The following is a 144,179-nucleotide window of genomic DNA, read 5'->3' as shown; positions in this document are numbered from 1 at the left end:
ATACAGAGATGAATAGGCATTGGCCAATTTCAAGAGGGGACCAAGTGATTGGGACTAAGGTGAGTGCCAATTTGATCATTACCTACTGGACATCAACGTCTCTTCTAAATATCCTAGCACACAGTGATGTTAAACCAGTAGAGCAAGAGGGCTGGATGGACAGCATTAACGGCATTAAGGGATTCACGAGCTGTGGGAAATGTAAAGCTTGTAAAAAATAGTGAAATGTGTGAAGTATATTATTATGTTAAATGTAGAATGTATGAAAAGCAAAGGCTTGACATGTTCACCTGATTTCTGTGTTTATGTCCTGTTTAGTGCATGCCAGATACCCTATGAGGAGAGTACTACTTTCCCAGGAAAAAAGAGGGTGTTTTAACATCTCAAATTGATTTTCCTATCTCTTACATATCCTGTAGCACAAGACTTTAAAGTTAAACTTCAATCTAATCCAGATCTGTTATCCTTCCTCTGTATGGACAGAGTCCCCCAGGGAGAAGAGGAGGTGATAGGACAAAGATTCCGCAGAAGATGGAGTGCAGATATAATGCTCATTTACGGAGCAAACACACATGGGGCCTGAATATGGAGCTTGCCACATTTATTGGATAAGTGTTCTGGGCAGGCTCATGTGCTGAAGAGGGTAGCAAGATCCTCATGATATGCTGTGCCTCTCAATTGGGTTATTTTTGTATGTTTTAGGCTACTGTTGGGTTTGTATAACTGTTTGAGGATAACTCATTATGAGTTGTGATATGAAGCCCACTTGGGCAAGATGATAAGCTGAGAAGTCCCTTTGAATTCGGATTGTTATATTTTGGAAAATTGTTGATTGGGACATAAGTGGGAGATGAATTTTTCCTTTATCAGTAAATTCCCCTTCAGACAGTCAAGCAACACACAAATACATTTTTCTAATGACATGAGTGAATGATATGTTAAGAAATAGGGGTTATGCTCTGCTTGAGTTTTATATGTACTGAATTCTATAAGATGAGCACAAAATCCTAGAAGCACATGCATTTCTGAATGGACTTCAAATTAATATGGGCTTTCCCAAACTTTATGTTAAACATTGTGCACTATGTCATGAGTTGGACTGTGTTTATTCTCTAGTGTGTTTTAGAATTATATATTTTTATTTGGGCGATGATGGTTCTTGCAATTTGTCCATGATTTTTTGATTATGTTAATTATGTTATGAAGTTGTATATGAGGCATGGAAATATTAAAATTGGACACGTTGTGGACATGCAAGTCTTTCTGTTATGTTTATGGTAGTAGTCCCTTATTAATTAGCACTTCAATCTTGTAATCTTTTGACAAGCAGGTTGCAACAAAACGTACTAAGAATAAACTGCAGCAGTGAATAAAATCCCTGAACTGTAGTGTGGGTTGTTTTCTTTGTAGTCAGCTTCACTAGATAATTCTGCACTTAGAGGAGGGTGAGGTAGATGGTGGCTACTAGCTACCTTATGAGTAAGGCTTCCTGAATATGAGTATGGGGAAAGTGCAGGCCTAGTATTGGGCCATCAAATTTTTCATAGAAAGTCAAGTGCACAATCAGGGCATTAAAGGCAGTGATGCACTAAGCCCCATGCCTTCGTTGAGCAATTTTCATCCTTCTAGCAGGATCTTTATAGTCAACCCCAAATAATCAGTTAGCCTGGTCTTACTGAATATACATAGGGCTGTAAATTGCACTTCTTAGTCGAGAGCCATGTACCCAACACTTCAGAATGATATCCCGGTGGGTGAAATTGTAGCTGCTCCTATCGATTTGCCCTCAGGCAAGGTGGCAGGAGAGGATACAATTCCACTTGAGTTTCTATAACGTGTTTAAAGCTATCATAATATCTGGATTTTCAAGGATTATTTAACATATTGACGAGAGTGGAGAAGTATCTGCCACATGGAGTGTCACTAACATTATAATGTTCCTGAAAAAAGATAAGCTATCAGATGATAGGGGCTCTATCTTTCATTAATGCAGATGCAAAGGTTTTTACAAAGATTCTTTCCACCTGAATTCCCCCCCTATTGCAAACGTCTCACAGCAACAACACAGTTGTATACCCAGCAGGGATACCTCAAGGCAAATAAATATGCAACTGCTGCATTTGATGTGGCAGAAAGGTCAGATAAAAGAATAGGTATGATCCCATTAGATGCAGAGAAGGCTTTTGACCGTGTTGTATGGGACAGCTTTTATTTGCTCTCTACATTGAGCCATATCAGCAATCTTTACAAATGAATAAAGGAATTCAGCCATTAATGTCTAGAGGCTATGAGCCTAAAATAACAGCATACACTGGTGATGTTGCTATTTTTTCATCTAACCCATCAGCTGCTCAGTTCAAATAATTTAAGAGGCTAGCACGTTTGAACATTTTTTGGGTTCTAAGCTAAGTTTAACTAACGCACAAGGTAACCATAACTTGCACCCTCGCTGTGCACAGCTAATTACCCCAGATATTTTGACACTCATGACATCTTTGATAGCATCATTGATAATATTACTCTAATATTTGCAGTACTTTATTGATGAGAAAAATGTGCAGGACGGGGACACAAGTTATAGTTACTTTAGTACATGAGTTATACTTATTTAAATACATCTGAATATAATAGGTGAATTTCTATGCTTTTGAGCGTTTGAAATGTGAGCCTAAGTATATCGTCTCTGTAACGCTTTTTTCAGTAATTCTTTTTATATGTATATGTGTATGTGTGTGGGGGGGTGTGTGTATATATATTTATATATATAGAGTGGTGTAAAAAGGTGACGTGGCCTCTGACCAATCTCAGCAATTTAGCTGTGTGGGCCTTACTGTAGGTACCTGGTGGGCTAGTTGGCTCCCAGGGATCTTCAGGAGGCCAGGGGACTTCATCCCCCAACCAAGAGCATGCCAGGAGGAGCGTTTACAGAGTGGTGGACAAAGGGGACGTGCCCTGTGTCCACTTCTCAGCAATTGCACTATCTGGGGCATACTGGAGGTATCAGGTAGGCTAGTTGGCCACGAAGGACCCCCAGCAGTGAAGGGCACTTTAATCCCCATCCAAGAGCATGCCAGGGAGTGCGTTTGCAGAGTGGTGGGGGAAGGGGGCGTGGCTTTCTATGACAACTTAGCAATCCCACTGTGTGAGACTTACTGGAGGTAATAGGAGGGGTAGTTGGCCCCCAAGGTTCTCCTTGGGGTCCAACTAACTCCCAAATTACCTCCACTAAGTCCCACAGAGTGGGATTGCTAAGAGGTCTTTGAAGGCCACGCCCCCCTTTCTCCACCACTCTGCAAACACGCCACCTGGCACAGTACTGGTTGGGGGATAAAGTCTACTTTACTCCTGAGGGACTTTGGGAGCCAAGAAGCCCTCCTGGTACCTCCTGTATGTCCTACGCAGCGGAATTCCTGAACGCTGGTCGGAGGCCCAGCCCCATTTCTGCACCACTCTGCAAATGCGACTACCAGTTAAAGGAGCATTTGTAATGTAATAGGTCTTGCATTTGCGAGAGTTAGAGCTATTGCTGTTGCAAATGTAAAAGATTTTTACAAATGTTTTTTGTGTAGAGTGGATGTACGTTGTGTGTAGTGGAATTATGTGGTATGTTGTGCAGTGAAATTATGTGAAATTATGTGAATAGAAAGTATGTGGTATTTAGTGTATAGGAATTATGTGGAGTGGGATTATGTGTTTTGGAGAGTAATTATGTGGTATTGTAATCTGTGTTGTGGAGTGGTAATCTCAGGTTTAGTCTTTCTCGTTTCCATAGAAGCTAAACTATAAACTCAATGAGACACAAACAAAGAAGGAAGCACTGAAGAGCACTTCTACAACTAGTCAGAGGTAAGATCAGGGCCACTGGCATTATGTGACTGTTCGGCTGCACCAATTTTCACATAATAAAATTTTTTGCACATTTTCCAAATATTCCATCATCTTCCGCATAATCTGCTGCTTTGATTAAAAAATGTTCCCAAAAATGCAGCATCATGTGTTACAGCATGGTGGAAGGCCCTTTGCAAAGCTGGAAGGGTCACGTGTTACTTATTGCAAAATGTGGGTGTTAAACTCTCTTGCCTATTTCTGCATTTCTCTTGCTTCTCACTACACCATTCTTCCTCTTTCTGCAACTCACTGTCTTCTTTCTGCACTTCACTTGCCTCTTTCTGTACTTCTCTTGCCCCTTTCTGCACCTCACTTGCCGCCTTCAGCTCCCGGTTGCTTTTTTATGCAGATCTCTTGCCTCTTTCTGTACCGCACTTGCCTCTTTCTGCACTTCTCTTGCTTCATTCTACACCTCTGTTGCTTCTTTCCGCAATTCTCTTGCCTGTTTCTGCAATTCCCTTGCCTTCTTCTGCACCTCTCTTGCCTCTTTCTGCACTTCTCTTTACTCTTTCTACATTTCTCAAGACTCTTTCTGTACCCCTCTTGCCTCTTTATGCACCTCAAATGCCTCTTAATGCACTTCTCTTGCCTCTTTCTATACTTATCTTACTTCTTTCAATACCTCTGTTGCCTCTTTCTGCATCTCACTTGCCACTTTCTGCTCTTCTGGTACCTCTTTCTAAACCTCACTCTCTTCTTACTGTACCTCTACTGCTTCTTTCTGTAACTCTGTTGCTTCTTTCTGCACTTCTCTCTCTTCTTTCTGCACCCCTCTTGCCTCTTTCTGTACCCTTCTTGCCTCTTTGTGCACCTCTCCTACCTCTTTGTGCACCCCTCTTGCCTCTTTTTGCACTTCTATTGCCTCTTTCTGAAACTCTTTTGCTTTCTTCTGCATTTCGTGTGCCTCTTTCTGTACCCCTCTTGCCTCTTTCTGCACCTCAAATGCCTCTTAATGTACTTCTCTTGCCTCTTTCTATACTTATCTTGCCTCTTTCTATACCTCTGTTGCCTCTATCTGCATCTCACGTGCCACTTTCTACTCTTCTCCTGCACCTTCCTAAACATCCCTCTCTTCTTTCTGTACCCCTCTTGCCTCTTTCTGCTCCTCACACCTCACTTGCTTCTTTCTGCATCTCGTGCCTCTTTCTGCACCTCTACTGCCTCTTTAAGCCCCTCTGTTGCTTCGTTCTGCACTTCTCTTGCTTCTTTCTGCACCCCTCTTGCCTCTTTCTGTACCCCTTTTGCCTCTTTGTGCACCTCTCCTGACTCTTTCTGCACCTCCCTTGCCTTTTTTCTGCAGTTCTCTTGCCTCTTTCGGCACCTCTTTTGCTTCTTTCCTTTTCTCTCTTCTTTCTGTACCCCTCTTTTCTCTTTCTATACCTCTCTTGCCTCTTTCTGCACCTCTGTTGCATTTTCTGGCATTTCTCTTGCTCTTTCTGGGCCCTTCAAGCCTCTTTCGCACAGCTCTTGCTTCTTTCTGCTCCTCACCTGCCTCTTTCTTTACTTCTATTGATTCTTTCTACACCTCTGTTGCTTCTTTCAGCAATTCTCCGCCTCTTTTTACACTTCTCTTTCTTCTTTCTGCACCCCTCCTGCCACTTTCTGTACCTCTCTTCCCTATTTGTGCACCTCTCCTACCTCTTTCTGAACCCCTCTTGCCTCTTTTTGCACCTATTTTGGTTCTTTCTGCACTTCTCCTGCTTGTTTTGCACCTCTCTTGCGTCTTTCAGCACCTCTGTTGCTTCTTTCTGCATCCCTCTTGCCTCTTTCTGCACCCCTCTCTCCTCTATCTGTACCTCTCATGCCTCTTTCTGCACCCGTGTTCCCTCTTACTGCACATTTCCTACCTGTTTCTGTACCTCTGTTGCCTCTTTCTGTACATCCGTTACTTCTTTCTGTACTTCTATTGCCTCTTTCTGCACCCTTCATGCCTATTTTAGCACCTCTGTTGCTTCTTTTTGCACTTATCTTCCTTCTTTCTGCACAGCTCCCTCTTCTTTTTGTACCTCACTTGCCTCTTTGTGCACCTCTTATACCTCTTTCTGCACCTCTCTTGCCTCTTTTTGTACCTCTATTGGTTCATTCTGACCTGCTCTAGCTTCCTTCTGAACTTCACTTGCTTCTTTCTGCACTTCTCTTGCCTCTTTCGGCACCTCTGTTGCTTCTTTATGCACTTCTCTTGCCTCTTTCTGCACCTCTGACTAAGAGGTAATTTCAATCCCCCTGCCATATTATGAGAATACTACCTCACTCGACTCCATGGAGCCACGGAGGGGACGGTTGGGTAAGGTAGTATCCTCACATAGAGTGCTAAATAGCACAGGGTCCCCTGCGTCCTCATTGAAGGCTCATGAGGCCTCAGACTTCTAGATAACAAGAGAAGATAAAGATATAACTTTGTCACCACATCAATTGAGCATAATAGGCACATTATACATTTAACTAACACATAGTATTCCCTATGTTGTGGATGGTATTTTACTGTCTTTTGCGAGTAGGGTAGGGATCTGTGTACACGTCCTGAAGAAGAAGCATCTGGCTTCGAAACATGTTGACATAGACACACAGGAGGCGTTGTACATTAATACATTAAACCTCCACCTCACTGTTTTTAACAATACCAGCAAGAGGGTTTATTCTGAGACATCCATTCACTAACCAACACACATACACACACTCACTCACCCACCCATACAGCCCTTTACAGATGCACTCTTGAATCCTTACACCCAGTGAATCACCCACTCACACATCTATGAACAGAGTCACACACCTCCCACCCACACAAATACTGAGGTATCTGTGAAGAGCTGTATGGGTGGGTGAGTATGTGAATGGGTGTGTTGGTGAGTGAATGGATGTCTCAGTGGTACATGTGTGAGTAACTATTTATGTGAAAGCCAGTATATGTGAGTGTGGGAGTATATAAATCACTATATGTGTGAGTCAGGAATGATGTAATATGTGACATCATCAGCAGTGCATTGTGGGGTGTGAGTTATAGTTAGCTCAACTAAATATAATGGCCGAATTTCTCTGGTTTTGTACGAGTGAAATGTTTGACTAACTATAACGTCCCTGAAACCAGTGTTTTTTTCTGTCAATTTCCAAGGCTTTTTAAATGCTAATTTCTAACAGTTACGTCCCTGAAACCTATGTTTTTTCAGTTAATTTCGAAGGTTTTTTAAATGCTAATTTCTAACTATAATGTCCCTGAAACCGATGGATTTTTAAGTGAGTATAAGAGCTGATGAAGAGCGCATGCTCGAAACGTGTCAGGACTGTTGGACGCAATGGGCACAACTTGGCTTCCCCTGATCTTTCCTTACCTTGTGGGAATGCGGCTCAACTTGGGGCAACCTTTTCTTCTCGTATATATATATATATATATATATATATATATATATATATATATATATATATATATATATATATATATATATATATATACTGAAAAAAACATAGGTTTCAGACCATATATAGTTAGGAATTCGCATTTAAAAGGCCTTTGAAATTCATTAAAAAAACTATAAGTTTTAGGGGTGTTATAGTTAGCTGGACAATTCACTCATACAAAACCATTGAAATTGCTCCTATATAGTTAGTTGTACTAACTATATTTCGCGCACCCGCAATCCACTGCTGATGATGTCACATATTATGACATTGTTTAACATCTTCAGTTCCCCTTTGGCGGCTGCGGTGGAGGCTTACGGAGCCCAGATCGTGTCCTACGCCGATGACACGCAACTCCTCTTCACTTGCGGCAAAGATCAGCCATTTGATGGGGAGAGAATTCGGGATTGTCTGGACATGGTCTTCGGCTGGTTCCAGCGTAATAGTCTGAAGGCCAACTCCAGCAAGTCGGAGGTTTTATTTTTCGGCTGTGCTACCGATCCCGAATGGCGGCAGTGGAGGCCGACTGCTATGTGCCCCCCGGCACAATCCTCCCTGGTTGCCAAGAACCTCGGTGTCAAGCTTGATAACAAGCTCTCTTTGAGAGTGCACGTTCTTGGCCTGTCCGGCACCTGTTTCGGCATTCTGAAAATGCTCCGCAAGTTACTTCCTTTTCTATCTGCGGAGCACAGACGGATTACGGTGCAGGCGCTCATCGGATCCAGGCTAGATTATGCCAATGCCCTCTTCCTAGGCCTACCGGACTATCTGGTCCAGCGCTTGCAGGTGGCACAGAACTCTGCAGCCCGTGCGATTTTTGGTCTGCATAGACGTGCACGGGCTTCTGGGCTGCTGCAGATGCTCCATTGGTTGCCGATCCGGAAGCGGATTATGTTCAAGTCCCTGACGCTGGTGCACAAAGCTCTGTTCGGCTCAGGCACGGGATATTTGCAGAAGAGATTGGCTTTCTATCGCCCTGCCCGCTCTCTGCGTTCTGAATCCCTTTTTACTGCTGTGGTTCCACGTGTGAGGAAGGCCTGCATGGGGGGGCGTTCTTTCAGCCTTAAGGCCTCCCAGTTGTGGAACTCGCTTCCATTGGCACTTCGCAGCACTCCCAACTTGCTTCAGTTCAGAAAGAATCTGAAGACTTGGCTCTTTAGTCTTTCTGTTTAGGTGGGTTTTCTTTTTCTTTCTTCTGGGATTTATTCTTCTTGTTATGTTGTTCTACATTGTAGCGGACTGTGGAAAGCGCCGGGACACTCTTTTAGAGTAGCCGAGCGCTATATAAACGCTTTTTAACATAACATAACATAACATATTACATCATTCATGACATGGTCAGTGACATCACTGATGACATCTCAAATGACATCACTGATGACATCATTCAGTGAATGTGGTTTGCTTCGTTATTTAAATATGCATTATATATATAGCAATTTGCATTGAAGAATGAGTGGATATATAAAAATAAATATTTGTATAGAGGATTTAGTAGCAGTGTAATTGACTGTTTACTTGACCAATTTATAGTGTCTCACTAAATATAGTGGATAGTGACTAAACTGTTTGAATATCTGTATCACTTTGTTAGTTGTTGTGTAAACTGGTTCTCCAGTTGGTTACTAGCTATGTGAAAGTCTATATTAGTTATTGATTAGTTAACTGAGTATTTGTATGGGAGAGTGAATGTGTGTGTGTTTCGGTGGGGGTGTGTGACTGCCCAAAGATGTGTGAATAGTTGATTCAGTAGATATATGAAGTTAAAACTACATGTTCTAACAGTTGTTTGGGTGAGTAAATATCTTTATGGGTGTGGGGATGAGCAAATATATTTCTCAATGGTACATGTCCAACAAACTAGAAAAATGAAAGACAGCGTATGTGTCAGTTGTTGTATATAAATAAGTATACATAATACTCAATGAGTGACTGTATGGATAACCGTATACTTGTAATAATGATTTTATAATACACTAAATATGACTTACTATCTAAATGAATAGATGAATTGGTGTTTGTATAAGTAAGTTTTTAAGTATGATCCATTGTTTGCATAAGTGAGAAGGATGACTTCATAAGTGAACATGATGTGTGCTGGTGTGTAATGTTGATATAGGTGTATAAGTATTTTTGATAGTGTTCTATTGTTCATTGACAGCATGTATGAGTGAATCTACAGGTAAGTGATTAGATGTGTGTATACATCTAGGAATCACTGAGTGGGTTTTTAGATACTTGTATTGCTTTGTCAATGGATTCAAATATGATAATCTGTATTTTACAAAGAGGGATGAAAGATGTTACTAGTGTATGAAAAGGTGTATGTGATTGTCACGTGGATGATGTCATCAGTGATGTCACTGACCATGTCATGAATGATGTAATATGTGACATCATCAGCAGTGGATTGCGGGTGCGCGAAATATAGTTAGTACAACTAACTATATAGGAGCAATTTCAATGGTTTTGTATGAGTGAATTGTCCATCTAACTATAACACCCCTAAAACTTATAGATTTTTTAGTGAATTTCAAAGGCTTTTTAAATGCTAATTCCAAACTATATAAGGTCTGAAACCTATGGTTTTCGCAGAGAATTTCAAAGGTTTTTTAAATGCTAATTCCTAACTATATAAGGCATGAAACCTATGGTTTTGTCAGTGAATTTCAAAGGTTTTTCAAATGCTAATTCCTAACTATATAAGGCCTGAAACCTGTGTTTTTTTCAGTGAATTTCGAAGGTTTTTTAAATGAAAATTTTTAAATGTATTAATTGTTATTTTTTTATACTGATTTACTATATTTTTGCAGGCAGGTGTTCAGAAGGCACGCCCCCTTTTTACAACAATCTGCAGCGCAGCTCCATGGCGCATACTGGAGATACCTGTTGGACTAGTTCCCTCTAGGGTACCTCTGGATTGAACAGGAATTAATTCCCCATCTTAAACTGTGAAAATGCGCCCTGTAGAGTGGGCATGCCTAGGGGGTCAGTGTGTTTCTACCCTGCCCCCTTTTTGTGTTCTACACGTTTGTTTTTCTGATTTCTTATGCCTCGGTCTACCGAGCACAAGATGGCTGCCAACACTTCCTGGTTTGAAGTGTTGAAAGCCAATGAGCATGCAGCTCGTGCTCTGAAAGTTTTAGAACTCAAAAAAGGGGGCATTGTAGAAGAACACTGACCCCCTAGGGTTGCTCAGGGGGGCCCACAGGACCCCCAAGGCAACATTTAAAAAAAAAATAATTGTGAAAAATTGCGGGGTGCGCGTACGGTACGTGCACCGTACACGTACGGTACGCGTACCAAGCGATTTAAAATAAAAAAAAATATATATATATATTTTTTTTGCCTTGGGGATCCTTTGGGACCCCCTGAGCAACCCTAGGGGGTCAGGGTGCTTCTACCCTGCCCCCTTTTTGAGTTCTACACATTTGTTTTTCTGCTTTCTTCTGCCTCAGTCTACTGAGGCACAAGATGGCTGCCAACAATTTCTGTTTTGGAGTGTTGACAGACAGTGGCAGCCAATCAGCATGCAGCTCGTGCACGGGAAGGTTCGCGTACCGTACGCGTACGTGCGAGCACGGTGCACGCTTATAGATATATAAATTTTTTCTCTCTTAATTTTCTCAGGAACTACTGGAGGGATTTACACCATTTAAGCAAAAGGGAGATCTGCGAATCAGACTCTACCATTTTGCCAAATTTGGTGTAATTCCGTTCAGCGGTTCGGGCAGTAGCCGTGTCTAAAGGTCCTATGGAAATTAACATCGGGAAAACATGTTTTGGGACCCCCCTTTTTTCTCAGCCCCACTTGACGAATCTACCCGAGACTTTCAAGGAAGAAGCGGTGCGGAACGGGCCATCTTCTTTGAGAAATTTGCAAAGATTCAACAACCGGCGCCAAAGTTATTCCCAATAGAATGTTGCGGATTTCCTATGGAAACTAGGTCCTAACTATATATACCTACTGGCGACCGCCAGTAGGTAATGTGTATGTATATATACATACATATATAAACATATATAATCTGCATATCTATATAAATACAAATATAAATGCATGCATACATATACATATATGCATACATATGCATGTTATTTACATGAAAGTTTGAAAAACACTAATAAAAGCAAAGCTAAAAAGCCACCTCATTACAAACAGAATGGCTTTAACTTAAACGAGGGCGAGATATATTGCATTTTCAATGCTTGTTTACTTTGGTTCCATCAAGAAGGCATTCAGATGTGTCACACATTTGCCATAAATTCTGAATGTTAGCACTCTAGTTGCTCATTAGATCACTGTAGTAAAGCTACTGCTCACCAGGGAAGTCTGCTGCTGGTATTCAAAGTGCATGTTTCAGTCTGCATGTCAGAATTTTTTAATGAAATAGAAGAGGATTTGAGAAGTCACTCAAAATATGCCCTAATTTTTATTTCTGAAGCACTAATCATACTTTCTATGGCAAAATGAACCCCCTCATTTTGTTCCTTTTTAAATTAAATGTTTTCAAACTGACCACTTCATTCCAATCAATATGGCTTCTGGCGTGCCATACTTTTGTCATAAGTAAGACTGTTAGCGCTCTAGTTGTTCTTTAGAAGCTGCAGTAGAACACAAAGGAATCAACTGACAGTCTCTGTCCTTGTTGGATGTATATGTTTTACTGAGAATGCCAGACTTCATTCTCACATGACTGAGAAAGATAATGTGAATTTACAGAAAATATGCTTTCAGTTTAGCTTATAGATCTCCTTCCAAACCACTGTGGGAAAAGCATGAGATAATAGTTTCAAACATGATTCATGATATTTGTATTTGTATCTGGGTTTTATATCGCGCCAAATCACCGACAGGTCTCAAGGCGCTTCTGACAGAGTACAGCAACAAAAAGTAGGGTGGATAAGAATACATATTACCGGCCTATCTTACAGGGAAGCAAAAGCGTCCCTGAAAAGCAGTGTTTTCAGAGATTTCCTAAAACGGAGAAGATTGGATTCTTTACGAAGGACCTCCGGTAGCTTATTCCAGATGGTAGGGGCTTGGACTGAAAAGGATCTACCACCTTTGGTCGCCATTTTAAAGCGCGGACATGATAGCAGTAGAGAATTGGAGGATCGTAGAGCTCGCTTGGGATTATACACTTCAAGCCTCTCTTTTATATAGGCAGGCGCCTGCCCATAAATTGCCTTATGGGCGAGGCACAGGCTTTTAAATTCAACCCTCTGCTTTATAGGGAGCCAGTCTAACCTATAAAGTAGAGGGGAAGCACAGGTCTGTCTAGGTGATCCAAAAATTAACCGTGCTGCGTTATTCAGGGTGACTTGTAGACGATTGATTACATTTTTGGAAGACCTAGATATAGTGCGTTCCCATAGTCGATTCTGGAGACTATTGTAGCTGAAACAATGGTTCGAAGCATGTTTGTAGAAAGCAAAGGGGCTAGCTTTCGCAACTGCCTAATCAGGTTGGTACATGATCCAACCACAGCAGATACTTGACTGGTCATCGAGAGCTCCTGGTCGATCTTAATACCAAGGCTCTTTACGCTGGGGCATGGCTTTGGGGTAGGTCCAAGTTCTTGGGGCCAGAACAGATCATTCCAGGGTGAGGCGATAGTTGAAACTACTAGGACCTCCGTTTTATCTGGATTGATTTTTAATAGGTTAGACGTCATCCAGTTCACTGTAAACCGCAATATCTTTTGGGCCATGGACTGAGCCGATGTTGTATTATCGATACTCAGCAACAGCTGAGTATCATCGGCATAGTTAAAAACTTTACAGCCCATGTTTACCAAAGAGTCTATCAGTGGCTGCAGATATAAGTTGAATAGGAGTGGCGAGAGTGCGGACCCTTGCGGGACTCCACATTCCAAGACGCCTACATCAGATACACAATCTGCTAATTGGATCCTGTGCGTCCTCCCTAACAGAAAAGACGTTAGCCATTGGAGAGCTTATTCTTTTATCCCAGACATGGCTAGTCTGTCCAGGGGCAGTGCATGGCTGACATCCCAGCAGAAGGCTTTTTCACATGGTAAAATCACCTTAGAACACACCACAATTCCTAAAATGAGTATGGTACCATCAACAAATGATTTATAATGTAACTAAAGTCCTAAAACCTTCTATTAACTGCAATGCTTTTTAATGAGGTGCTATCATTTATATTGGTCCCAAGATGGCTGCCAACACTTCTTGGATGAAGTGCTGACAGCCAATCAGATCTCACGATGAGATGTGTGGTTAGGCTCCGCCAAGATATATAAGTGTTTTCTCTCTTAATTTTCTCAGGAACTACTGAAAGAGAGAGTAGGAAAACCTGCTCTCTCTTTCAAAATGGAAACCCGATTGCTTTTCCACCCGGGGAGTTGCATGTTAGCAGCTCCCCGTTTGGAAAAGCAAGGCGGGCTCCTTAAGGACGCGGGGAGCCGGCTGGGACCATGGGGGTATTGGGGCTCCCCCCACGGACCCCAATGTTGCATATAGGCCCAGGGGGATGGGATACCCAGGGAGAATAAAAATTAGTGATAGATGCTATTTTTTTATGATAAAAGTAGGAGTCGCGTACCCAGCACGGCGCTCAGTGCGGCCCCTTGGTGTGCATGCATTAGGTGCAGCGCGTTGGGTGAACGATTCCTTTTGCGTTGGGTGCACGACTCCTAACACGTTGGGTGCGCGACTCCAAGCAAAAAAAAGTAATACTTCTCAGATATACATCAAGCTTATGTGTTTAGATCTTGGGTGGCTCTAAAAGAGCTGTTGTGTTTATTGAGAGATTTTGGTACCTACAAGTAAGTACATATGCAGAGTCTAAAGTTCATGAGGAAGACTCTGTTACCCTCATCTGTAAAATGTACACCACCTCTCCTATAGATGCCATCCATATTGAAACGCCTTTTTGTGGTAAATGGACCCCATCCTATAATCTCGGAGAAAAGAAGAAACAGCTTTATTGACATGTTTCCTCAATCTGTGGACAAAATTGATTGGACCAGTTCCATTTCTGCCTTTGGCATATGTTAGAATAGACAAAGGCAGTTTGGGGGAAAAGTGACATCACTTCTCCAAATGTGTCCTTTACAAACATTTCCAGACCTACCCCAGTCAAAGTGCCTAGGTCATTGCCACCACAGTGCACAATTATGAGGTCAGGGTGTTGGAGGTGAAAAAAGGATTTAACCAATGGCATTAATTGTTGCCACTTTAATCCTCTCTGTCCAATCCATTTAATGTCTACATTTGGCAAAGCTAGGTCTTTGTCAATGCCTCTGTTTTTGCATACGTTTGGCTCCAGAAAATATAGCTGTGTCCCACAATCCACACTCTAAGCATCTTGAAAGGAGGTCTGGATGCACTCAGATGGTCTCTGCAAATGAAATGGCAGTTTGAAAACTAAGATTTTTCTAAAATTGTGGATAAAATGCAGTTTTGAAAAAAGAAAACAAATGGTTGGCTGTTTGAGAACATCCTAGAATGAAAGGTAAAGTGTATGTTTCTGTTTTTTAAAAGCATGCTTCTTATTGGTTAACAAAAACTGTTTGAAAGGAACATTACATAGGGTAAGGTGATATTTAAAAAAAGTCAAGCACACTTGCTGTTTGGATTAGCAACATGGTGTGCTGAACTTGTGACCTGTGTGCTCAGTTGAGTTCCATGAACTGTTACTATGATAACAGGCAGTAAGCAGATTGGGATAGAGTTCAAACTTATGTCAATTGGAAATGGTTGAAATGTGTAACCAATAGAAATGTGTGTTAGCTTTTGAATTAATGTGGGAAGCAATGTGATTTGATATTTACATGTATATGTGTGCAGAAAGAGAGGGAACCTGCCATGTTTTGGTTTTGATAAGAGCAGTGCAGTACAGAGATTCTGAATAAGAAAATCTGGTGTGTGACTGACATACTTCTTAATCTACAAATCAATTTGAAAGGTGAGTTATTAATTTGTGAGGGGTTGTATGTGGTGTCTTTGTTTTTAATAAGATTAATGTGTTTTTCCTGGTAAAGTCCAGGGAGTACTCTTGCTTATCTAGATTCACACTGTCAGTCTGTGTGCATTTGGGAACTATTGTGATAGAAGCATTTGGATACTTCATGTTTTTGAAGACATATAACTGCTTAAAAACATATCCTGTTCTCAAGTGTTGGTAGAATTAGAAACCAGTCATGCTTATGCATTTGCAAAATGAGTCAGGCTTCCACACTAAACTGCAGTTCTAAAAAATGTGGTATGTGTGCAGTCATTTTATCTCTTCCCGATTAGTAAATGTTTTTTGATAAAGCCCAAGGGATAGTTTTGCTTGTGTAGAATCACATAGTGAGTCTGTGTGCATTAGGGAACCATTGTAAGATAAGCATTTGGGTACTTTATGTGTTTGGAGACACATAACTGCTTAAAACCTATCCTGTTGACACGTTTTGGTAGAATTAGATTCCAGTCATTGCTTATGTATTTGCAAAATGAGTCAGGCTTCCAACACTAAAATGCAGTTCCCAAACATGTGGAATATGTGTAGTCATCTTACCTCTTCCAGACTAGTAAATGTTTTTTGGTAAAGTCCAAAGGCTAGTGAATAGTGTTGCTTGTCTAGAATCATTTGCATTTGGAAACCATTGTGAGAGAAGCATTTGGTAACTTCATGTGTCTTTGTACTACTTTCATCATTCAATCAGTATCCAAGTACTCATGCAGCGATTCTTGGCCTTAGCACATGGATTTATTCAAACTCTTATGCACTATGCATGTAGTCTTCTAACCACCTACACACTTGTGATTCAGGCCTACAATTCCCCAGTCAAAATACATACAATCCATTAAATATCCTGTCACAGCTCTTGCAGTTCTATAGTGACCCTCTCAGCTCTATGTACTAATCTATTCACTGAAATAAAACTCAACCAATTATGAATTCACCCAGTTTCTCTCCTTATAGTACTGTCATCATTCAGTCTGTATCCATGTACTCATGCAGTGAGCCAGGCTTTAGGAGATAGACTGCTTCAAACTCCTATGCACTATGCATGTAGTGCTCTAACTACCTTTACACTTGTGTTTCAGGCCTACAATTCCCTAATCAGTATCTATACACTTCAGCAAACACCCATTCACTGCTCTTGCAATCCTATGGTGACCCTTTCAGCACCATGTACTAATCCATTCACTGAAGTAAAACGGAAGAAATTATAAATTAATCCAGTATCTCTCCTTATAATACTCTAATCATTCAGTCAGTATACATGTACTCATGCAGCAAGTCAGGCTTTAGGACATGGACTGCTTCAAACTCCTATGCAATATGCATGTAGTGCTCTAACCACTTTCACACTTGTGTTTCAGGCCTACAATTCCACAGTCAGTATCCATACACTCCAGCAAACGCCCTGTTACTGCCCTTGAGATCCTCTAGTGACCCTTTCAGAACCATGTATTAATTCATTCATTGAAGTAAAATTGAACCAAATAGAAATTCACCCAGTTTCTCTTTTTGTACTACTCTAATCATTCAGTCAATATCCATGTACTCATGCAGCGAGCCAGGCCTTAGGACATGGACTGCTTCAAACTCCTATGCACTATGCATGTAGTGCTCTAGCCACCTACACACTTGTGTGTTTCAGGTCAACAATTCCCCAGTCAGTATCCATACACTGCTGCGAACACCCTGTCACTGCTGTTGCAAATCCTACATTGACCCTTTCAGGACCATGCACTAATCCATTCACTGGAGTAAAGCTCAACCAATAATACGTTCACGTAGTGTCTCTCCTTATACTACTCTAATGATTCAGTCAGTATCCATGTACTCATGCAGCAAGCCAGGCCTAAGGACATGGACTGCTTCAAACTCCTATGCACTAGGCATGTAGGTATCTCACCACCTACACACTTGTGTTTCAGGACTACATTTCCTCAGTCAGTATCCATACACTACTGCAAACACCCTGTTACTCCCCTTGCATTCCTACACAGTTATGTATAAACCTTGAATTACAATTTCAATTAGTGATGAGAAAAGAAAGTGGTTACATTATTTTGATGTAGAATGTGTTTGTATGGTAATCGAAAAGTATAATTTATATATTTATTAAAATACATTTATTTATGTTTATTTTTTACAGATATTGTTCATCATCAATAAAATAAAGTTAATATGTCTGAAAAATCAAGAAAGAGAAAAAGACAGCTAAAGGACAAGTATTTGAAAAAAACTCAACAACAAGTATTGAATGACCCACATTATGTGGGTAAAAAGAAAACAACTTCTAGTAAGACGACTAAGGAATTCATTAAAAAACTTTCAAAGCCTACAAACAGTGCGCAGAATATACAAACTACTGAGAATAATTCAACCAGAAAAAATCAAATGAGTAACAGGAAAGGAAAAAAGTACATTTTCAGTCAAAAGATCGGTGTATGGTAAAAGAAGGCAAAACCAGTATAAAGAAATCAGTTTAAAAAATGTGTATAATAGAGTGGTACTAAAGTTGCTGAAAGAGGTCAAAAAATATAGACAAAGAGCACTATTTTATAAAAAGAAGAAGCATATTGAATCCATTTTTCAAAAGGCTTTTGGAGTAAAAAGGAAACTATTCTTTTCAGTTCTAAACAGAATTTGATCACTAGACCACAACCAATCCATTTAATGAAGGCCAAAAGTAAGAGGAAAAGAGTAACTAATTTTTGTGATTTTGTTTGAGTGAATGGAAACACAGTTTAATTCAGAGCCGTTTTTTAATGAAGAGAGTTATTTTCAGACCAATAATTTATTGCATGCAGTTGATACCAGTGGTCGAGTTTATGAGGTTAGAAATGGTTGTCCAATTGAGAAAGAGAAATTGGTTCCCAGAAATGTAGAAGAAGTGTTAGCTGATGAAGTTCTAGGCAGACGTCCTAAAGCCCTAGTGTACACTTGCGATTGCAGTAGTGTTTGTAGTGTACCGCAAGAATGTATTGATATTTTATGCTATTTCTTACAAGAATACAGTAAAAAAAAAGTGTTAAACAAAAGATTAAGATGTTGCAAGGACTAGACCCTTGCAGAGTGAGAAAAAATACTGGTTTGCAAGCTCATTCTCTGGCTTGTCTTTCAAGAAAAGTATGTCAAAGTATTTTTTATCATTTCAGGATGTTAGCAGTACATCATTCACAAATGCGGAAGTTAGTCAGAAGATTGTATAATGCAAAAAGTCCAGCACTAAAATTAAATGAGTTGAACAGTGCTCTTTTGCGTGGGTCAGTATCAGATATGAAGAAGGTTTGTGATGAAATTAGTTTTATTACTTTGGTCCTGAACAAGAGAGTGCAGAAACTGAGACATTAATAGAAGAAAATCTTGAAGAGAATGTGAAACATACTACTACAAAAACATTTGTGAAACAAATTACAAAGTTTAAGGTGATTTCAGGTGATTTCAGGTGAAAGGCCAAATTATTCTTGTATTTGTTGTCGGCGAACTCATTATGAACATCAGACTAGGACTGTTGATCTGTATTTAAAAAGAGAAAGAGAAAATAAAGATAAGTGGAAGGAATTTGCAACCTATTTGTTGGTAGAGAATTGTTTTGATTTGGGTTCTGATCAGCGTATTTGTAAATATTGTTATAATAAATTGGATAAGAATAAAATGCCCGCTAGAGCTGTACATAATAATCTATAGTTGGTAAGTATTTCTCCAGAACTGATAGATTTAAATACCTATGAGTCTATTCTCATTCAATGTGTGCACCCATTTCAGGCTATTGTTCGTATGGAACCTAAAACAGATAAATTGCCTCCTACAGATTTACAGAGAGGAAAAAAAAAAGGAAGAGTTGTATATTTACCTCTAGATTTAAAGAAAAATATTGAAACTATTGGTGTAAAGTGTGTAGAAAATGAACCACTAGATATTTTAGTTATTGATGTGCCTACTAAGAGTAAGAAAATCTGGCAGGAATTAGTAGATGTTAGGAAAGTGCAAAAGGCAACTTTGTATCTGCTGAAAAACAATGAGTACTATAAAAATGTGTATATGGGAGAAGAAGAAATACATTTAGCAGAAGATACTGAAACGTCAAGAGGACAAATTGAAAAAGTGGACATGTCCAGAAGAGAAGAAATCTGTGAACATTACAGTGTACATCCACTTCATTCAAAGAAGTGATGGGGAATACGATTGAGTTATTCCAAATGAAAAAAGCAAAGGGAAGTCCCATGAGTGTATGGGAAGAAAGCTTAGAAGCTCGTTGTTTTCCGCAGTTGTTCCCAACAGGAAAAGGAGGGCGAGATGATGAACGACCTGTGCAGATTCCTGCACCTGAATATCGGACAACAAGATTCTATGCAGAAGATTCAAGATTCCAACAATGTATCCCATATATATTTCATATTTTGTTTGAGAGTGACTTGTCTAGACTTTCATATGCTGTCAATCATATATTGAAAACAGGAGTACATCTGCAAAATATTTCTGCAAAGGAATTTATGGATAAAGTGCACCAGAGAGATGATCATTAAGAATCTCAGCTGATTAATCTGATGGCATGTCAGCGTGGCACCAATGAGTATTGGTACCATCATCATGGCGAACGTAAATGTATGCTAAGGAACTTAGGAACTCCTACATTGTTCCTTACCCTAAGCTGTGCTGAATATGCTTGGGATGATTTACTTAAATTTGAATTTAAAAATAGTGAATACAAGACACCAGGAGAATTGTGCTCTTTGGATCCTGTTAATGTATGCAGGTAATTCAATCATACATTTAAAGCTATGATGTCTTTTATCGGCAGTAAAAAAAATCCTCCTCTTGGAGAAGTTGTAGATTTCTTTTGGAGAAAGGAGTATCAAGAAAGAGGTGCTCCTCATATACATATGTTGTTATAGATCAAGGATGCCCCCAAATTCGGCACAGATTCAGATGATACTGTTTTGTCTGTTATTGAAGAATATGCCACATGTGCTATACCCAAAAGCACAGAAGAAAACAACTTAAGACAACAAGTCTTATGATTCCAAAGCCATTGATGTGGAAAATACTGTCGATGAAAGTACAAGTCTAAGGATAAGTTCTATACCAAATGTCATTTTGCATTTCCACGTCCTGTAATATCCAAAGAAAGAGTGAACAGTTTTATGTCAGCAAATCGCCATACCATTACAAGAAAGTCTCCAAAAAATACCTACAATTTGAGAAGAAGCAAAGAATCAAAATACATAAATGATTACAATTTGGTTATTCTGTCAATTTGGAATGCTAACATGGATATTCAGTATGCTGCGGACAATTCTATTGCTGTTGCTCGAAATGTCACATCCTACATTATAAAATCAGAAAAGACAGAGTTGAAAGAAATGTGGGAAGAGATTTCTCACGGGAAGAGTCTAAGTAAGAAATTATACAGTTTCAGTTTGAAGAGGTTATCCGATCGAGAAATCAGAGCCTATGAATACTGAGATCAGTTATCATCTGCAAGTCTATATGCCAAATCTAGAATAATCATTTGGGTGAATCTAGGTCTTGCTGCAACGCAAAATTGAGTACTTAAATCTGTACAAGAAATCAAATATTTAGCCGAAAAAGATCCGCAAAGTACAGATATTGTGAAAACAAATATGTTGTACACCTATTGTCCAAATAGAAGTCATCATCTTGAGAACATATGTCTCTATGAAGTGCTGCAATAATACACTTTTAAGAGGATTAATAAAGAAACATCAATGATCGAAAATATGCAGTGATTGGTTCTGAAGGATGTTTGGTGAAACAAACAAAAGGAAATTTGATTAATAATAGGAAACAGAGTTGGCAACACTGCTGATAAAAGAAACTTTTACTATTTAGCCATTTTGCAACTGTTTAAACCCTGACATTCAGAATTGGAATTACTTGGAGATTTTCAGAGCTATGAAGATTCCTTCAATGCTTGTAAAAATACTATAGAATGTACTGTTTTTGTAAATTATGTAAAAATTTTGAACAATGAAATTGATCAAGAAGCTACTATTGCAGCTGAGATTGCTAGAGACAGTTCTCAAGACAGTCAAAGTTCTGCTCCACTGAGTCAAGATCTATTAAGACAAACAGTTGTTAAAAATGAAGCAGCAATCGACATGAATGAGGTGGAAACAGCGATGCATCACGCTCAAGAAGATATAATGGACTTATCAAACTTGGAAGAACAAATAAATGTTGAACAGAAAGAAATATATCAGGAAGTGAGACAACATATTGACCATGAATTTCTTAATGAAAAGAAAGAATCCACATGCACAAGCACATCATTTCAACCTATCCGAATGTATGTGAGTGGACAAGCTTGAACAGGAAATAGTTTCTTAATTAGAGTAATCACCAGTTATCTACAGAAAACAACTGAGTCACATTTGTCTTGTGTTGTAACTGCTCCAACTGGGTTGGCAACACACACCATTAAAGGAATTACATTACATCGTTTACTTATGCTACCTGTGTAGCATGAAAACAAATTGGAATATCACAAGCTATCTGAGGAAGATTGTTGTGAAGTTTCAAGAGTGCTAAACAAAATGAAACTTTTGATTATTGATGAGGTAAGCTTGGTCTCAAACTTAATGCTTGCTTTTGTGCATTTAAGAATGCAGCAAATTCTTAAAACAGAGTATGATGTCTTATTTGGAGGAAAACATGTCATCGTTTTTGGAGATCTACTGCAACTTACTCCTGTAAAAGGACAACAAGTATTTAAAACACTTGTGCATGAAGACACCAGAAAGTCTTTGGGTAGCGTTGGAAACTTTAACATTTGGTCATATTTTGAATACAAAGAACTCATTACAAATATGCGACATGCAAATGATGTTGATTATGGAACTATTCTTCAAGATATAAGTATTGAAGTACTAACACAACATGTCAAACACGCTTTGCAGAGTCGATTACTTTCCAATTTGTTTCTAAATGAAAATATAGTTCCTGAAAAAATATATATGAAAATTGCAGAAAACAAATCTATGATCTTCTCAATTCCAACACTGCGCGAGTATTCTATATTCAATGAACAACTTTTGAAGCTGGAAAATGAAGAAATAATTAACATGGAAGCCATTGATAAAATACAGCATGAATGAATCACTATTATTTTGACAGAAAAATTGAAAACAAAAATGGATTCTTTAGAAAAATCAATACCTATACCTGCTGGGTTAGAAAATAATCTATATGCATGTATAAACTGTCAGGTCATTTTAAGGTAAAATTTGGATGTAGAAAAAGGTTTAGTTAATAGAGCAATGGGCAAAGTTGTGGATTTTGTTAATTATCTGAATAAAGATGAAATGTAATTTTTAAAAAATAAATTTGATCAGATTGAAGAAGTAAAACAAATTGGTCGTTGTTCAGTTCGTTTTTAGCTTGTTAAAGATTTATATGTGCATAGAAAACAGTTTCCACTTTCTCTGGCATATGCAGTGACTATTCATTAATCTCAAGGTTTAAGTGTAGACAGTGCTTTGGTGAACATTGGAAGTACTGTGTTTAAAGAGGGTATGGCATATGTTGCTTTGTCCCGAGTTTATCCAGTTTGTTTACTGATTGATTTTGATAACACAAAGGTTACTACAGATGCAAACTGTGTAAAAGAGTATAATAGGTTAAGAAGAGCGCATACTCCCTATTTAGGTTAATTTCCTGTATTTGAAAAGCGTGTGGTAGGTTGAAAAAGAAGGTATGAGAATATCTGTAGTGAAGGTATAGAAAAGGAAAAAATCAAGATGATGTTGTGATTGCAAGCAAAAAGAAAAAGGACACTGTTGAAGAGATTGTTGTTTATCAGTTTGAAAATAGTTCAGGTATCAACTGCTATGCTAATGTCGTGGTGAATGTTTTTTTTCTTGAAAGTTTGCAGCAGCAAATTATGGAGAATAAGAAAAAAGATTTGATTTTGTTCCTTGTTGCATTCTGTTTATGAAAAATTGAGAACTGATAAAAGTAAAATGCAAAGCTTTTCTGATATTCGTAATCTTTTGGATATATGTTCTGGTTCTACACAATTTACGCAGAATATCCACCAAGATACTAAGGAATTTCTTATGTATATGCTTACCGTATTGGAAAATGAAGGCATAGAAATTGAAAATCTTTTTGGCCTTTGTTATAAATGGGAATATCAATGTGAAAATTGTATGTTTACATGTAGCACTAATATAGACACTGAAAGATTTATATATTTGACATTACTAGACTGTAAATCAGTGTCTTTCAGCAAACTAGTTAAAACAGCAAATCAAAACATGGAGTGTAGTCTATGCAAATCAGAACTGTCATCAACATTATTTATACAAAGATATGGACAATATATAATTTTAATGATGCAAGTTTGTACAGCTGATGGAAGAAAATTGGACACTCTAATAAAACATTTTTTTAATATGTATTATTATGATTACTATTGTACAATTTCAATATAAAGGATTTCAGTAATACCATTTGGCCTAGAGAAAAGGTGTATCTTTGAATTATGGACTTTTTCTTGCACATTCTCTCAGCGTATATTTTTAAACAACATTTACAGTGTAAATTCAAGTAAGAATTTTTTTTAGGAGTAAGCATTTTATATATGTGTGATTTGTATTATATGGTATGTTATTGAGGATGTAGTTTTTTTTAAACAATCTTATTGATTGTTTTTATTTTGCCCACTGTTATGTGTTGAGTACGATTGAAATCACTGTTTCTAGTGAAATTCAATATATTCTGAGAACAGCAAAATAATATTATATATTATAACTGTATTTTTTCTTCTCTTTCACAGATCCTAATTTTAAAATATGAAATTTTCAGAAATGTAGATTATAAAAAACAACTGAAAAAAATGTGTAGCGTTTTGTATTTCTATTACTGTGAAGGTAAGTTTAACTGAGTATTAAAATGTACAACGGCCTGTGTCTACACATTGGTGAAGAAAGGGGAGATGGATGGAGTAAATATGTGTGAAAAGATGCTCTGTGGGCGTTTTAAGTTACGGGATAACGTTAACATCAATGGTGAATGTCCCTGGGGCCAACTAGCCCACCAGATATGTGCAGAAATTGCCAGACAATTGCATTGTAAGGAGGTATAAAATGGGACATGGCTTCAGAGCACCTCTCCGCAGCGCATTTGTATGGTGTTCAATAGAGAGACATGGTGGACTACTAGGGTCAAGGGAGATTCAGGATTAAAAGAGACTAAATTCTTTAACTTAAAACACGTCACAGAGTGTGTTTGCACATTTCACATCAGGCCCCATGGCACCATGGTGCAAGGGTGCCTGTGTCACCACATGGCTGCAGTTTAAGCAGCAGTGCAGAGGAAAGCATATACTTGCAACATATTTATGAACGTATGTTGCATCCCTGTGCTTTAGAAGTACCACAGCACACTGCAGTTAAAGAGCTTACATTGTCATGCTGCAGTTCTTCCTTATAGTTGTGCACTTATACATTCACCATACACCACAAATGCATTCTTTCAGTCAAATATGCACTACACATACATTTATCTAAACTTTCACACACTTTTGAACAATTTTTTTTTTAAAAGTAAAATAAACAACTGGAGGAACACAACAGTGAACTTCAGGGGGAAAAAAACTCTAGCACTGATGGTTGTCTATTGCTCGACAAAACAAATCCACAGACTGCTCTCCATAGCATGGCAATCTATTACACTTAACACAGTGTATTTTTGCGTTAGTCAAATTGTGGGCGAATATCCAGATGTTCAGAGGACTTAGCAGCAGCACAGGTGCTTGGAACTGCAGCTGGAGGGGTTTGAGCAAATCTTCTACATTCTTCCTTCGCCAAGTTCACAGGATTCTGTATTTTTAGATGTTTCACTGAAAACACGTTCAGAAGACACGCTTGCGAGTGGGCAAGACAAGTAGTTTATAGCCAGGTTGGAGATCTCTGGCCACAATTCTTTTTTCCCATGCCAATACTCCAATGGGTCATCATGAACATAGACCTCTGTGAGTCATTCAGATAGTCCTGCACCATCGACTCAAGGTTCCCCACAGTTCCTCCACTTTGCTTACTTTTTGCTGGGACCTTTTGAGAAGCAAACCCAAGCTGAGTTAGCCAATGCTCTTCCTCACACAATGTTACTGTTGTGTCTGGTGCAGATGATCCAGGTGCTGGTGTCTTTAACGGCTGGGAGGTCACTTCAGCCACAGCCACAGGTGCAGAAGTGGATTCTTTTGACTCGGGATGGCCTGCTGATGCTGATGTACTGCCTTTTCCTTCAATTTCCTGCCGTTCTCTTTCAAACCTCATGGCTGACACAGCTAGCCAATGTTTGTACATTAAAACTTCTGCGTCACCAAAAGCAAAGAATGCTCTGCCTGCCAGTGCCTTTTTGTAGCGTGGATCCAGAATAGTAGCACAAATGTAATGCTGTTCTGACTGGATCATTTGAAGACGTTCATCGCCAAGTAGGCGCTGTAATAATTTCTCCGCCAAATCAAAAGCTTCTTGCTTTTCTTCATCTTTTTGAAACAGAAGACACCGCCTTCAGTTGGTGCTCTAGCATGCACACAATGGGATAGCTTTTCCCAAATTACAGTCCTCCCTGCTGACTGCACGCGTGAAGACCTCAAAAGGACGAAGCATGTCTGTCAGGCTTTTAACTAGCTCCCATTGCTCCGCATCTAGCCTCAGGTCCTTCATAGTTGTACCCAGTGTTAAGAAATACTGATCGACTACCGTAACCTGCTCATACAGACGCTCAAGCATGTAGAAGGTTGAGTTCCAACGGGTTGCCACCTCCTGGATGAGTGCTTTCACTGGCAGTCGACGTTCATGTAGCAGGCCCCTCAGATGCTTCCGGGCCTTAAAAGATAAAGATGAAATGTAATTTTAAAAAAATAATTTTGATCAGATTGAAGAAGTAAAACAAATTGGTCGTTGTTCAGTTCGTTTTTAGCTTGTTAAAGATTTATATGTGCATAGAAAACAGTTTCCACTTTCTCTGGCATATGCAGTGACTATTCATTAATCTCAAGGTTTAAGTGTAGACAGTGCTTTGGTGAACATTGGAAGTACTGTGTTTAAAGAGGGTATGGCATATGTTGCTTTGTCCCGAGTTTATCCAGTTTGTTTACTGATTGATTTTGATAACACAAAGGTTACTACAGATGCAAACTGTGTAAAAGAGTATAATAGGTTAAGAAGAGCGCATACTCCCTATTTAGGTTAATTTCCTGTATTTGAAAAGCGTGTGGTAGGTTGAAAAAGAAGGTATGAGAATATCTGTAGTGAAGGTATAGAAAAGGAAAAAATCAAGATGATGTTGTGATTGCAAGCAAAAAGAAAAAGGACACTGTTGAAGAGATTGTTGTTTATCAGTTTGAAAATAGTTCAGGTATCAACTGCTATGCTAATGTCGTGGTGAATGTTTTTTTTCTTGAAAGTTTGCAGCAGCAAATTATGGAGAATAAGAAAAAAGATTTGATTTTGTTCCTTGTTGCATTCTGTTTATGAAAAATTGAGAACTGATAAAAGTAAAATGCAAAGCTTTTCTGATATTCGTAATCTTTTGGATATATGTTCTGGTTCTACACAATTTACGCAGAATATCCAACAAGATACTAAGGAATTTCTTATGTATATGCTTACCGTATTGGAAAATGAAGGCATAGAAATTGAAAATCTTTTTGGCCTTTGTTATAAATGGGAATATCAATGTGAAAATTGTATGTTTACATGTAGCACTAATATAGACACTGAAAGATTTATATATTTGACATTACTAGACTGTAAATCAGTGTCTTTCAGCAAACTAGTTAAAACAGCAAATCAAAACATGGAGTGTAGTCTATGCAAATCAGAAATGTCATCAACATTATTTATACAAAGATATGGACAATATATCATTTTAATGATGCAAGTTTGTACAGCTGATGGAAGAAAATTGGACACTCTAATAAAACATTTTTTTAATATGTATTATTATGATTACTATTGTACAATTTCAATATAAAGGATTTCAGTAAAACCATTTGGCCTAGAGAAAAGGTGTATCTTTGAATTATGGACTTTTTCTTGCACATTCTCTCAGCGTATATTTTTAAACAACACTTACAGTGTAAATTCAAGTAAGATTTTTTTTTAGGAGTAAGCATTTTATATATGTGTGATTTGTATTATATGGTATGTTATTGAGGATGTAGTTTTTTTTAAACAATCTTATTGATTGTTTTTATTTTGCCCACTGTTATGTGTTGAGTACGATTGAAATCACTGTTTCTAGTGAAATTCAATATATTCTGAGAACAGCAAAATAATATTATATATTATAACTGTATTTTTTCTTCTCTTTCACAGATCCTAATTTTAAAATATGACATTTTCAGAAATTTAGATTATAAAAAACAACTGAAAAAAATGTGTAGCGTTTTGTATTTCTATTACTGTGAAGGTAAGTTTAACTGAGTATTAAAATGTACAACGGCCTGTGTCTACACATTGGTGAAGAAAGGGGAGATGGATGGAGTAAATATGTGTGAAAAGATGCTCTGTGGGCGTTTTAAGTTACGGGATAACGTTAACATCAATGGTGAATGTCCCTGGGGCCAACTAGCCCACCAGATATGTGCAGAAATTGCCAGACAATTGCATTGTAAGGAGGTATAAAATGGGACATGGCTTCAGAGCACCTCTCCGCAGCGCATTTGTATGGTGTTCAATAGAGAGACATGGTGGACTACTAGGGTCAAGGGAGATTCAGGATTAAAAGAGACTAAATTCTTTAACTTAAAACACGTCACAGAGTGTGTTTGCACATTTCACATCAGGCCCCATGGCACCATGGTGCAAGGGTGCCTGTGTCACCACATGGCTGCAGTTTAAGCAGCAGTGCAGAGGAAAGCATATACTTGCAACATATTTATGAACGTATGTTGCATCCCTGTGCTTTAGAAGTACCACAGCACACTGCAGTTAAAGAGCTTACATTGTCATGCTGCAGTTCTTCCTTATAGTTGTGCACTTATACATTCACCATACACCACAAATGCATTCTTTCAGTCAAATATGCACTACACATACATTTATCTAAACTTTCACACACTTTTGAACAATTTTTTTTTTAAAAGGAAAATAAACAACTGGAGGAACACAACAGTGAACTTCAGGGGGAAAAAAACTCTAGCACTGATGGTTGTCTATTGCTCGACAAAACAAATCCACAGACTGCTCTCCATAGCATGGCAATCTATTACACTTAACACAGTGTATTTTTGCGTTAGTCAAATTGTGGGCGAATATCCAGATGTTCAGAGGACTTAGCAGCAGCACAGGTGCTTGGAACTGCAGCTGGAGGGGTTTGAGCAAATCTTCTACATTCTTCCTTCGCCAAGTTCACAGGATTCTGTATTTTTAGATGTTTCACTGAAAACACGTTCAGAAGACACGCTTGCGAGTGGGCAAGACAAGTAGTTTATAGCCAGGTTGGAGATCTCTGGCCACAATTCTTTTTTCCCATGCCAATACTCCAATGGGTCATCATGAACATAGACCTCTGTGAGTCATTCAAATAGTCCTGCACCATCGACTCAAGGTTCCCCACAGTTCCTCCACTTTGCTTACTTTTTGCTGGGACCTTTTGAGAAGCAAACCCAAGCTGAGTTAGCCAATGCTCTTCCTCACACAATGTTACTGTTGTGTCTGGTACAGATGATCCAGGTGCTGGTGTCTTTAACGGCTGGGAGGTCACTTCAGCCACAGCCACAGGTGCAGAAGTGGATTCTTTTGACTCGGGATGGCCTGCTGATGCTGATGTACTGCCTTTTCCTTCAATTTCCTGCCGTTCTCTTTCAAACCTCATGGCTGACACAGCTAGCCAATGTTTGTACATTAAAACTTCTGCGTCACCAAAAGCAAAGAATGCTCTGCCTGCCAGTGCCTTTTTGTAGCGTGGATCCAGAATAGTAGCACAAATGTAATGCTGTTCTGACTGGATCATTTGAAGATGTTCATCGCCAAGTAGGCGCTGTAATAATTTCTCCGCCAAATCAAAAGCTTCTTGCTTTTCTTCATCTTTTTGAAACAGAAGACACCGCCTTCAGTTGGTGCTCTAGCATGCACACAATGGGATAGCTTTTCCCAAATTACAGTCCTCCCTGCTGACTGCACGCGTGAAGACCTCAAAAGGACGAAGCATGTCTGTCAGGCTTTTAACTAGCTCCCATTGCTCCGCATCTAGCCTCAGGTCCTTCATAGTTGTACCCAGTGTTAAGAAATACTGATCGACTACCGTAACCTGCTCATACAGACGCTCAAGCATGTAGAAGGTTGAGTTCCAACGGGTTGCCACCTCCTGGATGAGTGCTTTCACTGGCAGTCGACGTTCATGTAGCAGGCCCCTCAGATGCTTCCGGGCCTTAAAAGAATGGCTGAAATGTGTGCACATTCTTCGGCAGGTGGTCAGTAACTCGCACACTGGACTTTCTTCACTCAAGAATTTTTTAACAACCAGGTTTATACAGTGCGCCAAACACGGCACTCTGAAATATTTACCCAGATCCATGGCCTTAACTACATTGGCGCCATTATCCGTGGAAACATAACCAATCTTGCGTTTTTTTGGGGACAGCCATTGAAAGACCTTTGTGTTAAACTCCTTCAAAATGTTTTCTCCTGTATGACTTGTATCCATGCCAAACATGGCTAGTGTTGCATGTTTCCGAGCAGCTTTAAAAACGTTGTCCGGGTCAACACCTGCCCTTAGCTTTGCTGTAACTCCTGAAAAAGAGACCCAGTGTGCAGTGATGCACATGTAATCAGTGCCTGCGCCACTGGTCCACATGTCTGTTGTCAGATGTATAGTGTGAACAGCACTCTTCTGCAAAGCTGCCCCAATCACCTCCAGCACATCTGCATGTAGTGCTGGAACCGCAACTCTGGCAAAATAGAACCGGCTGGGTACCTTCCATTTAGGGCTGAGCATTGCCACTAATTCAAGAAAACCAACCCCTTCCACAAAAGAAAAAGGGAGAAGGTCCAGAGCTAGCATTTTAGCCAGCTTAGTGTTATACAGACGCGTCAGTGGGTGGTTGCGTTCAAATGGCGCTTCTGAAAACAACATGCTTCTAATGGTGGGCTGGACCATGATTTTACGGGATGATGATGATGACTTCTTCGACCTAGATCTGCGGGGAGGAGCAGGAGACTACAGGGACCCTACTACAGGTCTCGCAAACCTAAAGAATACCCTTACAACTCATTCGGACACCGGCCGACGAGCGAATGCCACCTTGCCTTCGTTCAAACCGACTTCACGAGGGGGCCAGGATTTATACTTGTTCTTTTATCCACGAACTACAGTGGCTAACTTTTTGGTATTATGATCAGATACTTCACTTGGAACGCTACTTCCATAATATCCGGGAACAATTGGGACCACGTCACTGACGCTAATCCTCCAGCACCAGTACTACGGGTGCGCATCCGATTTGGACCATCGAATTTGTATGATCCTTTGTTGCTTGCCCTAACGAAATTCCCAAGGCACGAAAGGGAATGAAACGCGTTGGCTGTGCCTGTGTATTTTAAAAGAAAATAAAGAACGCATTAAAGAAAGAACAGAAGACTTACAAAATCAATGAACTTTTTGTGTTGTTGACTCTATCGAGTGCACCTCTCAAATTCTTTTGTAAAATTGTTCTGATGGACATCCTTGGCGGCAGGTGGTGAGAGTGGTTGCACCACCAGATAGTTGGAAACAAAAAAAAAGTTGATGTGCTGAACCTTGGTCTGCTGCTGTTTGCTTTGGTTTGTTGTACAATTACGCTCTGTGATGATGAACTTTTTCGCATTAGTGTCTCACTCTCTCCCACACTCTTAGTGTGGCTCACAGGGGGTGTGCTGCTGACAGGGGTACTGGGTGTAAGTGAAGAAATGTTTGACGCTTCTTCCTCCTCATCATCATCAGATGAAACATCAACGTATACAGTTTGTTGACTTCCAATTCGGGCTTCCTTGATCTCCTTTAGGTGCGCATGCCATTGGACAGTGTGCTGTCTCTCAAGATGACCTCTCTGGCCTCCGGTACCATAGTTGGTACCAAGCTTACCACGACTAACTGCAAGCTTACAAATGCTACAAATGGCTATGTTTTCCCTTGTTGTGCAAACACTAAAGAAGTCCCAAACTGCGGACTTAAAATGTCTGTGGGGGGCGGAGGAGGCGATACTGGTGGTCATGCTGCTAATGCCAGATGAAGTGGAGGATGTGTGTTGCCAAACTTTACTACGTTGTGCACTTGCACCACCACTAATTGAGGTTGAGGTGGATGGAGGTCCCTTCTGCCGAAAAAAAAATATAGAAGCGGTAGGTGGTGGTGTACTAGTTAACTCCAATGATGGTGTTCCCATTGCCTCCTCGTCGACAACATCACGCTCAGCAGATTTTTGGGCTAGGGTAAAAATGTCTGTTTGCTGCATGCCCGCTGAGCCTGTAGTGGCGTTTATGATGACTGCGTCGTCGTTGTGAGAGTCTTCATCAGCAGGAGTAGTATACGCCACTTCTTCTTCAGCATCACACTCCATAAGTACGAGAGTTTCGGGGACCTTCCTTTTACGCTTAGCTACCTTTGTCAGATCATGGTGTGCCTCACTCTCAGACGGCAGTGGTGGTTCCCAATTGTCATCCATATCATCATCATTAGAAGGGGGCTTGAGGAAGATGTAGACACCATCCTTTTTTTTTTTTTTTTAAATTTTTTGAAAACCTTTATTGTGCAGTAAGGATGATACAAATACGGGCCTACAACCGTCCGGCCGGCCACAATACGGTCATGCACATAAAGCATAGTATACGGTCCCCCAGCGCCGGTCAGCAATATGACATCAATTAACAGCAGTTATACTGAGTAGAATCCTGACGCTAGGGAAAGGAGCAGTGAGGTTAAATTTTAAGATTTTAGTCCAAAAATAACTCAGTGAAGAATAGAACCAAGGAGTACTGAGTCCGTACAGTTACTTCACCACATGGGCAGGCAGCATCAAGAAGTAACAACAATAATAAGGAATCTCCCACCAATTCGGCAGTACAGTACGTAGCAACAGGAGAGTCAGCTAGCATTTACGCACCACCCCAAGTACCACCCGTACCCCCTAAACCCTTATCGCAGACTCAGGACAGAAAAAGGAAAAATCATAAAAGAAGATCATACATAGGCACCATAGAAACTTAACTAAAACTAAATTTAACCCCCCACCCTACACACATGCAGAGGCTACGGCCTGCCCCCCCCCCCCCCCCCAGCAGAGTGTCTGTCGCCCCAAAAAACCCGAAATATAGGAAGAAAAGAGAAATAGTGAAAGGAAAGAAGGAAAAGAAGAAAAAATTCACCAGTGATATAGGGAGCAAGGAGGAAGATCCATCCCTGGACTCCCATAAAGAAACAGTCGAGGAGGAGGGCCACATTGTACACGCTCGGACACCGCCGGCACATTAAGCATCCTACACCCCAATATAAATTACCAGAGAACTTCACCCGAGATATAATCATTGGGGAGAGACAGCAAATAATATCCAGTGTCCCACACACAAATCAAGTCTGTCTTAGCCTCCACCCGCCAGTGTATGAATACAACCAGGGGATCGTCTAGCCCTGGCCCGATCTAGGAGGCACTTTGTCACCCAACCAACTTGGCAGTCCGCTGCAGTCCGCCTCGACATGGAAACATGGCCGCCTCGAGGATGGGGGAGGTGCACCAGCACTGAGGGAGCTTCGCCTGTCCCCCGTAGATAGTAGTCCAACAACAAAATGTACGTCCAGAGCGTATAGGTGACAAAAGCCACTGAACGACGAGATGGAACTAGTCCAGGAAGGAGCAGGGGACAGGGCAGGAGAACAGGCTAGCGATGCACTACGCAGCCAGGCCGGTACACGAGGCAGGCAGCCAGTCGAAGAACAAAGGGGAAACACTGTTGCAACAGCAGTGTCGACTAGCGGCAACACATCTTCAGAGGCTCCAGCAGTTGTTCTATCGGTCGACACAGTAGTAACAGGAGGTAGCGAGGGGCTGGCAAGCTGCAACAAAGTCAGACCTGGGTCCTGTCGGGAGTGACCCCCCTGCGTTCGGCTCTCAGCAGGGATACATGCATCAAGCTTCTCAAACAGCACAGCATAGGCACGCCGCATCTCCGACCGTACCTCATCCAGGATATTAAACACATCCCTGTAGGTGCAGTCCGGCTGCGATATTCGAGGCTCTCCAGTCACAGTGGAGGGCTCAAACACGGTCCCCTGTACCAATGCACACATGCCACCCCAGGAAGACTCAGCGCCATTTCCACCCCGTTGATGAGCAGGCATCGCCATCTTAGCAGCAGTCCACGGGGTGCTGGGAGGGGGGAGAAACGGGGGTCACAGTCCCCGACCGGGAAATGGATGTTTGCCCTACAACACTCTACACCCCCTCCTGTGCGCTGCTTAAGCAAGGGGCATCCGGTGGTGTGGTAGGCAGCCAGGGCCGTTCGAGCTTACCGGCAATCAGCGCGGCTGGGAAGAAAGCCGACCGGCATCATGGCGGCCACAAACAAAGGAACCCGTGCAAGCCCTCACATATGCGTGCCGGAGCTGCTCCGTGTGATCTCGGCAGGGCAGTGAGCGCAGGGCATGGGCCAGGCTGCAGACGGGCGAAAGCACTCCCTCGGTACAGGCAGCCACCGCAACATAGTATCCCTTCGAGACTTGCGAGGTCCGGCAGGCTCCAAGGAGCGGGCGGAGGTCCGGGGCAGAGACGATCCTCCCAGAGCTCGCGACTCCGGGCGGGCGGAGAGGTCAGAGGGACACCGTCAGGATCGGCTCCGTGCCCCGCGCATGTCGGGCGAAAGAAACCCCAGGATTACAGGCAGGATGTAGGCGCGGGTATTCAGAGCCGGTGGAGCCGAGCGACCACACGTCCGTTCAGGTCACCATCTTGGCTCCTCCCCCCTGTAGACACCATCCTTGATCTTTTCCTTGATAGGGATGTGGAAGACAATGAATGATCAGGAGGAGTGGCTTCCTCAAATGATAGCTCGGCTTGAATGTCGATTTCCTGATGTGCCCCTACTTCGGGAGGAACAACTATTGTGGGCACTTGTGCCCCTCCATGCACCTCTCCTTGCGCTGCCTCTCCTTCCACATGTACTTGGGCTTGTACTTGCACATGTGGTTGTTGTTGCGGCTGTGGTTGTTGAACACTCGTCAGATGAGTTACAACAACCTGTGTTGATTGAGGGACATTGCTGCTACTTTCTTGCGATGAGCCAACATCACTGGTCGATGGTGATTGAACAACTAGACTAAGTGCCTCTGCAGCACTCAAGGGCTTGGACTTAAGTTGGCGTGGTGGTGGTGGCACTGAGCCCAATGGAGCGGGGGTGCTGCTCCCAGCTTGGTCTCCAGCAGATCCTGCTGCTGCTGCAGGCGTACTTTTTTTTTATTCCCAAAAAATGTGGCGGGCGGCACACCAGTCTCCTTGGTAACTTGCTTCTTCTGCTCCTTACTGGCAACTTTCTTGCTAGAGGAGCTACGGGGAACTTTTTTTGGGGCCATCTTCTTCAGATGTCAGAACAGCAGGCCGCAGTTGCACGAGTTGCAGAGTTGTCTTCTCTGTGGCCACACGTGACGTCGCGTGACGTTATGCTCTACACACACCGCTGCAGGACTTCTTCCTGGCACTGGTGGTTCTCTTGTGCACCTAAAAGCAATGGAAGACAGAGGAACATCAGTTATGCACCCCAAAAAGTCGAAAAACACATAAAAATCAGCACAATCCCATGCCATCCATGCCCTCAATGATGTTTAAATTCAAGACACCCCACAGAAAGTCTAGGCCCATGCACAACTGAGTACCCCTGGGCATAATGGATGAAAGCTAGGCAAAATGGGTGCAGGCCTGAGAACACTCCCAAATGGCCCCTTTTCCCCAGCACATGGCCAGGGCCTGCCTGTACCAGCACTCAAAATGGCCCCCACCCACATGGCCAGTCCCCATCAACACCCCAAAAAATCGAAAAACACACAAAAATCAGCACAATCCAATGCCATCCATGCCCTCCATGATGTTTAAATTCAAGACACCCCACAGAAAGACTAGGCCCATGCACCACTCACTACCCCTGGGCATAATGGATGAAAGCTAGGCAAAATGGGTGCAGGCCTGAGAACACTGCCTGCCTTCAAAATGGCCCCTTGCCCCCCAGCACATGGCCAGGGCCTGCCTGTACCAGCACTCAAAATGGCCCCCACCCACATGGCCAGTCCCCATCAACACCCCAAAAAATCGAAAAACACACAAAAATCAGCACAATCCAATGCTATCCATGCCCTCCATGATGTTTAAATTCAAGAAACCCCACAGAAAGACTAGGCCCATGCACCACTCACTACCCCTGGGCAAAAGGCAACAACAGCAGCCCAAAAAATAAAAAAACACACAAAAATCAGTACAATCCCATCCCATCCATGCCCTCAATGATGTTTAAATTCAAGACACCCCACAGAAAGACTAGGCCCATGCACCATTCACTACCCCTGGGCATAATGGATGAAAGCTAGGCAAAATAGGTGCAGGCCTGAGAACACTGCCTGCCTTCAAAATGGCCCCTTGCCCCCTAGTAGATGGGCAGGGCCTGCCTGTACCAGCACTCAAAATGGCCCCCACCCACATGGCCTGTCCCCATGAACACCCCAAAAAATCGAAAAACACAGAAAAATCAGCACAATCCCATGCCATCCAGGCCCTCCATGATGTTTAAATTCAAGACACCCCACAGAAAGACTAGGCACATGCACCACTCACTAGCCCTGGTGAAAAGGCCACAACAACAGCCCAAAAAAACGAAAATCACAGAAAAATCAGCACAATCCCAAGCCCTCCATGATGTTTAAATTCAAGACACCCCACAGAAAGACTAGGCCTATGCACCACTCAGTACCCCTGGGCATAAAGGTTGAAAGCTAGGCAAAATGGTTGCAGACCTCAGAACACTGCCTGCATTCAAAATGGCCCCCTCCCTCCCAGCACATGGCCAGGGCCTGTAGCAGCACTCAAAATGGCCGCCACCCACATGGCCTGTCCCCATGAACACCCCAAAAAATCGAAAAACACACAAAAATCAGCACAATCCAATGCCATCCTTGCCCTCCATGATGTTTAAATTCAAGACACCCCACAGAAAGACTAGGCCCATGCACCACTCACTACCCCTGGGCAAAAGGCCCCAACAGCAGCCAAAAAAAATTGAAAAACACACAAAAATCAGCACAATCCCATTCCATCCATGCCCTCCATGATGTTTACATTAAAGAGACCCCACAGAAAGACTCAGTCCATGCATCACTCACTACCCCTGGGCAAAAGGCCCGAACAACGGCCCAAAAATTGAAAATTCCAAAATTGTACTTGCAGCAACTGTAATGCCCCAAACAAACCTACTTGTGAAATTTCTAATCCAAAAGTGATCCAAAGAAAGTCAAAAAGGTCTCAAATCCAAATATCCAGCAGCATCCACAAAAAGTAATCCTTCCAGGTCAAGATGCGAATGAAAGTGACCAGCACATGAAGAAAGCACTGGGAGGAGCCTGCTGGACAGGAACAGGAAGTTCGAGACTGTGGGGCACTTCCTTCCTCCCACCCCCCCACTCCCCCCCCCAAAATGGACTCCTTGCAAAAAAAAGTGCAGGCAAATGTCAACCTGAGGAGTTATTCTGATAAAAATCATCATTTTCAGAAGGTTTATGTTGCTTGCTGGTGGATTTCTTGTGCAGGATTGCAAATTTTGTAATTTCGCGAGTGCGAGATTGTTGCTGTCCGCCGCATCTACGTGTTCGCAACTGCGAACTCCCGCAATACGTGATCACGGCGTACTCGCGTTGACAAACTCTCGCTGTGCAAGGTGGCAAGCCGCGATGACGTAATCGCGGTCGCCAAACTCCCACGGGATCCCGCAGCAAGATCCAAAATGGCGCAGCACACGCAAAATATCGAGAAAAACAACTCGGCAAACGCTGAATGATGGTAAGTGAACGCCACGCGCCGCAGTATTGTATCACTAAGCAAAAAAAATCCGCTGCGTGCGAATTTGCGGATTTTCGGCAAATTCGCGAGAGTTCATGGATTGCAAATTTACCAAAAATCCGCAAATTCCGCAAGCGGAACAGATTTTACGCCCATGCTTAGTCAAGCTATCCTGGCTGATGAGGGCTGAAAGCCCTAAACCGGTCCTAGGATGCTTTTTTCCGGTCCAGGGGGGACCTGGCCTGGCAGTTTGGGTTGGACTGTTTTCATTGGGGTCAGGTTCAAGACTGATTTGCATAATGCTGGGTCCAAACTGGAATGGCATGGTGAGTAAAAAAACTATAGATTTAGGCCCAGATCTCTGTACTGGGGTGAATGTATGACACTGTTCTGCATTCTGTTCATCAATTGTTGTTTTTGCAGCTAACTATAACAGCAGAATTTCTCTGGTTTTGTTCGAGTGAAATGTCAGCCTAACTATAACGTTCTTGTAACCCGTGGTTTTTTCAGTTAATATCTAAGGTTTTTTAACTGCTAATTTAGTAATTTCTAACTATAATGTCCTTGAAACCGGTGTTTTTTTCAGTGAATATATATATCAATCAAGAGGTTTATTAAGAGCAACTACTCACCAAGGAGGTTCTCAAGGTGCTGGGGTCGGCACGTACGCAGCTCCATTGGTACTCACAGAGAAGTCGAGAGGACTAGCAGGTCATGATGTCTTCAAGGGCTCACAAGGGTTCGTGCGGTAACCTGAAGCTCATGGTAATTCATCGAAGATCCAGGTCTTGAGGCCCCTCAGGTACTTGGAGAGAAATGATATCTAGCGGAGATGGAGGGCGTTCCATGTCTTGGACATGAGGAAAGGAGAAGGAGCGGCCTCATGCTCTGGTCTTCTTGATCTGCTGGCACCATCGCGAGTGAGAGCTGGGCTGAGCGGAGGGATCTTTGGGGTGCGTGGAATTAGAGGCAGTGGTTCATGTATGCGGGGCGGGTGTTATGGAGGGCTTTGTGAGCGTGGATGAGGAGCTTGAAGGTGATTCTCCTCTCGACGGGCAGCCAGTGTAGTGCCCGCAGGTGTTAGGTGAGGTAGCAGTGGCACAGAAGGTTAAGGACTGGTCTTATGGAGGCATTCTGGATGACCTGGAGTTTGTGGGTAAGGTTCCTGTTGATTCCGGCATAGAGCGTGTTGCCGTGGTTCAGTCTGCTGCTGATGAGGGACTAGGTGAATGTTTTCCTGTGTTCGAGGGGAATGCAGTTGAAAGTCTTTCTTAGCAGACAGAGGGTGTGGAAACCGGAAGAAGTGATGGTATTGATCTGGCAGTCCTTTCTGAGTTCAGAGTCCAGGATGATTCCAAGTTTGGTGCGTAGTCCGTGCCTGGAGGGGGTTTCCAACGGCGGGGGCCCATGAGGAATAGTTTGGGATGTGGTCCTATGATGAGTACCTCAATTTTGTCTGTGTTTAGTTGTAGGCAGCTGTTCTTCATCCATTTGGCGACCACTTCCATTCCTTCTTGAAAGTTGTTTTTCAAGATGTTTGGTTCATTGGTTAGGGAGAGGACAAGTGTAGTGTTGTCTACGTCTGATACGATGTTGAGTCCGTGTGATCTGATGATGGATGCGAGTGGGGCTATGTAGACATAGAACAGAGTGGGGCTGATGGAGAAGCCTTGGGGGACTCCGCAGGTGGTCTGTGCGGGTTCCTAGAGGAAAGGGGGGAGTCTGAACCTCTATGTTCTGCCGGAGAGAAAAGAGTGGTTCCAGTCGAGGGCTGAGTCTGTGGGCTAGGGTGCGATGTGAGACTGTGTCCAAGGCCTTGGAGAAGTCCAGGAGGATGAGGGCTACAGTCTCTCCTCTGTCGAGGAGTGAGCGGTTGTCATCTGTCGCGGCAGTGAGGGCAGTTTCGGTGCTGTTGTTTTTCCTAAAGCCTGATTGGGAGGAGTCGAGGATGTTCTTCTTGTCAATGAAGGAGGCGAGTTGGCTGTTGACAGCTTTTTCAATGACTTTCACCAGATACCTGAAGTTTTTTGAGGTCGGTGGGGTCTGCTAAGGGGTTTTTCAGGAGGGGGTTGCTCTCGGCATGCTTCCAGTCATCGGGGAAGGAGGCGATCTCGAAGGAGCGGTTGATGATTTTCTATTGCTCTGGGGCGGTGATGTCTGCGGCCCTGTGGTAGATGTGGTGGGGGCATGGGTCCGTGTGAGACCTGGAGTGGGTGTTCTTCATAGTCTTCATAGGAGCTGCATTGCCAAAATTGACACATTTGGAGGACTGCTAGTCCCAGGACGCCCTTCTTAGACCAACTCACCACACCTGAGCGCCCATGCCCTTGGGAGAAGCCTACTAAGCTGCTCGCTGCACCCGCTCCGCGGGAGCCGAATTGCCGAAATTGCCGCATTTGGAGGACTGCTGTCCCAGGACGCCCTGCTCAGAGCCAACTCGCCACACCTGAGCGCCCACGCCCTTGAGAGAAGCCTACTAAGCTGCTCGCTGCACCTGCTTCGCGGGAGCGGAATTGCCGAAATTGCCGCATTCGGAGGACTGCTAGTCCCAGGACGCCCTGCTCAAAGCCAACTCGCCACACCTGAGCGACCACCCCCTTGAGAGAAGCCTACTAAGCTGCTTGCAGCACCTCCTTTGCGGGACGTGTGCGGGCACGCGCCGGGTAAAGCACCGGACAAGGGCAGGCCCATCTGCGCCCGTCGGAGACCGGACGAGGCCGGGCCAGGCCCCCCTCTAAAAGCGCTCATACAGCAAGGTCAGTCCTGTTAATCACAGGATTTGTTTTTACTAACACCTGTTGACTGTCTAGGCCCAACCACTTATGATGAGTAAGTGAAACGGGAAGAGAATAGGTGCACCCAACGGCGGCAGTATAGCTGGGACGTTAGACCAGTTCATATTAAGGGCAGCTTCTGTGCTTGAGAAAGAGATAGCGATGACAGAGTGTAGATTATCCCTGGACCCGCAATTAACCAAAAGATCGTCTCTGGGTCTAATCGCCTCTGCTCTTTCTCCGGTCCAATCTGCTGTAAACTCTTCTATGCCTACGACTAATAATGAAGCTAGCAGCTCTGTCCTCACCCAAACAGGTTCTTCTTTGGAGGGCACTGTACAATCACCAGTAGCCGCAACTAACCCAGGTGTCAACATGCCTTACAAACGTCAGCCAGATCCTCAAAAAGAACCTTAACTAAAACCAATAAAACCATTCCAGACCCTGAGGTTAAAAGGAAGCGGCGAGGTGGACCACAAAGGGTGTCAACTGCGAAAGTGCCAAGGACTAACCACAACGGTGGTTGTGACTCAGTACACAAATGCAGCACATCAGGCAGTCATGTCCCGGCCCTTCCGGATTTCAACTTTGTATCCTTGGGTGTCCCCAGCCAGAAATCCAACGAGGAAATGTGGAGAAGGCTGGAAAATGTACTATCAACCCTACTATCTCCCATTACATATAGATTGAACCGGATGGAGGATCGACTATTGTAGTGTAGTTCCTATATTCCCAATAGGCTCTGCGCATTGGAATAATATATCCTATAGATTAGACGTAGGACTGAGGTCGACTAGGTCTCTATCGAATATACTAGACTTAATTGTGTGTGCCAGCTAGCCCAAAGGTCACTAGAAACTTTCTTGAATTTCCAAGAAGGGATTAGTCTCTGACAACTGCATAAACATGACAACTTTGTTACCCCAAGATAAAACGTATCTTCAGAGTAGTGGAAACAATAGATAGATATTTCACTCAATCGTGCATGCTTTGTTTCATTAGAGGTGCAGAGAAAGTAGAAAGACTGGCGTTTTCAATAAAAGGTTTTATTGAACAGTCTTCTTTCTCAAGCATAAGAAATGAACTGCTACAATCGTAACACTGTTTGTAAAATATAATGCGTACAGTATAAACAGTAGAATAAAATAATACTGTAAGAGCATTGTATGGTTCCTAAACCATGTATAAAGACATACATAAATAACAGAGTCTAAAAGTACGCAACTGGTGCTTCTAAAATACGCCTACCCAGGTGTACCTAACTTAAGCCTAGTACGAGGGAAGAAGTAAGTGAGGTGTAGCATAAATGTAGTATTGTTTTGCCAAGAATCTGCTCAAGATTTTTCTAAGGGTCTAATCAGCTCCGTACCTTAGATTAGAATGAAGAAGGTCAGTCTCGGACTCGATTTCCCAACAACCCGCAAGGGAAGCTTGGAAACACTGGAGCTGGATTTCTCAGCAGGAGAAAAGACAGCATCTCTCTCAGTGTGTCTGCTGCGGGGTCAGCTTCCTTCGGCACTTGCTGTAGCAGGGCGCATCGGGCAAGTAGATAGTCGAACTGCTCAAAACCACTGTGTGTTTGCTTGGGCAAGTGTGGGCATATTTATACCTTGAAGGTGCCGGGTTTGATGTATGGTTGGACATAATAACGTCATCAAAGACTCTCAGTTCTTTGAAAACTCCATGAGTTCTTGGACAAATCCATATTCAAGCAAGGGGAATTCCCTGACTGCTGAAGGCGGGTTTTTCCAAGAAATCGTTGTGGATTTTCAGACCTAGTGGAAGTAGCCCTGCCGTATTTGGGCTGCATGAGCTATGTCTAAATATGGTTATGATTTCTATGCCTATATATTGATATGGTGATTTATACCTATATAAGGGCATGAATCGGGAAACTTACAATAGGGTCCTAAAATGATACATAACACCCACTCCAGGTTATCATGAAAAACTGAGCATTTTGTATAGTACACATTTAAGGAAAATTACTTCATTGTAAGCATATGATATGATATTAGAAATGCTAACTGAATGAATCACAAAAATTACATTTATGAAATGGCTCTTAGTTACAGAAGAAAAAGGGCAAGACCATCCCATAGCAGAATATACAAACTGATTTGGTTTGTGGATTAGGCTAACATTGTTTCTAGGAAGTGTTCAAGAAATTCTTGTTCTCTAAGAAAAGTTCTACTTTAAGCAGATTACTTTTTGTGCCAAAGTTCCTTTTGTTTTTTTGGGAAAAATTAAAATAAATCTGTAGTTAAAATAGAGTTGCAAACTTGGTAGCTTTTGTTTTGAAAAAATTGAAGGTCGAATTTCAGAGTTCGAAAGAAAGCTGTGTGCTAATTTCAGAAGTTATTCTCGGTGTCAGGAGAAAACATTAAGTCATCAAGGCTGGCAAAGAAATCGTCTAGGACAGTAGATGAAAGTTCAACCACTTCATTAAGAAGGTCAGTTGTGCACATATGTGAAGCATCGCCGTCAGCGTCCGTTGCCGCGTTAGCAATGTTCATAGCAGATGGTACCTGTGTGCCTGTTGCTCCACGTATCTCACCTCCAGTTGGATTTGCGGTGAGATCTCAATGAATGCCATCATCAGGATTGGTAGCCGTTGGGGGCAACACAACACATGAGCCGTTACGGGACCCAGTAATGTGTCAGCATCCATTGTCATAACCAATGGTAGTGTTAGACAGACATCTAACATGCATTCCTCTCCACAAAGCAGGCATCGTAGAAATGGTAAGAGCAATCTTGTCAGATTGGTCTGAATGACAGGAACCATGTGGTGTTCAGATCTCTTAAACAAGCCAAGCCAAGGATCTGTGTTATTCTGTCACGGTACCTCATAGCCTGCAGCGCATTTTCCATGCTGGCTTCAGTATCGCTGGTGGCTGGATTTGCCATAACGGAGCAGGATTAATAAAAATAAGATCCCTGCTACGAGTCCCAAAATGAGCAGCAGGTCTCCGAACACAGAATGGACTAAGTTAGGAAAAATGCCCAGGACTGCTTCAAAGGGTGCTAACAATCCCGAAAAACATTGTCTTAAATACATATGAAATACTGCTGGTATCAGATATGTTAAAGATATGACCTAACATTTCTGCAAAATGTACTGGGCAGTTTGTTGATAATAATCCATGTATCTCTGCAGAAGACCTTGCAACTTGCAGATCATACATCTCTCTGGAAGAGGTCAGTGGCACAGTTTTTTGCAAAAGAATGGCTTTCATTCTGCTTGAAGTATCAATTCGTATAGAAGAGATGTTCAGTGAAGGCCATAGTGGCGGCTCCCCGTCTGTCTTAGTTTTAGGAAACAATACTTGCATACAGCAAGTGACCCTGGCTGACACAGTAAAAAGATAGCTTATTCCTGGCATCATTCCACAACAGCTGTGATCATTTAACATAACGTAGCTACCATTGGAAAGCTGCCTGAAAATTGGATCTATCACCTCTGTGGGCGAACCCTGCAGGTGGCAAGAAAGGTTATTGAAAGAACCTTCGCAGGCTCCGTGTAAATAATACCTTGACACAAAAGTGTACAGCTTAGTGAGTTTTCACAATTTTTACCACTATGAAATACTTCCTTTCTCCCACTCCAACATTTGTGTGTGTATGGTAAATCCCAGGTCGACTTAATGTATTCTTTACCCAAACTTTCATACAGGCCTGCTGGTATGTGTCTTAAGCAATACTGAAACTGGAAAGTCGTCACTGGTATCGGAATGGTGCCATGTATTATCTATTCAACTAATGGTTGCTCAGAAACGGTCAATGGTAATCCCTCCATGTTTTCAATGCTCAGCACGGTATAGTCTGCTCCCCTCAATGCCAACGAGATTTGTTTATCTGTAACGTTAAATACAGTAAACAGTGATGTGTGTTGATTAAACGCCAAGGCACATAGCCTGAATGAATGTTTTGCAACATTCAGCCTAATAGCATTATAGAACTTAATTGAAACTGGCCATGTTGTAGCATTAGCAAGTCCTGCTCCATTATGTCTATGGCAAATGATACAATGCTGTCCAAAGATTACATTCTGGACAACAGAGTTGTTAACCCATTGTCAACTACAGAGAGTGATTTCTATAAATTAATACAATGAATTTCTCGTATTCTTTCAGCTGTTTCTGTAGTAGTGGGCCTCAGCAAGGCCTACCAGTGCTAGGGGTTCTCCCTTCTCTGCACAGAGTCCTCGGACCAATAGGAAGAAGTTGGCACAGAAACTGGAATAGAAAAGACAGAGTTTATTAAACCTCATGAGGTGGAACTACATTAAACACAGCACCCTTCGTTAATGTATGAAGTAGCACACTGAATGGAAGGAGCTTGGTCCTTTTATACCCACTCAGGGGCTCAAATGAAGGCGGTACAAGTACAAAATGCTGGTTTTAGGTACATATAAGGTCATACAGAAAGTGTACAGGCAACAAGTGGGAGGAGCTAACAGTTTGCTAATCCTGGTGGACACATCCTGACAGTTACAGACTACAGCAGCTGCAAGCTCAACTGAGCATGTGCGAAGGTGGAGGATACTAAATATATCTCGTCTCCAGGCAGATTTCAAGAGCAGTTAACAGAAAGGTAGGACAGAGCACATTGCGAGCACATGGCAAACAAAATGGCTGACAGAAATACAAAATGGATTCCACAAAACGGGCAAGATAGTCTCTAAATAAAGGATGTCTTCTGCTAATACTTAACCTAATTGCTGCCAAATTACAACAGACGACCCTTTCAGCATTAGCTGGAGACATGCATTTATCTGGGGTAATCTAGATACGCATCCTGTACATTTCTGCTCATCATCTCAGTGATTTCTTTATTTAACATTTGTTGTGCTTTTACTTCTGCAATATTTGTTTTGGCAGGTGTACAAGCAGTGATACACATGGAACAAAGCATAGGACCACATTGTATACAAGTACAGCATGTAAATATTATCACCAGTAGTATACATAGAATAGTCAGTAGCTTCCAGCCCCATGTAATAAAGAGTGTCCTTATCCAGTTCGAAAATGTCCATGTACCAGTCTCTGTGTGAAATTCTGCAGCAATCTTATGCAGTTTTGAGATTGCATCATACCCTGAAGGTGAGTGATCTGGTATAAATACGCAACAACTGCTACCGATGATGCGACATGCACCACCTCGATCAGCCAAAATCACATCAAGCACCATTCTGTTTTGGTGTGCTACAATACTTGCAATTTGCAGTTCCTCTGTAATATTCCCAAGTGCCATTGCTGTTTGATTGGTGACAGCTTCCGCAACACGAGTCAATCGCCTTATCTTTCTGCTATTCAATGCAGCACCCACAAAGAACAGTCCCAAATTGAAATCAACATATTGTTGGAAAGTAACATCAGTCTGATCGACCTCATCTGTACTTATTGTTCGTTTGTATCTATTCTTGGAAATGTTATTATACAACTTTAAATTTTGTGATACGATGGAGGGGCCAAGAACACAGGTGGTAACAAAAATGATATGTAACCCAGACCACCCAACCGGTAATTGATAGTATCCTTTATTTCCACACACAAAATGCGTGTTATATGAAGACATAAAACTGCTGTTATTAGCACCTTCAATAGTCAATTTCAAAATACATTCACTACGTCCTACTGGAATTTTTCCAGCACTGCCAATACATAAATCTGCTTTATCTCTGGTCACAGAAATTACAAAAGGTCCATTGTTCTTGATGTTCCTCATATTCGTGAAGACATATGGTGTCGAAATATTGTCCGGTTGATACTCTTCCCATTCCCATTTAGTCCCCTCAGCTTGAGGATAACCATCTTTATCCTGCTAGTATACTTTATTTAAGTGAAAGATAATTCCACCTTCTGAAGGTTTTCCGGAAGCAAACAGAAGTGCATACCAAGCTTGACAAGAACCATTATGGGAAAACGATAGAGGAATAAAAGGTGTTCTTCCTTTCTTTTGGTGGGCAGGTATCATCCAATACACACCCAACAGTTGGTAGCATTCGTGGCATAGTGCGTATGATGCAACATCTGGATGAATGTATTATTTAGGTAGGATTGTCGATGCTTCTGCTCCTGGTAGGGAAGCGTGAAGTAATGATGTTCCACTGGAGCTGGAGTAGTGGCAACAAAAAGCTGTCGAGCAGGAGCCACTCTCTCAACAAACCAGGTGATTATTGCCATAACCACCAGAATAACAACAAACCCTATAGCACAAATGATTCCTTTGTTATTCATTTCAGGAACAGCGATAATTGATCTTTCTAAAAACTCATTGAAAACAATCGTTGGAGCTCTTATCCCTAGGCAGCCATTGATTTCTTCACCACGGGCCAAGACGTGTGCCACTACACTACGCAGGACTGATCCCCCCCATTACCACATCGGCATTCCGTTTCACTAACCCAGGGCGGTAGCTCAACCAGTCTTTTTCAGCAAAGCAGATTCTTTCCTTGGTCTCAGCTGATATCGGGATTCTCCAGCGATCGTGTGGTCCGGGAAGACTTCCTCAGATTCGTCAGGTGAGATAGCTTGACCTTTCTCCTTCTCCAGAATCTCTCGATGGTAGGTCAGCACAGCAGATTCCGCCAAGGCAGGCGACACACATTTGCAGTGTGTGCTATGAACCCAATTCTTCTTGTTCGTCACTCAAACTGCTCTCCTTGTAGCAAGGAGCACCTGCTCTGGTCCTCGCCACCTCGGCTCCAAGCTGTTCGATCTGTCGAAGACCTTGACCATCAGGTGGTCGCCAGGACGGATTTCGTGGACCTCACCTGTAGATCTGTCGGGAAGCGCTTCTCGAACCTGTTGATGAATGGAGATCAAACTGTCGGTTAACTGTGCCAAATAATCATTCAACAGAACACAAGGAACATTATGTATGGGGCGTGGTTTAGGAACTCCCCAAATGTTCATCGGTCTCCCAAATACTATCTCATACGATATAAGCCCAGATCGTGAGTGTGGCACTGATCTTATGGACAACAATGCCAAAGGTAGTGCACCTGGCCATTTTAAAGACGTGGAAGCCAGTATTTTCGCCAACTTCAATTTTAAAATAGCGTTGTACCTTTCCACTAATCCTGCTGATTGTGGGTGGAAGAGTGCATGGAATTTCTGCTTGATCCCTAATCCTTTCAGGATAAGCGCAACAACTTGCCCAATAAAATGAGGTCCGTTGTCACTCCACAAAAGCTTACAAACACCGTATCTAGGGAAAACTCCTTTAGAAGCACCTTTGCTGTGGTGAGAGCTGTATTATCCTTTGTAGGGTATGCCTCTATCCATTTGCTGAAGGCACATACCACCACTAGGACATATTTCAGATTATTGCAGCGTTCGAGTTGGATGTAATCCCTCTGCAAAACTTCAAAAGGTGCGGGTGGTGTAGCAAACCCTCCTGTAGGAGTCTGTGTCCCTTTTCCAAGATTACACTGTCAACAGATCAAACAGGACTATACTACTCTTATGGCTGTGCTAGAAATTTCAGGATGCTCCCAAACTTGCGTAAGCAATTTAGTTATTGCTAGAGCTCCAACATGTGCCAGCCCATGTGCCATTTGAACCATAGGTTGTAAATAGGCTGCAGGCACTTTCCACCTAATAATCTTTTTGTTACGCCAACAGCCTCATCGTCTAACATTCCTACTTTAGACCATTGCTCAAGTTCTTCCACAGAGGCAGATCTCTGTATATCCAATACTTCCTCTCTAGCATCATGTCAACGCTCAGCTTGTGATTTCACTACATACATGGATGTAGTGCTTCGCTGCATCACAGTCTCACGGGCTACGCGATCTGCAAGGGCATTGCCTTGTCCTATTTTGTCAATGATTTTCTTGTGTGCACTACACTTCATAATAGCAACTTTCTTTGGGTCTGTAAGTGCAGTCAAGAGATTATGCACTAAATATCTGTGCATTATCTGCATCCCGTGGGATGTAAGAAAGCCTCTTTCCTTCCAGAGTAGGCCAAAATCATGGACCACTCCAAAAGCATAGCGGCTATCTGTGTAAATGTTCACACACAAGTCAGTGCTAAGTTCTCACGCTCGTGTCAAAGCTATTAGTTCAGCTGCTTGAGCCGACTCCTGAGGTATGCGAGCTGTTTCCACTAGTGTCTCAAACGGGGTAATTGCATAAGCAGCTGAAGTCGTGCCATCTGGTAACTTCAAACAGGTCCCATCAACCCACAGTTCCCCATCTACATCTGAAAGGGGCGTATCTTGCAAATCGATGCGACCCTTTGTCTGTTCCTCAGTAAGGAATATACAATCATGAGGCTCCTTTGACTGAGACTGAGATGCAGGATATGGTATCAAAGTGTCTGGGTTCAGTGTCGCACACCTATTCAAGGTAATATGAGGTGCTAACAATGTCAATTCGTATCCTGTCAGATGAGCACTAGTTAAGTGTTTTGTCTTAGTCTGATTCAAAAGGGCATCTACTGCATGGGGTACTAGCACCAACAGTTTGTGTGACAAAACTATCCCTTCACTCTGACGTATGGACAAAGCTGTCGTTGCAACTGAATGGAAGCACCCAGGCAATGCACGAGTAACAGGATCAAGGACAGCTGGAAAGTATGCGCAGGGACGCTGCTTGTCCCCGTGTGTCTGTACTAAAACTGACAATGCACAACCATCTTTCTCTTGTACACTGGGGCAAAGCAAAGAGCTCGTCTTACCTGACCCACTCAGGGGCTCAAATTAAGGCGGTACAAGTACAAAATGCTGGTTTTAGGTACATATAAGTTCATACAGAAAGTGAACAGGCAACAAGTGGGAGGAGCTAACAGTTTGCCAATTCTGGTGGACACATCCTGACAATTACAGAATGCAGCAGCTGCAAGCTCAACTGAGCATGTGCGAAGGAGGAGGAGGATGCTAAATATATCTCGTCTCTAGGCAGATTTCAAGAGCAGTTAACAGAAAGGTAGGACAGAGCACATGGCGAGCACATGGCAAACAAAATCGCTGAAAGAAATACAAAATGGATTCCACAAAACGGACAAGATAGACTCTAAATACAAGTTGTCATCTGCTAATGCTTAACCTAAATGCTGCCAAATTACAACATTTCCATTTACGTGACTTTCCAAGCTTCATTGTAAGCAGCGCATACACCGGCGAATATGAAACGTTTATGACGTGGATTATGAGGTCCTAATAAGAATTCTCGTAAATCAACGCCATCTTTAGGCAAAGATAAGTGTTGTTTTATTTCTGGAAGTGTAGATTTTTGTAGCCATTCAAGGCACAGTTTTCCTACACTGTAAGTTGTTATTATCCCTGGTTGTTTTCTTTGGATATATCTTGGATCTGGCCAAGTTACTGTGAACCCTTGTGTCTTGTTCAGGAATCTATCTTGACAGTTATTTGTGTCTGTGGGCCAGATTAACCATTTTTCCATTCAGGATTTGTTCTGTTCTGTTGTAAAATATAATTTCCGTCTACCTCCTCATCTGAAGTAAAATTTCTATCAGGTGTGGGCTTAGGTATGACGGTTTGTTTAAATCTTTTATCTTAGCAATGCCAAGACAAGATGTCTGTTGAACAGTGTCATTTAGGAACATCATTTGTTCTGGGATGATGCAGGCTCTGAACAATGCTTCTAAACCTTGTACCTGCCAGTCTTTTGTGCCCCAAACAGTTTTTGTCTCAATGTTGTCTTTCCAAAAGTCAAAGCCTAAGGTGGACAATTGAGCATAAAAGGCAGCAGAATAAATGTGTTTAGTATTTGTCAACATACTTTTCATGCCTGTCCTATTCACATTTTTAAAGTTAAAACTTTCTGGATTTGTAACATTAAAGCCTGTGAAATATGGACATTTTCTAAGAAACGTTTTAGAACTACCTTTTGGAGGTGTGGGACAGTATTCCCATTGATTATAAGTTAAACCATTTCTAGGGTTTGCAGATTTATACACGCAATGATGGCCAAAATGATTAAAATAATACATTTCTTCATAATTTGATGAACCTTTTAAGTATTCATGTTTTGTAAATTTTGCTGACATTTCTAAGTCTGCCATCATGTTATTAACAGTCTCAAAGTCCCAATCATAAGAAAATATGTTTGGTGAGACGAAATCACTCAAGGAAACATTAAATTGATGAGGAATCTTTAGCAGGTCAACAGGGTCAAAAATGTCATAATCAGTTGTATCCCATGCTATTTCACCAGGTAGTGGGACCGCTGTGGTGTTCACTGATGACAGGTCTCATTGTTCACGATGAAATGATTTGTGTGGCTTCAGGAGCAAGTTGATGTTCTTACTTGGTGTGTCCATTTTAATGTGTTTTCCATCTATCAGCTTTCCCAAACTTAACACATGAATCAGCCATAGCAGGAGATAAAGTACACCTAACACAATCCAAAGTTCAACCCAAGGTGAAACCAGATATGTATTTGTAAGCTCTTGACCAAGTTCCTTTACTTTTTCCTTGAAAGATTTGTTTGCTGGCGTAGTTTCAGGTTCACTGGGATCCTCAGAAAAGTTATCGAAGTTGATAAAATAGCCAGAAGTAGTTCTGTCAATTGTTCGTATCGCATCCGGATTCTTTGAAATCGCTGGAGTTGCTTGTTCCCTTCACATGTTTGTATAGTCAAAAGCCACATCATTGCAGACGGGAGTTTCTTGACAAACTGTTATTTTGGTTTCAAGAGGCACAAGTTCCATGGCTTTATTGCATAGTCCTTATTTTCTCACTTTAGAATCTTCAAAGGTGATGAGTCTTTCAGTTTGAACCTCTTGGATAGTAGCAAGATTTGGTCATCTGCTACATCTTGGAAGTCCACTGGGCCTACTACTTATTATCAGCCGTATGGTGTGGTTTTACCAGGTCAATTGACACAGACCTGTTCTCCTTTTTTCCAGCAAGGGGCGGCAGTAGTACTGTTCTTGATCTGTGGATTGCTAGTACAGGTACTGGTTTTCAGTAAGAATGCCCAAATTCCTTCTTATCCGCTATTTTCTCCCTGACCAGATCCCCAAACTTTGGAATCCAGACAGGTCTTGCTGGGACAGGTGTTTTTTCTTTAGTGGTCGTTGGCTTTTTGCTTAGACTTCTTCTTGTTTCATTTAAGTCCTGTAAAACAGCCAACGATCTTTGATATCAGACGGTTTTTGTTCCACCACTGAAGTGTGACGATCGAGGTCTTCAACCAACATTCTAGTACCAAAAAGGATTTCATATGGAGTGATTCCATCCAGAGAATTTCTTTGCAGGTTATTACGACTACGTTGGACATTTATTAGATGTTTGACCCACGCATCACCCGAACCTAATACCCTAGCTGTTATAGATTGCTTTATGTCACGGTTATTTCTCTCCACAACCAAATTTCCCTCAGGATGGAATTGACTCAAAAACCACAATGCTACGCCCAAGCTGGGCATGGCCTCCTTGTAATCCCTAGAGCTAAACGCAGGACCCTGGTCAGAATGTAGCATGCCGATTGAGTATGTGCCTGATAAAGACTCGCAAATCTTTTATAACAGCTTGGGCGTCAGCTGAGCGCTGAGGCCACATCCAAATGAATCTGTCTTAATATTTGTGGGACTGCATAAGTCCATTCGGAAGTCCGCATGTAGATAGCCTTATGCTGTCTAACAGTGGTGTCTGTACTGGGCTGGCTACGATATAGTCAGGAATCTGGTGGTGTTCAAAGCTGTGGTATTTGTAACAGTCATCGCAATTAATTCCGAATTCGTATACATGAGCTGTCATCCCTAACCACCAATACATCTCCTCTAAATCTAATAGAGCTTTCGAGATCCCTTGATGTATCAGATCCTCTCCCATATGTGCTTAAAAAATGAGAGCATCTCTCCTATTCCTGTTTGGAATTACCCTATCCCCCACTCCAGGAATTCGAGCAAAAGGAACAGAGTTTGCATCAATTATGTATTTATACTCGAGTGGATAATTAAGAGGTAACGCGGCTCCACTGCCTTTGCTCGTGTTATTGACAGCAAGCATGGTTTCACTGTCTATCGTTTTTTTAGAATGATTGATTGTAGCTACGGAAGCCATTTGCACAGCTGCCTTAGCGGCTTCATGAGCCAATGAATTCCCTTCAACGTGAACGCCATCACGCTGATGACTCAGTGTATGGATCACGTGAGTCTTTTGTAGTTCTTTCTGCAAAAGAACTACTTGTTCCCAAAGCTTTTTATGCTTGATTGAGCCCCCTTTTGTGTTCTTAAAACCATTTTGAACCCAGGTCTGCAGATACTCATTGTAATTCCTGACGCAGTTATAAGAATCGCACACTATGAGTGTGGGGAATTTGCGATCGGTATTTTCAAGCGCCATCTTGAATGCCTGTAGTTCAGCTCACTGAGCTGTACAGTCTCCGAGAGATTGAGTTTTTGTGACCATAGGTCTGAAATTACCATTGTGCCAGCGACCTTTAACAATTGTGCATGCAGCACTATAAGCTTGTTTGCCCCCAATTGTGGGTTGTGCTGATCCGTCTGTATATATTATACACCCGTAATGTTCTAGAGGTAGAATTTCAGTAGGCAGAGGACATTCTTGTTCGTATTGGAGAAATGCTTGTGTCTTCAAGTAAGGGTCAAAAACGTATTCAACGTCTGTTGCAGCAAGAAAATTAACCCATTGTATCCATCTTGGATGTAGAGCTTTTGCATTTGGAATGCTTGCCTTTGTCACTGCCTCTAAGGCAGGTACAGGTGTAACAACCTTAATGAGTTTAACCTGTGCCTCTCCTTTGCTACAGCAGTCTGAACCGCTGCCAGAATTTTTTCTGTTGAAGTGAATTTCATTTCAGCTTGTGTGTACAAGTGTGATTTGTAAGCTATTGGTACCTTTTCACCTTCATTAAAGGTTAGGTATGTGAATCCGCATCTCCCTGGGATGATTCGGATAACAAGGTTGCGTACATTGTCGCGTGTTTGTAAGTGTTTTGTTGCCAGCATGTCTGTTTGTACTGAACGCAAGATTTCTGTGTGTTTTTGAGTCCAATAAGTCGGTTTGAAATCAGGTTTGATTAATTCGTAGAGAGGTTTAACCCTTTCTGCGTAATTCAGAATGTAAGTTCTTCCGAAGTTTAGGAATCCTAGAATTGACTGTAAGTTTTTCAGCGATTTTGGAATTTGGAGCAGCCCACATTTTTCTAAAAAGTTTGGTGCCAGGCTTTTGCCTTCACTTGAAAGTTCGTATCCCAAGAATAGGATGTTGAGGTGGGCAATTCTGACCTTTTTAAAGTTGAATTTATACCCTTCTGAGGCGAACCCAAGTATTATGGTGTTCACCCGGTTCAAGTGCCTGGTCAAATCAACATCTGTAAGATAGATGTCATCGACATAAGATAATGCCTCATCATCATACGTTTGTAGAAACTCTGTTACTCTGGCTGAAAATAATCCAGGACTGTTCTTGAATCCCTTGGGGAGACGACAGAAGTGTGGTTGTGCCCCCATTATTGAGAAAGCGGTCAAGTACCTGCTTTCTGGTGCAATGTTTTAACAGAAGAAACCGTTTGAAATATCTATTGTCGTTTTATATTTCTTGCGAACGATGTTATTCATCAGTGCTGCACTGTGTGAATTTTGTACGGCAAATGTTTTGCAACAAGAGTTTAAATGTCTGTAATCCAAAACTAGGTGATATGTATTGTCTGGTTTGGAGACAGGAAACAAAGGGTTGTTCATTGACGAGGTGCATGTTGTTGGTGTTCAAGTTGATCTAAGATCTCTCTGACTTGTTTTTTAGCTTCCTGCTTTACTGGATACTGCGTTTGAGAAGTAGGCTGATTTTTCAACTAGATTTTATGGTGAGGAGAATCCTCATCCCAATCCACATGATTTTTGTATAATGCTGGAGCCTGGGCTACAGTCCATTTTCTGGCATAGGTGTATTTTTTATGAATAGGAATATGATTAGAGAAAGCTGGCATAATGATTTCTTCGCCATGTGGGCACTCCCTTACAAATTCAGGTGGCCAGTCTTTTTCAGCCAGAAGGATGTCATAACCCTTAGATAGTTTTTCCCAAAAGAGTGCTTTTATTTTTTCTAGTTATGTCCCCTTCTATTCGGAGTGTTACTTCATATAATTTATGGGGTACCCTAACCCTGGTGTCGGCAGTTTCAACCTGAATGCATTCATTCAGATCCACTGTATTCAGATGATCTTTCAGGATCCTGCGAGCTATGGTGACCTCTGCTGCGCTGTCCAACATTGTCTGGGCCCACTCCCCGTTCTTGAGTTGTGTTCTCAAGATCCTCTGCATGTTTGATTTTAATACTTGCTACCTTCTTTTTGGAGAATTGAGTTTTCTTATTTTTTGGAACGTGTTGTTCGTCTTTGGACTTCAAACATTCTTCTTTTTGTTCTGATTGTCCTCTTCTTTCAGATTTCTGCGAGGAAGTCTGAAAGGTACGAGAGGATCGTGTATCAGTATCTTGATATCTATCAGGTTTTCTCTCTTTTCAGAGTGCTCCTTTTGAGGAGATCTACCACTGGACTGAGAGTGCTTCTCTTTAGGAAGTGACTGTCTACTATTTTCCCATTTCTTTTTAGGAGATGTTTCAGGATTTTCTGTCAGTTCAGGTTTTACAGGTTTCCCTCCCAAACTATCTCTTCCTAGTTCTTCCTAGGATTTTTCAATAATTCTGGCAAGTTCAAACGGTTGCTCAGTGATATCTAGTTCTTTTAATTTTTGGTGGATTGCCACTGATGTTGCTTCACCTTTAATGTTAGCCAATAAGATAGCTGAGATCTGTTTGAAATCTTTCAGTAATTTCATACTAAGATTCAAGGCTGGTTCGGGACCGTATTCATTTTGAATCTGTATCAGAATGTCTGGTATTACCGCCATAGATGGGACACCATGTGTTTTTGTGTAGATTGAAGCAAAGACTGTACCCCAAGTGTCACAGTCCTCTATGTGTGGGGCAATCCTCATTGGTAAACAGATTGTTAGAATCCTGTGTTTCTCATGAGGTGTACTATCGGGAAATACTGCCTATATTTGAGTAATTTTCTGGGCTAACCCAGAATGGAATTTGTTCCCTTTTTGCGGGCAACTTACTGATTACTGACTGTATAGTCTGTGGTGTGATTTTGTTTGTGTTCCCCTGATGAGGGGTGTGCTGTGGAATTCTTATAGCAGATTGGTCTGTTAAGGTCCGCATGACATATTTTACCAATTGGCTATATATTTTAATTAATTGTTTTAGCTAAGCTAACAATTCTACATCTGACAATCTTTCAATGTTAGGATGTGGTGTATAGCTGGCTAATACCGGCCATGTAGCTCCTTGTCTACCTAGTAGACCGAGCCTGGTAATGTGATTTTTATGTTGTAGGGCGCCATTAAACCAGAGATGATGCTCTTGGTAAGTTAGTGGAATTTCAACATCCTCGAAAGCGACGTATTCCGCTGGATGTTCCTCCATTGTATAGTAGTGGAACTCATGTGTTACTGGACTTGCTTGTGGAAAGACAATCCATGAATAGAATACCTCTGTCTGCTAATATTTATGTGCCTCTATTACAAACATTACCTTTTCACCTCTCGTTGATACTCCATTATTTATGAGTTTGTACGTTATAAATTTTCTTACATTTGCCGGGTTGTGTATAACATCCGGGTCATTTTCATTAAAACCTGTAGTATCTAGGGTTTTGTGCAAAGGCTGCTGCTGCAGCTCTTGCCAACTCTTCGTCATTTCCTGTCATTTTTTATGAAGGTTTGCAGAGCAAGTGTCAAGGAAATAAAGATAAGGTGCACAATATTTTGGAACACTGTATCCTTCAACGTTGAACAAAACAAAAAACTAATACATAGGATTTTTTTGTCCTCCTCAGTTTAAGGTGGATATTTTATCCTTTAACCAACTCCAGACGTCTATTGGAGTTTTTACGAGATAAAGTGGTCTCTGTGAAAAGCACCACTGAGTTACTCTAGAATCTAGCGTTAAATTAGTGCCTTACCAAACTTTGGGCGCCATGTAGTATAGTTCCTATATTCCCAATAGGCTCAGCGCATTGAAATAATATATCCTATAAATTAGACGTAGGACTGAGGTCGACTAGGTCTCTATCGAATATACCATTTTTAATTGTGTGTGCCAGCTAGCTCAGAGGTCACTAGAAACTTTCTCGAATTCACAAAAAGGGATTAGTCTCTGACAATTGCATAAACATGACAACTTTGTTACCCCAAGATAAAACGTATCTTCAGAGTCGTGGAAACAATAGATAGATATTTCACTCAGTCAATCGTGCATGCTTTGTTTCACTAGAGGTGCAGAGAAAGTAGAAAGACGGGCGTTTTCAATAAAAGGTTTTATTGAACAGTCTTCTTTCTCAAGCATAAAAAATTAACTTCTGCAATCGTAGCACTGTTTGTAAAATATAATGCGTACAGTATAAATAGTCTAATAAAATAATACAGTAAGAGCATTGTATGGTTCCTAAAACATGTATAAATACATACATAAATAACAGAGGCTAAAAGTACTCAACTGGTGCTTCTAAAATACGCCTACCTCGGTGTACCTAACCTAAGCCTAGTACGAGGGAAGAAGTAAGTGAGGTGTAGCATAAATTTAGTATTCTTTTGCCAAGAATCTGCTCAAGATTTCTCTAATGGTAAAATCAGCTCCGTACCTTAGTTTCGAATGGAGAAGGTCAGTCTCGGGACTCGATTTCCCAACAACTCACAAGGATAGCTTGGAAACACTGGAGCTGGATTTCTCGGCAGGAGAAAAGACAGCGTCTCTCTCAGTGCGACTGCTGGAGGGTCGGCTTCCTTCGGCACTTGCTATAGCAGGGCACGTCGGGCAAGTAGATAGTCGAACTGCTCAAAACCACTGTGTGTTTATACCTTGAAGGTGCCGGGTTTGACGTATGGTTGGACATCATAACGTCATCAAAGAGTCTCATTTCTTTGAAAACTCCATGAGTTCTTGGACAAATCCATATTCAAGCAAGGGGAAGTCCCGGACTGCTGAAGGCGGGTTTTTCCAAGAAATCGTTGTGGATTTTCGAAACTAGTGGAAGTAGCCCTGTCGTATTTGGGCTGCATGAGCTATGCCTAAATATGGTTATGATTTCTATGTCTATATAAGGATATGGTGACTTATACCTATATAAGGGCATGAATCCGGAAACTTACAATAGGGTCCTAAAATGATACATAACACTAGCTAATTCGGAATCCCAGGCCAAGTCAGGTTTCCCCGTGTTTGAGGTCCTACTTGTTCAATATAAGCTCACCCCAGTGACCAAAAACAGTCAAGGATATAGTCAAATGCAAGCCCCCAAGTCTGCAGGTAACGAAGCTAACCGCCTCTGGGCCACCAACAGATGCAGCTGTAGCAATACATAATAAACCAGTCCATTCGCACAAGAATGATTCTGACCTAGGGAACATGTCTAGTGAATTTACACAATCAATTTCAAGCTCTCCGTATGAGGCCAGAGCGGAAGCAATAACCACTTCAAGCAAGGATAAAAATTGGAAACACTGCCCACAGCCAGACAAGTAAGTACATCTATTTGCCGACAAGGAACCAGGGGCTCGGGACAGAACATTGTGCAAGCTAATCCTCTGGTCCTCCACCTTCTTCCGGCAACTGCCCCCCTAGTGGTCGTCGTGATGAATGTTCCACCAGCGCAGACTGAAATTAATGACCAACTGTTATTAAACTTTTTGCACTGGTTTAACAATCGTCTCAAAGACGTTGGAATCTGGGAGGAGGGTGTTGATAAGCACATGATTATGGGCAGACGAACACAGTAGATTGGCCATTTGAGGAAGGAAGGAAATGGTGACTGTGTTGTCGTCAATTTTAACAATGTCAAAATAACTAGATTTCTCTTGGATAATTTGGAAGGGACGCTAGGAAGACACATGGATAAAGAGGCTGTTTTACCATTAGGGTTTTTTTATAAACCTGGGCTATACCATTGTAACGTGCTGAATTCCCATGGGAAGGATAGGCAATTTTGGGCACCCCGTAGCCTAGTACACAGACCAATAGAGGTCCCTCTGACCAATAGATTTGCTCCATTATCGGACCTAGACCTAGACCTATGTGACTGGCTACGACCACCAAACCCGATTCGGGTTGAGCCAACGGATAGTTCTTCTACTTCCCCACTAAGCCCTATAAAGGGATCCCACCAAGCAGAGGATAAGAGCCAGGTGTGTGCAAAGTCCGTATCACGTCCGGTAAAGTCTGCTGGTATAACCCCCTCCATAAATTCCCTGCTATCCTGGAATATTGCTGGTCTACTTTCAAAAACCTTGTCCGCTGACTGGTCATGCTTTATTGAATGTTATGATTTTATCGCCTTTCAAGAGACTTGGTCAGTAGACAAGATCTTCTGCCCAGGTTACCTAGCTTTTGGCAAAGCGGCCATTGTAAATAGTAAGGGGAGACCTAACGGGGACTAATTACATGGGTTAAGCAACAAACATCATTTCTAATAGCGGAAGTAAGAAATAGATAGCCCAGACATTCTTGCTGTTAAGATTTGTGCAGAGGGTGAGGTAGACTTCATCTTATCCAATGTCTATGCGAGAGGAATTGGGGGTGGGAAAGAGTCACCAACTATTGCCCTCCTGGATATAATTATAAATGACTTAGTCTGACAAATGTCCTTGTGATTGCAGGCGACTTTATTTGTACATTTGAGCCCCTAGGCCTAGACGACCATTGTCTTAGTATGAGGAAGACCAGAATTTGGGGATACCGTCTTCATCACTGCCACCAATCAACAAGTGGACAATTAAAAAGCTTATCCCTAGGGAGCTCAGGACTGTCAACGGGAGATCCCTCTCAGACATAGATGATACTAATACGTTCTCTACTGGAACTAGAAGTAGTAGAATGGACTACATTCTTATTAGTTGAGAGTTCTGGCCTAGACGTGTGGATTTAATGGTATACTATAGATAGGAGAGTGACCACGATCCATTAGTACTAACCTTAATCAGGATGGGGTTGACTCCCACACTGGCTGACATGAAAACTGCAATAGGAGAAGTAACTATGTCACAAGACAGCCGACGGCTAAAATGGGCCATGGTCTCAGAAGATGAAGGCACCGTAACGCAGATTAAGGAAACGGTCGAAGCAACTTTGCTAATGCTTGGCTCATTAGATTCTTTTGATAAATCCTTTGTAGATCTCAAGAAGGCTCATGAGGATCTATTTGCAAAACTGAAGACCCTGTTCACAAAAAATAAGAAACCAAATAGGCACATAATAAAAAAATCGGCCAATAGGTACAATGAGGCTTGCGGAGTCACATTTAAGCATCTTTCTAAAGTAATCAAGAAAGGGGCTCCTCAAGAGGTCAAATTGGCAAGGGCAAATTACAAAAAAGCCGAATAAAGGCGTAGAAGGATTTTGATGAGGACAGATGGGTGAGCTTAACTACCGCTAGCAATAGGAAGAATTGGTCCAAATTCTGGCAACTAGTCAAATGGGGCAGTGGCGTGATAGGGCCCACACCTGCGAACAATGTACCTCCCGAACTCTAGGTGGAACACTATCAAGGACAATTTTCTTCCTCATCGAGTATTGTTACTGAATATCCTGCAATTAATTCTGAGGTTGTTTTAATATTCAACAAAGGGGAGATAGAAAGGGCCTCGGACGGGGTTCAGCAGGGAGGGCACCCAGCCCGGATTGTATCCCGGCTGATATCGACAAAAAAGATAGAAAGAACTGGACCGAATACATTCTTATCATCATAAATGCAATTGCGAGAGGCGCGCTGATTCCAGATACTTCGCGCGGGGCCGAAATCATTCCCATATATGAAAAGGGTGACTTTGCCAGACCTGGCAACTAAAGGCCGATAAGCCTAATTGGCACCCCACAGAAAATAGTTGATAGACTTGTGCTAGGCAGAGTAAACAAATGAATAGTAGACCAGAATGTACTATCTATCTATCTATCTATCTATCTATCTATCTATCTATCTATCTATCTATCTATCTATCTATCTATCTATCTATCTAGCGGGCTTTCGACCCCACGTCAGCACCATCGACCAAGTCTTTAGATTTATGATGATATACTGGAGCACAGTGATCCTAGCAGGGGGAACTCTCTATGCTGCATTTGTTGATTTAAAATCAGCATTTGACTTAGTCCTCCGTCACAAGCTATGGGACACACTAAAGGAGGCCGGGATGCCCCTAGAAATCTTAAGCTTTATTATAAAACTGCATGAGGCAAATTATGCTCAGGTCAGTTGGGGACAGCAGGGTGAATTAACAGACCGTTTCCCAGTTACCAAGGGAGTGTGGCAAGGGTGTGTCCTTGCCCCTACCCTATTCTCCCTGTTCATAAATATGGTTATCTCGTATTACACCAATTTTCCAACAGATACTCCAACTCTTGCCGGTTCAAGGGTTCCACTTTTAATGTTTGCAGACAATACTTTAATTTTATCCAAAACCCAATCTGGTCTGCAACGTGCCCTTGACAGATTTACCGAGTTTTGCAACGACCAAGAACTTGTAGTAAACGTTGATAAAACCAAGTTCATGGTGCTGCATAAACATAAAATTATTAAAGGGAGAGTAGAAATGAATAAAGCACCTTTGGAACAGACTGATACCTTTACTTATCTTTACTTATCACCGACTTTCACATACCAAGCCGCTAGGACCCGCTTTATCGATTTACAATGGGAAAATTAGAGCTTTCATAATATATGGCGCAGAACTTTGGGGGTTCTAAAATTCATCACCCCTTGTCCTTGCTCAAAATAAGTTCCTGAGATTACTGACCGCCCTTCCCCAATCAACCCCCATCAAGCCCCTGCTATCTGACTAAGGATGTTCCTCATTCGATGAGGTTGCAGGATTCAGACCCCTTGCGTACTGGGGGAGGCTTTGGACTACTCCCAAACTGGCATCTTACGCTAACGCACTAATGCATATTAGAAATGCTGATCTGTCCTCTAACATCAAATGGCTGCAGAAGATTAAGGGCAACCTGTTTGACATGGGGCTCCATCATCTGTGAGAAGATCCCATAGGGAACTTATTTCCCAAGAAAAATGCTTGCAAAGAACTCTACAGGGTTATGATTTATAAAAAGACACAGTCGAGGGTGAGCAGTAGCTCACTCACAGGTATTTTTATGGAGTACAAGCCTGTAATGGAAGCAGAAGCCTACTGGAATTTGATTACGAAATCTGGTGATAGGAAACTATATCACCAATTCAGAGTAGGCTCTCTCCCCTTAAGATCTTTCACTGTAAAATTGAATAAGGCCTGAGATATCTACTTCTCTTCGTGTCCATCCCAGGTAGAGTCGATAACCCATGTACTGTTTGTGTGTCCGTCCTATAATGGCCCCAGTCGAAAGTGGCTTAAGCCATTGTGTTCTAATCTAGGTACCAGATCGTGTATGACAGCTTTGCGTATCTTTGTTTCAAACACACGTCCAGATATTGTAATCGCGATGGTGAACTTTCGTAGCTGGCTTTGGGCACTGAGAAGGAAAAACTTGGAGGCCGATCTAGCAATTGCACACATTATCTGACTATGCTAATGGCAAGCAGGCACCCTTTTGGTCAAATTGTGTATAAATTGGTTTTATAGATGTAATTTTATACTCAATGATCTAGTCATGATTGTTAGGAAATTCGATAAAGCTGACATCAAATTTTGTATGGAATGTATGTTTTTAGGGAGTTATCTGTTTTATGACATTTTATGACACTTTTATTTTTTTATTGTGTCTTTTATGATTGCAAATTTTCGAATAAAGACTAATTAACTGACATAGTCTTTAGGGTGTCTTTGATGTTGAGGGCAGTCCCTCTGTCCAGTGTAGGCTGTGTGGTGCAAGAAGTGGTGGGTGGGTGTTCCTCATGGAGGTTGTTGTCATCCAACTTGTCATAGATGGTCTTGATTTTGTTATGGAAAAAGGTGCTGAGTTTGTGGCAGAGGTCCTGGGAGAGTGGCATGTTGGAGGACTCACTGATGGGTTGGGCGAACTCTTTTATGATGCTGAGGAGTTATTTGCTGTTGTGTGCTTGGGTGGGGATTAAGTCCTGGTGGCTGTTTTGTAGTTGTTGAGGTCTGCTGGGATTTTGGAGTTCCTCCATAGTTTTTTGAGTCGTCTGCAGGTTCTTTGGCATTCTCAGAGTTCTGTGGCAAACCAGCTGGTCTTTTTGGCGTAAAGGTTGGAGGATTTCTTGAGGGGGCAACAATGTTGGCGCAGTAGGTGATCCATTTGTGTAGGTGAGGACAGCGGTGGTGGGGTCGTCATCTGAGGTGGTGGGAGGAGAGCCGATTAGCATGGCGGCGAGCTGGTCATTGTAGATCATTTTACAATTTCTGCATTGGATATGGGGTAGGCGTCTTGGGGAGATGTTAGTTTTGAAGGTGAAGTTTGCAGCAGTGGTCCGTCCATGTGAGTTTGGAGGTGTGACTGAAGGAGATGGAGTTTCCTCCTGTGAAGATGGGTTGAAAGTGTGTTCTCCTAAAGTGTTCGGCTCTTGGCTTGGAAACCTAAAATTTATAAAGTTCGTAATCATATAAATACCCTGAGAGAGAGTTCTACGGGCCAGATTTTAGATTCAAATACAAAAATAGGGGCTGAAATCCGTGGATATGTGGCCAAATTATATAAAGAGGATACTGTACCAGGGTTGGAAACGATTAAATAATTTTTGGGTAATGTTGAGCTCCCTTCCCTGAATGAACATCAAAGAGTCTATCTATCCTCTGCAATAAGTGAAGAAGAGATTCGAGTCCAGATGAGAAGAATGTTGAGAGGGAAGACGGCCGGGCCAGATGGCCTTCCTATAGAAATGTATCGATCTCTTGATGATAAACTAATATCAGTATTTAAAGAGCTGTTTGATAAGATCTTGATAGAAGGGGAGGACCCTCCGATGTCTTGGGCCGAGCCAATGATTGTCTCAATTTTGAAACCAAATAAGGATCCGCTGGCAGTAGAGTCATACAGGCCTATATCCCTGTTGAACACTGATTATAAAGTGTTCACAGGGATATTGGCAGCTAAAGCTGCTAAGATTATAAAGAGTATAGTTCATAGAGATCAGAGGGGTTTTATCCCTGGAAGGCAGCTTAATGAACTTACCTTCACCATGTTGGGTATAGTAGATTTGGTAGAATATTTTGATCTTCCAGTGACTCTGGTGGCAGTAGACGCTGCTAAAGCGTCAAACCAGGTTCACTAGTCGTACCTTTGGGAAGCTTTAAGAACTTTTGGTTTCACTATAAACTTAATAAAAGCGATACAGCCGCTTTCTAGTGTACCTAAAGCCACAGTTTTAGTCACTGGAGAATTAACTGGTTGGTTCAGTATTATGCGGGGAACAAGGCCGGGATGCTCATTGTCCCCCTTGTTGTTCAACATATATATTGAACCTTTTGCAGCCCTAATTAGACAAGATCTTTCAATCCTCCCTTCAGATATAAAAACTTTGAGGTTAAATTAGCTTTATATGCGGATGACCTCATCCTTTATACTCAGAATCCTAAGGAGGCTATTCCTAAGTTGTGGGATAAAGCAGATCTATTTGGGAAGGTTTCCGGATACAGTGTAAACAGAGACAAGACTGCGGTTATGGAATGGAACCCATCTTCTCAGACCCCTGGAGTAAAAACTCAAATGCGATATCTTGGCATTATAATTACACAGAAGTTGGTAGATCTCCCCGGGGTTAACTGGAGAAAGATTAGCCAGGAGGTTGGAAGATTATTGATTAGATGGGTTAGTCTCCCTCTTAATCTATTCCGAAGGGTAAATCTGATCAAAATGATCATACTTCCTAAGATTACTTTTCTTTTTAATAATATACCCCTCCAATTTGATAAGAATGAGGTAGCAAAATTATAGGGCAAGATAGCAAGTTTTGTTTGGGTGTCAAAAGGTCCACGTATATCTTGGAAAAGGCTGAGGAGAAAGTTAAAGAGTGGGGGTCTCGCCCTTCCGGACTTATTCTTTTACGAACATGTATTTCATTTTAAGAACTTTCGGATGTTATTAAATAAACCGGGTGATTCTGCATTAGGTATAATGTATGGGGCACTGCTTAGTGATTTGGGGGACGGACAAGAACAGTTCCTTTTTAAGTTTGGAGACCCGAAAGTTTTTTTAAAGAGTAAGGTAAAAATTCTCCTGCAGGCGCTATAGAATTGGGTATTCATACGGACAAAAAAGTTAGAACCTCATATTATTCAGATTACTCACCAATTTGGGGTTCCCCAGGTACTCCAGCATGTTTAGACTATTTACTCAGCCTACCATAGAAACAAGCAGATATCTCTCATTGGGGAGATTTAAAAATATGTATGGATCTGATGAGTTGGGAAATTTTGACATTGTGTACTCATGGTCAATTAACCAGATTCAAATACTATCAATTGTCTGCTTGGTGGGCTCGGCAACCGTGGGAGGAACAGACCGATGATGCCTGGCTAATTCAAGCTATGAAAATTGGGAGTATCAAAAAAGAGGTGGCTTTGTGATATTGAATATTGATTGAAGCAGAAGATGATAAAAGTCAGGATATCCAAAAACTCAGGAGTGATGATGTAGATACTACCAATTTGAGGGCTGCTTGGTTGAGTTCATTTACATTGCTCTGTGAGACAGTCAAACTGGCTTACCTTAAGCTAAACATTTCTTTTTACCCTTTACAGGGTTTATTGGTCTCCGGCGAAATTGACAACATTTTCAGTAACTCAGCATGTGTGTTCGAGATGTCAGGATCCTTCAGCAAATCGTCACATGTTTTTAACTTGCCACGTAATTTTCGATGGATTTGTGTGAATTTATGCTTGATTGAGCCACCTTTTGTGTTCTTAAAACCATTTTGAACCCAGGTCTGCAGTTACTCATTGTAATTCCTGACGCAGTTATAAGAATCGCACACTATGAGTGTGGGGAATTCGCGATCGGTATTTTCAAGCTCCATCTTGAATGCCTGTAGTTCAGCTCACTGAGCTGTACAGAGAGATTGAGTTTTTGTGACCATAGGTCTGAATTTACCATTGTGCCAGCGACCTTTAACAATCATACATGCAGCACTATAAGCTTGTTTGCCCCCAATCGTGAGTTGTGCTGATCCGTCTGTATATATTATACACCGTAATGTTCTAGAGGTAGAATTTCAGTAGGCAGAGGACATTCTTGTTCGTATTGGAGAAATTCTTGTGTCTTCAAGTAAGGGTCAAAAACGTATTCAACGTCTGTTGCAGCAAGAAAATTAACCCATTGTATCCATCTTGGATGTAGAGCTTTTGCATTTGGAATGCTTGCCTTTGTCACTGCCTCTAAGGCAGGTACAGGTGTAACAACTTTAATGAGTTTAACCTGTGCCTCTCCTTTGCTACAGCAGTCTGAACCGCTGTCAGAATTTTTTCTATTGAAGTGAATTTCATTTCAGCTTGTGTGTACAAGTGTGATTTGTAAGCTATTGGTACCTTTTCACCTTCATTAAAGGTTAGGTATGTGAATCCGCATCTCCCTGGGATGATTCGGATAACAAGGTTGCGTACATTGTCGCGTGTTTGTAAGTGTTTTGTTGCCAGCATGTCTGTTTGTACTGAACGCAAGATTTCTGTGTGTTTTTGAGTCCAATTAGTCGGTTTGAAATCAGGTTTGATTAATTCGTAGAGAGGTTTAACCCTTTCTGCGTAATTCAGAATGTAAGTTCTTCCGAAGTTTAGGAATCCTAGAATTGACTGTAAGTTTTTCAGCGATTTTGGAATTTGGAGCAGCCCACATTTTTCTAAAAAGTTTGGTGCCAGGCTTTTGCCTTCACTTGAAAGTTCGTATCCCAAGAATAGGATTTTGAGGTGGGCAATTCTGGACTTTTTAAAGTTGAATTTATACCCTTCTGAGGTGAACCCAAGTATTATGGTGTTCACCCGGTTCAAGTGCCTGTCCAAATCAACATCTGTAAGATAGATGTCATCGACATAAGATAATGCCTCATCATCATACGTTTGTAGAAACTCGGTTACTCTGGATGAAAATAATCCAGGACTGTTCTTGAATCCCTTGGGGAGACGACAGAAGTGTGGTTGTGCCCCCATTATTGAGAAAGCGGTCAAGTACCTGCTTTCTGGTGCAATGTTTTAACAGAAGAAACCGTTTGAAATATCTATTGTCGTTTTATATTTCTTGCGAACGATGTCATTCATCAGTGCTGCACTGTGTGAATTTTGTACGGCAAATGTTTTGCAACAAGAGTTTAAATGTCTGTAATCCAAAACTAGGTGATATGTATTGTCTGGTTTGGAGACAGGAAACAAAGGGTTGTTCATTGACGAGGTGCATGTTGTTGGTGTTCAAGTTGATCTAAGATCTCTCTGACTTGTTTTTTAGCTTCCTGCTTTACTGGATACTGCGTTTGAGAAGTAGGCTGATTTTTCAGCTGGATTTTATGGTGAGGAGAATCCTCATCCCAATCCACATGATTTTTGTATAATGCTGGAGCCTGGGCTACAGTCCATTTTCTGGCATAGGTGTATGTTTTATGAATAGGAATATGATTAGAGAAAGCTGGCATAATGATTTCTTCGCCATGTGGGCACTCCCTTACAAATTCAGGTGGCCAGTCTTTTTCAGCCAGAAGGATGTCATAACCCTTAGATAGTTTTTCCCAAAAGAGTGCTTTTATTTTTTCTAGTTATGTCCCCTTCTATTCGGAGTGTTACTTCATATAATTTATGGGGTACCCTAACCCTGGTGTCGGCAGTTTCAACCTGAATGCATTCATTCAGATCCACTGTATCCAGATGATCTTTCAGGATCCTGCGAGCTATGGTGACCTCTGCTACGCTGTCCAACATTGTCTGGGCCCACTCCCCGTTCTTGAGTTGTGTTCTCAAGATCCTATGCATGTTTGATTTTAATACTTGCTACCTTCTTTTTGGAGAATTGAGTTTTCTTATTTTTTGGAACGTGTTGTTCGTCTTTGGACTTCAAACATTCTTCTTTTTGTTCTGATTGTCCTCTTCTTTCAGATTTCTGCGAGGAAGTCTGAAAGGTACGAGAGGATTGTGTATCAGTATCTTGATATCTATCAGGTTTTCTTAAATTATCCCTATTTCTAAGGTTATATCTCTTTTCAGAGTGCTCCTTTTGAGGAGATCTATCACTGGACTGAGAGCGCTTCTCTTTAGGAAGTGACTAACTACTATTTTCCCATTTCTTTTTAGGAGATGTTTCAGGATTTTCTGTCAGTTCAGGTTTTACAGGTTTCCCTCCCAAACTATCTCTTCCTAGTTCTTCCTAGGATTTTTCAATAATTCTGGCAAGTTCATACGGTTGCTCAGTGATATCTAGTTCTTTTAATTTTTGGTGGATTGCCACTGATGTTGCTTCACCTTTAATGTTAGCTAATAAGATAGCTGAGATCTGTTTGAAATCTTTCAGTAATTTCATACTAAGATTCAAGGCTGGTTCCGGACCGTATTCATTTTGAATCTGTATCAGAATGTCTGGTATTACCGCCATAGATGGGACACCATGTGTTTTTGTGTAGATTGAAGCAAAGACTGTACCCCAAGTGTCACAGTCCTCTATGTGTGGGGCAATCCTCATTGGTAAACAGATTGTTAGAATCCTGTGTTTCTCATGAGGTGTACTATCGGGAAATACTGCCTCTATTTGAGTAATTTTCTGGGCTAACCCAGAATGGAATTTGTTCCCTTTTTGCGGGCAACTTACTGATTACTGACTGTATAGTCTGTGGTGTGATTTTGTTTGTGTTCCCCTGATGAGGGGTGTGCTGTGGAATTCTTATAGCAGATTGGTCTGTTAAGGTCTGCATGACATATTTTACCAATTGGCTATATATTTTAATTAATTGTTTTAGCTAAGCTAACAATTCTACATCTGACAATCTTTCAATGTTAGGATGTGGTGTATAGCTGGCTAATACCGGCCATGTAGCTCCTTGTCTACCTAGTAGACCGAGCCTGGTAATGTGATTTTTATGTTGTAGGGCGCCATTAAACCAGAGATGATGCTCTTGGTAAGTTAGTGGAATTTCAACATCCTCGAAAGCGACGTATTCCGCTGGATGTTCCTCCATTTTATAGTAGTGGAACTCATGTGTTACTGGACTTGCTTGTGGAAAGACAATCCATGAATAGAATACCTCTGTCTGCTAATATTTATGTGCCTCTATTACAAATATTACCTTACCACCTCTCGATGATACTCCATTATTTATGAGTTTGTACGTTATACATTTTCTTACATTTGCCGGGTTGTGTATAACATCCGGGTCATTTTCATTAAAACCTGTAGTATCTAGGGTTTTGTGCAAAGGCTGCTGCTGCAGCTCTTGCCAACTCTTCGTCATTCCCTGTCATTTTTTATGAAGGTTTGCAGAGCAAGTGTCAAGGAAATAAAGATAAGGTGCACAATATTTTGGAACACTGTATCCTTCAACGTTGAACAAAACAAAAAACTAATACATAGGATTTTTTTGTCCTCCTCAGTTTAAGGTGGATATTTTATCCTTTAACCAACTCCAGACGTCTATTGGAGTTTTTACGAGATAAAGTGGTCTCTGTGAAAAGCACCACTGAGTTACTCTAGTATCTAGCGTTAAATTAGTGCCTTACCAAACTTTGGGCGCCATGTAGTATAGTTCCTATATTCCCAATAGGCTCTGCGCATTGAAATAATATATCCTATTAATTAGACGTAGGACTGAGGTCGACTAGGTCTCTATCGAATATACCATGTTTAATTGTGTGTGCCAGCTAGCTCAGAGGTCACTAGAAACTTTCTCGAATTCACAAAAAGGGATTAGTCTCTGACAATTGCATAAACATGAACACTTTGTTACCCCAAGATAAAACGTATCTTCAGAGTAGTGGAAACAATAGATAGATATTTCACTCAGTCAATCGTGCATGCTTTGTTTCACTAGAGGTGCAGAGAAAGTAGAAAGACGGACGTTTTCAATAAAAGGTTTTATTGAACAGTCTTCTTTCTCAAGCATAAAAAATTAACTGCTGCAATCGTAGCACTGTTTGTAAAATATAATGCGTACAGTATAAATAATCTAATAAAATAATACAGTAAGAGCATTGTATGGTTCCTAAAACTTGTATAAATACATACATATATAACAGAGGCTAAAAGTACTCAATTGGTGCTTCTAAAATACGCCTACCTCGGTGTACCTAATCTAAGCCTAGTACGAGGGAAGAAGTAAGTGAGGTGTAGCATAAATTTAGTTTTCTTTTTCCAAGAATCTGCTCAAGATTTCTCTAATGGTACAATCAGCTCCGTACCTTAGTTTAGAATGGAGAAGGTCAGTCTCGGGACTCGATTTCCCAACAACTCACAAGGATAGCTTGGAAACACTGGAGCTGGATTTCTCGGCAGGAGAAAAGACAGCGTCTCTCTCAGTGCGACTGCTGGAGGGTCGGCTTCCTTCGGCACTTACTATAGCAGGGCACGTCGGGCAAGTAGATAGTCGAACTGCTCAAAACCACTGTGTGTTTATACCTTGAAGGTGCCGGGTTTGACGTATGGTTGGACATCATAACGTCATCAAAGAGTCTCATTTCTTTGAAAACTCCATGAGTTCTTGGACAAATCCATATTCAAGCAAGGGGAAGTCCCTGACTGCTGAAGGCGGGTTTTTCCAAGAAATCGTTGTGGATTTTCAGAACTGGTGGAAGTAGCCCTGCGTATTTGGGCTGCATGAGCTATGCCTAAATATGGTTATGATTTCTATGTCTATATAAGGATATGGTGACTTATACCTATATAAGGGCATGAATCGGGAAACTTACAATAGGGTCCTAAAATGATACATAACACTAGCTAATTCTGAATCCCAGGCCAAGTCAGGTTTCCCCGTGTTTGAGGGCCTACTTGTTCAATATAAGCTCACCCCAGTGACCAAAAACAGTCAAGGATATAGTCAAATGCAAGCCCCCAAGTCTGCAGGTAACTGCCTCTGGGCCTCCAACAGATGCAGCTGTAGCAATACATAATAAACCAGTCCATTCGCACAAGAATGATTCTGACCTAGGGAACATGTCTAGTGAATTTACACAATCAATTTCAAGCTCTCCGGATGAGGCCAGAGCGGAAGCAATAACCACTTCAAGCAAGGATAAAAATTGTAAAAACTGCCCACAGCCAGACAAGTAAGTACATCTATTTGCTGACAAGGAACCAGGGGCTCGGGACAGAACATTGTGCAAGCTAATCCTCTCGTCCTCCACCTTCCTCCGGCAGCTGCCCCCCTAGTGGTCGTCGTGATGAATGTTCCACCAGCGCAGACTGAAATTACTGACCAACTGTTATTAAACTTTTTGCACTGGTTTAACAATCGTCTCAGAGACGTTGGAATCTGGGAGGAGGGTGTTGATAAGCACATGATTATGGGCAGACGAACACAGTAGATTGGCCATTTGAGGAAGGAAGGAAATGGTGACTGTGTTGTCGTCAATTTTAACAATGTCAAAATAACTAGATTTCTCTTGGATAATTTGGAAGGGACGCTAGGAAGACACATAGATAAAGAGGCTGTTTTACCATTAGGGTTTTTTTTATAAACCTGGGCTATACCATTGTAACGTGCTGAATTCCCATGGGAAGGATAGGCATTTTTGGGCACCCTGTAGCCTAGTACACAGACCAATAGAGGTCCCTCTGACTAATAGATTTGCTCCATTATCGGACCTAGACCTAGACCTATGTGACTGACTACGACCACCAAACCCGATTCGGGTTGAGCCCACGGATAGTTCTTCTACTTCCCCATTAAGCCCTATAAAGGGATCCCACCAAGCAGAGGGTAAGAGCCAGGTGTTTGCAAAGTCCGTATCACGTCCGGTAAAGTCTGCTGGTATAACCCCCTCCATAAATTCCCTGCTATCCCGGAATATTGCTGGTCTACTTTCAAAAACCTTGTCCGCTGACTGGTCATGCTTTATTGAATGTTATGATTTTATCGTCTTTCAAGAGACTTGGTCAGTAGACAAGATCTTCTGCCCAGGTTACCTAGCTTTTGGCAAAGCGGCCATTGTAAATAGTAAGGGGAGACCTAACGGGGACTAATTACATGGGTTAAGCAACAAACATCATTTCTAATAGCGGAAGTAAGAAATAGATAGCCCAGACATTCTTGCTGTTAAGATTTGTGCAGAGGGTGAGGTAGACTTCATCTTATCCAATGTCTATGCGAGAGGAATTGGGGGTGGGAAAGCGTCACCAACTATTGCCCTCCTGGATATAATTATAAATGACTTAGTCTGACAAATGTCCTTGTGATTGCAGGCGACTTTATTCGTACATTTGAGCCCCTAGGCCTAGACGACTATTGTCTTAGTATGAGGAAGACCAGAATTGGGGGATACCGCCTTTATCACTGCCACCAATCAACAAGTGGACAATTAAAAAGCTTATCCCTAGGGAGCTCAGGACTGTCAACAGGAGATCCCCCTCAGACATAGATGATACTAATACGTTCTCTACTGGAACTAGAAGTTGACTGATTTTTTTAAGTTGACTGATTTTTTAAATAATTATAAGAAGAGTCAAACTACTTTGGTTTATTATATTGTTTTTGGTGATTTTAACACACATCTTTGTCAACTTAACTGTTATAACGGTAGTTCCTACGATGATGACTATTTGACTCACCCGCACTTTGAACATTCTGCAAAGGGGGGCGCTTTAGAAGAACTGTTGATAGATATGGATATGTCTGAACCCGCCTTTGTGAACCCGAAAGACAGAGTGGTAACCTATAGTGCGAGAGGTAGTAATACTATCATTGATTATATCTTTGTGTCACCTAGTATCCTCGTAAATGTCATCTCATATAATGCCATTATAACAGCTTTTAGTGACCATAACCCGGTCGTTATGAAACTGACTAATATAAATCCTACCATAATAAATTATGACCAACAGTTAACCTACCCTACTGTAGTCCGGCCCCACGACCAAGGTAGACGGGTTAAATGGTCTAAGATTAATGTGGAGGAATTTTTTACTAATTTGTGTGATGAATTAAGTGTTGAACTTAACATATGCAGGGATCCTCTGTCCACAGGAGGAAATGTCACAAAAGCCTTTGGAACCATATGCAAAAATGTTGCTGAGGCCCTTACAATCAAATCATCTGATAAGCCACGAATGGTACAGGGATGGTTCAATGCCGATTGCTCAAAGGCGCATAAAAAACTTCTAGAAGCCCTAAAACGTAAGCCTCGTAATATAACTGAAGTGTCCCAATTGAGGAAAGATTATAGGAGTACAACCGAGGCTCGTAAAAGAGAACTAAAACACAAGGCCTGGGAAGCACTTTATGACAACCTTACTTTAAGGGATAGTGCAAAATTTTGGAAAATAGTGGACTCTCCTTTGTTTAGTGGTAACGAGAATGAGATATTAGAGGCTAATATCACCGAGAAACAATGGCTAGATCACTTTGAAAACATCTATGGAAGTAAGACTCTTACTACCCCTTTCACTCCTATAGATTCTTTACCTACAGACACTCCATTAAGGGTAACGGTAAAAGAAGTATTAAATGCAATTGAAAATACTGCCGGCGGGAAAGCCCCAGGCCCGGATGGGGTGCCCGCCGATATGTACAAAGCACATCCCCACATATGGTCTATTGTACTGGCGAATGTTTTTAATTTAGCATGCATGAATTTGTCTGACCCTCCCACCACTTGGTCACATTCGGTTATTATTCCAATTTTTAAGAAGGGGCAAAGGGGTGACCCCAGGTATTATAGACCTATATCGCTACTTGATTCTTCATTCAAGATTCTTGGCAAAGTCATTTTAAATAAAATTAACTTGTGGGAAAAGGAAAATGCAATTTTATGTGATACGCAATATGGATTTAGAACAGGGAGGGGTACTGAGGAGCAGTGTCTCAACTTATACATGACTGTTTCTAAATATACTGTTGCCTCCAGCGGGTCAATCCACCTAGCTTTTATGGACCTGTCCACAGCGTTCGACTTAGTAAATAGGTCGAAGCTGTGGACAATTCTCTCTGAGTTGGGTCTAGACCCTGCTCTGATAAATTTCTTAGCTTTCCTACACAGCGACCTGACGGCATCGGTCCGGATGACTACAGGTGGCAAGTGCACTACTGGGTTTAGATCAGTTAGAGGGGTGAGACAGGGGTGCATTCTGGCCCCCATGTTATTTTCCTTGCATATTAATTCCCTGTATTCCGTTTTAAAAACTGCTACCCCAGATATACCGAATATGGGAGGGTCACCGTTGCCCGTACTGATGTACGCCGACGACACGGTCCTCATTGCCAGAACCCCTAATGGTCTACAGCTGCTCCTTGACTCGTTTGGAGCTTTTATGAAAAAATTAGACCTGGTTGTAAATATGGATAAATCGCACGTTATGTCCATAGGGAAAGGAAAGAACACCACAAAAACCCTGCGATGCAATGGAGTGATTTTAACCAAAGTTAAAACATTTACATACCTTGGAGTCATTTTTGATGACATGGGCACCTGGACTCCACAGGTTGTTAATAAAGCAATGGCTATTCGGCGGTCATTTGGAGCGATACAGAGCTTCGCTAAAAGACTGGGGGGTAAACCAACGGAAGCCATTCTCAAGCTGTATAGAGCCAAAACCCTGGCACTGGCTAGATACGGGGCTGGGATTTGGGGATTCAGGGATTTGGCCCTGATACAGAAGGAGGAGAATAGGTCCATGCGTTCACTATTAGGCTTACCACAGTCCACACCCATCTTTTCCGTCCTGATAGAATTAGGGCAAGGATACATTGAAGATACTCTTAACCTGGCCCCACTACTTCTTTGGGTGAAAATGTGGTTGAACCTGAACTTGACGTTAAATCGTCAAATTATTACTGACTGCATGGGGAGAGACAGAGCTAATGATATTAAATGGCTGAGCTATATTAAGTCTGCTGCTACCCTCCTGGGCCGTGTGGACTTGTATAGTAACCCCGAGAGGCTGTGTAAAGAAGATGTTACATGGATCAAAACACAATTTTTAGAGTCTAGGAACATGCTGCGTGAAGCACAAGAAATAGAGAAAACCACTGTTAGGGCTCACTATATTGTTGTATCTACCATGTCCATCCAGCCTTATTTAAGGGTAGTGAATAGGCCTTATCATCGGTGGCTTCTCACAAAATTTCGTTTTAACCAGATGCACCTCCTTCTGGGAGATTACCCGAAATGGAACAAACCAAGGGATCACGTCCCATGTAAATGTGATTCCTTTTCCGACCAAGACCAGACCCATTTTGTATTTTTCTGTCCCTTTTTTGCGGAGGGGAGAAAAAAATATATACTACCACTAATGAGAAACAGGGGATTTATGCAAGTGAAACCCGCATTGTTGTTTTTACAAATGATGGAGACCCCTATTGTGATGTACGGGGTTGCAAGTTTTTTGGTAGCAGCTATGAGAGCTAAACGTTTTAGATCATTGAACTCCGCAACACCTGATTGAATCATGTAAATATAGGTGTAGTATATTACACAACCTATTTTTGTAGATTTGTATAAAAAAACTTGCACCATATAGTTTTTTAAACATTTTGAACTTGCCAATGAACTACTTATAGAACATAAATGTGATGTTTTATCAAGGGGTTTGATCTTTTCTAAAAGTAAAAAGCAAAAAGTAAAAAGTAAAAAGTAACACCTGACCCCGATTTTCCCTGCATAAATGATCTTTTAAAATGTCTCTTTTAAAACATTGTTTTATATGTATACCACATCCCTGCACTGTTTTTGTTGAAATATGAATGAAATATGAATGAAATGCCATCCCCACCTTTATATTTCTTTATATGCCTTTATATGCCTTTATATGTTTTTATATGTGTTTGTAGTATACTTTTATGATTTTAACTAATCGAATAAAGTATTTTTGACTCTGACTCTAGAAGTAGTAGAATAGACTACATTCTCATTAGTTGAGAGTTCTGGCCTAGACGTGTGGATTTGATGGTACACTATAGATGGGAGAGTGACCACGATCCATTAGTACTAACCTTAGTCAGGATGGGGTTGACTCCCACACTGGCTGACATGAAAACCGCAATAGGAGAAGTAACTATGTCACAAGACAGCCGACGGCTGAAATGGGCCATGGTCTCAGAAGATGAAGGCACCGTACCGCAGATTAAGGAAACGGTCGAAGCAACTTTGCTAATGCTTGGCTCATTAGAATATTTTGATAAATCCTTTGTAGATCTCAAGAAGGCTCATGAGGATCTATTTGCAAAACTGAAGACCCTGTTCACAAAAAATAAGAAACCAAATAGGCACATAATAAAAAAATCGGCCAATTGGTACAAGGAGGCTTGTGGAGTCACATTTTAGCATCTTTCTAAAGCAATCAAGAAAGGGGCTCCTCAAGAGGTCAAATTGGCAAGGGCAAATTACAAAAAAGCACAAATAAAGGCGTAGAAGGATTTTGATGAGGACAGATGGGTGAGCTTAACTACCGCTAGCAATAGGAAGAATTGGTCCAAATTCTGGCAACTAGTCAAATGGGGCAGTGGTGTGATAGGGCCCACACCTGCGAACAATGTACCTCCCGAACTCTGGGTGGAACACTATCAAGGACAATTTTCTTCCTCATCGAGTATTGTTACTGAATATCCTGCAATTAATACTGAGGTTGTTTTAATATTCAACAAAGGGGAGATAGAAAGGGCCTCGGACGGGGTTCAGCAGGGAGGGCACCCAGCCCGGATTGTATCCCGGCTGATATCGACAAAAAAGATAGAAAGAACTGGACCGAATACATTCTTATCATCATAAATGCCATTGCGAGAGGCGCGCTGATTCCAGATACTTCGCGCGGGGCCGAAATCATTCCCATATATGAAAAGGGTGACTGTGCCAGACCTGGCAACTAAAGGCCGATAAGCCTAATTGGCACCCCACAGAAAATAGTTGATAGACTTGTGCTAGGCAGAGTAAACAAATGAATTGTAGACCAGAATGTACTATCTATCTATCTATCTATCTATCTATCTATCTATCTATCTATCTATCTATCTATCTATCTATCTATCTATCTATCTATCTATCTATCTATCCATCTATCTATCCATCTATCTATCTATCTATCTATCTATCTATCTAGCGGGCTTTCGACCCCACGTCAGCACCATCGACCAAGTCTTTAGATTTATGATGATATACTGGAGCACAGTGATCCTAGCAGGGGGAACTCTCTATGCTGCATTTGTTGATTTAAAATCATAATTTGACTTAGTCCCCCGTCACAAGCTATGGGACACACTAAAGGAGGCCGGGATGCCCCTAGAAATCTTAAGCTTTATTATAAAACTGCATGAGGCAAATTATGCTCAGGTCAGTTGGGGACAGCAGGATGAATTAACAGACCATTTCCCAGTTACCAAGGGAGTGTGGCAAGGGTGTGTCCTTGCCCCTACCCTATTCTCCCTGCTCATAAATATGGTTATCTCGTATTACACCAATTTTCAAACAGATGCTCCAACTCTTGCCGGTTCAAGGGTTCCACTTTTAATGTTTGCAGACAATACTTTAATTTTATCCAAAACCCAATCTGGTCTGCAACGTGCCCTTGACAGATTTACAGAGTTTTGCAACAACCAAGAACTTGTAGTAAACGTTGATTAAACCAAGTTCATGGTGCTGCATAAACATAAAATTATTAAAGGGAGAGTAGAAATGAATAAAGCACCTTTGGAACAGACTGATACCTTTACTTATCTTTACTTATCACCGACTTTCACATACTAAGCCGCTAGGACCCGCTTTATCGATTTACAATGGGAAAATTAGAGCTTTCATAATATATGGCGCAGAACTTTGGGGGTTCTAAAATTCATCACCCCTTGTCCTTGCTCAAAATAAGTTCCTGAGATTACTGACTGCCCTTCCCCAATCAACCCCCATCAAGCCCCTGCTATCTGACTAAGGATGTTCCTCATTCGATGAGGTTGCGGGATTCAGACCCCTTGCGTACTGGGGGAGGCTTTGGACTACTCCCAAACTGGCATCTTACGCTAACGCACTAATGCATATTAGAAATGCTGATCTGTCCTCCAACATCAAATGGCTGCAGAAGATTAAGGGCAACCTGTTTGACATGGGGCTCCATCATCTGTGAGAAGATCCCATAGGGAACTTATTTCCCAAGAAAAATGCTTACAAAGAACTCTACAGGGTTATGATTTATAAAAAGACACAGTCGAGGGTGAGCAGTAGCTCACTCACAGGTATTTTTATGGAGCACAAGCCTGTAATGGAAGCAGAAGCCTACTGGAATTTGATTACGAAATCTGGTGATAGGAAACTATATCACCAATTCAGAGTAGGCTCTCTCCCCTTAAGATCTTTCACTGTAAAATTGAATAAGGCCTGAGATATCTACTGCCCTTCGTGTCCATCCCAGGTAGAGTCGATAACCCATGTACTGTTTGTGTGTCCGGCCTATAATGGCCCCCGTCGAAAGTGGCTTAAGCCATTGTGTTCTAATCTAGGTACCAGATCGTGTATGACAGCTTTGCGTACCTTTGTTTCAAACACACGTCCGGATATTGTAATCGCGATGGCGAAATTTCGTAGCTGGCTTTGGGCACTGAGAAGGAAAAACTTGGAGGCCGATCTAGCAATTGCACACATTATCTGACTATGCTATTGGCAAGCAGGCACCCTTTTGGTCAAATTGTGTATAAATTGGTTTTATAGATGTAATTTTATACTCAATGATCTAGTCATGATTGTTAGGAAATTCGATAAAGCTGACATCAAATTTTGTATGGAATGTATGTTTTTAGGGAGTTATCTGTTTTATGACATTTTATGACACTTTTATTTTTTTATTGTGTCTTTTATGATTGCAAATTTTCGAATAAAGACTAATTGACTGACATAGTCTTTAGGGTGTCTTTGATGTTGAGGGCAGTCCCTCTGTCCAGTGTAGGCTGTGTGGTGCAAGAAGTGGTGGGTGGGTGTTCCTCATGGAGGTTTTTGTCATCCAACTTGTCATAGATGGTCTTGATTTTGTTATGGAAAAAGGTGCTGAGTTTGTGGCAGAGGTCCTGGGAGAGTGGCATGTTGGAGGACTCACTGATGGGTGGGGCGAACTCTTTTACGATGCTGAGGAGTTATTTGCTGTTGTGTGCTTGGGTGGGGATTAAGTCCTGGTGGCTGTTTTGTAGTTGTTGAGGTCTGCTGGGATTTTGGAGTTCCTCCATAGTTTTTTGAGTCGTCTGCAGGTTCGTTGGCATTCTCAGAGTTCTGTGGCAAACCAGCTGGTCTTTTTGGATTAAAAAGGTTGGAGGATTTCTTGAGGGGGCAACAATGTTGGCGCAGTAGGTGATCCATTTGTGTAGGTGAGGACAGCGGTGGTGGGGTCGTCATCTGAGGTGGTGGGAGGAGAGTCGATTAACATGGCGGCGAGCTGGTCATTGTAGATCGTTTTATAATTTCTGCATTGGATATGGGGTAGGCGTCTTGGGGAGATGTTAGTTTTGAAGGTGAAGTTTGCAGCAGTGGTCCATCCATGTGAGTTTGGAGGTGTGACTGAAGGAGATGGAGTTTCCTCCTGTGAAGATGGGTTGAAAGTGTGTTCTCCTAAAGTGTTCGGCTCTTGGCTTGGAAACCTAAAATTTATAAAGTTCGTAATCATATAAATACCCTGAGAGAGAGTTCTACGGGCCAGATTTTAGATTCAAATACAAAAATAGGGGCTGAAACCGTGGATATGTGGCCAAATTATATAAAGAGGATACTGTACCAGGGTTGGAAAAGATTAAATAATTTTTGGGTAATGTTGAGCTCCCTTCCCTGAATGAACATCAAAGAGTCTATCTAGCCTCTGCAATAAGTAAAGAAGAGATTTGAGTCCAGATGAGAAGAATGTTGAGAGGGAAGAAGGCCGGGCCAGATGGCCTTCCTATAGAAATGTATCGATCTCTTGATGATAAACTAATATCAGTATTTAAAGAGCTGTTTGATAAGATCTTGATAGAAGGGGAGGACCCTCCGATGTCTTGGGCCGAGCCAATGATTGTCTCAATTTTGAAACCAAATAAGGATCTGCTGGCAGTAGAGTCATACAGGCCTATATCCCTGTTGAACACTGATTATAAAGTGTTCACAGGGATATTGGCAGCTACAGCTGCTAAGATTATAAAGAGTATAGTTTAGAGGGGTTTTATCCCTGGAAGGCAGCTTAATGAACTTACCTTCACCATGTTGGGTATAGTAGATTTGGTAGAATATTTTGATCTTCCAGTGACTCTGGTGGCAGTAGACGCTGCTAAAGCATTAAACCAGGTTCACTAGTCGTACCTTTGGGAAGCTTTAAGAACTTTTGGTTTCACTATAAACGTAATAAAAGCGATACAGCCACTTTCTAGTGTACCTAAAGCCAGAGTTTTAGTCACTGGAGAATTAACTGGTTGGTTCAGTATTATGCGGGGAACAAGGCCGGGATGCTCGTTGTCCCCCTTGTTGTTCAACATATATATTGAACCTTTTGCAGCCCTAATTAGTCAAGATCTTTCAATCCTCCCTTCAGATATAAAAACTTTGAGGTTAAATTAGCTTTATATGCGGATGACCTCATCCTTTATACTCAGAATCCTAAGGAGGCTATTCCTAAATTGTGGGATAAAGCAGATCTATTTGGGAAGGTTTCCGGATACAGTGTAAACCGAGACAAGACTGCGGTTATGGAATGGAACCCATCTTCTCAGACCCCTGGAGTAAAAACTCAAATGCGATATCTTGGCATTATAATTACACAGAAGTTGGTAGATCTCCCCGGGGTTAACTGGAGAAAGATTAGCCAGGAGGTTGGAAGATTATTGATTAGATGGGTTAGTCTCCCTCTTAATCTATTCCGAAGGGTAAATCTGAACAAAATGATCATACTTCCTAAGATTACTTTTCTTTTTAATAATATACCCCTCCAATTTGATAAGAATGAGGTAGCAAAATTACAGGGCAAGATAGCAAGTTTTGTTTGGGTGTCAAAAGGTCCGCATATATCTTGGAAAAGGCTGAGGAGAAAGTTAAAGAGTGGGGGTCTCGCCCTTCCGGACTTATTCTTTTACAAACATGTATTTCATTTTAAGAACTTTCGGATGTTATTAAATAAACCGGGTGATTCTGCATTAGGTATAATGTATGGGGCACTGCTTAGTGATTTGGGGGACGGACAAGAACAGTTCCTTTTTAAGTTTGGAGACCCGAAAGTTTTTTTAAAGAGTAAGGTAAAAATTCTACTGCAGGCGCTATAGAATTGGGTATTCATACGGAAAAAAATTGGAACCTCATATTATTCAGATTACTCACCAATTTGGGGTTCCCCAGGTACTCCAGCATGTTTAGACGATTTACTCAGCCTACCATAGAAACAAGCAGATATCTCTCATTGGGGAGATTTAAAAATATGTATGGATCTGATGAGTTGGGAAATTTTGACATTGTGTACTCATGGTCAATTAACCAGATTCAAATACTATCAATTGTCTGCTTGGTGGGCTCGGCAACCGTGGGAGGAACAGACCGATGATGCCTGGCTAATTCAAGCTATGAAAATTGGGAGTATCAAAAAAGAGGTGGCTTTGTGATATTGAATATTGATTGAAGCAGAAGATGATAAAAGTCAGGATATCCAAAAACTCAGGAGTGATGATGTAGATACTACCAATTTGAGGGCTGCTTGGTTGAGTTCATTTACATTGCTCTGTGAGACGTTCAAACTGGCTTACCTTAAGCTAAACCATCTTTTTACTCTTTACAGGGTTTATTGGTCTCCTGCGAAATTGACAACATTTTCAGGAACTCAGCATGTGTGTTCGAGATGTCAGGATCCTTCAGCAAATCGTCACATGTTTTTAACTTGCCACGTAATTTTCGATGGATTTGTGTGAATTTTTGCCGGGTGTAACAGGAATCCGGATAGGAGTAACTCCTACGTTTATATTTTTTGGATTGGGCCAGGATAGTATTCTGGTCTCAAATAATTTATGTTATTTTATTGGGAGGAAGAGAGATCTGTAAAGTCTGGAAATCGGCTGTTCCACCCCTTTTCTCTAATTGTAAAAACATCATTATATATATAAGTCAACAAGAGATGGCATGTGATTTCAGAAGTGGGGAAAAGATATGGGCCATGTTGGTTGAGTGGTGCCAGAGGAATGGGGTCCAATGATCAAGCCAATGAATAGCTGTCGGTCCTGGTCCCCCTCTTCTGTATCCTTGCATGTCAAGCGTAAGAGGGGTTGGAGTGGAAACAGCTAGATCTCTTGTATGGAAAGACTCCACTCCCATCTTGCTCTTAGCAGGGGAAAGTGAGTTTTGACAACAGGTTAATTGGCAGGATGAGGACAAAAAACAAAAAACAAAGTGCATTCTCCTGAGTACATTGGTCCTAGTACGAACTGAGTGAGTCCGATGATGCAGAGGTTTTTCAGGAGGGAAGTGGAGTTGGGGTCTTGGTGGTTGTCGAGGTGGAAGAAGAGGTCTCCCAGTAAGCTGTAATCAGTGGAGGTGATGGCATTCAGGGCAATGATGTCAGAGATGGAGTCAGAGAAAGGTGCTCGGGTATGGAGGGTCTGGGAGGGTGGTGGTCCGGTTGGCCTGTATCTTGAAGTGGAGGTGTTACATTGAGTCTGTGGTCCCGTCAGTGTAGGTGCTCAGGCAGAGGTTAGTCTTGTGGCCAATGGCGATCCCACCTCCGGGACGGTTTGGGTGGTTTTTTAGGTGATTTTCTATCCTTCAGGGATAGTGTTTTTTGGTCCTGAGGTGACGCTTGTCCAAGTTTTGGTTAGAAAGGTCGACTTCAGGGGTGGCGCTGTCATAGAGGTCCCAGATTCCTGTGGCAAGTCTGTGAGGGGAGTGGACATTGAGGAGGATGCATTGCAGGGTATGGGCAGCTGTGGAGTTATTTCTGGATGGTGGAGGTGGGTCCTGGGTCTTGGCAAGGTTGAGAGAGTGGTGGCAGTTTCGGCAAGTGAAGGGACCATGGGTGTCGAGAGGTGAGGAGAGCTTGCAGTTGTTGTCCTTGCCGCTGTGCGTAGGCAGGTCGGAGGACAAGGGTTCCTAGTGCTGGTCATGGATGGGTCACGGATGGTGCGCAGACGGGCTTGCATTTGGTGCTCCAGCAGTGTGGCCACACAACGGCCTCTATTAAGTAGAGGTCGGGGAAGGCAGGACAGCTGGGAAGCGGGAAAACATTTGAGCGGAAGGAGCCATGGGGGCAGCAGCAATGGGAAAGTGGCAGAAGGGGGAGGATGAGTAGAAAGGGCAATGAGAAAAAAAGAGAAGTCCAGAGGAGTGAGAAGCTGAATTGAAAACCTAAAATGTTTATGAAAAACTGACTATACTAAACTAAATACAAAAATGGAACTAAACTAAACAAAAACTGCACTCAAAGGCAGTGCAGTCAGGTGGCAAGGCATGGGGCCTAGAACCACGGTCTGTGTCTATCAGGCTGCAGTCGGAGGCAGCGCACTGCCTGGGTGTGTTGGGGAGCTGCTCGCTGGGAGAGCAGGAATATATATAAAAAGTTGTGGCGATTGTGATCGCCACTGGGCAGTAAAGTTAGGAGCATGCTTACATAGCGAATAGATGTTTTGGTTTCTAATAACTTTGATACTGTTTGAGAAATCTTTCATAAACCTTCCATAAAAGAGCCTCATCCAACTCAGCTTATTCCTGGAACATTGTGGGTTGATCTGTCAAACGGGGGCCAAGAAAAAGAGAGGATCTAAAACATATTCTTTCAATGCCTTTTTCCGTAGGAACATTGAACAGTGAAACCACTCCACTCTAGAGCTCTCCACTCTATGCCACTCCACTGTACTCAATTATACCTTACCATTCCACTCCACAATAGGATACACCACACCAGTCTACCATATGACATGCCAATCCTCTTTATGCTGCTCCACTATACCCCACTCCACTCTAGGTTCTCCACTCCACACCACTCCACTCTATGCCACTCCACTCTACACAATGACACTCTATGCCAAAACACTCTACTCATCACACTCTATGACAAGACACTCTATGCCATTCAACTGTATGCCACTTCACTTCATTCTACTCCACTTTCCACCCTGTACTCAACTCTATGACACTCAACACCCCTCCAGTCCACAACACTCTACTCCACTCTATGCTTCTACACTCTACTGTGCTCTAAGCCACTGTATGGCACTCTCCTCTACTCTTCTCTACTCTCCGACACTCAACTTCACTTTAGAACACTACACAATTACCTCTATGCCACTCCATGATACTTTACTCTGCTTAAAATATGATACACTCCTGCACTACACTTCATTCTACTCCACTGCTCCATTCTATGTCACTCCACTCTATGTCACTTTATGCGACTCCAATCCATGACAGTCTATGCTTCTCCACTCTTCCACAATCTACAGCATTCCACTCTACAACATTGTACGGTGTACTGCACTCTATGCTACTCCACTCTATGGCATTGTATGACACTCCAGTCTATGGCACTTTATGCTATAAGTCTCTCCACCACTGTACTCTAAGACACTGCACTAAAGAATACTCCACTTTAAGACACTTTACACCAACCTACCCCACTCTATGCCACTTTGCTCTAGAACATTCTACTGTACACTAAGCCTCTCTAGCGGACTCTACTCTAATCTATGCCACTGTTTGACACTCTATTCAATGACACTCCACTTGACGACACCCCACCAAACAATCCAGCACCCGACAACACTCCACTGAAATATTTGAAACATATATTTTTTTAAATGACATTGAAATGTAATTTAGGTTTAAATCTTTGTCATAGTTAGAAAAAACAAATGTATTATTGCTATACAAATCCAATTTAAACTACACAACCAGTAGACATTCAAAAGTTATAGTTCACTGAAAAGCCAAAGGTTAAAGTGATGTTATAGCTAGGAGACAATGACAGTCAAAACATACCATTTTAAACTAACAAAACAACTGAACTTTACCTGTTATAGTTATCTCAAGTACCTATAACTTGTGCCCTAATGTAACTATAACTCGAGCCCCACCATGCAGTGTTGTCATCAATAATCTTATTTCAGATATTTCATTGATGTTATCAATGATGTCGTTCAACATATCATGACTGATGTAACATGGGAGGAAATTAGCAGTTCATGGAGATAACGTGAGTTTTGTTTACTTTAGGGGAAGAAAAAATCTTTGTTTTTTTCAGTGATTTTCTTAACCTTTTTAATTTAACATAGTATATAATTACAATTCCTAACTATAACACCACTTTAACCTTTGTATTTTTCAGTATACTTCCATGGTTTTGTTAATATTGATGTCGAAGTATGCAATGATACCTGCAAAAAAACAAAAAGTAATCACTTTTCTCGAAATCACCTAATAAGACCTCTCCATCAAGAAGTCAGAAATACTTGGACAGGTAGGTCCAGTGACCTAGGCCTGAGGCAACTGATTGACAGAACACAGGAGGGAAAGCACATAGCCAGCAGAACAAATGCATGATCAGGAAAAACCCTGATTAATACCACATATAAGTGGCAACACCACAATGGTCTGGGGAGATTAGCCCAAATAAAGCACAAATGGCCGGAAGGGCACACATTCCCAAAACACCATAACGTTAGATGTCATGTGAAGTTAGGAACACTCAGCCAATTAGGACACAGCGGACACAGCACACACAGTGATCACTTGCTCCTAATGCCAGACATCTGGACACATTACCCACTGGCCCTCATTGTGTCCATGCAAGGTCAAGACCCACCTGCATATGTTATCAGGTGGGAGTAACTAATGACTCCATGACTAGGCCCACATTCCTCTTCCTAAAAACAATCCATAAATTGGTTCATGATGCTCCCAAAAAATGTAATATTGGCATTCAAATTGGTTGTATTTTACACAGTCCTCAGACCCACTTATGTAACTGTGCACCTGTCGAAGAGTTTCATTAAACCAACTGTTCCTGTTTTGCTAAACACCTCTTGCTTTGCTTTTTTAAAGGTAAATTATCATTTGACCAACAGTTTCTATGTTTTTTTAGTATGGATATAGATACCCATCACCGTGCTGGGTCCAGGCCTTGTGCTCAAACCTCACATCGCACTATTTTTGTCAGTGCAATGTAAAAAAATAAAGGGTATCAGTTTAAGTAAGGTAGACCTATAAGGGTCAACAAGACGTATGGACTTTATCATGAAATTTAACTCAGACAAGACGGAAGTCCTCATCCTTGAATCATCACCCTCTGCCTGGGACGACTCCTTGTGGCCCCCTGCCCTGGGCAGTGCACCCAAACCAACGGACCACGCACAAAACTTGGGCTTCATCCTGGACTCCTCCCTCTCTATGACCGGACAAGTCAACGCCGTCTCGTCTTCATGCTTCAACATCCTACGCATGCACCGAAAGATCTTCAGATGGATCCCCACCGAAACCAGGAAGACAGTCACCCAGGCCCTCGTCACCAGCCGACTGGACTACAGACTACGGAAACACCCTCTACACCGGAACCACAGCCAAACTACAGAAAAGGCTCTAACGCATCCAGAACGCCTCAGCACGACTCATCTTGGACATCCCCCGACACAGCCACATCTCCGGACACCTGAGAGACCTGCACTGGCTCCCCGTCAGCAAGAGAATCACGTTCCGACTCCTCACCCACGCACACTAGGCCCTCCACGACCTGGGCCCCAAGTACCTCAACAACCGCCTGACCTTCAACACTCCCACCCGCCAGCTACAATCAACCTTGCCGCCGTCCCACACACGTGAAGAGCCACCATGGGAGGAAGATCCTTCTACTACCTGAAAGCCAAGACTTGAAACACCCTCCCCATCCACCTCCGCCTGACCCAAGATCACCTCTCCTTCAGGAAGCATCTCAAGACCTGGCTGTTCGAGCAGTAGCAGACCCCCCCCAAGTGCCTTGAGACCCTCCGGGTGAGTAGCGAGCTATATAATGCCTTGATTGATTGATTGATTGATTGATTGATTGATTGATTATCGGGTCAGCACATAAACATATATAAAGCAGAACTTTTATTTTTGTTTTATTATTGCAAATAAATATACTCAAATATATATTTTAGCAATTGACATAGCACAATGTTTTTAAAAAGTGATTGTCTTATACTTGTTCAAATACATTTTTATTTTGAAAAAATTCAACATGCCTCTTAGGGGTATATTCAAAAGAACTTGTGCAAAACATCACCAAAAACAGCAAATGCACCTTTACACATTGCAGCCGATCGCGGGAAAATAACCCTGTGTGGAATTCATAATAAGGCGGTTGCATGCCATAGTCTGCCGAAACCGTGGCCAATGTACGGAATATAACCACCTCAACGGAGATAAAAACAGAAACTTCAACGCGAAAAAACATGCAATGGGCCTTTGAGCAATGAGGAGAACAGTGATAAGCAGCACCAGGCCTGCAATACACACATGGCTTGTGGGAAAAATCACTATAAAAGTAGAAAAAACACCCAAACACAAACTGACCAATACCCAAGCACCATGGAGGAAGCTGGAGCAGGTGCAGAGAACGAGTGCAACCCCACAAGCAGCCCGGACAAAAAGCCTGGGACCTCGGGGACAGGGAAGGGCAAAGACAAGAAGAAGAGGAAGACGAAGTTCAGTCCACAGGAAAACAGGATCCTGATTACGGAGGTGATGGAACACCATCAACAACTGTCGCCACCTCCAACGTGTCATTGGGAACCAAAAATGGGATATGGCGGGACATCATGGACAAGTGAATGCCGTCGGGGAGCACAAGAGGTTCAATGGATGAGACCAAGAGGCGATGGATTGACATCAAGCTAAAGACCAAGGAGAAACTTGCAGCCAACCAAAAAGAAGCAATGCAGACTGGAGTAGAGAGCCCAGTGCCACAGCTCATTCTGGATGACATGGAGGAGCTGGTGTCGACAGTCATCAGTGTGGAGACTGTGGCCGGAGTCGGGGGACCGGACACTGCTCGTCAGGACACAACACAACCACAACAGGGTGTGTGACCACCAGGTACTAGGGGGATGGGTGGAGAGGACCACAATGGCACACATGCACAATCAAGCAGAGCAGTGCACACCCACAATGACTCTGGGTCATGGCCCTGATCTACACACTGTCACAATGTACAATGCCATGCTGTCTGAATATCAACATGTACCATGTGGCTACACACATGTAGACACATTATAATTCACCGTCTCCCCTTCACATTGCAGGGGCAGCATTAACCTCCCCTGCAGAGAATCCCCAGCTACTCACTGATGACTAGGAGGACACCACCAGCATCGACACCCAAACCCTCCAAAACACCATGGACATCATCCACAACCCTGGCACTCTCCCAAGACCCCAAGGAACAAACCATGGCCTTCCAACACTGTGTGCTGGAGGGCCAGAGGGAGATGGCTGAGCAGGTCCGGGTGGGGTTCGGCCTCATGGCTACCAAAATGGACGCCATCCATGGGTGTCTAGGTCCCATCAGGGACCAGCTACAATCCCTGATGGACACACACGGCCTGCTTCATGGTCTCCAAGGAGCCCTGACTGACATCGCTGGAGTCATGATGCTGGGAGAAGAACACCTGTCCGCTCAGACTGGCTCCAGCGATTCCAGCTGTGAACTGGCACACATGCGGATGCTCATGGAGTACATGGTGCAGATGGAGGCGGAAAGGATGGCAGCCATCGCTGCACATCAGCAAGATGTAGCTTGGATCTACAATGCCCTGAAGATCCTCATTATGGCATTGCTGCCACAAGGTGTGGAGCTGGTGAATGCTGTTGTCCCCACACCATCCACATCTCCGCCCCCTGGTCTGTCAGTGCCTCACAGTGAGGCAGGCGTATCCACTCCGGCACCTGATGTGCCACAGCCACACAGTGTGGCCGACAATCCACCTCTGGCCCCTGATGTGTCAGTGGCACACAGTGCTGCAGCCAGTACTGCAACACCCAAAGGTGAGGCAGACCACATATACAGGGACGAGGACGTGGATGGGATTGTTGTCAGAAGGAGGCAGAAGTATTCATCTCTGCCACCTGGACTGTTTCTGCTTGGTGTCGCACATGGCCTCATGACGTCCCACTGACCCCCGATACACTCCGCTGCACTCTCCTTGGACCATGACATGGACTGCCATATCCTGTTTGATGACCAATGACACGGCAACCAGACTGCGCACTGTACCCTTCCTCTTCTGCAGTACCTGTCATCCCCGGATGAACTCTGGCTCGTCCTCCACGGGCCCATATTGTGTGGTGTGGTTGGCATGGCCCTGTAGAGTTACAGCTGCGACTCTCCACTGGATGTGCAATAAACATCCAGTAACGCATTGCTGTGTCATGTCTTTCATCATACGTGCATGAATGTGTGAAAGGAAGTGGGGACAGTGAAGGATTTCCCTTACGTCAATGATGCGCATCTAGTGGGAAGCCAGTCACTTGGTGCTACATTGCCTATTGCGTCCCGGGTGGCGTGGACACTACAACAGGGACACACGCATTAGTCACTTCCTTGTCGGGACATGGACTGAACCACGCCCAGAGTCCCTGAGTCATTGTTGCAAGCCCTGTGTGCACTTATGTGATCTCCTCCATTGATGACTCAGGACTCATCGTCATGTGTGGGACCTGCTAGGCCGCGGGGCGGGACCACATGATATGGACTATGCCATGGTGGTGGGGCCTGGGCCTGGAGCTTGCACGAGAACGTGGTGTGCCTACTGGTGGACACACTGGCAGAAGCAGGTGAGCAGTGGAGCCTGTGTGCGCAGGGGTGGCAGGGTCTCTCTCTGCTTCCCTTCTGTCACTCTCTCTCCCTTCCCCATCTCTCTCTCTCTCTCTCTCTCTCTCTCTCTCTCCCTCTCCCTTCCTTTCCTTCTCTCTCACTCTCTCTCCCTACCCTCTCTCTCTCTCTCCCTCCCTTCCCTCTCTTTCTCTCTTTGGCTCACTTTCCTTCTCTGTGTCTCGCTCTTTTGATGTGCGCATGGCATATGGTCCTGATGTTGTGCTATGTTTTCCAGGCTGTGACTTCGAGGTTGTCCCTGACAGACCCGACAGGAGTGTTACGCATCGTTGTGTTGTGTTTCAATCAAGTTTTTTGTTTTTACTTCAGTGCTGTGGGACTGTTTCTCGTTCTTCTGGCCACACATTTGTGTATTTATTTTGGCACTGTGCGTCATCATTCGCTTTTGGTGGCTCTTGTATTGTGCACGGTATGTGTATGTCCGTGGGGGGACTCTGGGGGGTTCTGGGGTTGGTGGCTGGGGATGCTGGGGCCCTCATGGCTATCGGTGCTGCATGGTCATTGTGTCAATGGCATCTGTGGGTTTTCAGGTGTGGCTCTTATCTGGGACCCCTTTCATGCTGTGGGTAGTTGTCCTGCTTAGCACCAGCAAGAGGCAAGTGTTAATTCCCTGCTGCTACCGCGGCTTATTGCCTATTTTTGTTTCGCATTGCAGATCTGGTAGTTCGTTGTCAAGGAGGTTTTGTTTTTTGTGTGTTTTTGCACGGGAACGCCTACTTTGCATCTCATTGACTGACTGACTGACTGACGGTATTTGTAAAGCGCACTACTGCCGAGGCATCTTGGCGCTCGGGTGAGGTGACTGAGACATAACTAACGTATTAGGGTTAGTTGGTGGTGTCCACCATGGAGATACATTTTGGGGCAGTTATCGTGGGAATACTGGTGATGTCTGCAGTTTGCACCAGCTTGTGAATGGGCTGTTAAATCTATCCCCACTTTTGATGCGTTAAGGTGGGGATAAATCAGAGCTAAGTCCTTGTGAATATCCCCTTTTATCTTTTTTCTAAATTTTATTCAGCTCATAAAAAGTGAAACCAAAGAACCCACCAAAAGGGCATAGAACTCAATCTTAGAGTGCATTGAAAAATATACTAAGCTCTCCTGGGGTCATGGATTTAATGACCTAGGAGACTTACTTTTTTATGTTGCTGGGGGCTGCTGCACTTCATGCAGCCTCCCACAATGTAAATACAATTTTGGTGGTGCCTTTCCCCATTTTGGGGTACCACCAGGAACTAAAAGTAGCTATTTAAAGTCTTCATGGGGCATTATGGAGTGCTCCCCGGCAGAAGCAGTGAATATGAAATGAGAGGCTATCCCATTAATTTCATATTCACTGCTATGTCCTTATCTTTAAGGCAGCACAGGAAAGTGTTTTAAAAATAAAAAGCATTGAATATGAAATGAGCAGAGTTGCACTGCCATGTTTGTTTATTATTTTTATAATGGCAGAATGATCAGGCCAACCCCCCTTTGTCCTGGAGGTCATTGGGGAAGCCCCAGGGGCCCCATGGTCCCACAGGCTTCCCGGCCAGCACTGTTTTTGGTGGTGGGGGAGTCGGCTTTTCTTGTTTGCTCCCTGGGCAGAATCAGTTTTTTTCCTGCTCTCACCAGAAGAGCAAACCTCAGTTCCCTGCCCACCAGATTGAGGGCAGAGAAAAAAATATCTGTGATTCCACCTGGTGGGAACTTTTTGCTCCCACCGGGGGATCAATGCAGTCTTTCGGCCTGCACTCAGGTGGGCAGGGAGCTAACAGTGCTCCAAGGTATTGGAGTCACCATGGCACTGCCTCAGAAGAGCTCCAGGAGTTGGGAACCCTGCATCTGAAAGTGGTCAAGTAGGGGTCCCAATATCCCCCTCACCTGCTGAGAGTGTAGCCAGCCCCTTGAATAGGGTAACTCAGGGGAGTAGAGCCCCACACTCCCTTCCCCGTCTATAACTACACCAGACCACAGGGGATGTAGTCCCCGGTGCAGATATTAGCTAAGGGATGGAAGCCCATCGCATGCCTGCTCCTCATATTATTAACAAAATCAATGCTCATTTGTCCTCCGAGGCCTGGGCCACGAAAGGGCTCATTTAAAAGAAAAAAAACAATAGAAGCGCCATTTTGTTTTTTTTTCCTCCTCTGGGACCCCCCCTACAAAGGCTAGGGAGGAAAAGTATCCCTGCCCTGCCCCTTATATTGTACTTAAAACCTTTTTCAGGCATCGTACAGAGACCCTAGTCTGGTAATGGGAACGTAGATGTGTAATTGTAAGCAAAGTTGTTTCATGGAACATTATCCCATGCAAGAATGCAAGCATTTGTCAAATGTCAAAGTTTAAGGAAAAATGTCAACTTTAAACATGATCATGTAAATTGGTGGTGTTCTCGCTCGGGTCTAATAAGACCACATGACACCCACTCCTTGGATGTGAGGTGACTAAAAGCTTCCTAAAAACAATGCTAAAAGTATATATTCAACCTTTTTTAAGATCCTTAAATCATAAAAGCATTGTGCTTCTTTAATAATAAAGGCCTGGAGAAAGCCAAATTATATTGAAAGTTAATAGGAAAAGGCAAGTAAAAAGTCTGTAATTTAAAATTAATTTTAGTGAGTAATGGTGTCCGAATTGAAAAGAAATATTCACTGCTCGAAACTGCAAGATTGTTTAAATAGTTTGAGGAGTAGACAAAACATTAAGGTTCCCAGATAGGGCAGATGATTATTCCGTTGGCACCCCACTCACCATCTTCAGGGAACAAGCATGTTCAAATCCGGCCCCTCAGAAGCCGGTGAAGGAGTGATGGCCAGTAGTGCATCTGCGGAAAATAAGCCAGGATCCAAATCACCAGGAGCCGAAGCATCTGAGGGAGCCTCATAATGTGCATTTTGGAGCAATGGCATTCGAGCAGGGCATCTGTACAAGTGAGTTTTTAGGGGACCCATCAGCAGTTCCATGTCCGTTGATTGGATCAGTGGCATATCCATGCATTTGTCTAGGGCACATTCGAAAGTACAAAGTTTACAAAGGAATACAGGCTGCACCCAGTGTAGCCATACAGGCTGAAAGGACAAGAACCAGTTGACATTCAGTTATTGAAGCAAGGATGCACCAAAGGACTGCATACTTCTCTCATGACATATTAGCACATGTGGTAGTGCCATCCCCATTTTGCTGCATAGTGGAACCTCCATTGTGGAGCAAATCAAATCAAATAATGTGGTGCACTAGCTCCCCACAAGGGTGTGAGAGTTAATGAGGAGTAGTGACTGTATCTCAGAGTAAAATAATGCAACTTGAAGATGAAAGTTCTCTAGTGCAGATATTAACACCATGCGCATTAGCGGAATTCCGCTCGCGCGCTGGGTTTTGCAGAAACGCACTTTACGTGACGAGCTGGGCTCGTCATCAGCGTGCGAGGAGGCTACGCCATGACGAGCCCAGCTCGTCATCAGCGTCGAAGGGGTTAAGGCAATTTCCTTTTGAAACAATAAGTATTTCAGTCTGCTCATAGCATCAAAGTTCACTTTCAAAATTTGAATTGAAGACCAAATTGTTGCATCCCTAAATTACAGGTAGGTTGAAAAAGCACTTGTGTATAACAGGTCACGACGGCAGAAACCTTCACTAGATATGGTATTCCTGGGTTTCATCCCGCAGCAACCTTAATCATTCAACATCAAATAGCTTGCATTGGAAAGCAATCTGAATGCTAGACGAACTACAGCATCTGGGGACCCTTTCAGAAAACATGACAAGTTCGCCTTGGATATTTACAACAAGGGGTGGTGAGGGACAGAGTCTCTGAATTAAACAGAAAGCTCTCACCCAGTCAAGAGATCAGGGCTAGATCCAACACCGTTTTTTAGCTCACTGCACCATCCCAGTTTCAGAACCTGGCTGTATGCAAATTAGTCTGTTCCTGTCCCAGTGCATGATGGGAACAGGACAAACCAAACTACAAAAGCCAATTCTTACACTGGGAAGGAAACAAGCTCCCGGGGACCGGTTTCTGGCATTACAGCCGTCTTCGGCCCGGTTTGCTTGAATCCTGATGGTGCAATGAGCAAGGGTCTCACATCTGAGAATACCCTTCCACGCTTAGGGTGGACAAAAATATTTACAACAAGGGGTGGTGAGGGACAGAGTCTCTGAATTAAACAGAAAGCTCTCACCCAGTCAAGAGATCAGGGCTAGATCCAACACCGTTTTTTAGCTCACTGCACCATCCCAGTTTCAGAACCTGGCTGTATGCAAATTAGTCTGTTCCTGTCCCAGTGCATGATGGGAACAGGACAAACCAAACTACAAAAGCCAATTCTTACACTGGGAAGGAAACAAGCTCCCGGGGACCGGTTTCTGGCATTACAGCCGTCTTCGGCCCGGTTTGCTTGAATCCTGATGGTGCAATGAGCAAGGGTCTCACATCTGAGAATACCCTTCCACGCTTAGGGTGGACAAAAATATTTACAACAAGGGGTGGTGAGGGACAGAGTCTCTGAATTAAACAGAAAGCTCTCACCCAGTCAAGAGATCAGGGCTAGATCCAACACCGTTTTTTAGCTCACTGCACCATCCCAGTTTCAGAACCTGGCTGTATGCAAATTAGTCTGTTCCTGTCCCAGTGCATGATGGGAACAGGACAAACCAAACTACAAAAGCCAATTCTTACACTGGGAAGGAAACAAGCTCCCGGGGACCGGTTTCTGGCATTACAGCCGTCTTCGGCCCGGTTTGCTTGAATCCTGATGGTGCAATGAGCAAGGGTCTCACATCTGAGAATACCCTTCCACGCTTAGGGTGGACAAAAATATTTACAACAAGGGGTGGTGAGGGACAGAGTCTCTGAATTAAACAGAAAGCTCTCACCCAGTCAAGAGATCAGGGCTAGATCCAACACCGTTTTTTAGCTCACTGCACCATCCCAGTTTCAGAACCTGGCTGTATGCAAATTAGTCTGTTCCTGTCCCAGTGCATGATGGGAACAGGACAAACCAAACTACAAAAGCCAATTCTTACACTGGGAAGGAAACAAGCTCCCGGGGACCGGTTTCTGGCATTACAGCCGTCTTCGGCCCGGTTTGCTTGAATCCTGATGGTGCAATGAGCAAGGGTCTCACATCTGAGAATACCCTTCCACGCTTAGGGTGGACAAAAATATTTACAACAAGGGATGCCAGAAACCGGTCCCCGGTAGCTTGTCTCCTTTCTGGTGAAGAATTGGCTTGGTAGTTTAGTCTGCCCTGTTCCCATGATGCACTGGGCCAGGGACAGACTGATTTGCATATAGCCAGGTTCTGAGCTGGGATGGGGCAGTGAGATAAATAACGGTGATGGATCAAGCCCTGATCTTTGGACTGGGTAAGAGTGGTCTGTTTAACTCAGACACTCTGTTCATCACCACCCCCTTTTCTAAATCGTTTTTGGCCACTATAGGTGTGGCAGGGTATACTCAGACATGAGTCCCTTTCTCACTGCTCCATCAGGATTCAAGCAAGCCGGGCCGAAGAAGGCTGAAATGCCAGAAACCGGTCCCCGGTAGCTTATCTCCTTTCTGGTGAAGAATTGGCTTGGTAGTTTTGTCTGCCCTGTTCCCATGATGCACTGGGCCAGGGACAGACTGATTTGCATATAGCCAGGTTCTGAGCTGGGATGGGGCAGTGAGATAAATAACGGTGATGGATCAAGCCCTGATCTTTGGACTGGGTAAGAGTGGTCTGTTTAACTCAGACACTCTGTTCATCACCACCCCCTTTTCTAAATCGTTTTTGGCCACTATAGGTGTGGCAGGGTATACTCAGACATGAGTCCCTTTCTCACTGCTCCATCAGGATTCAAGCAAGCCGGGCCGAAGAAGGCTGAAATGCCAGAAACCGGTCCCCGGTAGCTTGTCTCCTTTCTGGTGAAGAATTGGCTTGGTAGTTTAGTCTGCCCTGTTCCCATGATGCACTGGGCCAGGGACAGACTGATTTGCATATAGCCAGGTTCTGAGCTGGGATGGGGCAGTGAGATAAATAACGGTGATGGATCAAGCCCTGATCTTTGGACTGGGTAAGAGTGGTCTGTTTAACTCAGACACTCTGTTCATCACCACCCCCTTTTCTAAATCGTTTTTGGCCACTATAGGTGTGGCAGGGTATACTCAGACATGAGTCCCTTTCTCACTGCTCCATCAGGATTCAAGCAAGCCGGGCCGAAGAAGGCTGAAATGCCAGAAACCGGTCCCCGGTAGCTTATCTCCTTTCTGGTGAAGAATTGGCTTGGTAGTTTTGTCTGCCCTGTTCCCATGATGCACTGGGCCAGGGACAGACTGATTTGCATATAGCCAGGTTCTGAGCTGGGATGGGGCAGTGAGATAAATAACGGTGATGGATCAAGCCCTGATCTTTGGACTGGGTAAGAGTGGTCTGTTTAACTCAGACACTCTGTTCATCACCACCCCCTTTTCTAAATCGTTTTTGGCCACTATAGGTGTGGCAGGGTATACTCAGACATGAGTCCCTTTCTCACTGCTCCATCAGGATTCAAGCAAGCCGGGCCGAAGAAGGCTGAAATGCCAGAAACCGGTCCCCGGTAGCTTGTCTCCTTTCTGGTGAAGAATTGGCTTGGTAGTTTAGTCTGCCCTGTTCCCATGATGCACTGGGCCAGGGACAGACTGATTTGCATATAGCCAGGTTCTGAGCTGGGATGGGGCAGTGAGATAAATAACGGTGATGGATCAAGCCCTGATCTTTGGACTGGGTAAGAGTGGTCTGTTTAACTCAGACACTCTGTTCATCACCACCCCCTTTTCTAAAAAGTTCGCCTTGGATGCATTACATGCGCCATGAAATGTGACTTTCATGCAAACCAGAGAATGTCCTAAAGTATTCTCACAGTCTCACCATTCCTACAATAAGTTATGGGTGGGATCCATGCCTCATGTACAAACCATTCTCCTAGCACTTCATATCTACCTACTTGATGGTGTTGCAAGCAGTATTTGAAGTGAAAAGTTAAAATTGGCAGAAAAATAAACATGTGCATTATCCCTTCAGCTGATGGTACCTCTGCAACAGCAAATGGCAATTGTTTTAACTTTTCTATGTGTAACATAGTGTATATTGCTTCTTTTCTGGCCATGGTGGTCTGTTTTTTGTGAGATTGTATGATAAAAATGAACTAGTGGCATTTATGTGCTTTCATGGAATGTGACCAGTGTTTAAAGTCTGTAGTGTCCAACTTAATAGCATGATAGAACTAATCTGTCATTTTCCATGTTGGAAAAAGGACATGTTACTCTGTATGATGTCAATAACAGGCAATACAATGTTACTCAGATAATATATCCTTAAGGTTAAGCTAGTCATACTATTGTGAAAAACCGCTAGAGCCTTTTCTAAACTTGCTCTGTCACGTATTCTCCCAGCAGATTCCTGGTGTGACACTTTCCACACTTCATTTTCTATTGCATACAGAAAGCGTTTTTGGCATGTCTTTCGAGGACCTAACAAAAAACCCTATAGGTCCATGTCATCATAAAGGAGACGCAAGTGTTCTTTCACCTTAAACAACGTTGAATGATTTAGACACTCTAAGCACAACTTCCCAATGCTGTATGTTGTGACCACTCCTAGGTGTTGTTTCTGCATGTGAAATGGGTCTGACCTATTTACTCTGAACCCTTTTGTGCTTGTCAAGAAAGCTTGCCTGACATCTGTTAGTATCTAATGGCCACTCTAACCATCCGCCTGGATTAGAACATGAAGAATTGTATGTCCCATTTCTAAGCATGTTGTCAAATGTGCCTTCCATGTAATTTGTGATTTGATGCTAATTTGAAAGCATGCAAAAGTGGGAATTTTTTTAGTGTATTTAGATCCTTTACCTTGGCCAAGCGGAGACAGGACGTCTACTGCACAGTTTTATTCAGGAAAATGTGTTGTTTTGGTATGAGGCATGCTCTAAACAAAGCCTTGTTCTCCTGAACCTGCTAATCTCTAGCTCCACAAATAGATTTTAAATCAATATTGTCTCTCCAAAAGTCATACCCTTCTGGTGAAAACTGGGAAATGAATGATGCAAAAAAAATATTTTGGTGCCAGTGAGCATATTTTACTTTGCCGGGGAAGGTGTAAGTTTACAATATTAGTACTCTGGGTCTGCTGAATTGTGACAAGAAAAATATGCACACTTCTGTGTAAATGTATTTGAGCTACCCTGTGGTGGTGTTGGCAAGTGTTCCCATTGGGTGTAATTAAATACTGCATGTGGAGTACTTTCTTTGTGTAAATCATGATAATGGTGACCATTTCTTCATAATTAGATGTACCATCATACATTTCTTCAATATTAAAAGCTGTGTCAAGCTCTAAATCAGGAAGCATTTCATGTACTGTGTTAGTGTCCCGATCATCAGAGATAGTACCAGGAGTGATGACATCATTCAAGGATATACAAAATATATATGAAACTTGTAAAGTCTCCCTCGAATCCAATATATTATAGGGTACCATATCCCAAGCAATTCTATCAGGAAGCAGAACAGCTTTAATGTTCACCAGGAAAGAGGTCTCTTTGCATTATGTGTGATGAAGAATAGGGTTTTAAAACCTTGTATACCAAATCAACAGCAGAGCATTCTGGTAGATTGTGTCCATTCAGACACAAAAAAGGACATTTACAAAATCAATCCAAAGGAAAAGTAATGAAATTGTATTCCAAACATATATCCAAAGAGGGATAAGGTACGTCTTTTTGAGCCAAATAAAAAGTTCATGTGGTCCTCCTTGTGGTGGTGAGTTTGACTAAGCCAAAGAAAAGTCATCACAGTCACCAAAATAGCCAGGGGCTGTTTGTACAAATGTTGGAGGCTCAGGAAGCTGTGTAGAACTTGGAGATGACTCTTATAAAGGTACATTGTAGACACCATCATTGATGCCTCGAAATCGGTGTTGTATATGACGAATGTATGGTATTTTCCGATGTAACTGGAAGTAGTGAAACTTTGGAGTTAGCTGTTACCAGCCGGGGATTAGAAACTTTGTTGTTGGTTGAAGCCTGTAATGGGGAAACAACACTTACAACGCAACTTTTACAACTCACTACCTTTACAACGAAACTTTTACAACGCAACATCCATTACAACGCATACCATTACAACGCAACCATTACAACGCATGTCCCTACAACGCATACCACTACAATGCATGTCATTACAACGCAGTCATTACAACGCATACCATTACAACGCATACCTACACTATCAAACACTTACCCTACTGTTGCACCCCCTGGAGTTAGAATAGTAATCTTTACCCCTACACTATCCAATACTTACCCAACTGTTGCACCCCCTGGAGTTAGATTAGTAATTTTTACCCCTACACTATCCAACACTTACCCTACTGCTGCACCCCCTGTACTTACCATACATGCAATGTAATGGTATGCATTGTAATGGTAAGCGTTGTAAATGTAGTATGCGTTGTAGTGGAATGCGTTGTAAAGGTAGTTTCAAAGAATTCGTTGTAATGGCATGCGTTGTAATGGAATGCGTTGTAATGGATGTTGCGGTGTAAAAAAAGCGTTGTAAAGGTATTCGTTGTAAAAGTATGCGTTGTAACGACATACATCCCCTGTAATGGGACTTCCTATAAGTCAGTGAGATGAGAAAGGTAACTACAGAGGAGCCCTCAAGGCCTACAATGTAGAACTGGCCACATGATGTGGTTTGATGAAATGGATAGACACAAATCTCTTATGTTTGCTACCAGCAAGAGGTGGTAAAAGTGCAGTTCGGGTACCTTCAACAGGCAGGATAGGCACAGATCCGAATTCCTTCTAGTCAATTATTTCTCCCGTAATAGATCCCCAATCTTTGGAATTCAACCAGGAGTTGTCGATGCTTCCTTCACTTCACCAGTGGTGGAACGTTTTGGTTGCACATTTCTCTGAGCATTTTTGAAATCATTCTGGTCCCGTAAAAGATCAAAACATTCACTGATATCAAAAGGCATGTCTGCCTCCATTGTGCTGGGAACGGGCAAGGTCTGGAACCCACACTTTAACCCCAAACAGCACTTCATAGGTGAGTCAAACCACCCAAGGATCTTCTAGGCAGATTGTTTAAGGCCCCCTGTACCCTAAACAGGTGTTGAACCCAGCTGCGACCTGAACCTAGTACTCTAGCTGTTAAACATTGCTTTAAGTCCTGTGTTTTCCTCTTCACTACCATACTTACCTTGTAATGATAGGGGAAGGAATACTGCACATCCACATAAATGATGCCTCTGTAAGCCCTAGAGGTCAGACATAGGACTGTGTGTTGATAAAGATTTGCAAGCCCTTTATAATAGTTTAACTGTCAGCCAACCGCTGTGGCAATACTCATAGTAATCAAATCCACTGCTAAAATGATGTATTTGTAAGGGTCCACAGTCATTCATATAGACACAAGCCAAAGGCATACCTGAGATTAAAAGAGGTGTCTGTGGTAGAGGAACTATGGTGGAAACTTTTATCGGCTGACATATGCCACATTTAAGGACATAGCCATTTTTTTTTCTTGGTGATACAATTTTGCGGCGTGCAGTGTAAGTTCGCAATTGCGAACATGTAGGTGCGGCGAGCAGCAACAATCTCGCACTCGCGAAATTACAAAAATTGCAATTCTGCACAAGAAATCTACTAGCGAGCAGCATAGACCTTCTGAAAATGATGATTTTTATCAGAATAACTCCTCAGGTTGACATTTGCCTGCACTTTTTTGGATTTGAGGCCTTTTGATTTTCTTTGGATAACTTTTGGATTTGAAATCAACTTTCTCATATAAGCTTGTTTGGGGCGTTGCAGTTACTGTAATGCTGTTCTGCAGAAAAACGAGTTTTGCAATAGTGAAAGCATACAGCAGGTTCAAAAGTTCAAACTCATCATTAGTAACCATTCCCTGTAGTGCTTCCTGACAAGGGCCCCTCCACAGTTCAGTTGCTAGTTGCAACAATTGTATGACCCTGCTCTGACCCTCACAGCAGGCTCATAGAATAGCTACAAGTAGGCCACAAAGGTCCTGGAAAAAAAATTGCACTGCAACAGAAAGCAAATTACAGATAAGGAAGCAGGTGCCAGATTGGAATTTTAAAACAGTGATACATTAATAAATCAACCCCAAATTAATTCATGTCAGTTGAAGCAGGCAGGTGTGCTTGCTTTTTCCCCCCATAATCTACAGTGATGATGAACCAGAGGGTGGCATGGGTGAAACAGAGGGTGGCAGGGGTGAAGCAGAGGGTGCTGGGAACCTGTGATGATGAACCAGACGTAGAAACAACATAATCATGACAGTTGCGAGCCGGCATGTTAGTTTGCAATTGCGAACTGGTACAAAACCCTCGCGAACTGGCAGAAATCCTTGCGAACTGGCAGAAATCCTTGCGAACACAAAAAAAAAATCTGCAAATTCGTGAGAATTTGCGGATTTTGCGGATTGCGAGTTCGCAAATTCGCAAAATTCGCGAAAGCCAGATTCGCAAAATTCGCCCATGCTTAGTCATTAGCCTGTTTGTAAAGACCTGACCACCAATAGCATTGTGGCAATAGTGAAATTGTAGACCCCACCCCATGCGTGAGAGGATGCTAGAACCTCATGTGCTGCTAGGATCAGTCCTAACCTGCAATCTGATTTAGGTAGTCCTCTACCCCACATTCATGAAATTTGAGCAAATGGAATATTTTGCGCACTTAACTGGTAGTAGTATTTTAGTGGAAAACCTTTTGGTAAGAGGCTGTCATTGCGCACAGCATTGACAGCTATCATGATGTCTTCATCTATTCTCGGACTGGACTGAATTATTGCAGCGACTGCAGCAGTTTGCACTGTTGCTTTTGCCTTTTTATCAGCTATTGAAATCCCTGCAACATTTATTACTACACATTGATGGCTCAGCGAATGTTTTACATGAGCCTGCGGCATACTTGCTTTAAGTTTAAGCACTTGCCTTCAAAGCATCTTATGCTTGATTTTTTAGTCTTTGGAGTCTCTAAATCCATTCTGGCTCTGGTAGTGTAAATACTCAGTAAGACTGGATACAATAATATAAATTGCACATTATAAGTGCGGGGAATTCAGGATCTGTATTCTCAAGTGCCAGAATTAGAGCTTTCGGTTCAGCCAGGTGTTCAATGCAATCACCAAGTGACTGCGTGTATGTTCTCCATCCCTCATTTCACTATGCACTGCCATGCAAGCAGAAGAGTATTAGGTATTTGCCCCTACTGCAGGCTGGGCAGAACCATATGTGCAAATGAAACTGCTTTATGGGCATTATTTCACTGGGCAGAGGAAATTTGTGTTCATACTGAAGGTATGATTGTTTTTGTAGTGTAAAGTCAAAAACATAATATACAACTGTTGCTGTGATTGAGTTGGCCCATTGTATCCATCTTGGATGTAAAGCTTTTGTGTTGGGAATGCTGGCCTTTGTAACAATCTCTGGCTGGAATCGCGGTCATGAAAAGTATTAGTTTTCCCTGAGCCATCAAAGCTGTCTGTACTGCTATCAGGATCTTTTCAGTCGGTGCAAATTGTATGTCTGCATTTTTTTAAAACTCTTTTTATTGTCAAAAAGAAGTACAGTCATAGAATCAAACAAAAAAATGGAAAACAAAGCATAGTAAAATATAAAACAAGCAGAGAACAAGAAAAACAAGAACCAGGACCAAAAAGCGGGGGAATCTCTCCTAAGCCATTTTTAATCCATATGTCCGTATAACAATCATACCAATCAACAGACTTTAAGCCAATGTTTTACAGCTCTTCTTAACTGTCCCAAATGGATCTATACTTTTGCAATGCTTGAATTCCCCTAGCTTTGGCCAGCACCCTTTCCCTTTCCCAAGTTTCTTTAAGGATAAGCCACCATTCCATCTCCGTAGGGGGTTTGGGAGAGATCCAAGTTCTAGCTATTGGCCAACCGGTCAGCAACCAGCATATTTGTTAGCATAGGCCTATTCCACTCACAGACATCCTTATACCCTAGCATCCTTTCAGTTACTGAAAGTGTGAGGTCCCTACCCAGTCTATATTTAGTTGCTGCTAATATCTTGTCCCAGAACACCTTCAGGGCAGGACACATAACAAACATATGAACAATGCCAGCCACATGTAGCCCGCATTTAGGGCAGTTCTGACATGTCCCTCCATGAGTCCCTCCCCATACATCCCCACCTTGAGACCATCTGGCAATCCCTTCTGGTGTGTAGTAAAGCAAGCAGAGTGCCCAAAATTGCTGCAGCCATAGATTCACCGAGTGTACAGGTCGGGCAATAGTGTCCAGAGCTATCCTCATGTTCTCAATAGTAATATTTTCCCCCAGAATCTCACTCCACTTGACCACCAATTTCTCACATCTCTCTGCCTTGTTTTGACAAAGAATTCAATATGTCTTTTTGATGGTGGCCTGCTGGTTCTGAGTATTCCTACACTCCCACATATCTGACCCGGCAACCCTCCGGACTTTAAATAGTCCCTGACCTGTAGATATTTAGAAAACAAGCTTTGAGGGATATCAAATGTCGCCCGGAGATTCTCGAATGTCTTAATGCCATTACAATCGTATAGTTGTCCCAAGGAGTGTACCCCATACCTGGCCCACTGATGGGCCGTGCCATCTTGAAAAATTCCAGGCCGCATTGGCTTGCCCCACAGAGGGAGTCTACTATATATGGAAGATAAAGAAAATCTAATTTGAATGCCTTGCCATGTATCTACAGAATCCCTGGCCCTTCAGTTGGGACTTCCGGCTGAAAATTAAGCAGAATTTTATTACTATTCAGCTTATATCTGGAAAAACGCCTGAACTGTTTTGCTTCTCTATCTATATTTTCTATAGCCTCCTTTGGTTTTTCCGTAAAGATGGCTATATCATCGGCATATGCCGTGAGCTTAAGGGGGCGCTGTTCAATATTCATCGGGCAAATCAAGGTGTTAGCCAGAAGTGCCTGAATAAATGGCTCTATATAAAGAGCACCGGATAGGAAAATATGACGCATCAATCATGTCACAAGGAGGGCACACTAAGAAGTCACGCATTGCTGCTTTCACGCAGCAATGCATCACTTCTCATAAATGAGGCCCTAGGATACCAACCCCCGTAATTGACACATTCTGAGAGGTATATACAAAATTCTGAAATCCCCACTGTTCAAGAAGACCCCGGTCTTTATATGATAAGTGTGCTGCTACTAAAAGTACTAAATGAGGTTTATATGCCCTAAGCTCTTCTAGCACTAGCTGTCTTTTAGGCCTCTATTCAGTCCAGATACATTCCAAGATAAGCACCTGATTAATGCCATACCTGTTTAATAAAAATGCCAAACCTCAAAGCAAAAATAATAGTAGCCACCGAACCCACTGTAATTCCACCACCTAAGATGAAACTGCGAAAGGGGGGGGGAGGGAACAGCAAGTTTACAAAGATCAGCATACCAGAAGCTGTCCACCCAATGTTCATGCCAGATAATCAAGCAGTCTACCATTTTGTTAGTGCCGGTTTGGCTTCCAAATCCGAGCCAAAGAATAATGGCTTTCCATCCTTACTGACGTTCAATCTTGCAGGTTCCTGCAGAAACACTTGAACCCCTGTTGCCTTGAGTGGGTCAATAAATTGTCTCATCTTCCACCTTTTTTCCATGGTTGCGCGGCTTATGTAAGATTGAAAAAATATTGCTAAAGAGTCCACTGCCACAGGAGAATTGGGATGAGCCTTAAAACACAGTGCTTGTCCCAGCAAAAAAAATCCTGCAAAAAATCAAAATGGGAAAAGGATACCGGGCATTAGACCTCTGTATAGTTAAAGGGAGCCTGTGTGCTCTTTGAACTTGGCAATCCCAGTCCCAATCTGATAGGATGGGAAAGGCCTTTTGAAGGAGTCGGACCACAAAGGCACTGGGGTCTTTATCCTCCTTACCCTCCGGCACCATAAATAATCTTGAATTATTCCTTCTTTGCCTGTTTTCCAATTCCTCAATCTTAGCTTGGCAAGCCTGAAGCTGTTGATCATGTGACTGGATGGTCTGTACAATAGAAGTGACTGACTCCTTTGCCTCTGCTACCCTGCTTTGTAGCTCAGTCGTACTCGTTACTTCATCCAGTTACATCTTAATACTAAAATAGTCCCCCCTAACCTGCGCATGGTGGCCCTGAGCCTCACATCGTTGTTCTTGCAGAGCCGGTAATATTGCTGCAAATGAAGGGTCTCTCACCATGAGTGGCTCTCCTCCCGTCTCACCCTCTGCCACCAATGAAGCTGTCTGTACTTTGTTAGCCAACTCCTTACTGGGTCCAGGCAGACTGTCTAGACTGCTCTGAATACTATAACAGGCTGAAGTAATTAGGGGATAGGTCAGGGATATCTCTTGCTCTGCTCCAGCCTCACTATTTTCATTGCTAACTGTACTTCCCGTGCCTTGGCTCTTAGCTAAGCCAGAGCAAGATATACGGGAGATCTATGCCCTGACTTCCCCCTTTGCTTGTACCCATTTCCTAAGTGAACTGTTCTCTAAGCATTGGCGGGCACCAGAGCTAATATACAGACTGCCCCCGTGAGGATCAATGGGTTTCCCTTGGGGTTTAGTAATTTTGAGTTATTTTCCCCTGTGATACTTTTTCCTTTGACTCGTCACTGGAGTATTACAGGTATTGTGAGGCTTATGTAGATCCTCTTGAGGTTAAGGCCTCTCCCGCCCCAGCAGACATGTTTAGGCTTATATTCTGCAGGTTAACTGTCGCCTGAGATCGATCAAGAACACTACTTTGATTAATTTGGCTAGTTTGATTCATTTGTATATCCTCATTAGACCCATCCGTCTCAGGGCTAAAAACTTCACAATTTTGGCTAATATTACCAGGGCTTTCTCCATTACTTTCCCTGTTGCTATGCAGCTGGCCCCCCTTCAGTGCCACAGCTCCCCGTAGTCGATATTTCTCCAATATTATCCATTTCCCTGGCCAAAGACTCCCTTAAAATTCGCAAGTCCACGCTCCCCCTCTGGTCCAGCCTTATAGGCAGCTCAGCCCCAGCTTCAGGCTCTTCTTCCGCCCTTTCCACAGAGCTCGGCGATAACTTACTCTCGACAGAATCATCCTCATTTTCTTTGGTGGTCGGTCTACAAAGTAGCGATGCAAGCACAATAGCATCAGCCGTTGGACCGCAGAGCTCACCTTCTGATATCAGCTCCGCCCTCTTACCTGCTACTAGGAGCCGCAATGCAGGTCTGCCAATTTTAATCGGAGCAATTTTATCCTCTCCATGCAGGGGGGGGTTATAGCCCTGCTAAACGGGCAGCATGAGTCGTTTTCGCCGTGTTCTTCAGCAGTGCCATATCCCCTCAGCTCTGCTTCTCTTGAGGAAAGACACAACCATTAGACTCCTGATTCAAAGGAGCAGCGGGAGTTAATTGCAGTCTTGCCTCAAAATCTGCCAGTTTGCCTCGAAGTCCATCAGTGCATTTCTGCATTTGAATATAAATGCTATTTATGTAGTTGGTACAGTGTCTCCTTATTTGAATGTGGCATATGTGTATCCTGTTGTACCCGCAATTATGTGGACCATGAAATTTGTGGTGGTGGTAAAATGTGTGTGCAAGTGTTTTGAAACTAATATGTATGCATGCACTGACTATAAAATCTGTGTGTGTTCAGATGTACAATGTGTGCTTGAAATGTCTGGCTTAATCAAGCCATAAAATGGTTTCACCCATTGTTCATAATCTGGTTTGTAAGTTCTACCAAAATTCTGAGAGCTCAATTTTGATTTGAGTGTTTTTAAAGTGTTTGGAGGTAGTAAATACAATCACTTCTCTAATAACTGTGTTACAAGGCTTTTGCCTTCACTTGAGAGCTTGCATCACAAGATCAGGACACTGAGATAGGCATTTTTTGATTTTCTTTAAGTTAAATTTGTCGCCCATGCGAGCATATCCCAAAATGATGCTATCTAAACTGATCAAGTGTGTTGTTAAGTCATCATCCATTAGATATATGGACAATGCTTAGTTATCAAATTATTAGAACAGTTCTATTACATAAGCTGAAAACTTACCTGGGCTATTCTTATACCCTTTGGGAAATCAACACAACTGTTTTAGAGAACCTAAAGTTTTAAATGCAGTAAAGTTCCTGCTTTCAGGCACTATGTTTTAGCAGAAAACCTCATTTGAAATGTCTAATGTGGTTTTATATTTTTGGTGCACTATATTGTTTATTAGTGTCGTGCTATGCGCATTTTGTACAGAAAATATGCATGTAGCAGTGTTCACATGTATGTAATATAAGACTCAACTATATGAATGGTCTGATAGGATTAATGAAAACAAGGCATAATTCATTGGTGAGGTGCAACTTAATACTATTCCTTGATATTCAAGTTGTTGAGTATCTCTCTTACCTGTTTTTTGGCCTCATGTTTAATGGGATATTATCTTTGTGGTTGTGGCTGGATCTCACTGGTACAATGTGGTAAGGGGATCCTTCATCCCACTACACGTGGTTGCTGTAGAATGCTGGAGACTGTGTAAAGGCTCACTCCTTGACGTATGTGTGTTTTACTGATTCTGAAACAAGATCAGAAAAAGCTGGTAAAATGACTATTTCTCTTTGTGTGAAATCCCTAAAGGACTTCGGTGGTCAATCTGTTTCAGCCAAGAGAATGTTATAGCCAAATGACAAGTAAAAGAGAACATTGATACTTACATGTATATCTCCCTCCATATGGAGTTGCCATTTATAGAATTCATTTGGGACACTCAGTCTCTGGCTTGGTGTTTCCACCTGGATGAAGTCACTCATTGCTACTGCCACCAGACACTCCGTCAGATTCAGGTGAACTATTGCGACTTCTGCCATGCTGTCCAGCATTGTCTGAGCCGACTTCCCATTCAGAAGCTGAGTCCTTAATATCTGTGGCATGTTTGGCTTTAATCCAAGCCACATTATTTTTAAATTGAGGTTTTGACTTTGTAGGCTTGTCTTTCTTTTTTATTATTAAGTCAGAAGAGGTTTGTGAGTCCTTCTTTAGTCTCACATACTCCCTTGATATGTGCTCGGATTGTCCTCCTCTCTCCAAGCATTTTTCAGACACTTCCTGAAAGGAATGAGAAGGATGTGTATCAGTATTCTGAACAAGCTTTAAACATTGCAGAACACTGTAGCACGCATGCTCTTTGGAATCCCTATGTCATAAACCGTGTCCAGGGCCTTGAGAAGGTTGAATTGGCTCCCCATTAATCAGCACATTTCTTTTAAGGCCTTCTGAATCACCCACAAGGAGCCCCGTGATCTAGACCCAAACTACTTGATGGACAGCTTTCAGTGGTGCCTTCCCAGCAGGATACTATGCTCCATTTCAGCAAATAAAAGAGATAGTCGCTATGTTTAAATGCTCATCCTGGGGAGGCAGACGTTTTATTACCTCCACGGCCAAAGAATGGAACAGTCTCCTGTTGAATCTTAAATCCACCACCAAATTCTTACTCTGGAAAATCTCTAAACCCTTGCTATTCAATAACCAGTAAAGGCTTTAAACATAGCATAACATATACCTATCATGCTGTTTTATTGACTCATGGTTACCCACATTTTTGGTGGACTCCTGTTGAGGAGATCCACTCTGTGTTTTATTCTTTTCTTCATTTGTCTTTTTATCCCATTTCTACTTAAAAGACTCAGGGGCCAGTTTTAAGTGATCCTTTTCAGAATTACCTTTAAACTGTGATTTATTAGGTCTGGCTCCCAAATTATCTCTACCTATGGATGCGTACATTTCTTCAATAACTTTAGGCAGTCTGCACTTGTTCTACTGGAGCAACCTGCATGAGTCACTGGTGTATAGCCAATGTAGCTGCTTCCCCTTTTATATTACTTGGTATGATTGAGGAGACTGTGGCAATATTGCCCATTAATTAAATCTCCAAATCTAGGGCAGGCGCTGTCCTTTACTAAATATGGATCTGTTAAAGTACCTCAGGTAAACAGTTAATGATGGTGTACCATGTGTTCTGGTATAGACTGCAGCAAGGACTGTGTCCTTAGTGGCACAGTCTTTCACTGGGGCAGCCCCATTGGCAGGCATATTGTGAGAATTCTATGTTTTTCTTGGGGTCCTGTATAGGAATACACAGCTTCAAGATGAATAGTTTTTTGTTCATTCCAGGATGGAATCTCAGCCCAACTGCTGGGAACCTTACCTTCTATTGCATTTATGGTTAGTGGACCAAATCCAGCTGTAGCCAATTGTGAAAGTGCAGCTTAAGTAGCCCTTTGTGGGATAGCCTTTATAGTTTGCATATTGAATTATACTAGACATCTATAGAGTGTAGCCAAATCTCCGTATAGTTCTAGCTCTAGGTATGTAATAAATGCTATATCTGGATATATTGTGAAAGTGGCTAAGACTGGCCATGTTACTTCCTCATCAACCAGATGGCCTAGTCTGATATTTTCCAAAGTATGTGGTAGGGTAACTAGGAACCAGTTCATGCATTCCTAATAAGTGAGTTGGATTTCTAAATCCTCATATGCTCTATATTGATTTTGTACTGCTACTGAGTTGGCCCTTAACTGCCTGAAATGTGACCCATTCATAGAATACCTCTTATGTGTATTCTTTGTGGTCCTCTACAACAAAGGTAACATCCCCTCCAATCGATTTGCGAAAGCCCATGTTGTGGTATATTTTTTGTTAGCGCATGTCTGAAATTAAGTGGTAAAGCCACCTGTTCTAAATAAGCCATTGACGTATTTGTATTATATGGAGGGTACATCTTAGGGGTGATCCTTTAAAAGGTTCAAGCTTGAACAACCTACAGCCAGAAATAAGGGTTCCCCACTTAGCTGAGAAGGATTTTTCCCTAACACCATGGATTTTTCTGGTTGTTTGGTGAGTAAGGTCTTTGGGCACACAAAAGAAAAACTACTCGGGAGACCCATTAAATAAGTACCTGAGTTCAAACGATGGTTACACCATGTCATATGGGTCATTCTTTCTCAGTAAAATTGTGTGTTTTTTTAGACAATATAAACATCAAAACTGTGAAGACTGATTCCACTCACACTATCAGGATATGTTGGCATAAGTCCTGGCTAACTCACTGTACACCAAGTATACCCTTAACCTGGCATGTGAACCCCTAACCTGGCAAGGTAACAGGTGGTCCTGTTTTTAAAGCCAAAAAAGCGGAGATAAACCCCCTTGTTAATATGCCATTTAATTTGTCCCAACACCGGATTTAATGTAGAATTAAGAAAGCAGCTCATTAAATGTATCAGAATTGGTGTCACAAAGGAAGAACATTTGCCCCAAGAGGAAAATATTTATGAGTTAATTAGCCTTAGTTTCCAGATGCCCCAAAGTACGTTGTGTACTAAAAACGAACAGAGTAAAAGAGCGAACTGAAGAAAAAGGGAAGGAAAAAGTGATAAACAGAAGTAAGCAGTGATGGAGAGAATAAGCAGGGGTGAAAATTAACATACAAGAAAAGGATGGGCTGGGTGTGCATGGTAGAGGAAGAAAGCTGTATGCTTGGATCCTTAATAAAGGGTTGGGTAAGAACGCTCATTAATTATAGTTTAGTGCATGGAGATGTTTTCACAAGACCTCTTTTTCACACCAGAGACACTCTTTGAATTCTTTAAAAAGTTGCCTGCTGTGCTGTTTCGCCTCATTCATGCAGCACAGCAGGTTTCAACGAGAGGTCAATCACTGCTACGGAGCTCATAGGCAATAGCCTAGGATTTGGCTGAGTCACAGGTGTTTAAGAGATTTGCAAAATTCTGTACATGAACCCGAAAAAGAGGGAAGATATTTAAAAAAAAATGTTCACAGAGTTGCATTGTCATCAGCCCACCACGTTCCGCTTCCACTCGAAAAAACACACTCAAGCTTATCGATTTCTTTTTTTTTTTACTTTTTGCCTTCTGGTACTTGTAGTCTTGTTCTAACATTGTAAATTCAGGACTACAGGTCGAAGAAGGCAGATGCGAGTGGACTATGTTTCCATGTATGTCCGACATCTTTAAATCTTCGATCTCTGGGCTGGTTGAAACCTGGGTGGTTCAAACCATTTATCATATGTGGCAATGTAGTCCCTTTTCTATGTTGGCAATTGCTGTATTTTATGCTGTCTGTCTATGGGCTTCGTTTCGGACATATATATAGAGTCCCGTTAGACATGAGGTGCTATAATGAGAGCTAATTACATTCAATAAAAATGTTGAGCTACTAATATCATTATTGTTGCAATAGTTGCTACGTCAAACAAATTAAAATAATGGGCACTATAGGAAAGTCTCCCTGCAGTGATCACCTCAGTTTATCAGCCATAGTTGCCAGCAGCAATGTTTATCAATGTAAAATGCCTCAATGTGCATATTACATAAAAGCCATAGCCGCAATGCACCTGGCACCAAGGTAATATTATAAGAAATGTCCCCAATGCTGCATGATTTGTCTCTCAAATATCAGCTTTAAATATATTTTCAAAATTCTACCGTTTTTTAAAAACATGAGCTTATGAGTTGTGAAAATACATACGTTTTATCCATGCTTTACAATTATTGTTTATATATAAAATTCAGCAAAGCGAATGCTTCTTATTTAGTAGGTTGGTTTGTACACAGGAGAGCTACTTATAGGTAGCAGGAGAGCTATCAGTAGCTCACAAGCTATACGTTGGAGACCCCTGTGCTATACTCTGCAAGTTCCAAGATTGACAAAATTGTGGGCCTGGCATTGTCCCGCCTTCTCGGCTGATGGGAAGCTATTCCTTTGCCTACTTCATTGTAGTCGAGAGGTGAGGACTGGATTTCACAATCATCGTTCCCAAAGTTTTTTGCTGTAAAGTTTGTACTGTGTGCCTGCTAGTTCAACACAGATGTTTCCATCAAAAATGTAACCATGTATTATAAACCTTTCATTGAAGATGAGTAACGTTGAACCTGTTTTACCAAAATACATAAAGCATACTAGCCTGCGTTGGTAGACAGCATATGCAGGATTATGACCCATGTCATGGATTTTCTGACTGGCTGCAATGCAGCGCTGGCTTTGGCGCCCGGTGCAACAACTATTTTTGTTCCACCCCCCAATGACCTCCCACTCAGATGCCCCATAATGACACTGGGCAGAAGTACCTCTTGTAGTGTTGCAATGCCCCAAGGACCACGCAACACGATTCCTTCAGTACACAGGTACCTCTTTATTGCTTCTCTTGTCGTACTGCTTGTATCTGCTTCCTGCCTCTAAGCCCTTTGCTCCTCTTCTGTCCCGCCCTGCTCCCCTGACCGGATGTGGTGTCCGGTGTCCCCTTCCCACATCCCTGACCCCAGGGTCCTAATGCCCACTGCCTGACACCTCTCATCTCTCTTTAGACTCTCTCTCACATACAGTTAATTTGTTTTAGAGCACTGGTAAAGGCTGACTTTACTAATACGAATGTATATCATTCCCAAACAAACTCTTTTCAGGAACATTAGGAATAAATAATGAAAGACGGGAAAAAATACAACGTCCTAACCTATTTTATGCAACTTGCCTGCAGCTCTTTGATTACAGTTCGTAAGAGTCACTGTCAAACATTAGGGCTGTGTCTTATGTACTGCAGTAACAAAAGGCTCTCTGTGACAAAAGCAGTTATCCAATCATCTATGCACATAAAATACAGCTCTGTGATCTGCAGGTATGAGTTCTTTTCAGCAGGCATACTACATTATGGCAACTCTAAGCTGCCACTAGACAAAACGCTGATCTCTCTCTCTTTAGCAGGATAATTAATCACAAGAGTTATCTTGACATTTTTGCTGCTGCCTGAAACCTGGATGCACAATGAACTGTGCTGTAGTTGTTTTAAATCATGTTATTGTTAAAAACAGCCCCACCCCCTCCAGGTCAGTGTTCCCCTCCCAGGTCAGCGCACCACTCACACTACCCTAAAGCCGGTTCTACCTCCATGCCTTGTCTTCTAACAATACCCTCGGACTCCCATGTACGGTTTTCCTACTTTCTCTCGCAGCAGATAAAAAAAAAAAACACGAATTCTATGGAAAAATTAAAGCAAGACACTTCCATGGACTCGAAAAATTACGGTATTAACACTTCTTTAAGATTTAATCACCACATCAAAACTTGCAGGTGGATTGAGTTTTTTGCATATGAATTGTTTAAATTTATCAGAAGCAAGAAATAGCACCAATTGCAGTGATATGTAATGCATGTATTTTAATGGCTAACCTGGTAGAAATACTACCGCTCTTTATGCAAATTAGATACAAGTGTGCATACAAACCATATCACCTCTATTTATGTCGAAGGTGAAGAAATTCCTGACAGAGGCTTTTCGAACAACTGTGGAAAGTGAAGCAGAAAAATCCTGGATGCAATCGGGTTCACTTTGAAGAGCAAACACAGCTTTTGCATTCCATAAATTGGTATTTCAGTAGGTGAGAAGCTGAGCAGGGACAGCGTGCTTCTCACTGCAGCTTCAAGGTCACTTTAGAAGATGCTGCGCTTTACTTTTTTCATTAAGCAAAACCTTGACAATAACAACTGCTATAAAAAAGACACATTCGCAGTTTAGCATTCTTCACCTCCGGTCACAAAGTTTTTTAATGTGTTGAGTGAGGCAAATATTTCTTGGTATGGACTTAGCCCAATGCTATACAGTTACCAAAAAAGTAATGTTCATTTCCACAGCTCTGTGCCATAAAATATCGCTGAATTTAAGTAAAGATTTCGCAAGGTTTTAGAGCATAGGGGCATATTATCAAGGGGGTTTATCTCCGCTTTTTTGGCTTTAAAAGCCAAGAAAGCGGAGATAAAATGATCTCCCTAATACCTAGCTGTCGCTAACACCAGTTAGCAACAGCTAGCAGGAGATAGCGACCATCTTGGGCCCCACTTTGCATGTCAGTGATATTTATCACTAATGACATGCAAAGTGGGCGTGCCAAGATGTTAGCGACTGGAAACAGTCGCTAACATCGCTATCTCCTATTACCAACTTTTGGAGATATTTGCGCTAAGCGCGGATATCTCCAAAAGCTAACACCTGCCCTGAGCAGTTCTTAGCCATGTTATCCAATGGGAGGTGGATAACATGGCTAAGAGCATTAACTCGCTAATGCATGAATATCGCGGACTTTTCAGCGATATTCATGCATTGTGGACGATTTTTATCGCATTTGCGATAAACCTTGGTAATACCAAGGTTTATCTGCGATAAAAATCGCCACAACTCGGCTATCATTTTTTCACGCTAACCAAGCAATAGCGATAATTATCGCTATTGCTTGGTAATATGCCCCATAGCTCTGTTGGATTTTTAATCCATAAACAACCAATTTTCTTTCAGTTATAAATAGTTGAAACCTGCTTATTCTGTAAAAATATATGCACCCTGCTGACGTATCAAAAGTGGTAATGAGTTTTGCTATCAATCGTTGCTAGTAATAGGAGTGAATTACCAGATTAAGAATCTGGTGGAAACGATAGAGGCTTCCTAAAAAAAGCTATGCATAACATATAGAATTATAGGTTGGTAATAGTGAATTACAGGGTTTTTTTCACCAAGGGGTTCCGAGTGACATCAAAGAGACAGTGAGAAAAAGCTTGAGTTTCCTATGATGTCACTAAGAACCTGGAGATGAAAAGCATCTCCGTATTTCACTTTTTACACATCTATAATTTTATGGTATATATGTCTCCCAAAATTCTCTGCCCCTGCTTTCAACTGCAACACAATGGCAGATGAATTATGTGAAAGTTATACATAACATGGCCTAGGTTATGTATTCCTTTCCCAAATATTAAAAAGAAATGTACCTCCCATTCTTGACCACCCGACCACCTCCCTGCCTTCCTTCCCCCTCTTTTAACTGTGCTTTCTGCTTTCAGGTAAAGCAGAGGAGCAGAGGTGCGCCAACAGCCACTCAGAGAGGCCTGTCAGTCTAGCCTAAAAGGCCCTTATAACAACACAATAGTGGGTAACTAGTTCTGTTATCAACTGTTGCTACTTCATACCAGGGAGGTATGACATTTAAAGACTGAAATGAAGGAGAGAGGCTCTTTATGAGAGCCATAAATAACAAATGAAATTCTAACACTAGGGAAGTGCAAACAGCACTTATATAGTTCAACATCAATTTGTATGCATACAGTGAGAGTAATCTGTTGCGGTTCTATGATCTCTGGTCCATATCTAATGCTCTTTTAGTGTACGTTTGGTTTTATGATTGTTCTAGCTTCCAGTGTATGTCTGATTTCATCACTGTGGGTGACACTGTCAGGGTAATATCTACTTTCCAGTAGAAGGGCCCATAGTCTCTCAAAAATATCTATTGAACCTTGTACTTGGAATAATGTCCTATTGTACACCTCAGTTAATCAGTTCCCATAAGTTGTCAACAACCTAGATAGGAGGAGAATACAAAGTTTCGCCAATGAGGATGATAGCAATCATTTCTAAGAGGAAAACTTGTGCTTGCATGTATGAGTACTAGTTTCATGGATGGCGAAAAGGAGTATAACTGTGTAATTAAGGTATTCCAAATCTCAGTCCAATATTTGGTACTGTGCATGCAGAACTATCTTATATGAAATAGTGTACCTCTCGCTTGTCCGCAGGGCTAGCAATCTGGGTCTACTCATGAAAAAGCTAGAAGTATTGCATGGAAAAGATCAAAGCATCGTGCCCTCTGCGTCAACATTTTGCTCCATCCAAGGTACTTTCCCAGCGGGCTCTGAGTGGGGTCCTTTAGCCTGCCTGCAATTCATTATGCTCAGCCTGAACTTTGGATTTGTACCAGTCCCACGCAACCTCAAGTAACATTTTGACGGCTAGTTACTTCTAAGCACTGTTTTTGCATTTAATCTTAAAAAAATAATATTTTGACTTCTATTGATTAGATTTGTGTCGTTTTGGTCATATTTTGCCAATATGCATATTCCCTATTTTTTCTGTGGAGCCTTTTTGTGGTGTATCCATTGTGTTACTCTGTGTCCGTGTGTTGCACAAATACTTTGCACATTGCCTCTTTAGATAAACCTGACTGCTCTGTGCCAAGCTACCAGAGGGTGAGCACAGGTTATCTTTTAGTGTGTATCTAGGTTACCCTGACTAGAGTGATAGTTCCTACCTGGCCTGGGAGCATACCTCAGCCAATTAGGATTTCAATTTTTAAGATGTAGTAGTTATCCTGAATGTTTAAAAGTGACACATTTTAAGTTAGACTATACCTCGGAAACTATGACTCTGCGTGATAGTTTTCCCTATTTCTTTCAATTGAGTTCAGAGAGGTTGCAGAACTGTCTATTAGCCGGATATAAAAAGGTATTTGGTTGCTTCTGCAGAAATAACGTGTATACCATGCTGATCATACTCTTGTGTTTAGTAGATGCAAGATATTCCAAGCATCTAATTGGATTATAATATTTTTATTGCTCCCTAAAATAGTGCCAGATTTGTAAGTGTTTGAAAAACCGAGTATTTGGAATATCATATTTTGCCTAAAGAGTTTGAAATGATTGAAAACTATTACCTCCATATAGCTGTCCAGTTGTATGTAGTTTGGTGTGTGCCAAGGTATGTTCCATTGCTTCACTTGAAGGAGTTCAGGAAACATGTATTATACCATAATGAGATGTACCAATTATATCTCAGAGTCTGGGCCTTAGAAGATATGGCTGGCCATATATATTAGTATACTGACAGTGTCTTGTACCTTGTTTTATTCAAATAGGTTGTTTCAAAAAAAATACCATAACATATAATAGCTCTCGGTTTAAACTCCAGAGAGGTTTTGTTGTTCAAGAGAGGTCAATTACTTGAGATATCAGTGTGGCAAAGCAGGCCCAGTAATAACATTTTAAACAGGGAGTGACTAGCCCCCTAAACTTAGAGCCTATTACATCTGTGTCAAAGACCTTACAGCCTCATTCATGTACAATCCGTTTTGCGTGTCCCTAATAGCGAATCATAGCGACTCGCTATTGAGGACACGCAAAACGGCATTCATGTAGGAATTGCTAATAAAATAGCGATTCCTACATGTTCTTTATTTGCGAGTAGCAATTTGCTACTCGCAAATACTCCCCATTCATTCCTATGGGCCAAGAGGCCCATAGGAATGAATGGGGAGTATCCCTTATTTGCGAGTAGCAATTTGCTACTCGCAAATGAGATAGCGACTGAAAGGGTGCCAGGGGTGTCCAAAGGACGCCCTGTAGCACCCCTAAAATGCACATTTGGACAGGTGTTGCGCACACACATGTCCAAAGGACATGTGTGTGTGCAACATGCAACTTAGAAAAATGCTTTTAAAAGCATTTTTCTGAGTTTCTGCTATTTACCGACAGGTCTGACCTCTCGGTAAATAGCGGCCCCAAATGTCCAATATCGCTATTTTGTTGTGTGTCATGAATAGCATTTAAGGAATCTCTATTAGAGATTCCTTAAATGCCATGCCACGCAAATATGCGAATTCTTAAATAGCGATTTTTGCATTTGGTATCATGAATACCAAATGCAAAAATTGCGCTCGCAAAGGGCCAGATTCTGAGAATCTGGCCCTTTGCGAGTGCAATTTAGCTACATGAATCAGGCTGCTTGTTTTTTATCCTGCCAATTATATTGAGACGAAACTCTATCTATTTTTTGAAAGAATATATTAAGAATACATATAGGCAGAACACAAAATAAAACAGAAGCTTGGGGCAAGTGTCCTCTAAAGGACATTGCCGAATCCTTGAATCCTAATGGGAAGTCTGTTCCATTTTTATACTATTGCTTGTAGAGTCAGATATTGTATAATAGTTAAGGGAAAAGATCTATGATATTTTGAGTATCATTTGGACCCCAGATATGTGGTGGTAAAATAGAGCTAATCGTGAATGGGTTGTACACTATGGTATAAGACCTGCGTGTTTATCAAGGAGAGTATACTAATACTGCTCCAACTCTCATTGCCTAATGTTCAATTGTCATGCTATTGTAGGATCTGATATACTAACTGCAACATCATCAGCAAATTACACTACTATTCTTGTGTTGCCATTCAGAACAACTTGAGGCACATTCTCCGCTTGGCTCATTTCTTGATAAATGCTTCTTACTAAAGAATAAACATTAGAGGTGAAAGTAGGCACCCTGGTGGGTCACTCTCCTAATAGGGAATTTTTCAAACTGTGCACCCATACAAATACCTTTGGCAAAGACATCATTATATGTGGACTGAATTCCGAGAATTGTAGCTGGGTAGATTTTAAACCTTCCAATAATTCCACAAGAAGGAACAGGAGACCCTTTCAAATGTCTTTTCAGCATACAACAGCATCATCCTGCTTATGCCCACTGTTATGATTCAACATCAAAAATCCAAACAGCTAGATTTGTGTGCAGTATACGGTCATGTTGTGGGAAAAATCAATGCTGTAAGGGATCAACCCGATTGAGAATTTGTTGACCAAGCCCATTAGCAATGATTTCTGAATATATTTTTAAGTCTGCATTGATTACGGAAACAGGGCAATACTATCCACAGTTCAAGTGATCTTTAATTTTTTTGTTGAAAAAATGTGATGTTGGTCTCTCTCCATTGTGGCAGCATTTGCTGATTGTTCTATATGAAGTGGTTGTAATGTGTAAATAAAGCATTAAGAATTGACCCAAACCTCTGGTAAAATGTATGAAATAAAATCAAGGCCAGCCTTTTTTTCCTGCAGAGAGCCCCTTGTTTGTCCTTTGTAGTTCCTCTTCTGAACAGGGAGTCTCTGAGCCTGATTACGAGTTGAACTTTTAATCTGACCTGTGCATAAACCCCTGATATGCACATGTCAGAATTACAATTTGAGTGTTATTCATCACATCCGATAATCATTGGATGTGTTAAAATTCTAAACCCTGTCATCCACAATTTGGACCTGAGAATTGTGAATTTTCTTGATACTCTTCTTGCTTAGACATTCCTTGCATTTTAAGGCCAGAATCTTGCCAATGTCTTTCAAGCAGGTGTGCAGACATTGAGTTGTACACTTAGCCCATAATTGCTTTTTCATAACATTTTTGTTATGTTGAGTTTATATAGGATAATATAATTAATAATTAATATAATTAATAATTAATTAATTTAAAGGGTCCCTTCTTCTCCCCAGAGAAAGTGCAATCTCTGTATTTAATTTTAAATGTCCATTTCCTGAATTGAAGAAAATTCTGTTGCTCTTTTTGTTTTTTCCAGTAGTGTTCATGAGGATATTACTACAGACAATATCTTTCATACAGTCCCATAGCATTTTAGGGGGTGCAGAATTTGAATTGTTATTGGTATAAACTTTTTATAATATGTTATGATGCACAATAGAAAACATCGCTGTGAAGCCCTCTACCAAAAGTTCATTGAGTAGACGGTGGACTCAAATTTAGGAAACTCTCTTTTAATGATAAACAAGAATGAATGAGCAGAAGAAATATGCAATGTGGAGTTCAGACAAGGCCTGCGTTAATAAGCAATGTCAAAACAGGAAGACATAAATTCAAGTTTATGATTTATGTGAAAAAAAGTAATACCTAAACAGTGATTCTTGTTTGTGCAGAAAGTGCCAAGAATCTGTAATACCTAAGGACTCCATCATATATACAAGTGCATGTCTACAATTTAATTTGGGAAATAAAGTGTATGGATTAGGTAAGTAGATCAATTGGTATATTGTGAGGCTAAAGTCACTAAATAAAAAACAAGTAGTTAATTCCAATCATCTAGTTCTAACAGTAGTTATTAAATTCAGTCAGGTCATCAAGGTTTGGGGCATATAATATATAGATAGTTAATGACATTGGGTCTTTAGTAATTCAACCAATCAGCCACCTATTAGATGGAATACATGTGGACTTCACTAGGTTCTACGCAAATCTTTTAGTTAATAGAGCCACCCCATTTGTAACTGTCATTTGTTTGCTGTTTGCTAATAGTTGGTACCCCAGTTGCAATACTTTGAGGTCTCCTGACCAGAAAGAAGTGCCTCCCATGTGCAGACAATCTCAAGGACCAATTGTATAAGTTTTAGTAGATTAGTATTATTCTCAAGTACATATATATATATATATATATATATATATATATATATATATATATATATATATATATATATATATATATATATATATATATATATATTATATATATATATATATATAGTAATGCATTGGGGATATGTGTGTCCATGGCAATTCCAAATATGAGAGGAGTGCAGGGGTGAGTCTAGTATGTAAGAACTCATGAGGATAAATGCTGCGCAATGGTGTGCGCAGATTTATGGTGACTGGTGGAGAAATGCCACTTTTAGAAGTTGGCATTTCTGTGTACTATGTGTCTGCCTGCCTGATGTGAATTGCATGTCTGGCTTGTGATTGACAGAGCCTGAGAGGTGCGGGCGGCTCCAGGAGCCAGGAAGAGTCTGCCCAGTGGTGAATAGAGAGATCTGCATGCAGATGGGAGGGAGGAGTTGCACCTGGGACCTGAATAGGACTGGGCCTTCCCTCCACAGTGCTGGCACCGCCCCCTGTGGTGCACCTGATCCCTGAGCCCCGGCCTGACAAAGGAGAGAGGAGCTGAGCAAAACAAAATTCTCCAAAGCTCCTTTATACCAGTTGTAACTGGTATCTCTGAACCCTGTGCTGTAAAACAAAGGAAAATGTTGAATAAAAGTAGGGGCTGTGACCCCATAAGGTTGCTCCGTTTTGGTGTGCTGTTCCTGCTGGGGCGTGCTGCTGCTGGGGCCCAGGGGGGGCTGCCATGAGGGCTTGCCTCCCCGGGCACTGCATTGCCCCTGGAAGACGTGTTATTTTGGACCTTTTTGTTCGGATCCTCCTCAAGGACTTCCAGGACTATTATGGCGTCTAGTGTCTTGGGAGCACTTTATTTTGCTTTCTAAAAGTGCTGTCTCCCTGCCGCTGAGGAGTAGCATGTCTATTTTCTGCAATGCAATGCTGGGCTGTTTTTGGGGGGAATCCCCAGAGTAGGGATTTCCCCGCTTTTGCACACTTCGCATCGGGTTCCACCCCGCGCCATGGCCGCATATTTGTTGATTATGGTGGCTTGATACTTAGTGCTTATTTTGTCCTGTGCGGGAGCCTACCCTGCATTATGCATCTTTAAAAAGAGCTGATGTCCACCACACGATTTGCTGTATTTTCATGGCGGGTGCCCACCCGCTTCTTGTGTTAATTTAGAGCAGGTGCCTACCCCGCATCACCGCCGCTGGCCCGGGAGTCTCCCAAGTGCTGCCTCTCTGTGCCCCTGGTGTCAGGACACCGTCACGCTGGGATTGGACCCAATCGCGAGTTTTGCTTGGCAACTGAGGGGCTCGACCGTGAGCACAGAGGAGGCACACACAGAGCAGAGGAGGGGCAAGGCATCTTGTAACAACAGGCCCTCCGCGCTTCTCCCTGATGCCGCCGAACGCCGTCCCGGAAGCCGGGGAGCAGCGAAAGGAGGAAGCTGCTGGCTTCAGGGCAGGCGCAGACAACAGAGACCCTCTTCCACAACCTATAGGTAATCGGATTTGAGTAGCGATCCCACAGGCTAATTTTAAATGGTGGCAGTAACGATGCACACTTGCGTGTAGTAAAATAAATGGTGGCAGTCAGGAAGCTCACTTGCATGTAGTAACATGGGGACATGAAAGTGCAGTGGGGAGAGCCCGCTTTTAGTCAAAGTGCAGTGACTATTCGCTCCCACGTCGGGCAAGTGTTTGTTAAAGAGCCGTGTGGCTCCCACGAGGTGGCACATTCTTGTTGAAGGGCCCATAGAGGCCAGTGTTGTCCCCAGTTTTGCTTTTAGAGACGGATGCTCCAACATGGGGGCAATTTTCTTCAAAAGCACCGTGGGGATCCGAAGGGCAGATGTGTACACAGTTGCCCCGCTGGACAGTGAACAACTGCAACGAGGGGGCATATTTATTTTTAGAGGGCCCTGAGGGGCCTGTACTTTTTCCACCTTTGGCTATGATCACAGCTGCCCCGCTTGCAGAGGTCAGCTGCACCGATGGGGTAAATTTATTGAAAGGGCCCCAGTGGGGGTCACCAGGCACAGTGGTGTTAGTTCTTTATTTGCTTCACAGTTGCGGCGCAGTTGCGGGCCGCAGCAACGAGGGAGCTATTCTATTTTAGCAGGCCCTGAGTGGGGGAGGTGGCATATTGAGAGCCCACTACTTCATTTGGTCCTCCCAGCTGCACAGCAATTAGTGCCAGCTGCATAGTTTAGGCCCTCTTGTGATAATCTCAGCTGCCCAGCAAGTAGTGGGCAGCTGCAACATTTAGGCCTGCGCAAAGGAAACACCCTTGACTTTCGCTGCATAGGCAGCAGCCCTGACATTCTTCACACAGGGCATTTGAGCCCCTTTGAGATGGCGAGTTGGGCAGGGGGATTGGGAGATAAATAGGGCACCAGGCCTTAATGTAATTCATGCCTCTGCTACGGTCTTTCTTAGGAGACTAGGCGCAAAATGTGATTTATAGGGTGCTAGGAAATGTAATGTATGTAGTATGATTTATGCACCCTGTTCTATACCTCTAAATGTGTTTTTTCTGATTATGAGGGTGTTTTGCATATTATGGTTTATGGTAGTGAGATTATGTTTCACTGTGTGATTTATGCCCTTAATGTGTCTTATGCTTAGGAGGTTAGGATCTAATATGTTTAGACTTATGAGAGGATGGCATAATATGTTTATGCTGGTGAGGTTGGCGCAGAATTAATTTGCACCTGATGTGATACTGTGCATAATGTAATTTATGTTACAGGTTGATGCTAAGTAAAGTGATTACCAGTGGTTACTGGTTGTACGTTTGTGATCTGTTTTGTTTTTTTGCATGTTCGCGGGGTTTTATGCATGTTCGCGGGGTTTTTTGCATGTTTGCGGGCTTTTGGCGTGTTCGTGGGCCACTTGCATGGCGAAGTTACCCATGCGGTCGTGTATGGGCACAGCACCCTCTGGTTCACCACTGCCAAACTCTGGTTCATCACTGCCACCCTCTGGTTCACCACTACCACCCTCTGGTTCACCCCTGCCAATCAATCAATCAATCAATCAATCAATCAATCAATCATCGCATTTATATAGCGCACTACTTACCCAGAGGGTCTCAAGGCGCTGGGGGAGGGGGATCTGCTACTGCTCGAACAACCAGGTCTTGAGTTGCTTCTTGAAGGCGAGGTGGTCCTGGGTCAGGCAGAGGTGGGTGGGGAGGGAATTCCATGTCTTGGCGGCGACGTAGGAGAAGGACCGTCCCCCTGTGGTGGCTCTACGGATGCGGGGGACGGTGGCGAGGGCATGGCTGGTCGATCGAAGCTGGCGTTTGGGAGCATAGAAGTTGAGGCGGCTGTTGAGGTATCCTGGGCCTTGGCTGTGTAGGGCTTTGTGTGCGTGGGTGAGGAGACGGAAGGTGATTCTTTTGTTGACCGGGAGCCAGTGCAGGTCTCTCAGGTGTCCGGAGATGTGGCTGCGACGGGGGATGTCCAGGATGAGTCGTGCTGAGGCGTTCTGGATCCGCTGGAGTCTCTTCTGGAGTTTGGCGGTGGTTCCGGCGTAGAGGGTGTTGCCGTAGTCCAGACGGCTGGTGACGAGGGCCTGGGTGACCGTCTTCCTGGTCTCGGTGGGGATCCACCGGAAGATCTTACGTAGCATGCGCAGGATGTTGAAGCACGACGAGGAGACGGGGTTGACTTGTCTGGTCATGGAGAGGGAGGAGTCCAGGATGAAGCCCAGGTTGCGTGCGTGGTCTGTTGGTTTGGGTGCGCTGCCTAGGGCGGGGGGCCACCAGGAGTCAACCCAAGCGGCGGGTGAGGATCCCAGGATGAGGACTTCCGTCTTATCTGAGTTCAGTTTCAGGCGGCTGTTGTTCATCCATTCGGCTACCTCTTTCACCACCCTCTGGTTCACCCCTGCCACCCTCTGGTTAACCACTGCCACCCTCTGGTTCAGCACTGCCACTCTCTGGTTCACCCCTGCCACCCTCTGGTTCAGCACTGTCACCCTCTGGTTCCCCACTGCCACCCTTTGGTTCACGACTGCCACCCTCTTGTTCATCACAGCACCTCAGGTTCACCACTGCCATCCTCTGTTTAACCACTGTCACCCTAAGGTTCAGCACTGCCACCCTCTGGTTCACCACTGCCACCTTCTGGTTCACCCCTGCCACCATCTGGTTCACCACTGCCACCCTCTGGTTCATCACAGTACCCTCTGGTTCACCCCTGCCACCCTCTGGTTCAGCACTGTCACCCTCTGGTTCACCACTGCCACCCTCTGGTTCACGACTACCACCCTCTGGTTCACCACTGCCACCCTCTGGTTAACCACTGTCACCCTCTGGTTAAGCACTGCCACCCTCTGGTTCACCACTGCCACTCTCTGGTTCACCACTGCCACCCTCTGGTTCACCCATGCCACCCTCTGGTTCACCACTGCCACCATTTGTTTCTCCCCTGCCACCATCTGGTTCATCACTGCCACCCTCTTGTACACCCCTTCCACCCTCTGGTTCACCCGTGCCACCCTCTGGCTCAGCACTGCCACCCTCTGGTTCAGCACTGTCACCCTCTGGTTCACCCCTGCCACCCACTGGTTCACCCCTGCCACCCTCTGGTTCATCACTGTCACCCTCTGGTTCCTCACTGCCACCCTCTGGTTCACCACTGCCACCCTCTACCGAGACCTTTTGTGACACAGCGGCAGCACAAAAGATGCGCCATGGCGCTGGGTATTAACAACGTGACGATTCTGAGAGATGCGTCACGTATGTGAGGAGTTGGCCTGATGTATGATGTCCACAGTTCTCTGGGCACCCTGTATCAGCCCAAACAATCCCCTATGGTGGTGGTTGTAAATTCAACCTTATAGACAAGCTATCCTAGGGGTAGCATGGACTAAGCAGTCTTAGGCTAAACTCAAGAGGGCATGTGAAGCCAGCTGTTTTACCACATGCAATCTTGTAATATCAAATGAAAAGGACACCACACAAGTTATACATTATAATAATATATGTATTTATTACTAGAATAATCCTCTTTACTCTTTATGAGTGCAGAGGCACAAGTGTTTAAACAGAAGCACAGTTAAACATTCAAAAGTTGCACAATTTTGGATAGTCCCGGTGGCCACTCAAACCATATACTAAAATAGTGGTATAAGTACCACCTCTCGAACAATGGTAAGGCCTAGAGCGTTGTGAATCGCTGGAACTACTCGGGACTAGCAGTGATGAAGTCGGGAGAGGCCCGCGGGACACTGGTGCAGTGCCTAAAGCACACGCATGCACCAATGAAAAGTCAATAGCGCATAAAAGTTAAAGAGTTACTGTTTTGGAAGTCCTCCGACTGGACTAGAATGACCACACTTTAAACTAGGACACTAGAGGTGTAAACCACTACAGGAGCACCAGTGCTAGTTTGTTACCTCACCCACAGGAAGCGGGTGCATAGGTGCCAAAGTGTGTCGGGTTTCGTCGAGCAGATCAATGGAGCCTGGAGATGAAGATGCTGCAGGCGGCCAGGAGGGAAGATTACGGTTGGATTCAAGGGTGGATCAAAGATGTAGAGTACCTGAAAGCAGAGGGTACAGAGTCTGGGTCACTAGCCAGTGACCAGGATGGAACCAGGAAGGAACCAGGCAATATTGGGTGCAATCAGGTAGTTGTCATGAAGCTTGTCTCCGCTGCCAGGTGGACTCTGGGGCATTGATGATGACCAGGAGTAGAGCACGAGCTGTCCCACAAAGGCTCTCGCTTTCGGCGGTGTCGGCTTCCGGATCGGAGGTAACAAGCCTTGGCAAGTGCAACCCATGCAGTATTTGAAGATCGCTTCTTACTCAGACCAGCAAGGTCAGAGTGGTGGCTCCTTTTTAGGGGAGTGAGGGCAAGACTGGAGCAACCAGACTAGCAGTGTAAATTTCAAGGTCCATTGGTTCTGTGGCCACTAGCCAACAGGCAAGCAACCGGACCAATGCATCAAGCAGGAAAATGCAAAAGAGCCCCAAGCAGCACTCAATGAGTGTGGAGGGAAGATCTTCGGTGCACAAGCTGCTCAGGGTTGAGGCTTCTTAAACCCCACTGCACAGTTTCGAGGGTGCCTTGAAAGCTGCACGGTCAGCACTTCGCGGTCTTTCCAAGATGGCCAGCTCCACGCTTCACGTCGCCTCCACGGGTCTCAGATTTGCTGGGACTGTGGATCAAGCTGTTAGAAGTCATGGAAGCTGGGTCTTGTTGATCTCTATTGCTCGAGTTTTGGCGGGAACTGCAACAAAGCAAACCATTGGGCACTGGATGGTGCCTGTTTGCACAGGGTGGTCACTTCTTGACCACAAGGGAGATTCTTCAGTCTTCCACGTCAAGTGGGATGTCGAAGGGTCCAGAGTTCTGTATCAAAGTTTCTGTTAGGATAATCTAATGCTCCTGGGCACAGCTTCTACCTTTATTCCAAATCAAGGGGCTGGATTACCTGCTAGGTCCCTCCTATGGGTGGGACCCAAGAAGGGGGTGGTTACACCCCTTTCCCTTTGTCCAGTTTCGTGCCAGAGCTGGGACTGGAGTGTCCCAGCACCGGTTTGAACTGGACTATGCATGGGAGCCTTGTGCTCCCCAGGCAGTGTCTAGTTTCATTCAACCCTCCCTGCTACGATCCACTATCTCCTGTCTGGGGTGGTGTAACACCTCCCTGTGACAGGATATCTATTGTCCAGGCCTCTTCTGCCGGAGTTTCGGTCAGCAGGAGGCCAGACTCGTGTCTGTGGCAGCAGCGTCCATTTTGTGATGCTGGGGCTTTGGTTAGATTTAACCGCGTTTAAGCAAAGTAACATGTCTTCTCCCTCTAGAAGGGTGGAATGCTACCCCCGTCACCAGGACTGGCGAGGGGGTCGTATTCCAAAGCGTATGACACCTTACACAACATGTTTTGATAAAGCCAAACCAGAGTTAGCAAATAACCGCGAGGATTATAATGCACTTAAGAGTATATGGTATGGCAATATCCTGGAAAAGCTAAGGGATTTGGTCCCGACAGCTGCAGACAGGCTCAGCTCATGCTAGAGCACCATCTCACATAAAACCAAGCACTCTGCCTCCAGGATTGTTAAGGCCTGCCATAGGAGTGACTTATAGGTATATATATGTCCAGATATAGGTGTAGATATAGGTATACTGTATCTAAGCAAGGGGTGATTACACGACCTTGCCCCAGCTGAGTGATCAGCCAGTTGTGTCAGTTTGGATAGCCAGCCAGGGGTGGCAAAAGCTATGCTGCAGCCCCTGGTAGGCCTTGGATACACCTATGCCCTGGGCACCTATAGTACACTGTACAGGGGCTGATAAGGTGAACCAATGTCCAATTGGGTATGTACCTAAAGTACATGGACGTGAATTTAGAGAGAGAACAGCAGGCTGTGGGTCTGATTAGCAGGCCCACAGCCACATTATGTCGAAAACCAGTGAAGCAAAAAGCAAAAATCTGGGGTGACCATAGGAAAGCAGACCCTACTCTCCTACAACGTTGTAAAGCCCTGCGCCATCAGGAGGCGTTCCGACGCAGGGGAGGGCGTTCCTGCACAGGAGCGCCTCCTAAAAGTGTCTGAGTGAAATCTACGAAATTTCACTCAGTCACTTTTAGGCCAATGCTGCGTCAAAACCCTGCGCCTGCTTGAAGCAGGCGCAAGGCTTGATGCAGCATTGGGGAGATAGGGCCCCCCAGAGCACTGCTGGAGCTGCGTCGCAAGCATGACGCAGCTCCAGCAATGCGCTGCTTTTACGGCACAGATGCGTGACGCATCTGTGCCGTTTTTGCCACATGGTGCGCCGCATTGTAAATGCGGCGCACCATGAGTGGCGGAGCCGCGGCGCACAATAACTGGTGCATCCCTGGGGATGCACCAGTTATTGTAAATCTGCCCCTATACATTTAGCCAACGAGGAAGCACTTACTGATTAGACTGTAGAAAGTACTCCAGTTGAGTAGAGGTATTGCACAAAAAGGTGGCATCTTCGTGGACAAACACGCAGGGCGGGATTCATTCTACCCCCTGTTAGACTCGTTTTTTGTGCCCTTCTGCCCTCTGTTAGACTCGTTTTTCCCTTTTTTTCTGCCCTTCTGCCCCCTGTTAGACTCGTTTTTTGTGCCCTTCTGCCCTCTGTTAGACTCGTTTTTGTGCCTTTCTGCCCAGTTAGACTCGTTTTTTGTGCCCTTCTGCTCTCTGTTAGACTAGTTTTTCCCTTGTTTTTCTGCCCTTCTGTCCTCTGTTAGACTGTTTTTTTGTGCCCTTCTGCCCTCTGTTAGACTCGTTTTTCCCTTGTTTTTCTGCCCTTCTGCCCTTTGTTAGACTGCTTTTTGTGCCTTTCTGCCCTCTGCATCACCACATCATCACTCAGCGCTACCCCAGCATCACTCAGCACCACCACATTATCACTCAGCACCACCACATTATCACTCAGCACCACCACAGCACCACTCAGCACCACCACAGCATCACCCAGCACCACCACAGCTTCACGCAGCACCACCACAGCACCACTCAGCACCACCACAGCACCACTCAGTGCCACCACAGCATCACTCAGCACCACCACAGCATCACTCAGCACTGCCACATTATCACTCAGCACCACCACAGCACCACTCAGCACCACCACAGCATCACTCAGCACCACCACAGCATCACTCAGCACTACCACAGCACCACTCAGCACCACCACAGCATCACTCAGCACCACCACAGCACCACTCAGCACCATCACAGCACCACTCAGTGCCACCACAGCATCACTCAGTGCTACCACAGCAAACCTCAGCACCACCACATTATCACTCAGCACCACCACAGCACAACTCAGCACCACCATAGCATCACTCAGCACCACCACAGCATCTCTCATCACCACCACAGCAGCAATCAGTACCACCACAGCACCATTCAGTGCCACCACAGCATCACTCAGCACTACCACAGCATCACTCAGCACCAACACAGCACCACTCAGCACCACCACAGCATCACTCAGCACCACCACAGCACCACTCAGCACCACCCCAGCATCACTCAGCACCATCCCAGTATGACTCAGCACCACCACAGCACCACTCAGCATCACCACCGCTCCACTCAGCACCACCACAGCACCACTCAGCGCCACCCCAGCATCAATCTGCACAACCATTCAACAACAACTGTTTCAAATATGTTCTCTCAATGTTTCAAACTTTATTACAAATGTCACAAAAAGATGTTAATATTTCACTTCTGTTCTTGGATTTTCGTCACAATAAATTCACTGAACATAATCTTCACAAAACTTATTTACAAAAGTTTAAGCTATTGCCATTATAAATTAAAATCACTTTTATTTAAGTATTAATTATTTAAAAAAATTAAAAGCCATTGTAATTTGTAATATCAATACAGCCTAAGTCATGTAAATACAAAACATGTTGCATTACAAATGCTATAGGTGTCACATTTGCGAAAGTTAACAACTATTGTTATTGTAAATGACAAAGCTATTAATTTAGCTATTTTCAAAACCAACACATAAATAAAAAAATTGTCATTTACAAGACCAATACCTCAAACTTTCCTAATGCGAGACCTATTGCATTACAAATGCTGGTTTTTATATCTGTCAGTGCTTCCTGTTGAGTTTTAATTTTCGTGACAGGCGCCTCATTGCCTATTTGTAACTATTCTCTGACCCTGCTTCAAGGGTCAGAGCAGGGTCAGAGAATAGTTGCAAGTAGGCAACGAGGCGCCAGGAAGCACTTACAGGCTTACAGCAGCAGGTGCCCAAGTTGAAGTTGGTTTCTTTGTAACCCTTTTGTAAAAGGTTACAAAAAATTAGCTTCAACTTTTGCACCTGCTGCTTTAACCCTGTAAGTGCTTGGCTGAAAATTCGTCCCTGCTGATTCGCGGATTTTACCGTGATTTCGCGAGATTCGTGGATCGCGAAATCGCAGAAAATCCGCAAATTCCGTGAGCGGAACAAATTCTCAGCCCATGTTTAGTTCATACTCTTCGGGAACTCAGAGGACGGGGGATCCGCTGCACCAGCAATGACTGCTGGGAGACCTTTCTATGTTATGTGGAAGCTTAGAATGATATACGCCCACCCTGAACCCACATTTCATTGGCCCAATGAACAGGTGACCACTAGGTCTCCTCTTGACACTGTCCAGTTCTTACATTTACCATCCCATGTTTGTACTTAACTACCCCCTCCCCTTGCGCTAACTGGAGGCAGGCTCCTTTATCCTCAGAGCGGCCAGCGTGTAATGGAGCCAGCCCTCCCCAGCAAAGCAAACAGAGACGGTCTGTGTCCCAGTGGGAGTTGGGACTAGCAAGAGGATAAAAAGGAATGCTGTTCCCTCCGTGGCAACCAAGCAAGGCATGCCACCCCCCACAAACTACCCCAGAATGTGAAGGCAACATGTGAAGTGCCGCGCATGCGGCTGTAGTACTGAAGTGAGTGGAAGGCTGCTGGGAGCATGATACAGCGAGGGTCCCTCTCACGGAGTAAAATATTAATAAAGTGACAGTAGGTGCTTGTACATGGCTGTACGTGTTATGGTATGGACATGTACTCGGGTATTTTTGTACTAGAGCATGTGATTCTATGTGTGCTTGTGTTGGTGCGCGCAGATATTTCTGTATGTATGCTTATGTCTGTGCGTGTGATGGTGTGTGCATGTACTTGAGTGTTTTTTTACTAGAGCATGGGATTGTATGCTGTTTTGGCTTTAGACTCCTCAGCTAACCTGATTTGCCAATAGCTAGCTGTCAAGTCAAATGTGCTCAGAAATTTGGCAGAAGCCAACTTATCTATGAGCTCATCTGCCCTTGGAATAGGATGAGCATCTGTCCAAGTGACAGCATTGAGACCTCTGTAGTCCACACAAAATCTCATTTCTCTCTTTCCATCTTTGGTATGAGGTTTTGGCACAAGGACTACTGGGCTGGCCCATGGGCTCTCTGATGGCTCAATTACTCAAAGTGCAAACATTTTCTGCACCTCAGCCTTTATACAATCCCTGACATGGTCAGGTTGCCTGTAGATTTTATTCTTCACAGGCAGACTGTTACCAGTGTCCAACTCATGGGTGCACCAGTTAGTTTGACTGGGTGTGATAGAAAAAATATGTCTATGAGCCTGCAACACCTGTCTGCAGTCCCATTGCTGTTGGTCAGTGAGGCTGCCTGCCAAGGCTACTCCATCCACTAAACCATTATCAGGGTTTTGGGATAACAGGCCTGGGAGAGGGTCACTCTCTTCCTCCTGGTCCCCATCTGTAGCCATGAGTAAACCCATGTCTGCCCTGTCCACAAATGCTTTCAATCTGTTTACATGGAGCACCCTGTGGGGTCTCCTAGGGGTGCCATGGTCCACCAAGTAGGTGACCTCTCCCTTTTTCTCCAGTATGGTGTAGGGTCCAGACCATTTGTCTTGGAGAGCTGCTGGGACCACTGGCTCCAACACCTACACCTTCTGCCCTGGCCGGTACTCAGTCAGAACAGCCTTTTGGTCATGCCAAGCTTTCTGTAATTCTTGGCCGGCCTCCGGGTTTTTGGTTGCCTTCTCCATGTATTCAGCCATCCTGGAGCGGAGACCAAGTACATAGTCCACAACATCAAGTTTAGGCTTTTTGAGAGGTAACTCCCATCCTTCCTTCACAAGACACAATGGACTCCTTACAGGGTGGCCAAACAAAAGTTCAAAAGGGCTGTAGCCAACCCCCTTCTGTGGGACCTCTCTGTAAGCAAAGAGTAGGCAGGGTAAAAGGATGTCCCATCTTCGCCTGAGCTTTTCAGGTAACCCTTTTATCCTTCCCTTTAGGGTCTTGTTGAACCTTTCAACAAGCCCATTGCACTGTGGATGGTAGGGTGTGGTAAACTTATAGTTCACTCCACACTCTTTCCACATTGCTTTCAAATATCCAGACATGAAGTTGGTACCTCTGTCTGAAAGTACCTCCTTTGGAAAGCTCACTCTGGAGAATACTCCAAGTAAGGCCCTTGCCACAACAGGTGCTGTGGTGGTCCTCAGGAGAATTGCCTCTGGATACCTAGTGGCATGATCCACTACCACCAGTATAAATCTGTGCCCAGATGCTGTTTGGGGGTCCATTGGTCCTACAATGTCAATCCCCACTCTTTCAAAGGGTACCCCCACCACAGGTAGTGGTATGAGGGGGGCCTTTGTGGTGCCACCTGATTTGCCACTGGCTTGGCAGGTGACACTGGAGCGACAAAACTCCTTGGTATCTGCTGACATGTGAGGTCAATGAAAGTGAGGGACAAGCCTGTCCCAAGTCTTGTTCTGGCCTAGGTGTCCTGCTAGGGGAATATCATGGGCCAAGGTGTGAAGGAAGCCCCAAAATTGCAGAGGTATAACCAACCTCCTGGCAGCACCAGGCTTGGGGTCGCTAGCCTCTGAATAAAGGAGCCCATCATCCCAATACACTCTATGGGTACCTTGAGCATTCCCAGCAGCTTCAGCAGCAGCTTAATGTCTGAGGGGTTCAAGAGAAGGGCAAGTTAACTGAGCCTGCCCCAGATCTGCCCTTGAGGGTCCCCCTGTCCCCAGAAACGCAACCTGATCAGGTTCAAGCTCTTCAGAGACAGTCTCCTCTTGGATCACAGAATCAGCCTCCTGTGAGGTCTAATCCTCAACCTGGGGAAAGTGGGAAGGCACTGCCTTAACCCTCTTGCTCTTCCTCTTGGGTTGTGATTGGTCTATAGTTTCAAGATCCACCACAGGTTCAGGTAGGCACTTCTTGGCCTGGGACCTGGTAACAGCAAGGACATGTGCTGAAATACCTAAAATCTCTGCATGAGTCCTGTACTCCACTTCTGACCAAAAAGAATTCTCTAGATCAAGTGAATGCTTAGAGTAGTAATAAGACACATGAAGATACCAAATGCTTCTCTCACAATGGTTTCCAAATGCACACAGACTCACAGTGGGATTCTAGACAAGGAACACTATTCACTAGTCTTGAAGAGGTAAGATGACTGCACACATTACACATATTTTAGAACTGCAGTTTAGTGTGGGCGCCTGACTCATTTTGCAAATACATAAGCAATGACTGGTTTCTAATTCTACCAAAACTTGAGAACAGCATAGGTTTTTAAGCAGTTATGTATAGGTTTTTAAGCAGTTATGTATCTACAAGCACCTGAACTACTCAAATGCTTCTCTCACAATTTTCCCAAATGCACACAGACTCACAGTGTGATTCGAGACAAGCAACAGTATCCCTTGGACTTTACCAAAAATCATTTACTAATATGCAAGAGGTAAGAGGACTGCACACATTCCACATATTTTAGAACTGCAGTTTAGTGTGGAAGCCTGACTCATTTTGCAAATACATAAGCAATGGCTGATTCCACTTCTACCAAACCATGAGAACAGGATAGGTTTTTAAGCAGTTATATGTCTTTAAAAACATGAAGTATCCAAATGCTTCAGTCACAATAGTTCCCAAATGTACACAGACTCACAGTGTGATTCTAGATGGCGGATGAGTAGGACCTAGGCTACTTCCCTCCGCACCGCTCTGGACCTCAAGGAGCTTTTTTCAACCGAGAAATGCACCCTGACTATGGATGTTGGATTCGTTGGCATCATTGGATTCATTGGCATTGCTGGCATGTTACAGATCGGGGCTTGGCCGTGGAGGGGAGCCCTCTCACTGATCATCGCTGTAAGCCGTCTGATAGCATGCGCTGAGAAGCCCTCGCTCAGCTGCTGCTCACCGCACTCGCTGGCAGGGATGAAATCGACGAGTGCAGAGTCAGACACGGGGTGCTATGTGACCGAGATGCCGGAGAGAAGGAAGCGTGCACAATGGCAGCCGCTCGAGGAGGTGCACGGAGCAAAACTCGCTCCACAGCGCCCACTGCAGCAGCAGCCTCTCGGTCGGAGATGAAGGTCAACACCAAAGCAGATGCGGGGAAACAGAAAATTGGCGTGAACTCCGGTAAGAACAATAAAAATCTTGGGAGTAAAAGTGCTAGATCCCCCGCGAGTAATGACCCACTGGCAGCTGGAGACAAAAAGCAAACGGTCATCACTAAAATATTCTCCAAGAAGCATAACGCTGTTCCTAATGCAGATTTCAGGGTAGAGGCTGGCAGCATGAGGGGCTTGGATACAAGAGGTCAAAAACAATATCTGACCCTTGAAGATATTTCAGTGAATTGTGAGGCATGAGTATCATGGGGCTCAAGCAGTGAGACTACAGTCCTGCTCTCAAGCGACACTATAGCTACCTCACTACAAAGGGAGCAGGAGAATGTCGGAAACAGGCCACAGGCTATCACTGCTGCTGATATTGCACCGGAGAGGGGGACAGTGGACATTTGTACACCAAAGAGAGAGGAAGCAGCATCAGGAAAACAATCAAAAGGCATGCAGGAAGCTCTCCTGGATAACACTGAGCAGGGTTATCTGTCTCCTTATCCCACTGAGAATTTTTTTTCATTGAATGAAGAATCTTATGGGTCAGAATCCTCAGACCTACATAGTTGCAGCAACAATGCCGGGTGTATCGATACCTCTACAATCAATGACAGCCAATATGAAGGCAAAAAAACACAAAGGAAATCTAAAAAAGCCTCAGAAGGGAGGAAATCTGCTTAGAAGGTGGACACTGAGGAGGACCCCGAGCCGGATCTCCGATGGGACAATTCTGACACACAACTGCTCTCACTATTAGGAGGACATGGAACAATGGGCACAGCTAAGAGCTCTCAAGAGGGGGTGGATACAGAGAAGGAATTATCACAAACATATGAGACTACACTATCAATGATTTTACAATCATTAAGTGCATTCCAGAATGAGGTCAAATCGGAAAATCGGCTTGCCCGTGTGGTGGTGAAAAAGCTACAGGGCTCTGTATGCAAAATCGCTAAGACCTGCACTGAAATCGCCGAAAGAATGAATATGGTGGAGAGTCGAACAGAGATACTGGAATATACAGTGGATACCCTGAAAACCTAGGTTACATCACAAGGAAACACGTTTACTGACATCATTTGGAAGCTTGAAGAGTCAGAAAACCGCCAACGCCGGAATAATCTTAGAATTCTCTGGATTCCCGAAAACAGTGAAGGGAGTGACATCCAGGCATTTATCATTAAAATGTTTAAGAACGCATTTCCGAAACTAAAGCAGTGGGATTGGGACAAAGAAATCCAACATGTACATAGATTCCCACTCTCACTTCCCAAATGCCCATGCACGGATCATACTTTCCCCAGAGTTATTCTGATTTTTGTTGGCAATTTCCTATTGCGACATGCAGTATATGATCTTGCCCGGCCAAATAAGAAAAGAAACTGGGAAAGCTTTACATTTTTTGGGAAACCAGACTTTGCGCATGCCACGGTGGAGAGGCGATGGAGACTATGACAACTGATTACACCCTTCCAGAAAGCAGGGGCCCTTGCTTTTCCCCAGAATCCTGCCAAACTGAAAGTAGTATCACAGGGTCGTACATTGTTTTTCACTTCAAAGATACAGGGAGAAAAAACCCTGAAAGACATCATCGCAGCGAAAACGGGGGGATCAGGGAACAATCATTGATTCTTTTGAAATTAATTAGAATACTGCTGTAGCTTTTTGATACTTAGATATCTTAGCTCGCTAGCATTACGAACATTACACTCTCTATCATGTGAATCTGTTTATCCCCGTATCCGCCTTACATTTCTTACTCTTTTTTCTTTCGCTCTCCTCACGAATCTCTGTTTTTTTTATATGTGCTGTGGGTTGAGAAAATTTGAGTGATATACCAGGGCGCTGTCTGTCGGTTCGTATGGGCGGGAGGAAAGGAGGGGCAAGGAGAGTGGGTGAGGTTGGTTAGAAACTATCACACAGGCTCAGGATTGAGCCTGGCGGCTTGAAAAGTGGTGGGGGTGGTGGGAGTAGGGGGATACCAAGGGATTAAGTACAAGATGGGTGGAATAGGTGTTGGATGGAGCGGTCAAAATATTAAGAGAATGGTAGGAAAGTTGTTTATGTGGCAGAAATACTATTATAGCCAACAATTGATGGCTGCTCAAACAATAGTATGGCAAAGTTAAAAATTATCTTGATAAATATATGTAGTCTTAATGATATAAAGATAAGACAGAAGGTTGCTATGGGGCTGCAAGCAATGGAGACTAACATTGTATGCTTCCAGGAGACGGACATCGAGGGGTCGCAACAATATCTACTTAAAACATTAGGGTATCAACTTATTACTGCCACAACACAGGGGGCCCGAACCAGAGGGGTGGCTATTCTAGTAAAAGGGGGGGCTTCGATTCATAAGATCATTGTCTGACAAATTTGGGTGATGGGCCATCAACGAATGTCATTATAACAACGGGAGAAAGAAGATGAAACTATACACTATCTTTGGCAACGTTAGTGATGACCCAGATGACCTGGTCAGCATTGCCAAAGAACTAGTACACTGGCCTCTGCCCCTGCCCCTGATCATGTGTGGGGATCTTAACCTGCACCTGCCAGCAGATTGGTCAATGGGTCCTGAGTTTAAATATCAAGGCAGGAAACCGAAGGTCTTTAGGTCTCTTAGATTTTTGTGTATTACATGGGCTGATTGATAGCTGGCAACTAAAACACTCTGGGGAACCTAGCTTTACATATTATTCCCATCCACATTCCCGCCATGCACGACTTTATTATGTATTAATTTCCAACTCCCTGAAATCCACTTGCACAGTAGGAAAACTCCCGAGGGTACTATCGGACCACAATCAGCTAGAGCTAAGTCTAGCGTGTTGTAAAAGCAGTCCCATTTTAGGGAGCTGGCCTTTGGAAAGGGCAATATTAAAGAACGAGAAATATTGCCAATGTTTGAGAGAGTAGATTCCGAATTTTTTAATGAATAATCTGGGTAGTGCACCTATTGAGGTGGCTTGGGACACCCTGAAGGCAGTATCAGAGGAGAAACGCTCGAGTTTTCAGTTAGGGCCAATAAAGATGGGAAACATCACTTGGCAACGCTACAACAGACTCTGGGCAGAGCAGAGGAAGATCTGATCAGAGATGCTCAAGAGGGGCGGGTAACGCATAACGAATTGGCTCGGGTAGCCATCGCTAGAAACCTTATATCTGAGATCCTAACGGAAAAAGCCATAGCCAAAGCAACAATCTATAGAGAGAAAACATATGAGCTAAGCAAACAAGTCGGTCATCAGTTAGCTGTTCGCACCTGAGAGGAGATCTCAGTTAATGTAGTGAAGGAAATTAAGGATTTAGAAGGAGGTTTGAGATCAGAATCGGCTGAAATAAGAGCGTAATTTCAGAGATTTTATCAAGAGCTGTATAAAGAACCAGAAAGGGGACAGGAGGATCCTGAACTATATTTAGATCTAATTGTGGGTAATAGTTTTGAGTAAGAAGATCAAGATAGTCTAGATAATCTGCTTCTCTGGGATGAAATACTGCTCTCCATGAACACGTTGGCTGTGGGGAAAGCAGCAGGTATGGACGGGATCCCAAAGGAGTTTTATGTTAAGTTTGTAGATCAACTTAAAGTAATTATGTTAGAATTATTTGGCTCTATATTTCAAGGGGGAATTCCACCTGCCTCATGGTCGGTCGCTAAGATCGTGGTCTTTCTGAAAACAAAAAAATACCTCCTGGAAATGGGATCCTACCACCCTATAACACTAATAAACGGGGATTCCAAAATCTATTCTAAAGTTTTGGTTGCTCGACTGGCACCAATCATATATAAAATTGTGTCAGCTTGTCAGCACGGGTTTATCCCAGGGAGGTCAACAATAGATGATGTCGTAAGAGTGATTTCCCTGCTTTTCAATTCAGAGACGACAGGAGACCCTGTGGCGCTTATTCTGCTTGATGCGGAGAAAGCGTTCGATAGTGTCTCCTGGAAATGTTTGTGGGCAGCCATGTCCCACTGTGGAATCACAGAGGGATTCATAAACGCCACCCAAAGGTTATAGTTATACATCAATCCACATGCCAGCGTTCTGATCAATGGGATCCTATCTGAAAGATTTACTATCACTAGGGGGACAAGACAGGGGTGCCTCTGCTCACCTCTTCTATTCGCAATTCATATCGACTCATTTATTCGTAGGCTTGAAAATCATGTGTTAATACCACCTATTCATGTACATAACTACAACACAAAAACCCTAGCATATGCTGACAACATTGCACTGGTCACCAGCTATCCTAATAGGGCTATAAATGTGACAGAGGAGGAAGCGCAACGGTTTGGAATTGTCTCTGGGTACAAACTAAACTCCGGTAAAACGGATTTTGATAGATTGAATTCCATCCTTCATGAAGGTATTCATTTCAATCAACTAATAAATCATCAAATGGTTAATAAAAAAACTCAGTTCTTGTGAAAAAATGTTGTTTTATGTCAACAGGAATCCATTCACTGTAGTCAGGCTACATTATGTTGAGTCCATTGGTGACCAATAGAATTCTATCAATAGAAGTGTGTTGAACTATAAATTATCTTTGACCAAATTAAACATAAGACTTACTTAAGTAAGGTATTACATGACCTTTTGCGCCCTACTTTACACTCACTATTCAAGTGGCAAAATGCATCCAACATTTTCTTAGGTATGACCCACCCAATTCCTGACTAGATCCAAAATAACATGTTCAACCTTTAACCCCAGCTTATTTCTAATTTGCCAGAGGGATGTTTTGCTGACCTGCTATTAGTTGCTTATTTATGAGGACATATCTCCCAAAATGCTAGTGTCATTTCCTCCCTTGTTGTTCTCACTTGCTATTCTAGTCCCTTCTGATTATTTACCAACCATTTGAGCATATTGGTGCATCATCATGGACGTATTCTAGCCAATCTTTAGTTTTAAACTTTCCTTTAGGGCCTATCCTAGAGCCTGTTCTTTGAAAAAGATGGCAGACTGCCCCACAGGTATGTTTTAAAAGCACTACAAAAGAAATATTGATTTTCAATTTTACCTTGACAAACACATTATTTTGGCTTCCACCAAGCTCATTAATCTCAGGATAATCTAATAGCTTCTCATTAACCATACAGAATGTATTCACATTCAATATAATCTAGTAAAGTTTCAATTTTGATTTTTGATTCAATAGACAATAGGAGTTTAGGAGGAATGCTCACTTTCTCTACTAACTAACAGCAATGATCAAACTGCAGTGCTTTTGACACAGCATGATTAAAAAAAAGTAGTACAATGTGTATTTCAATTTTCCATTCATCCCTTAAGTACAACAAGTCTAAGATTTACAACAAAGGAGCAATCAAAGAAGAATCTGTTATTGACTGATTGGAGATGCAATTTTCACCTGATAAAAATATAATGTATTTGTCCAGCTCTACGGTTTCTAAATCTTTTGATGTATCAATATATAATGGGGTGGTGACTCCCTCAGTTAACAGGAGGACACACTGCACCAGTGGCAAATCCCAGGAGAAGTGGGCTGGGATGGAGGGAACGTGTAGAGTCAAAGATGCATCTACTCAACAGCAACACTGCAGCAGGCATTCACAGCAGTGTAGTGAATGGTACCGGCAGATATGGTACCTATAAACAAATACATTTTAAGGCTTTATCTCTTAAGTTATCACCTCACATACTAGATATGGTCTTAAATGGATTCCTGTTGACATAAAACAACATTTTTTCACAAGAACTGAGTTTTTTTATTAACCATTTGATGATTTATTAGTTGATTGAAATGAATACCTTCATGAAGGATGGAATTCAATCTATCAAAATCCGAAGAAAGTTTAAACCGAGAAGAAAGTGTAGTGCAATATCTAATGTCAATGTCATGATGAGTGAAAGAAAAATGTCTAGATGTAACTTAAAGAGTATAGCGGATAAAACAAATTCAATTTTTAAAAAATGCGTAAATGTTATCTCATGATGAGTGAAAGAAACATGTCTAGATGTAGCTTAATGAACATAGCGGATAAAACAAATCCAATTTTTAAAAATGCGTAAATGTTATTTCAACATATTGGAGACCGGATTCATATTCTGATATCTGCACTAAATGATGGTGAACTGTAAAGAATAATATATACTGTAAATAGGTATGCAACAGTAATTGTAAATTCCTTTCTCTCGCCTTCTTTTTCTTGGCATGCTAATTTGATCAGCTTTGAAACTACACTTTCTTCTCGGTTTAAACTTTCTTCGGATTTTGCTGAAACTCTTCCACTGGTAAAAATCTGACTCTCATCTTCAAGAATCTTATATATAAAAACTTTCAAAACATTAATGCATCCAAAATCACTGAGGCTAATGGCTATTGTTTTTATGCACTTATCTTCTTGATTTTCTCAAAATTCACCACCTGGACCTTTTCTATCCACTGATCACAAATCGGCAACTACATTAAACGTTTTCCAATCTTGCACCACTCGCGCTTTCTCTTTTCAATCTTTTGCACGTGGATTGGGGTCAAAGGCAATCTCTTTTTAAACCATTTGCACTCACACATGTAATTGTGATTTGTCTACAGCCTTGAAAAAGCCCTGGCGCAATTCGCCACAGGGGCGAAACACACGTCGGCTGTTCATGTTTTTAGCAAAATAAATAAAGAGCAACCTTTCTATAAAATAAGGACTTCTGACTCTGATTATATAAGGAAGGATTGAACCTAAGGACATCAGGATTTGACACCAAACACAATCGCACAGTGCATGTGCTTTCACCCTAAAATGGTGTTGGTAAAAATGGTTTTACGCAATTGGGCAGGTGTATGTCTGTTTGCATGTATGTGTATGTGTGTATATGGCATTTATGTGGTGTAAACCTAGTTAAAAAGGTAGAAGAGCACTGTACAGGGTCAAAGGCAATCATAAAGTCACTGAATGATAGGAGATGTCACTGGGATATTGACAGATGATACATTGTGAGTCTTCAACTCTTTCCTAAATTGGGGCAGCATTAGAGTGGTCCTGATGGATATGGGGATGTTGTTTCAGATCCTGGGAAAATAGGTGGAAAAGGTCTACCACCTTGTTTTTTCTTGATCTTGTTCACATGTTACTGGGCCCATTATGATGCCAGGCGGAAAGCCATCCAACAGCTCATCCGAGGCTTCCCATCTGACATCAAATTTTTCCATCTGACCCCATATTACAATACAGGAGGTCAGAAGGAAACCCAGAGGAGAATGCCCATCCTCTTCCAATAGCCTCACAGAGCCCCTCGGATCATCAGGCAGAATAGTAATCCCAAATTGACCACAGAGCCAGCCTTGGCCCCGCCGTCAGAATTACAATGTTGGTTTCCACCTGCCCTTTTATGGCGGTCTGCACTCCATGAAAAGACAGGTGCAAAGTGACTTTGGAGGCCCCTAGCATGGTACCCTTACCCCCTGACGCTCCACTATGGGGCTCCCCAAACATTCATACCTGCCACGTGGGGCATGGATGTTTTGAAAGTGTATTTTTTCTATTGTGGCTTGTGCTGCAGTCCACACATACACTTTACGACCGCTGTGAAGGCTGTTGCATCGTAAGGATGGCAGCGAGACCGCCAACTCCTTGTTAGGCAATCCCGTTTCCACTACGGTGTCGGATGGATGTGCTTGTCCAACCAACATTGTAATTTGGCCCTTAGTGTACAGTCTGATGGTGTCCTGGTTGTGGGTATGCTGAGAACCATCAGAGATGGTGCACTTGTCTGCAAGATGGGTTAAAATGTGTTTTTATTTATTTTAATACATTATTCAAAGGAAGGTAAAGTCATGGGAAAATATACTTTCACAGATTTGTTATGTTAAAATTCCAGAATATTTCTAGTAGCCATAGAAATAATTATACACATCATATAGTTTATTAGGATGTGAAAGCTCTGCCAGCTTTAATAACTCTAAATTCTACTCCTTCCAATGATTAAAGTGACAATGCTTCATACAGACCCAAAACTACATGCATTTTTTAAATTTTTACCATCTGAAAGTGTCAGTGCTCCTCCAGCTTTAAAGTGCATTAGAGTTGAAGTGTTAAGGTACACAAAACATATACCCCTGATCCCAGGCACATTTTTCCCATTTAGCAAAATATGAGCAGAGTAATTGAGACTAACATAACACTACACTTTCCTTTGAATAATCTACTACGTTTTTTGCCATTTCCCCAACCTTAAGTGGGGAGAAGAATTCCAATATATAATAATTTGAGAGTGGTTTAAATGCATAACTATTGCTATAAAGTGCTCAGTGTCGTAATGCCCTAACTTCTCTTCTTCGGACAAATCTCATATGGGGCATTTTTGGTAAGGACATAATACTCTACCCAATTATCATGCCAACTATCTGACACACACCAGCTCAAAAAATGTCTCTAGACTATTGTAAGGCCAAATAAAATGCAGCCAAGCCCCTTCCTGATCATACTTTGTGCTTTTTCTGTATAGAGCAGGGAACATCCTATTCCTGTTCAAAGACCACAATGTAATGTGCTTCATACTTATGGACATCTTGGGACTTTTAAAAGCATTGAAAATTCTAGCAACATTTATTAGCCTTATTTCTTCTAGTTCCTGTGTATAGAGTGATGACGCAACATACGGTCCCTAATAGTTAAACATTTGTAAAGCACTTTGCATCAAAAGTTTCAGTCCTTATCCATCTTCAGAGTGCAGTAGCCATGGAAAATGTCAGTGCTAATACAAAAAAGCGCTACTGCTCCATGTCCATTTTTTTATTTCCTATCATATTAGGCAGAATGGTTGAGTCTAGCATGATAAGAAGCTTCCCTCTGACTAATTTTCCACATTTTCCCTTCCCCCTTTTCCACCCAGGGGCGACAGAGATTTCCAACAAATAGTGATTAAGGACTAGGCAAAGCAAAACTAAACATATCAAGTTCTCATTGTCACATTGCTCTGGACTCTCACATCATATAACCCCGAAAGGGCCATTTAAAAAAGATAGTATATTCATCCCAATTGTCCTGCTCACTCCCTGGAACCCCCACCCTCCAAAATGTCTCTAATTTATTACAGGTTCAGAATTTATGTAATCAGTCCCCTTACTGATCACAATTCGAGCATTCTGGAAAAAAGGATTTGGGGAGATTTAAACTAACACCTTCATCCCAAACCTTTGCAATTCATAGGTCTGCCCAATTACTTATTATATCTTAGGTCAGGCCGTAAGAGAGAAACATTATTGCAATGGTGTCTATGTGTTAATACTGGGGATTCTGTATATCTTACTTTTTGGGTGATTTCAGGATTTGTATAAACCATCTTAAGTCTTCTATCTTCAAATTCTACAGCATAAGTTGGAGGATGGAGTTACCAGAATTGGAGTTCCTCATTGACAGATGACACAACAGTAAGATCAAAGCTGCTATGTAATATTTCCTAATGTCAGGGAGTCCTGAACCTCACTACCTCTTGATCCTTTGCTAAATTTTTATATTTACCCATGGATTACACACAAAAGATGTCATAGCTTGCTCCATGGTTTTTAAAAGGATGCCTCTAACTTAAAGGGAATTTATAAAGAGGAACAAAAACAAAGATCCAATTGCCCTTCTTATCAATGCAATGCAGCTTAACTTTGATAGGGGCAAGCTTTTTAAAAATTTACAATAAATTAAACATCTTTTTGTATTATGGTTTTAAAGTTATTAACAAACACTTCCTCTGGCTCCTCAGAATAAAAAATCCCAAGTATCCATTTTGAACTGCTCTATAATAATCCTTCAGAGCGAGAGGGAGAACTTCCAAAGTTCCCTGTTTTCTGTTTTCATATCATTGATATTATAGCCTCCCACATTTGTGAAGGCTTTAATCGATTGCAGATCCCTATTAATAAAGTAGTTGGGGTTAAAAATAAAGGCATTTCATCCAAGTACATCTTTATTTTGGAACCAGAGGATAAAGGTGATGAATTATTTATATTCTGCAAAACATGCAATGTCAATGGTTTTATAAAGAGGGCAAATAATAGTGGACAAAGAGGGAAACTTTGTTGAGTGCCCGAATCTAAAAATCTGGCCCATCAGACAGATATTAATTATTAGTTGTGCCATAGCCATAGCCCTATAATATAATACCTCAATAGAGGTCATGAACTGGGGTGTTAACTGGGAATTCCCAAAGATTTTAATTAAGCACCTCTAGTTTAAGAGATCAAAGGCCTTCTCGGCATGTATGAAAACAATCACAGATGCGATAGCGTCCACAATCACCAAGTTGATAAATTAATTCATAAAAAAAGAGCAATGGAATATAAATTCTGACCATTATTGAAGCCATTCTGATCTCCCGCTATGAGTACAGGCCAATCGGATTGGCTAAGATTTTACTATAGACCGTATAATTGGAATTTAAAAGAGTTACCAGTCAATAAGATTTGGGATCTGTAACATTTTTCCCTGGTTTTATAAAATTTACCAGAACTCCTTTTTGAAATGAGTTAAGAACCTGACGCGCAGGTAGGAAGTAATTATAACTGTTGGTCATAGAGCCAATTTATGGGGTAGCACATAACATTCTGATCTAAGTCCATCTTCCCTGGGAGCTTTACCACTGGGGAGCTGTCTTGTAGTGTCTTCAAACTACCTCTCTGATATTGACTTTTATAGAATTGAGGCTGCCTCATCTGTCATAGCGGGTAATTCTAAATTAATGATAAAATCTTCAATTTGCTGCTCCAGCCCTATATTACTGGCTTATTCTTCCAAGTACAGACAGAAATAGTACTCAAAAAATGTGTTAAATTTTCTCTGCCTCTTCTGCCTTGTTTGAGGGTTCCAGATTCTAGTGATCTCATTGTGATTAACCCTCCCTTTGGCAAATCAAGTTAAAAATTGGCCTATAAATTTCCCATCCTCATAAACTTGGTCTTGGAAAATCTGAGTGTTAATTTGTTTATTTTGTGAAAATAAATCTCTAATCTTCTTCTTTATAACAATCCACCTTTATACTGAGAAATTGGTGTTATTTGACTCTAAAGCTTGATAAGCCCTGTCTGAGTCAGCATGCAGGGAAAACATGTTTAACCTCTTTTTCTTCGCCTAATATGCTTGTATAGATATTCGAAATTCCTGATGGTACATTTGAAGGGCTCTCAGACAATGTATGTGTCTGCAGAGAACTCATTGGTCATAAAAAACTATTTATAA

At 42.7% G+C, this 144,179-nt stretch overlaps 1 long non-coding RNA gene across 1 annotated transcript; it reads right to left on the bottom strand.

Moving 5' to 3' along the window:
- Positions 1 to 29,306: 29,306 nt before the first annotated feature.
- On the bottom strand, positions 29,307 to 111,241 carry LOC147731583 (uncharacterized). Its single transcript, XR_015308645.1, has 4 exons — positions 111,126 to 111,241; positions 106,689 to 107,079; positions 106,384 to 106,549; positions 29,307 to 29,668 (listed from the first exon to the last, which is right to left on the bottom strand). It is a non-coding gene; the product is annotated as an uncharacterized LOC147731583 (long non-coding RNA).
- Between the last annotated feature and the right edge of the window lie 32,938 nt (positions 111,242 to 144,179).

This window comes from Lissotriton vulgaris, chromosome 2_1, assembly GCF_964263255.1.
Source record: "Lissotriton vulgaris chromosome 2_1, aLisVul1.2, whole genome shotgun sequence".
Classification (NCBI taxonomy): domain Eukaryota; kingdom Metazoa; phylum Chordata; class Amphibia; order Caudata; family Salamandridae; genus Lissotriton; species Lissotriton vulgaris.
Note: the sequence above shows the minus strand (reverse complement) of the source record. Positions and strands in the feature narration are given on the sequence as shown.